Here is a 140928-nt window from a genome sequence, read left to right as displayed (position 1 = left end):
AGAATCCCAGATTTAGATTGCTAGCACTTGAGGGACTTAAGAGATTATTTTCTCCAATCTCTTCCATTCACAAAGCCTAGGGAAATGGAGTCACTTACCCCAAGGACACAGCTAGCCAGTGCCTGGACTGGGGGGCAGTGCTGGTTCTGGTGCTCTTTCTGCTCTGTCCCCTCCGGCAACTCAGGTGAGCACCATGAAGCAATATGATGTCACCTGATGAAGCATCAGAGGAACCAGGGAGGCTCTACAACTACAGGAGTGATTTCAAGTGGGAAGGTGTCCATTTATAAGTGGCTGATGTGTGATAAGTTGAAGAGGCCTTTGTTTTGACATGTGGTCCAATGCTGGAGCCAAGATGAGAGCAGAACATACAAGATCATGACAGGGCTGGTCTGGGTCTAAGGATGGGCTCTAAAATACACAGAGCCACAGGACCAGGAAACTTCAGCCTTAAAGAAAACATTCCCTGCTACTAGATGCATAAGAGAAGAGGAAGGGAAGATGGTAGGGTAGCTGGAGATGGACCAAGTCTGGCTGGGAGACACATTCCATGTCCTTCAAGGCACCTTCCAACTTTGGGAGACCACTAGTCATGACACCCGTATTCTTCTCCTATTTCCAAAGCCGACTCCCAGCTTCCACACCCACACACATGCCCCTGGCTCCAGGCAGGCCTCACCAGGACAGAGTATCGATAACCCTTGATTCAGCAGGATTCCCAGGGATTGCACAGGAACTTCAGCCTTCAATGAGACACCCCAGTGAGACTCTCAGAGAAGACTGTGAATACTCCAGAAGGACAGTCACTGCTGGAGGCTTTAGATTGGGAATAAAAGCATCTCTAAATACCTAGGAGAGGGAGGGCAGGGGGGCTGAAGTGGGCTTCTTCCTACCCCATATGCATAGGACCAGGGGGACTGCAGTAGGATGGATGTTGCAGGCCCAGCAATCCTTACCAGTGGTCTCAACAATGACAGAGAACAAAACAAGGGAAAATTTTCACAGGTAAGGGAGTAGGGGCATGAAGGGAGACAAGCACAAACAGCTGTGAGGCCTTCATCATCACCTATTATAAAATGAAAGTAATTATACCTTAAATTTTAGCACAACATTTACGGAGCAAAAACTGCTTTGCTGTGTTTTTTCAAATGTGTGTGTGCTTATATGTTGCTTCCCTTCATGCACAAAGCTCTGTCACACAGCATTTGATTTTTATGCCCCTTATTCTTGTACCCATGCAGTAATACCTGCCCTGTGGGACAGCTGGGACACTCGTCATTCTACCCATCTCACAGATTATAGAATAGAAGCATCTCAACTGCCTGTAACAACACAAACCAAGCCTTGTTTTCTGGGTCCACAGAGACTGTTCTCTCCAACCATGAATGTGTATGTGAGTGTGTACGCGCACACGCATACACACCTCTCTTTAGAAAAATCAGCTTAATGAATATGCAACTAGCATTTTGAATAACTGTTCTTAATGAAGATGGTGACCTTGGAAACTGTCAGAGCAAGCTTCATGTAGAGCAAGGGCATGGGGAGGGTGGAAAGGGTGCTGAACAGATGAGGAGAGTAGCAGCTGGAGTGGCACGGGTGGTACCTAAGGCTAATGCTACTCATGCCACAGCAGCCCTGAACAAACATCTGTCCAACAGGGCACCCGAGTCAATGTGCCCACAACCCCTCCTCCCATTTACAGAGCCCATAGGCTACAACATACTATGGGCTTCCCTTGACCTCTGTGTCATATGCTCTTTCTCTATGGCAGATTGAATTATAGAGAAAGGAGTGATCAGGATTGAAAAGGTCACAGGTATTCTCTTAACATAGGACCACCTAGACAACAGAGAGCCTCACCCCGCAGGGAATGGCATCCAGAGACTCTTGGAGGGCTCATCGTCTGAGTGGCATTTGTCCAGAATCTGCATTGAATTATATCCATGTTTCTTGCTTGGTTTACTCCACCAAGCATGGTAAAGACACACCGAGCGGCCCTAGCCTTCACTGCAGACAAGCCCTGGCTTCCCTCGAGGGCTAGACCTCAGCCACTACCCTCTCCACCTCCACTGCCACCACCAGCTATGATGAGTCAGGGGGAAAGGATGGTGCTGGACTCCCCAAGGACATACAGGTGCCCACTTGGCTGCACCTGAAGCAGAAACCCAAAGGCTACCCTCCGAGGTGATAGATGAAAGGCACTCATGCCCTGTCCTGGCCACCATTTGTTCTTTAATTTTTTGTTGTCATGAGGACTAAGACCATTGACCTTGCTGGAAATGTGACTAGCTAATACAACTGCTCAGGAGAGGCAGGATTTCCAAATCTATTTTGAGGTCAAGTCTAGAGGTTGAAGGCAGTGGGGGGGTAAGGAAGGGTCAGTGTAGGAAGCAGAGGGGTCTAATGTTTCCTGAGCTCCAGCTCTGTTCCGGCTACTGTCCATACGTCATCTTCTTTAATCTCACTTCACAGATAGGGGAACTCTGCTCAGGTCTCACACCTGGTGAATGCAGAGCCAGGACATGCACAAAGGGCTTAATGTGGCTCCAAATTTCCACCATAGAAGTCAGACCAGTCTTCCCCTGACACACACATGAGTGTGCACACACACACATGCACACGCACACACTCCAATATATGAAACAGACAAAAGCACTAGTTGAAAGCATTGGATAGACGGGGGCAAAGCTCAGTCCACTGACCCTGTCTCTTTAATGCTACATCCCCTGAGACCCCTCTTAACCCCTTAGAGCTCCTTAGAGCATCCTTTGGGACGTGCACTCTCTGGGGCCAGGACCCTTCTGGAGCAATAAGCATGCAGAGGCACATTCCAGAAGGCCCTGGAGCCACATGAGATTTGCTCTGGGGCCCAGAAAAACAGACAAGGCCGTACCTAGGCCATGCTCCCCTCATGGATGCCACAGCTGGCTTCCCAAGAGTAATCACACAGATCTCCTAAGTGTCTTCCCTTAAAGCGTTACTCAAATTCTCCACAGCCTGCCTGTCTTCTCATTGCCTCCAGCAGAACCACCTACAGGCCCAAAGTGCCTTAATCACAGTAAAAGAAGAAGCCTCAGAGACCACCATCCTTTCCAAAGCTGGAGGATGAGAGAGAACCTTGCCTTACCTCATACCCCCATCCCACCCACTGATGGTTCTCCACTCCTAACCACAACTCAAAGCAGCCAGCCCCTCCACCCAAACGTTCCATCCCCAGATGGCTAGCACTGCCCTAGGTAGGTTCCTATAACTGGAATCCTGAGGCGCCAGAGGAACCATATTTGACAACCTTAGGTTGTCTCTGCCATTCTTGCCCAGCCTCTCCTGATCACCCAGTGCCACAGAAGGCACTTCTTGGACACAGAAGGAGAGAGCTTCAGGGCTACTCTGCCAGCTGTAAGTGTGTGTATGCCTAAAACTTGGAAACTATATGGGTGTTACTGGGGTTTGGGGGGCATCTTTTCTCTCCCACTCCTGTCCATTCCCATTCCATACCAGGAAAAAGCTACTGCTTAGCTGCCTACTGTAGCTGGGATTACAGGGCTGGGCTCTTGGCCTGGCTAGGTGAGCATGCAAATCCACATGCAAATCATATGCAAATCTGGAGCCTGCTCTTGGGTTCCTGGCCTCCTGCCATCTCTGCTGCCTACAATTCACCCTATTCTGGTACCCTGTTTCCAATCAACATACTAGGTTAGGGGCTAGGAAAGCACTTCAGAAAACGAAGGGATCCTCCCTTGTAACTACTTTAAATGCCCCCCTCCCCAAGAAACATTTCCTCCAAGAAGGTAGGGAAGGAGAGACCCTCTAGCCTCAGGCCTGAACACCCTGATAGAGCTCTCTGAACAAATCAAGCCATATTTCACCAGCCAGGGCAGGGAACCGAACAAGTCACGAGAATGGACTCCCTAAAGGGCTCTAATGGTACCCACCCCCTACCAAAGGCTCCATACCCAGGATGTGCTCTAAGTATACACTCTCCCTGCATTTGGGGACCCCTCGCCAACTGGCTTCTTGAGCAAACCGTCACCAGGCCAAAGCTGACTGCGTGCCCCCCTCCACCCTCTCTGTAAGAAAAACAGCCCCTCTGGTCAGTGCCCGGCATCTGCTCAACTTCAGTCCTGCCTTTGGGTCAACTGCCTACTCGCTTTTTGTTTCTAATTGAGCTCCTCGTTCTGCTGCACAAATATATTAAGGCAGCTGGTGTTGATGCCCAGGAAAACGAGGCGCCAGAAAGGTTTATCGGACATCATGGCAGTTGCTTACTCCTTCACGTCATTCTAGCAGCCAGGGCCCCTCGGCCCACCCTCCCGCTCCCAGACGCTCACCGGTCCTTCGTCTACCTCCTTTAAGTTGTACTTGCCACTTCGAGATTTTAAAAGCATGCCCCCAGCAAACCCCCCTTTTTAATTAGATGCTGAACAAAATGCTAGAGATTTTCTTAATGGCCTGACAAAGGCTTTTAATTTGGTCTTCTCCAGAGAGAGGAACCCTGAGTCCCCATCCGAGAGGTTGGGGTGGGAAATGAAAAAAATCAATGCAACCCATTATTTTGGCTTTTAGAAAACAGGAATTTTAGTGCCGAGGAAGCTTGTTCTTTTACACAGTAAAAATGCAAATTCAGGCAACACAGATGCTGGCACGCTGGATGTAACAACAGAGAGAGCCTCGCTGGGGTTCATCCGGCTGCCCAGACCTGGATTTGTTTTGGCAATAATAAGGCAGTTATTGGAGACTCGATAACCGATTATTAAAACACCTTCCCGGTTTAGTTCTGGGGAAAACGGGCTGAGCTCAGGCTTCATCAAAAAAAAAAAAAAAAAAAAAAAAAAAAAAGGTATTTTGAGAGAAATGGAAATAACAGAAGCTTAAAACACATTCAATAACTGCTTAATTCCATCCAGAGGACGCTCCATCTCCTCCTGTTTTCTTCTCTCTGCCTGCCGCCTCCCGCTCCTCACAGATGGACGTACAAATTATTGCAAGAGGATATTGTTTTCTGTAACAGGCTGGAACATTCGCATTTACATTTTCCTTGGTGCCGCGGGGGTGACTGGCAACGGGAGAGAAATAAACCACGCCCCATCTTTCTTGCTTTCCCCACATTACATCTTCCCCCAGCCGCCTCCACCACCCACCTACCATGCCACCCCAAGCAGAACAGGCCCCTGGGGATCAGCCTGGCACCTAAGACCCAATTAAGGCACCAAGGAAAAAGATAGGCCTGTCTGGCAAGGCTGCCTGGCGCCCAACACAGATGCTGGGGCTCTGAAAAGGAAGGGGAGCCAGGGATCCGCAGGCCCAAAGGCCACCCGGGGCCGCCATACCTGCTAACTCCCATCTACCCACAAGACCTACTAATGGCAACTTCCTGCTGGAGTAAGAGAGGGTTCTGCCCCTCCAGCTGTTGCCCTGTGGCCTTCTGGGCCTTTCTCTACCCCCACCCCCCCATCTGTTCCTTCCCTATCAAATAACTGGGGCTTCATTTATTAATGCAGAGCTCCTGGATGGTGGTGTGCGGTGTCCTGCAGGTGTTTGTGAAGGGGTCTCTGTTGCCGAGAAATGGGCTGTTCCCAGGGGCAAGGTTGGGGACAAAGCAACCGAGTGTGGTCACAGCTCTGGTCCGCGTTTCTTGCCTTACAAAACGGAAAAGGGATGGGGGTCGGAGAGCTATGGAGAGAGAAAGCTGCTCCTCACCTTATGTATATTTAATATTAACGTAATTAAAGCTGCGAGCCAAACCAGCCTGCTCGGGGTGGAGGGAAGCAGGAAGAGCACCAAGAAAGAAAACTGGTGTGTGTGTGTGTGTGTGTGTGTGTGTGTGTGTGTGCGCGCGCGCGCGCGCGCAGCAGGCAAGCTTGTTGCTCTAAGGTGGGATGAAGGGGTCAGCTTAGGGGGCAAGGAGTTAAACAAGCTCAGCCAGCCGTGGCGAGTTCCACGGTGGCCTACTTTGGGCCCGAGAAAGTCCATTACTTTGCTGACCATCCGAGGCCACCCGGATCTTCTAGACAAAACCCCAGCGGACTCGGCCATCAGACTGGCTCTGACCCGGCCATATTCACAAACAAGGGTTAGCCTCTTCCCCCAGCCTACTAGGTGCTGCGTTGGGCTCTGGCCGGTTACAAACTCCGGACACCCCGGGGTTTCGGCAGAGGGCTCGACCCCTCCCCCCGGGCTCTTGACTACCCTTTCCCATTGCCCAGGGGCCTGTTGGGCCAGGCCGAGCCAAGCAGAGGGGGCGGAAGGAGAAGCTGCCCTCCGGGCGCGGAGGAGAAAAGTTAGAGGGTTGAGCAGGTAAAGCCGAGGAGCGTCTGTGCTCTACAGCGCAAGGGCGCGGGAGTTCCGCTGCTTCCTCTCCCTCCCGCCATCTGCGCGCCCGGGGGCACGTCCTCCGCCACAGCCTGGGAGCTCAACTGCCCGCGCTACCCAGGTCCCGATTTGGTGCCCAGGTTGGTAACGATCGGAAACGCCTGCCCCTTGCCAACCCCTCAGTCCCGGCTACCTCTCAGATGAGGTGCACGGCGCCCCAGGAGCAGGTCTGGACACGCTGGACACCTGGACCCACCCCTAGCAACCTCTTCTATCCCGGAGAGAAGGACACGCCCCCCAGCCTGAACACTTGTCCCCAGGTCCAGCAGGCCAAGCGCCGGAGCGGAGGGGTCGGGCACCTTGGGGCGCCCTGCCTAAGGTGGCCAGGGAGACGCCGGGAAGCCGGGGCTAGTTGTTGGGGTGCGGGGGGTGGGGGGGATAGGTGAGGGCGATCCTTGGGTGTGAAGAACAAACTTGCTGTCCGAGGAAACCCCCGCCTCGCGGGACCCCCCAGCCCTCCCAGCCCTGCACCCAGCCAGGCGCGGAGAAGCGCCGTGCGGTGCGCCGGCATTTGCGCCAGGGCGGGGGTCGAGGGCGGTCGAGGGGCACACGAAGCTACGGCAGGAGCGAGCCGCTCTCGGTCCGAGGACCCGATCACCGAGGGCTCCCTGACCAAGTCTCAGTCCGAGGACCACCTGGCTGGCAGGGCACCCCGGGGTCCCAGCTCCGGTAAGCCACGGGAGCAAGGCGAGGGGCTGGGGGGAGGGGGTCAGGGCAGAACCGAAGCAGCCCTGGGGTGGGAAAACCGAGGGCTCCTGGGCCACCGCCCCTAACGGGCGCGCCCCTAAACCGCAGGCGCAGGGGGGCCGGCAAACGGTCCCGGGCCGACTCTCGCCCGACCCTCCTCGCGGAGCTGCCCCACCCCTCGAGCCCACCCAGCGCTGTGCACCTGAGCGGGTCCGGCACCCGGGCACCTGGAGCCCACCGGGCGCCTTCGCCTCCAGCAGCGCGCATCCCGGCCCCGCCGCCCTCGCCGCCCAGCCAGCCAGCCGGCAGCGCGGGGCTCACCTTTGTGTAAAGAGTCCAGGAGCAGGAGGAAAGTTACCAGCCACATGCCATAAAGAGGCCCTATTCTCCGGGGAGGTGGTCCTGTGGCCGGCCGTGCGGCAGCGCCTCTCCCCCGCTCAGCGCGCTCCCAGCCGCCCGCACTCGGCGCCCCGCTCTCTCTGCTCCTCAGCCCAGCGCACGGCGGCGGCGGCTCCTCCCTCCTCGGCTCCCCGGCTCCTGTCATCCGCGGGGCTGGGCTAGGCGGCCGCTCTCCCCGCCCCCCCCTTCCACGACACCCCGGGTGGCGAGCGCCACTCCAGCCCCAGCCCGGGGGGTCCCTCAGCCCTACAAGATCAGGGAAGGAAATGGGAACCCTGACCAGACAGTCTCGATCTTGCTCATCTGGCAAGAGAGGAGAGGGGTCCCTGTCACCCAAGGGCTTTGAGCCTATGGTCGCACAGAGGCTTCTGTGGTCCATGTGCCAAGAGTCCGCCATGCACGGGGCAAGGACGTTGGGTATCTCCCGGCCGGGTCATCCAAAGCCATTACTTTTCTTTTGGACTCAGTTTCCCTCCACGAATAGAAGAGCATGGCTGCTCCGGGTAACATCTGGGCTAAGATCACTGAAGACATTTGGTACTCTCCACCCTAAAGTTCAAACCTACGTGCTGGCCCCAATCCTTCATCACTTCTGCAAGTCAGCCTCCTGGAGAAGCCCGCTCCGTCCACCCCGGCACTGTCCAAATTTGCACCAGCACCTGATACATTTGTGAGCTTTTAAGCATTTACCATCTCAATGCCTGTTCCGTGCCTGCTTTGTCCCCCGCATCCCCCCCCCGCAGTTTCCTCACCTCGCAGAGAGGAAGGTCAGTAGGACATAGGTGAAGAGGGCACCCCATCTATGACCAAACGGAAGCTGGGCACCTGCTGAGCTCTGAGGTGGGTACAGGGCATGGCTGACTCTGACGTGAAAGGTTGGCTTGCTGAAACTCTTCTTTTGTCTTAATTCTCAAATAAGAGGCCACGGGGACTCCAGAGGAGGACTCCAGGAGGCCCTGAGGCTGCATTAAATGGCAGCCCTAGAACTCTCCATTCAAAGGGTCGGGTAGGCAGCCTTGAGGGCCTCTGACCACCTCGATTCCCCTCAGCTCCACCTGTGTGTGCTTTCTGAGAGGCATAGCAGGAAGGGTGGGAGGAGTCGGGGTCTGCTGTTCCATGGAACAGAAAGAGGCTTTACTCCCCCAGATGTCTCACCCAAATGCAGGCGAAGAACCAGGTTTTTCTTGTTCCTAGGTTTTGCCAAAATATGTCTAACGTTTTAAACTAAAATTTGAAAGCTGTGCATTTATTTTTTAAACACGGTAAGCTACCTAGAGTGTGGAGTTGCCAGTTTAGCCCTTTTTAAAATTTGTGTGCATGTTGTGTGTGCATGGTGTGTGGGCATGTTTGTGTGGCTGCAGGTGCAGGTGCACATGAACACGTGTGCATGGAGACAGACGGTTCATGTATGCATGCATACATGGAGATGAGCCACCCATGCCAGTGATTTTTTTTCCCTCCTAGATCTCTCTTCCCCTTAGTTTTTGAGACAGGGTCTCTCCCTAAACCTAGAGATCCAAACTCAGGGCTCCGTGCTCACACAGCAAGCACTTTATGAACTGAGCTACCTCTCTAGCCCCCATTTTAACCATCTGTTACGCCTTCTACTAAGCAAAGCCGCGATGCCATCCAACCATTGCCACCTCCCGCATCCAGATCTTTTCCATCACACGAAGCAGAAACTCATCGCCCATTAGATGATTACTCCCCATCCTCATCTCCCCCCAGTCTCTGGGAACATCATTTGTTCTCTATCTCTACACATTTGACTACACATTTGACCTTATGATGAGTGGAAAGCATAGCGCTCTGGCCCCTTCGTGTCTGCCTCAACACATTGCTTTCCAGGTTTAACCACGTTACAGCACATGTCAGAATTGCATTCCTCTTTATGGTTGAATAGTATTCTATTGTGTGTCTACACAGCATTTGTTGATTCATTCATCCATCAAATGCACACTCGGTTGCTTCCACTCTGGGTTCTTGTAACTAACTATGCTATCAACACATTTCTATGAGGATCTCTTTGTGTCCCCACTTTCCATTCTTTGGGGTATAGAACCAGAAATGGAATCTCTGGGTAATATGATAATTTTATATTTCTCTTTTTTTGAGGGACTGCCAGACACGCTTAATCTTTTAACATAGAATTTAGGAATTTAAAGGGCCCTCACCTGCAGTTACTCTGTGTAACTCCGATTAAGTCTATTAAAGTTTCATCAGGCTCCTTTAGAAACTGGGCAGGTCCTAGCACTCAGGGAGGCAGAGGCAGATCTACAAAGCGAGTCTAGGACAGCCAAGGCTACACAGAGAAACCCCGTCTCTATAAAAACAAAAACAAACAAACAAACAAAAAAAACCCCACAAATACTGGATAGGAAATTGAGGCTCACAAAAGAGCACCAGCCTTGAAGTATCAAAAGCAAGACCTGAACCCAGGTCTCCAGACCCAAGTAGCTTTGTGCCCTCTGCTCTGCATCCTTCCTTGCTGGCTGAGCTCTGTGGTGTTAAGCCATCACTCCGAGGCACACACTGTTGGCTAGGTGGCTTGTTGTCTGTAAATGCACTGTGGAGCCCAGAGGTCATACCTTAGGGAGTGATTGACATGGCCTGGTCCAAAGCTGTGCTTGCCAGGTGGAAAAACTGGCTCCCCGAGTGGAGAAGCCATACACCTGTCTGAGGCCATGCGGAAAGTGACAGAGCCCACTCATCTTCTGCTTCCTTATCTCACCACCCTAGCCTATGGGGCTTGTTCTTTTGTTGTGTCCCTTCCGGCCAAAGGAGAAAGTCATGGAGAAGAATCCGGTTATTTAAAGCTAAGCCTATTGACCCAGAGCACCTGGTCAGGCTGTGCCTAAAATAAACCGCAAGTCAGACAGGATGAAAGAGCTCTGTCTACTGCAAGGGGACAGGGCCAGAGAGTGCCTGGTAGGACGGCACAGCTGCTCCAGCTCTGAGCCTCCAGGCTGGTGGAAAAGGAGGCCTCCTCTCTCCATCCACCTGCAATGGCCCCTAGAACCCCAGAGTCTTTTTCATGCTGATTAAAGACGACCTGTGAGTTACCTGAGGGGTGAGCTCATTCACCATGTCTGCCCCTAGAAGAAGAGGCATCGGTGCTATTCTGAAGTAGAACTCTAAGGGAGGGCGGGCTCAGAGACTCTAGCACTAGCAGAGAGAATTTCCAACCTCACCCACGAGAGTGTGGCCCTCCAACTCTGGCCGTGTGCTTGGTCCAACCTGGCCACTTGCTGCAGAATCCCCTGGAAAACATTTGTGTGTCAGACCCCGGTGTCCTCACCTGGAAAGTGGAGACAGCACAGCATCTTTGGCAGGAAGTCATGTGAGAATTAACTAGGACAAGCCTGGTGGCCGGCACAGCATGGCACAAGTAAATATTACTGATGTCATTGGCTTTGCTCACAAAGACCTTGACTTATGTGAACTGTGGGGTAGAGACTGCTCCACTGGGAAATGCTGGGGTGTCATCTTGCACCCCATGCTCTGATAAGGCCACAGTGAAGGAGTTGGGGACCCTGGCAAGTACTTGCAGAAATATGAACAATGTTCTCTGATACAGAAGCAAGGGAGGGGGGGAGGGGGAAGAAGAGAGGGAGGAAGAGAGGACCTGGTAACAGACAGGCCTTACTTTTTTTTTTTTTTTTTTTGGATCACCATTCCCTAGATTACGTTACTCTCTGGTCCTCATGAAAAGCTGTTTCAGAGTGACAGCTGGGTTCGAATGTGCTCAGAAGTCCCCTTTTCTTCTCCCTGTATGGGGGTTTCCTGCAATGAACAAACCCTAGTATAGGAAACAAAGCATAGGGGAGGAGATCCAGTTTGTTCCTTCACAGTCCCAAACCAGGTGGGAACCCCGCACCCACACGCACGTCTGAACGCACCGGTGTGAGAACAAACACAGCTGCCCAGGCAAGCCGTCGTTTGTGCAGGTAAACATAAACACCTAATGACAGGCCCACCTGTGCCCAGCTCCGATCTGAATGCAGTCCAAGTCTTCATACTGGCACTCCTGCATGGGCCTGAAATTCATGGGCTTCATTTCTTAGAGGGACACCACCTAACAGCAGTGAGAAACTCCCAATGCTTTCTTACTGCCCTCACCCCCAGTCAGTTGGAGCAGCTTCGTGGAGATTGGGAGGTGAGCCCCTTCCAATTCAGGTTAATCATGGATATTTAGGGGGAATTATTTTGCCATGTTGTATTAAGAGCAGAGCCATCACAAGAAACAACAGATGTTTTTATTGTTTAACTCAGACAATGAACTTACGTAGTTTGGATACTTTTCTATAAAAATAAGCCATGTAATTATTTCAACAGAGCCTTTGTATGTGCTCAGACATTCTTGGGTAATTTCAGCATAAATATGGCTTTCATAGAAGGAATCAATACCGAACCAGGTCGATCTTAAAAACTTAACACTTGGGGTTATGTAGCTAATTTGAGATTGACCTGCGTGGTGCTTACTCATTGATTGGAAGAGGGGGAGAGCGAGGATTTCCCTGTTTTCCTTCCTATTTGTAATAGATTTGAATGCTATGCACAGAAACGTGTTCTAGGACCTGGCCTCAGTGTCATCCTCCATCTGTGTGACACCGAGAAAGTCCCTCAGTCATGTCAGACCCCTGCTTCTTCACCTGCAGCGAGAGGTTTGGACTAAAAGATGGAGTACATGTATACAGGATCCACCCCCATATAGCATGTGTGCCTGTGTGTCCCTGAAAAATATGCGTGCTCTCTAGTGCAGGCAAACAGACAGAATTATATATTCATAATCACAGATATGAATGAAAAAAAATACATAAAACAAATACTAAGATTTCCACCTTTAACTTTTATTTGAAATGTATTTACTTTATTATGAGGAGGCATGGAGACAGCAGAGGACAACTTTCAGGAGCTGGCTCTCTCCTTGCACCACAGGTTCCAGAGAACCAAACCCAGGTCATCCAACTTGCACAACAGTCACTTCACCCACTTCTGTCTTTCTGAGACAGGATGAACTGCTATGACTGAGAGATCACGGTGCCTACATAGAGCATAGTGTGAGTCACTAAATGATAAGTCTCGTAGCACCTGGAGGGAAGGAAGCCCACGAAGGACATGACCTAACAGCTTCAGGCGCTGCCACCTAGGCCAACTTCACTGAGCAAGACCTGGATGTACCAAGGCCCCCTCTGCATAGGTGGGGTGTCCAGGCCTTCTTCTGCTCAAACTCCTGCCTCCACAGAGACTAAGTCTAGAGTCTAAGAGTCTAAGAGCAAGACTCTGAGGCTATGGAGGCTTTGGGAGGTGGCGTCTCCAAGATGTGGCCTCTCTTCCTCTGTGTTCTCTCAGATCACAGTTCTGAAGCTAGCTGAGAAGCCAACCCAGGGAACCTCTATGAAGTCTGAATTCTGCATAATTCTGCATAATTCTCTCTAAGGGTGAGGCTGGGCTCCAGTGGATGGTGTCCAGGCTGGGAGACAAACAGCAATGCCCTAAACAAACAAACAAACAAACAAACAAACAAAAAACAGAGACCCAGCCTGCTTGGCTTCCCAAGTTGTCCTACAGTCTCTGATCTACTCTTTACACAATTTTACTTAACTATCTTCTATACAAAATTCCTCTGAACCTGCTAGGTGGGTGGCTCACATGCTTAATCCCAACAGATGGAGATGGGGTGGGCAGGAATGGAAGCAGGCAGATCTCTGTGAGTTTAAGACCAGCCTCAACTGCATAATAAGCTCCAGGCTAGCCACAGCAACACAGTGAGACCCTGTCTCGAAAACAAAACAGCAACAAAATGTGGTCAGATCCTCTCCAAGAGCTAGTCCAATAAGAATGGTTCTCACTCCTCATCAAAGAAACTTCTCTCTGTAACAGACAGAGACCACAACCAATCAAAATGAAGAGCTGTAGTGCCCGGTCCCAACTGATGCATCTACAGCACTATTGCTGACCCTGAAGCCTGGAAATAATTCCAGAAGAGGGGTTGGAAAGATTTGAAAAGCCAGAGGATCAAGAGATTGCTGTGAGCTTGTGTCTCTTAGAAACGCCAGATTCTAAGATTGCCTAAACATGAGCTGAACAAGGCGGCTCCAACAGACACGCTAACACGGACAGAGGAAAGGCCTCAGCCAGCCCTACACAAAGAATGACAGACAACTAAAGAAATAACAAAAAGTGGGGGGAATGGTATTCTCCAGAGAAAAGCATGTCAACTGGTTATCTAATACCAAAGGTCAGCCTTGCAAGCATTTTATGTGATTATATGGACTGAGAAGGTTGTACTTAGGGATCTAAGAATGTGTGTATGTGTTTACAAAACAATAATTGATAAAAAAGGGGCCATGAATTAGAAAGAGAGCAAGAAGGGCTCTATAAGACGTTTTTGTTTTTTTGTTTTGTTTTTGGCTTTTTGAGACAGGGTTTCTCCTTGTAGCCTTGGCTGTCCTGGACTTAATTTGTAGACCAAGCTGGCCTTGAACTCCCAGAGAGCTACCTGCCTCTGCATCCCTGAGAGCTGGGATTTTAGGCATGCCCCACTGCGCATGACTTAAGAGATGGTTTCAAGGGAGGAAAGGGAAGGGGGAAATGATGTAATTATCTTATAGTCTCAAAAATAAAAGAAACTTTAAAACAACAATCACCTCTGAACACTGTGCCTTTTCTACCTCTCTCTTCTCCAGTCTCCAGGCTCCTTCCTTCACCTGCCATGTGCTGTCCTTCTGTGAGGCCGACAGACGCTGATATCCTCTTGGCTCTGGCTACCGTAGACAGAGTGGCCTGTGTCATGGCACCCATCCCTTTGTTGTGAACTGAGGCTCTCTGCACTCATGTGACCGTTCCCTCCTGCAGACACTGGGTCCCAACCCTCCTGGCTATCCCTACAGGCCTTCTCCTGAGCCTCGGGAGCGCTGTCTGAATGACTGGCTTGGCTGTCTCACAGGGTGCCAAGCACCTTCCTACAGCCCACAGGTGTGGCCTTCCTCTTGAGTCTGAGCCCCAAGTCTGGCAGTCCTCATACTGGCACCTCTGACCTCTCAGGGCAAGCTCATGATAGGATGCTGGCAAATGTAGCAACCTTAAAGCCAAAGACATTTTGGCAAAGGCATGCTCAGCCTACATCTCTGTCATCTTCCTGACTGTCATTGTGGGGAGTTTTGTTGTTGTTATTGTTTTGTTTTTGTTTTTGTTCCAAGCGTATTTTCTTTCATCTCAGATCTTCACAAAAATAGGGCCAGAGGCCAGAAATGGTGGTACACGCCTTTTAATTTCAGAACTCAGGAGGCAGAGGCAGGTGTATCTCCATAGTTTGAGGACAGCCTGGTCTACAGAAAGAGTTCCAGGACAGCCAGGATTACACAGAGCAACCCTGTCTTAAAAGTTGGTGTGGGGGTGGCGGGAAGAGCCAGAACTGCTTTTGCTTGTTATACAAAATGCAGCAACTGACGCTCCAAGGATTTGTGGCGTGCCTAGAGACAGGTTTACTATAGAGCTGACACAGCTCAAGTTTGGAATCCTTTAGGCTCCAGAGTATGTTTCTAAACCCAGAGCTTATGGAACCCTGTGTGGGACGATCCAGCTGGTCTGCAACCATCATCCACAGCTTCTCTTTTATTCCATAGTGTCCGAGGGGGTCTGGTGAGCAATGGGTATCTGACTCATTTTCAGGCAGGGCATATTTAAGCATTTCACAGGTTATTCCTGTCTCTGTCCCATGAAAGGAACAACTCACAGGAGCACTTCCCCAGAACAGCTCGCCTGGCTTTGCTTTGAGGCCAGGTCTTGCTATAGAACTTGGGCTAAACTTGAGCTCACAGTCCTCCTGAGTGCTGGGATGGCAGAGGTGCCCACCATGCCAGGCTTGTTCCCTTGGCTTCGTGACATGGCACTGCAGTGCTACAGTTTAAATCCCACATGCCAGTGGACTTTGCTGCTTGCGAGGTGGGGGAGAGGGAAAGGGGGAATGGGAGGGAGGGAGGAGAAAGAGGAGAGGAGAGACAGAGGCAGAGAAAGACAGAGAGACAGAGACAGATGGGGTGGAGTGGAATCAGGTGTAAGGTAGATGGATCCAGCGGCCAGGCCACGTAAGCTCGGAAGCACAAAGGGCAGGTCAAGGAAGAAGAGTGTGGCAAAGGCTTATTGAGCAGTTGTCCAAGGGAAACATGTGACCGTCCAGATTTTGTGATATTTGTACATTCTTTTTCACAGTTTGTCATTTTGTCTTGTGTGTGTGTGTGTGTGTGTGTATGTGTGTGTGTGTGTGAATGAGCTCTGTACATGCTTATGTATGTGTACATGTCAACGTCACAGTTGCTGTCCTCTTTATGTTTTGAGACAGGCTCTCTCACTGGACCTGGAGCACACTGATTCAGCTAAGCTGCCTGGACAGCAAGCCCCAGGGGTCTGCTTGTTTCTGCCTCACCAGCTCTGGGGCTACAGGTGCGTGCGGCACCCAGCTTTTTTGTGGGTGGTGAGGGATCCAAATGCAGGACCTCACACTTGTACAGCAAGCACTTTACCAGCTGAGAACCTGTCACGATTTTTAATCATTCTAAATTCGAAATCACATTTTATCTGTTTTTAAACATTTTTTTTTAAAAAGAGATTTATTCCATGTGTACGGTTGTTTCGCCACTACAAATGTCTGTGCACCGCACACATGAAGTGCCTGTGGAAGCCAGAAGAGGGTGCTGGGGTGCTGGATACCTTGGAACTGGAGTTGCATGCTACTGTTAGCTGCCACGTGGGTACTGGGAATCCAAGCCGGACCTCCGAACCAAGCCCCCAGAGCTGCTAACCACTGAGACAACTCTCCAGTGCCTCGCCTGCTCGCGTATCTGTAGCGTTTATAGTTTCTTAAGCTACTGGCTCTAGAAACCTAATCCATTTTAGGAATTTCCCTGGATCTGACAGTGGCGAAGAGCTGAGCAGGCACAGGCTTCCTGGATCCTCACTGAGGGCCCTCTGCTGACTTCAGTCCACATGTAAGTTACGTATCCATGCAGTGCTGTGCATGCTGAAAATTGCCTTCTCCCCAGGAAGAGATCTTCCTCCATTGTGGGAATGACAGACGTTGAGCCAGGGCCCGCAGCCATGACCTTGACTTGGTTGATGGAACTCTTCCACAGAAAGTCTGTCTGCTGATCCCCAGGCCTGGCCTGTTAGTGCTCACACGGGAGAGCCTGGGGACAGGGAGACCTCAGTACAACCCTGATGCTCTCCACAGCCCTCTGCAGGAGAGCAACCCTCTTGTCACTGTGACAAGCTGTCAGCATAGAGAATGGAGGAGTCGCTGGAAGACAGCATTGCGCTCCTCCGGCCACCAGCACAGGAACCGTGAGCAAGGAGAAATCCCGCCTGTCAGGTGAGTCAGGGGTCCAACATGGCTGACGGTGAGCCGAGGCTTTGTTGAGTAAGTGTGGGGCACACAGGCTGCTCAGGGATTCCCTCTCCTGGCCCCACTCATCACTGGGCTCTTTCTAGGCCTCCTCACAGATGCTTTACCAACCTCAGGTTTAATGTCACCGGTGCAAGGGCCCCCTCCCTGCCCACCCTGAAGCCTAGCCTAACTTTATGACCTGTGCACACCTTCTGATCTATTGAGCCTCGTCTGCCTGGCCTTTCTGGAGTGCATGGACTGTGCCTGACGTCTCACAGGTGACAGGTTTCCACCAGTGGAGAAGAGCCTCTAGGGCCCTGCGGATTCCTTCTACCAGGCCACGTTTCTAGGATCATACAATTGTTAGACCCTTGGCTGTGCTGACTTCCCTATCTGCCCCACCCCTACCTGCTTTCTCTAGAGCACAGGCTGGCCTAGAACTTGAGACCCCCTCACCTCAGCGGCCATCTTTTTGAGTGTGAAGTTACACGTATTCGCCACCATGCCTGGCTAACATTTCCCTTTCAATGGAACAGGTTTAACGCAATAGATGAGATCCGAGCAGGCCAAGTACAGGGACTACCACCTCCTATGGGAGCCTCCCAGCTCTGACCGCTGCTCTCGGCCCTTTAGGTTTGGTGATACACAGCTCTGGTGTGGATCATTGAGGGAGAGGTGTAATTCAATGCATCGTTCCCTGAATCTTGGGAGTTTGGATCAGTGGCACCACTCACACACACCGGCGACACTGGCGACAGTGAAGTCGGAGGTCAGCCCCACAGGGAGCTGAGCTCCAGGGCAGAATGCAGCTTGGAGGAGTGAGTGGAAGAGCCCAACCTCAGGCCACCGTGGCATCGAACGCCACATCCTTAACAAAGCCGACCCCATTCTTAACCTCGGCTGACAACGTGAAAGATCAAGAACGGAATTTCTCAAGTGTTTCGCCAGAAGGTCACAGGTGACAGACAGAAACAAACTTAGTGGTCGATGGATTTCGAAGACCCTGGGATAGCTGGAGGAAGATGGTGCTTCTCCCGAGAGCCCATAGCTTGCCAGGGTATCGACATGAGGCACGGCATGAGGTTTCCTGATACCTTTGTACTTTTGCCATATACAACTCACCCATGGCCCCAAAGGAAGAGCACTCCTGGGGCTGCTATGTCTCCTTGTTTATTTATTTATTGTGGTGCTAGTGACTGAGCTTGGGCTTGGAGGAGGCAAGCTGAGCCCCGAGCTATATTCCCAGCCCCATTTATTCATAATTTTTAGCTGCTTTAAACACAAACACCCACACCCCAAACCCGAATGGTAATGAAAAGAATCTCTGGATGGTCTATCTCGGAGTCTCTGCCCTCACACCTACCCTGCAGTGAGGGTAATGGCTGTGGAGCAGTACACAGTGAACCTCAAGGCTCACGGTCAATATGGCAGAGCAGAGAGAACTTAAAGATCATCTTCTGTATGCACCTGTCTCAGCAGATTAAAACGACAGCCAACAGCTGGGCAACATTGCAAGTCATCTCAGCCTAGGGCTGAAATGTGGCTCTTTTCTTTAAAAAAAAAAAAGTATATGAGTGTTTTCTACCTGCATTTATATATGTGTGTGTGTGTGTGTGTGTGTGTGTGTGTGTGTGTGTGTGTAACATGTGCCTGCAATGCTGACAGAAGATAGCAGAGGGCGATGGATCTCCTGGGACTAGAGTTACAAATGGTTGTGAACTGCCATGTGGGTGCCAGGAAACAAACCAGGGTCTCTGTAGCCCAGGCTGGCCTCAGACTTGCTCTGTAGCCAAGGATGACCTTGAACTCCTGATCCTCCTGCTTCCACCATCAAAGTGCTGGTGTCTCTAAGAGGTGGCTGCTGATCACCTATATCTAGGACGGTGTTTATGTCACTGGTGGGTCTGCCCTCAGTCTCACACTGTCTGCCCCCGCTCCTCACTCCAGGTGGACATTTCCTAAGTGTTTGCTGAATGAATCTAGATATTGATTGGTTGGGATAAATGACTATTCAAATCTCACCAAGAGTTGAGGTCTGTGGAAACTAGGAAAGAGTTGCTTACGTTCAGAGAAAGGGGCAGTCAGCAAGAGCCGAGGTGGGACTTGAGCTGGGCCCAAGGGACAAGAAAGCTTGGGTTAGCCTAGTGTTGGCGGAAAGGACACACCTAGTACTGTAGCTGAGACAGCCTCACACTGAGCATTTTAAGGATGTCTTCAATGAGACTTTAGAGGACCCCAGAGCTAAGCAGAAATAACCAACTGTTCATCAGCATCAGCTGCTTCATTTGGAAAATTTCAGCCAGAGCCACAGACAGCTACCCATAGCAATGACTGTAACGGGCCCTGATGGTGGCTCGGTGTCACACTCGGGTCCCTGGGACATCACGTCATTCATTATCTCAGCTAATCCTCCACACAGCTCCAGAAGGCCAGCTCCGTTCCCATTGTACAGGTCATGAAGCTGGGGCTCAGAGGAACAGGTTAACTTGTCCCCACACCGCTGGTGACCTTTGTATGGTCGCTAGTGGTGGTGGCCGTGTTTGCTGCTGCCTTTCCATAGCGGATCCGACACAGAGAACTTCAAAGACACACACACAGGGAAAGCAGTCTCTCAGAGCACCTGGCCCATTTCCCAGCAGCACCTGCTAGTCACTTGAGGCCAGCCCGATTTCACAGGTTACCCCACAACTCCTGTCACCCCACAACTTCTCATCACCTAGGATTTTCATACTTTTGCACTACTTGCTATTGTGTGTTTGAGACTGTGTGTGTATACATGCCTTGACACACGTGTGGACACAACTCCGAGGTGTCTGTTTCTGCCATGCTTTTATCCATTGAGCCATCTTCCTGCAGACCTTGTGTTGGAGAAAATCTTATGCAATATAGGATACTGTCAGTAGACTTTGCATCCTCATGGCAGAAGTACCCTGGGCTGGGGACACTCCCATCCTGCCCCTGTCTTGCCCACATTTCAAGCTAGACACTCTTCCAAACACCCCGATATTGGGGAGGGGGCATAGATTTGAGCCGTGGGACAGGCTTCTCGGATCCTCCAATAGATCTGTGGCTGGAGCCCTTTTCCTTAGACTGGCTTCTCTAGAGACAGACAAGTGGATGTGCTGTCTTCTGCCTGGTGGGGTTATTCCTGTGAGCACAAGTCTTTCTAGACCAGGTTGGTCCTAAATTCGCATGCCCTTAAGTCCTATTTGTTCTTGCGTTAGGGCAGAGGAAGGGCAGGAGGAGGGGCAGTCTCTTTCCGGGAAGGAAGGACTCTCCCCACTTCCCATTCTAAGAGCAAGGAGTACAGAAGAGACCAAAGAGAGGTAAGCTTTCTCAACCAGTTGACCAGATGGGGATGCAGTACCTATTGTGGCCAGCAGGTGTCGCTGAAGTCTGAGCACTGGAAGCCGGCTGGCAGTGTGAGCGGCTACTATGGGGTTTTCTTTCAGTATTAAATCTTACCGGGCCTGGGTGAACAGAGAGAAGTTTCCCCTGTGCAGATCCGTCTTGGTCGATCTGACGCTACTTAGACCGTAAGTCTTCACTTTAGAGGGTCTGAGGTGTGACCCTAAGGCCAGGCTGGTGTCAACATCCCTGTTCTGCAGTAGCAGAGGAACCTAGGGCTCTGGAAACCAAGTGGTTGCTAAGTGTTACAGCAAAGGGCAGAGCTTGAGGTCTAATCTCCTGACTATTCTGGGCGCTGTGCTGAGGCACATCTCCGTTGGCCTGACCTTCAGGAGGAGACCTGAGGCCACAGTTGTCTTTGGCCCTTTGGGAAGAGGTGAAGGAGCAGGGTGCTGGCAGAAGAGAGACCCGCTGTACTCTGAGATCATCCCTCTCCAGGTCTCAAAGTCTGCTTTTCAGCCAGGGGGTCCACCTAGATCAGTGGCTTCCAAAGCCTGCTTACATGAATGAATACACACACACACACACACACACTCATCTGCATGAATTGGGAGAGTCCTATGGGGCTTGAGCTAGCATTTGTCCCCTGGGGATCCTTTGCTGGCTTCTCATCTGCATTTTAATAGAATATCTCCACTCTACTTTGTCAACAGGCCTAAGACAGTGCCTAGCACCATGCTGGCTATTCAAATCTCCAAAGCCCGTGGTCCCCAAGACCAGGGTTGAGCTCGCCTTGTCCCCCAGCGAAGTCCTGTTCTGTTTGGTAGCACTCTGTGGCTTTATTTGCGTGACATCATTCAACCTAATGACGGGGCTTAAAATTCTCATCTCATAGGTGAGGAAATAAAGGCGCAGAGAAACAGAGGGATTGCCCTGGTGTTATCCAGCTGACGGGCTGAGCTCTGCTTTTCACTGGTTCTTTCCCCAAAGTCTCCCACCTCAGTCCTTGCAGGATCTGAGAGGAGGGAGGCACGAAGTCTAGATGGCAGCCAGGTTTCTAGACCTGTTCAGATTGGGGTGTGTGGTGACATCTGGAGTCTATGCAGACATTTACTTGGGGGTTTTGCCTGAAAGTTGGGATGGGCAGGCCCCTCCAGGTGGCCAAAAGACTAAATTGTTATGTCCACCATCCCTGAAGGATGGTTGTGTAAGTGGGGGAGGGGGAGGGTGCGGCAGAATGTGGCTCCCAACTCTGCTCCGGCTCTGTATGGCTGCAGTCCTCCCTGAACCTTGAAACAGAGAAGCTGGTTATGCGGCGCCCCCTTGTGTCCATGGGCGGGATATCAGTGCTACAGGCCGTGCTGAAATCTGCCGGGTTCTCTGCCTCCCAAAGCTGTGTCTCACAGGCAAGACGGCAGCCTGTTCCATCCCAGCTTGTGCCCCTGTCGGCCTAGGAGACCTCCTAGAAAGGATACAGTGTCCTCAGGCCTGGGCCTCTCGTTGTCTGATACGTGGGCCGAGCTCTGGGGAGGGGGTTGCTGGTCACAGTTTGCTTGCTGTATAGAACACGCTGGCCAAAGGCAACCTGGGCCAGAAAAGGGTTTATTCAGCTCACGCTTCCAGGTCACAGTCCATCCTTGAGAGACGTCCGGGCAGGAACTCAAGGAGGGCAGGAAACTTGCCATGGAGGCCAGGAGGAGTGCTGCTTCCTGGCCTGCCCCCCTTGGCTTGCTCAGTCTGCTTTCTTACGAAAGGGCAGGACCACCAGCTCAGGGATGGCCCCACCCACAGTGAACTGGGCCCTCCCGTATCAACCGTTAATCAAGAAAATACCTCACGGGCATGCCTGTGGGTCCCTTGTCCCAGATAATTCAATTCTCACTTGTGTCAAGTTGACAAAAAAAAATTAACCAACACACTCTCTGGAGTATGTGGGCCTAATTTCTGCCATGGCATTACCAGGGTTCTTAGGGTCACAGTGTGAGAGCTAACACTGGTTCTCAACAGCCCACTAACAAACAAGCCCATAAAGAAAATTAACTACATTGAGAAAAGGAACAGGGAGGTCCAGGAACTCTCCAAGTCCACTGTGGTGGCCAGGACACCATATCTAGGGATGGCAAAGAGTTAGTACCCTACGGGCCCACTTTCAAGAGAGCCAGGTTCCAGGGACCGACTGGAACACCCACAGCCCCTCCCAGTCCCGTGTGAGTTGAGGTATAGGGGGTGTCGGCCACGTGTGGGATGTCTTCACCCCTTGAGTGCCCTCAGCTGGGGGCTCTCAGTTTCTTCCCTTGAGGAGGGAGTAGGTGGTCTATGGTCCTACTATGCTGAGACCAGGGAGGATGTGGGGAAAAGGTTTCCTCCTATGTGAAGAAGGGGGTGGGCATGATTCTAGTTGTACTGGAACTGGGGAGAAGCAGAGCACCTCCAAAGCAGAGGGGGCCTGAGCAGAGGGCGGCCTAGCCTCTGCCATGGCTGGACAGAACTCTCTCAAATCATTAAGAGGAAGGGTCCAGGAAAGCTGGTAGCTTTGACTGTTAGCTTGGACATAGTGTCTATTATATATAGTCAGTCACTAGCCCAGGGCTCCAGAGTTTTGCTGGTTCCCGGGTGTCTGTCAGTGTTCTATTGCAATGAAACACCATGACCAAAAAGGCAAGTTGTGGAGAAAAGTGTTTGTTTTATATTTCCATGTTGCTGCTCATTACTGGAGGACGTCAGGACAGGAACGCGAACAGGGCAGGATCCTGAAGGCACGGCTTGATGCAGACACAATGGAGGACTGTTGCTTACTGGCTTGCTTCTCCTGACTTGCTCAGCCTGCTTTCTTATAGAGCCCAGGGATGGCACCACGCACAATGGGCTGAGCCCTCCCTTGTTGATCACTAATTGAGAAAATGCCTCACAGCTGGGTCTCATGGAGGCATTTCCTCAACTGAGGCTCCTTCCTCTGTGATGACTCTGGCTTGTGTCAAGGTGACACACGACCAGCCAGTACCCGGAGACCCAGAGGATGAAATGAAGGCTGAGACTGGGAACAGCCTCAAAGATCCCCCACCCCAGAGAGCCTGCACACCACTAACTCTGCCCCAGGCCCCGTCCCCCGACCACCCTCCTCACCCCTGTACAGTGGCCGTTCCTCATCCATCCAGTGTGAGCGGCCAGTGTGGTCACTCAATCATTTATCGAGTACATCCTCTGCTGGAACTGGGGGGCCCACTAAGGAGAAGGAATGTTCAGACCCACGAAGATACATCATTAGGGTATCAGGAAGGATGCCAGAACAGCTGTGGCCCATTCCACACCCCCTACTCCTGCTCACACCCCCTGAGTGGCTGTCGGGGGGGGGGGTCCAGGCCTCTCCTGAATAACTATATTAATGTCATAGCGAATGTTTGGTTTGGCAACGGGAGACCTGAAGGGTTATTTGCTGCGGAGCAAGGGCGCCGAGTTCCGGGAGATCTGGGTGAGCGCACCCTCAGTTACTGGGGAACAAACAGAACTCATCCTGGTCTGGGAGAGGGCTGCCGCACTAGCTCCTTCCTCTGCTTCTCCAGGTAACTTCGTGCCGCCTTCTTCACTCAGCAGCCTGCTGCGCACATGTGCGCACGTAGAACAACTCACTGCCCTGGCTGGAGAACCCCCTTCAGTTCCAATTCCCCCTCAGAGGCCCCCCCTTTGACTTTTAGACCAAAACTTACAATTTTTGTCTCCTGTTTTGTTTCCCCAAAGCCAAGACCACAGACAGACCAGGACCTTTCCAAGGTCACACAGCAGGCTTAGACACAAAGCTGCTAGGAAGGCCAGGTTCAATTTCCAGAGCACGGTCTGTGGCCGGCAGGCCTGCAACAGCTGTTCTGAGCCGCAGCTGCTGCCTGGCCGAGAACTTCCCACCCCCCTCCATCACCCTCCCTTCTGGCTCACCTGGGCATTCCTCCCAGTAACACCCAGAGGCTCTTCCAGGAAGCAGCAGTGAGGAGTTCTCAAAACAGAGAGCCAGGTTTAAAGATGTAAAGACAGACTACAGCCCTAGGAATTATGGGACAGGGTCATCTTGGGCAGCCCAGCAAACTTGGAGAAACAAATCTGCCAAATGGGGCTTGAAGACTGGCATTGGCCCCAGGACCTCCCAGATGTTAGACCCATGATAACTAAAGACCTCTCCATTCTAACCTATGACCTGCTGCCATCCCCCTTGCCCCTCCAGGGTCTGAGTGAAACCCTGGACACTAAGGTTCCTTTACCCCCAGTCCCTCAGCTATCCAGTTTCAATACCACAAAAGTATTCCCAGCCCAGGATTCCTTATGTATCCTGAGACTGGGAATCTTCTAAGGGACACTCGCTCAGCCCCATAGCTCTTCCTTGCAGTCCATTTCTCAGTGCTTCCCTCCTAACCGTGACCATGGCGCAAGCTGAGCCGTCTTCCTGACTGGGACAGCAGAGCTAAGCGGCCATGGCCTTCAACAGGCCTCTGCCCAGCCACCTATGACGAACATGCTCACGGGTGTTTGGTTGCCGCCATCCAACTGCAGTTCAGAGCCTGACCATCTGGGGGAGCACATCTGCAGCGAGGTGATTCATTTCCCCAGGAGCGGCACTCCATCCCTGAGCGAGGTATTGGAGGAGGGGAGACTCAGTTGTCCCCCTGCCCTAGGACCCACACCTCTGTTTTAAGAGGCCTTTTGTTGTGGGTAGGGCCAGCAGAACTATTCAAGGCAAATCTTTTGGGGCACCCTCTTCCTCACTGAACCAAGAAAAGCCAGAACTGCTAAGGTGAGAGGAGGTGCTCCCCCAAAGAGCCAGAGCTCTGTAGAAAAACTGGAAGCCCGTGCCAGGAATCCTCACACTCCAGATAAACCAACCCCTGCCCCAGCTTCCGAAAGGCAAGCCGAGTCCAGACAGGACAGGGCCCCACCCAGGCCACCCAGACCAAGATGGGGATAGGATCGTGATGATAACTCAAGCTTGGGATCTGAAGTTTCCTGGAAAGGAGGAGCCAGCCCAGAGCTTTCCCAGGAAATCAGTTGCACTTGCAGGTGACTCTGAGTAAATCATGGGCTCCCTCTGGTGGTCGGAGGAGGAATTGCGCCCTAAGACAGGAAGGTCTCCAAGCTCTGTGTCAGTGAGGGAGGCGACGGTCACTTTCAAGACTTGGTTTGTACTCTCTAATTCAGGACAGCTCTGATATGTGGAAAACCTCAGAGTGAAGGCCATGTTCATGTTCAGTGACCCTCAGCATGTGAACCTGCTGGATAGTGAAAGGAGACATCCTGGCCCGGGAGCAGGTCACAGAATCAGAATGTCCCCTGGAGCAGAGTGGTCCTCAGCCCTGGGCAGGCTCACTGAGTCTCAGCCTGAGTAAGGGTGGCAGAGGGCATGAAGACAGGCTCACCAGTACTCTCATGCTTGTGCCTAGCTATCCCTGTTCAAGGATGGCTGTGTTTGGACCCCAAGGTCCGCCTCAAATGGGCAGTCTGGTCACCAAAGAACAGAGCAGGAGACATGGTGGCAGGCTGACGAAGAAGTGATTCACCCAAGACCACTTAAGTGATGGGCTGGTGTGGAGAACATTCTAGAGAACGTTCTAGAAAGGTAACTCCTTTTCAGGGCTCCTGCCTCTCTCTCTAGTGAACCACAGACCTTGACTACCTCGGTCTGTTTACCTTGCTCTGGCATCCGGAAACTCTGAGGAGTTTGCCTCCTCCCCAGCCCTAACCCTGGCCAGATCCGCTCCACCTCTGCTCATTCCTCCCACCCACTAGTGGGAGCTCGAGCACAGCAGCACTGAGTTCTACTTAAGGGTATGATGCTGAGCCTAGCACCCAGACTTTACCTGTGTGCCTGTTGGCCTCAGGCTCCTCTCACCTCTTAGCCCTCAGAGAAAAAGGCAGTCAGGGTGCCACCCTGTCTATGCAAGTCACTACCTTTCTCGGGGCGGGGGAGGGGGAAGCCAGCATCCCTTCTATACAATGGAAGCAGTCTCTCAAAGGACTGTCTGTGATCACCTGGGGGGAGGGGGCCCTTCAGAACCTGGGGCAGGGGGTTAGAACAGAAGGCTTAAGCACCAAGTGTACTGGTCTGTCCACCCTGACCGCGCGCAGTCCACCCTAGCACAGTCAAACGACGTCACCCAGGGCTCTGCCTATATACTCCGAGATGTAGATAAGGAAGCCAGCTGCCAGATGGTGCCAGCATCCCGCCAGCCCCCCAGTCTCCTTGGAGATTTCACAGGATTGGAGGGAGAGGGAGTTGGACCTCTTTGCAGGTCTCTGCCCAGATGGATGGGCCTGAAGCAAGCAGTAGCAGCGGACCCACGCTCATGGTTCACTCCTGATGGAGAAAGCCAACACCTGAAGAGATGGGTAGGAGTGGGCCCAGCTGGAGTCCCCTGGACCAGACCCACCCGAGGCTGGGCTGGGAAGGCTGGCAGCCTGAGCTGAGGCCCAACACCAGGACTTTAAGGCCACCCATTGTCGACACCCGTTGTGTTCCTAGGGAAACCATAGAGCCCATGAGTGTGGCCACAGACAGCTGCCACCTGGTTGGCCGAGAAGCAAGCTCTGCACGGGAGCACAAGGCTTCACCAGCTGCAGCAGAAGCCAATAGGATCCAACCGACTCGGCCACCTTCATCTTGACACCTTCAGACTCTGGCACCCAGAAGTCAGGGGGAGAGGCCTTTGTCCTGGGGGCAGCAGTTCAGGGGTGAATGATGAAGGGCCCATAGATGACCACAGCGAGCCTGCTTTCGTTGGCAGGGGCTTGTAGAGCGATTCATTGAAAACCAGAGAGGTGAGGCTGCACATGTACCTCAACTTGGAATAGGAAGTGGGGTGTTGAGAGGTTGGAGGAGGGGAGGGAGGAAGTTAGGGGTCAAGGGGCATGGGTGGAGGACCGTGAGGGGGTCGCGGTGGGAGCCTGGCATTTCCTTCAGCCCGATAGCTGTGACGGGGAGAGTGATGTACATCTGGGGACAGTGGTCATCACTGGTGCCCATGGGCTGGTCGGCACGGCCAGCTCTGGAAAGACAAAGGCAGAGATTGAGTTGAGAGAGAGGCTCCTGTGGCCCCCACTTTTGTTCCTGTCCCCCTCATTATTTTTATTATTCTCAATTATTATTCCCTCTGCAGCACCTGTACCGCACACACCCAACTATAGACCCTCAGTCCTCACTTCATTAACAGGGACGGCCCACCTGACCGCCCACCCGCCCCCAATTTCTCTCAGCTGGTCTCTCATTCACAGGCACGCTCTACCCAAACCCTCACTCCCCTTAAAGGGAACATACCTAACGTCACAGCTCGTCTTCATTGACCTGCCTGGGGTGGGGAAGAATAAACAGGATGAAGGCAGGGGGAGGGAAAAGTCTGTGGTCTCCCAGACTGAAGACCCTCTCCTCCCCATCAGGAAAAGTGTCTCACCCTCCTCTCTGCCCCGCCCACCTTGTGAGTCCCCCCCACCCCCGACAACACTCACCTGTGCTTCTTGCTGCCCCCACAGCGGAACCTTTTGCCTTGAAAAGAGATGGTAAAGTTTGCTGCCATTTCCCAAGGAGACCCTGGAACACTCAGTTCTGCCAGGCTTGCCCGCCTCCTCCAGCAGCATCAAAGCATGGGGCTCAGAGAATATGTCTAACTGTTTCTCTATTTAGATAAGGCTGGACCACCAGTCAATTAGTCCATCAACAAACGTTCACTGCACCGGGTCTGTGATGGACTGTGAACGTGTTCAAAGTGGCAGCTGGGACCAGAGTTCATGATGCCACCAGCAGTGCTGGGCACAGCAGGGCGGCTGCTCAGTACACACTCGGAGGAGGACAAGCCAAATCCAAAGTTCAGATCCCTGCCTAGGCCCATAATCTCCAAGGACCCCCCCCCCACATACACACACACGAGGCAGATCTCCCAGGAGCCCAGCTTTCAAGTAGAGTGGGAGGACCCACAGCGTGTGGAGATTCCAGAATACAGGAACCTCTTTGCTTCACCAAGTGTCTTTCTGACTGTGGTCCTGGTATTTTTCTTTTGGTTGCAACAAAATAAGGCAACACACATTTATTAAGCACCTGCTGTTGCACCTGCCAGAGCTCAAACACAGGTCAAGTCATTTTCCTCCCCCTAGAACCCTTCCTGGCTACCCCAGACCCTTCCACCCCTACGGCTATCTTAGGATGCTAGCCCCAGTCTTACAAAACTGATGGGATTGTCCCCATTGAACAGAGAGAAGATGGAGCCTCCTTCCGTGGCCAAGAGTTAGGACAAATCAGTGGTAACCCCAGGGCCTGGCTCCCAGCCTGGCTGGTTTCCAGCAATGTGTGGAGGGGTGGATGTCAGATGTACCGAGTTAGGGGAGGAGGGGGGTAGCTGCCACAAGTCTCATTGTCCGTCTCAAACGCTGACAGTTGGGGTAGAGGTGTTGTCCCTCAGTGTGCTGAGACTGCATAAGCGGTAGGTTGGCTAGGATGTTGCGTCTAGATTGGCCACCTCCTCCCTCCGGACATCTGTCCAGCCAGACGCCTCTTTCAGCTTCCCCTCCCATGGCCACCAGGGGGCACCCTGACAGACGTGGGAGCCTGCTGTCCGCTGCACCTGCCTCTCGTATTCCTCCCGGACTGGAGTGTGGTTGGGGACCTGGCAAGTGTCTTTACTGTATGACTTTGGGAAATGCCCCGCCAGTCAATATCCACTTACTGAGGAGGATGAGGAGCCCCACGATGAAGGCTAGGCCCGCGAAGATCAGGCCCCCTTTGCGGACGGTCTCGTAGTCTTGGGAGAGAGAAGACATGCGCCGTGGTGTGGGCACGGCCCCTCAGAGTCCACCAAAGTCCACCCACCAGCAACTCCGTGGTGCAGAGAGCAGGGACCCAGGGCTGGGAGCCAATGGACGGGGTAGGCAGGGGAGGACTGGCTTACCATAGACAAATGGATTCTCTGACCCCTTGGCACTGCCACCTGAGGAGAGAGCCAAGGACGGGGTGAGAAAGACATCACAACCCCAGAGGAATGGGAACTCCAGACTTCTCAGCCATTCCCCCAAGCCAGACGGGCAAGGGAAGATGGCTCTTTAATCCCGGGAGGGAGAGGCAGGCAGATCTCCCTGGGACTTCGAAGCCAGCCTGGTGTGCAGAGCTAGTTCCAGGACAGGCAGAGATACACAGAGAAACTCTGTCTCAAAAAGAGGCTTGGGGGTGGGGGCTGGGACTCCAGACCCCTCAGAGGATGCCCCGAGGACCCACATAGCCGAGGGAAGGCTGGGTAAGAGTGGCCTAGGAAGAGGAAGCTGGTGGGGACCCCAAGATTACATGGGCACCGTGGGATCCAACGCAGGGCATCAGTACTGTCTGAGAGGACCCTAGTCTCAGAAGGGCCCATACAACCCCTCTCATCCATAAGAGATGGAGGCACAGAGAGGGTGAGTAAGCCACCCCACAGCCACACAGCAAGTAAGGGGCAGAGCTGGAATTTGAATTTAGGTAAGGTATCACAATGAGTCTAAGTGCCAAGCTCTCTCCCAAGTGATGTGGAGGAAGAAGGCTCGTCCAGGCCAAGCTGCATGACCCTGGCCCTGCCTCCTGTGGCTCCCTTCCTCCAGAGGAAGCAAATATTGTGCTTTCTGCCAGTCTTACACTTGCATGGCTGGTGGGACTCTGGCGAGCAAAGCTTCGGTCACCCCATCCCAGCCCGCCATGCCAGCTGCACTCTTTGCTGCCCAACTGGAAACCTTCTTGCCCGGAGGCCCTTTCTAAGGAACGAGCAAGTAAGCAATTCCCAAGCAACTTTGAACTATGCCCCTGTAGTGGTCAGCTATGGGGCCTGGTGAGTCCAGCTGTCTCCAGTGGCCAGACGGGGTCAGTGCCTGGTGAATCTCAGGTATGGATTGTTCAGGAATCCAGGCTCTGTTTCCATGCAGAAAGTCTCCCCCACTTCAGTTACATTCAAGGTCACATGGGGATCTAGCGGCAGCCTCAGCCAGATCCAATCTAGGACAACCCTTTCAGGAGCCATTTGATGAACCCCCTTCACAACAGTGCTCTAGGTCAGAACACTCAGGATACATGGACCAGAAGGGGCCCTGTTGGGTTCCAGGCCTGAGTATGTGGATCCGAGAACCCGGGGCTCTTCTTGTGATCCTAAGCCAGCTGGGGAAGTCTGGCTAGAGAGCTGCTCTCCCCACCCCCAACCCTGGTGGCCCCTGACCGCTTTGTAATCTTAGTTCTCCATCAAGACTAGAAAATCGCACTGGGCAGGGTGTAGGAGGCTGAGGCAGGAGGATTGCAATGAATTTTAGGCTATTCTGGGCTATATGGTGAGTTCCAGGCCAACCTGGGCTACAGAACAAGGCCCTGTCTCCAAAACAAAGTCTCTCCTCTCTCTCTCTGTCTCCCTCACACACACACACACACACACACACACACACACACACACGCACACACACACACTTCTGCTGCTCCAACTTCCGCTATTCTGCTCCTTTTCTGGGGGAAGGAGGGTTGGAGTTGGGGGTCCTTTCGAATGCTAATTTTCTTAGAGGGCCACTGACTGGGAACCCAAAGGCCGGGGAGCAGGAGAGGAAATGGGTTTCGGCTGCCTACCAGAGGCAGCCCCAGAGGGAAAGGGGGTTCAGCTGCCCATCAGAGGCAGCCCCAGGCGAAGTCCTGCCAGCCTCACCAAGCATTGCACTCACCATCATCAGCCGACAGCCCTGTCATTTCCCCGGCCACCAGGGCTTCTCCACGATCTTCCTGTGTGGCCTCTTACTTCTGGGACAGTGTCTGCCGTGGGGTGGCTGGGCCGGAGGTGGGGGGCATTAAATATTAACAGTGTCAGGTAATATTTACCCTGGTCACAAGAAAAACTGAGTGTGCTCAGAGGGGCTCCTGCTGAGCCAGGCAAGGGGAGGTGTGGGGGAGCCAGAGGCAGGACGAGCTGCCTGCGCTCTCCAGCCCCTCCCAGAGGAAATTTCCAGAGAGCAGGGCTGGGATGGGCAGCGACAGTATTCTTCCATCAGCTGAGGAAGCTGAAAGCTGGGCAATGGGATGAGGAAGTGGACGTTTCAAGAAGCACTCACTGTGAATGGCGCAGGGGAGGTGTGTGTAGGGGTACTGTGTCGGGTTGGGTACCTCCAAGTCTCTTAACCTTCAGAGCGTCCTGCCACACCCTGTGGATGCACCATGAGAGCTATCATTCTCACAGGGCACTCATGCCTCCCTGAGGGGTTCCTAAGGAGCCTGGCCCACCGCGCCTCCCACCATAGTCCTCTGAACCTTGGGTCTGCAGCAAGATCGGCCTCCATGGCACTGCTCTCTCTGACAGCCTGTCCTGACTTCGTTTATTTATCGAGATCCTGAAGCCACAAGTAGCCACTCACACATCAGTCTGAAATGCTGTCGACCCTAATGTCTTACCCTGATGCCTAACACTCCCTCTTGTGGCTGTCCACCATGCACTTAAGACTCTTTCAGGAAGAGGCCCAGGCTTGTGCTTAGGGCTTACAAAGCATTTTCTAATGCTTTGTAATGCATTAGAAAAGTCTCTCCCTTTTGCATTAGTTCCCCCACTTGACATGAGATATCTGAAGCAGAGGGAAGTTAGAGGCCTTACCCAAGGTCACGTTAGCAGTGAGAGGTGAGGATCAAATTTATGGCTGTCCTTTCAGATTCAGGACTCACGTGTTTTGCTCATACTCCCCAGGCTGTCCCCCACTCACGGTGACTGTCCCCTTGAAAACTATGGTGTAGGTTCTGTGATTATTACTAGTCTTCTTTGGTTTCTGGGTCGCAGACTTGGCCTCCAAAAGGCTAATGTCCTACACTAGCAGGTGATATGTAGATACACAGATAATAGATATATAAATAGCTGATAGATACCTACATACACATAGACATACAGGCTAGATAGATGATAGCTAGATAGATAATAGATTGATGGATACGTAGATAGATAGATACATGCATACATATATACACACCTACATGTGTGTGTGTATACAGGCTACATAGATGATAGCTAGATGGATAATCGATTGATGGATGGCAAATGATAGATAGATAGATAGATAGATAGATAGATAGATAGATAGATGCATGCATACACATATACATACATGCATGCATGCATACAGTCTACACAGATGATAGCTAGATGGATACTAGATTGATGGATGATAGATAGATAGATAGATAGATAGATAGATAGATAGATAGATAATATATTATAGCCCTGGTGCAGCTCAGTCCTTCTGAAGGGAAGGGCTCCATTTGTGAGTTCCTGTCAACCAATGCCAGGACACTGGCACTCACCACTTGCTAAGCATTTGACCTTTGCCAGTTTGCTTACCTCGCCATGCCTCTGTCTCTTCATCTATACAGTGGGTAGGACACGGGACTCAGGGAAGTTGTGGGGACCGAGATAGACATATTAGACTATGCCCAAGGACATCGGGTACCATTGTTTCTGTGTTGCTTGAAAAGTGACAGGAGTTATCCTTTTGTTTAATGGTATCATCAGAAAGCCACCCACTCTCTGCTAAGTAGGTGAGAGGAGAGGAGCAGTGCCCTGGCTGTGCAGCTTCGGAGCACTCACACAGCTCTCCTGACCTTTCAGAGCCCAATGGCATGCTTTTATAGAAGTAGACAGCGGCCCCGCCCTGGAAGCATATGCTAGGCTCTCAGCTCTCACTGTCCCCATTTAATCGCTGGTAGCTCCATTTGACAGACAAAGAAACTAAGGCTGAACATTTGCTTCCCCCAACAAGGTTGAGAGGGGTTTGTGCCATAGCCCTCCAGAAACCAGGAAAACTGAGAGCCAAAAAAACGTGAAGCCTGAAACACAGAAAGGGGAGAACCAGAGCTGGAATGCCCAAATCCCAAGATGGCTGCCGAATCTGTTGCCATTCTTCACAGAATTCAGCAGTAGCTCCCCCACCCCCTACCCCTTATCATATTAGCTTGGTGACTATTTTTATAAGCCCCGATGAGTTCTTTCTGGAACAAGAGATGTGAATAGGTAGAAAGCTAGAAAGATATATGACAGACAGAGAGGCAGACAGAAGGATGGATGGATGGATGGATGGATGGATGGATGGATGGATGGATGGGCAGATATATAGGTAGACAGGTAGGTAAAACAATGAGAAAAACAGGTTGACAACTACTCTTCTGTCCTAGGTTCTAGGAAAGTAACCCCTCCACCACCACGATTCAGTAAAAAGGGACAGGATTAGCATCATCCTGTCTTACTGAGGTACAGACAAGTGGCATTACCTGACAGAGAGCAGGCAGCTAGAAAGTACTGGGACCAAGATGTCAATCAGTAGTCTGATGGAAGGACACACAGCTGGCTGAGGAGGCTGGTGAAGAGTCAGGTTCCCCAGCCTCTGGCCCAGAGGTGCCCTGCACAACACAGGCCCAGGACTCAATTTTGAGGTGTCCTTATTAGGGCAGCCTGTCTCTCCCATTTCTGCTTCTCCCACAGTTGTGGGGAGCTGGCAGGTGTGTCTGAAAGTGATGGATAGTCCCCTGAATCCAGGGCAGGGAAGGCCAGGCTTGGGAGACTCACCCAGGTACCACCTGTCCATGGCTGGAGCTGCTGGTACACAGGAGGTGTGTAAGGCACGCAGGAGCCAGGGAGTGCCTGCCCTTGCCTGGGGCCTGGATGGGAAGAGTGGCACTTCCTCCTTTCACACCACCAGATGAGTTGAGCTGGGGCAGCAAGAAGGAGGCAGGAGGCGGGGCTGCCCAGAGGGAACCTTACCCTGCATCTGCCTGCCTGGGCTGGTTGGAGAAGGGAGCCACGTGAAAGTAGGGGGAGAGTGTCTGACCTCCACTGGCATCCAAGGAAGGGGACCCTCAGAGCAGCAGAGTAAAGGACAACATCCTCTCCTTTCTCCACAGGGACCTTGCTGCCGCAGCCGGTGGCCTGGGTTGTGTTCTTTCTCTAAGAGGATGGCTAGAAGGGCACTGGCCAGAGTGCAAGCTGGCAGTATCAGAGCCCTCACACTAGGCAGGAGAGCTGCTCCAGGTGCAGTGGGGATTTAGACCCCGCTGGTCCTGGAACTGATGTAGCTGACTAGCCTCCTAAGCCATTCTGCTGGTGAGAGATGGGCAGTGACTGGAGCCACAGCTGAGTTGAGGATGCTCCCCTGGCAGCCCGTCCTTCCTCCCCACCAGAGCTCCTCCCTTAGCCCTGGGGACTTGTCTCATTTGTGATGTCACACCCGCTTGGATGTCCCTATGGGATCTCAACAAGAGTTCCGGCACATAATGAGGTCCTCTGAGAAGGGCTGAGCTTTCTGTCGGGAGCAGCCGAAAGGCAGAATATCTTCTAGTCCCCAGGGCTGGGGTGGCACCAGGAGCCAACAGAGGAATGACAGGACGGCCATGTAGTAGCTCCCAGGGTCACTGTGCCGTGGTCACCGTGAAAGGACAGAGCAAGGCCACTGCAAGAAGTCTCTGTTGGCTGACTAAGACTGGACCACAGTGTCTCCTTTAGGCTCCCAAGATCCAAGATCATCCTGGTGTGGCCATCCTACTGGGCTACCAGCAGAGCATGGACAGTGCTGGGTCTGGTCACCTTGACAACTGCTCTCTTTGTCCCTCATAACAGTATCCTAAGAGGGGGACTAATGACACCCCAGGGAGATGGAAGCACTCTGAAATGTTGGCCTGAACTCCTAGCTGGGTTAGGCTGAGGTCTGTCTTTCGGCTATAAGCTGGCAACACCCCCAGTTCCCACCCCAGCCACCAGAGAGGTAAAGGGCAGCTCCACCCAGTGACCCTGTCACGTGTTCCCAAGTGGAAACCTTAACCTTAAGATAGCCTGGAGCTCTGAGTGGAAATTCCCCAAGCCAGGTACTGAGGAAGTTCAGGCAGTACCCGTGGTCTCTGTAGACCTCAGCAGGACCCTAACCTCCCCGAGAGCCCACTTAAAGTTCTTTTACAACTTCAGTGCTGTGAAAGATGACATAAACTTTCCCAATAAATGCCCCGTGCTCCCCCCGCCCAAGACTTTCACTTGTAAAACCATTCTCTTTCCTCCCCAAGATTCTCTGAATACTGATTCTAAGCCAGGGTCTTTGTGTGTGTGTGTGTGTGTGTGTCCCTTCACTTTGTAAATTTTCTTTTTGTTTGTTTGTTTATGTGTGTGTGAGAGCCTGCATGTCTGGACACCGGAAGACAATCTATGGGACCTAGGGATTGAACTCACATTGCCAGGCTTTGTGGCAAGTACCTTTATTTGCCCTCTTGCTGGCCCTTTTATGTGCCTTCTTAACCTTACCCTAATGGTCTCTCGGACCCTGCTCATCTGTACGTTCCAACCATCCTGCCCCCTTTGGTGGCCCTCAGACCTTCCAGGACTCACTCCTGTCTCAGGACCATAGCACAGATTAGTTTTTGAGTGCTCAGCCTCCAGAGTTCCCACAATTCTCAGGCTTTTCCTCTTGGGCTTCACTTAGAAGCCCTCCTAGGTACCCTTTCTAAATTTTCACGCTACCTGAGTCCAGAGAGGTGGCAGCATTTTGCCAGTGACTCAGCCTCCAGGCTTGCCTAAGGCCGCCTCCTCTCCAGTCTGCCGCGTGCAGGCAGCAGGCAGCTCGGCCTCGTCTCTCTAGAAAAGCACTGAGCACTTAGCACATTTGCCCCCTAACACCCCAAAGTGGCCTTCAGGCTCCTCCAGCCACCCCCAGATGTCACGCCAACACACACACTGCCCCCCACACCTACACTTACACCCACACCCACCCACACACCCACCCCCCAGCACAGGTGAACATGAAGAGTCGCTTAGACCTTACTCACTAAGTCCTGCCTCAGACAGCTTCCCTGGCATATACCAGCCAGCCAAGGCATCATCGGGGTTTAGCCAATTCTGGGGACAAGGAGTCCTCCCTGAGACATCCTGATCCCCTGCAAAAGGACCCTGGCTCCTGCTCCCCTGAGAGCAGCTGAAGAAATGACTCCTCCCATGTCTGTGTGCATCACACACAGCAGGTGTAAATCCTCCTGTAAACTGAGCTTGCCCTTCTCCTGACCCAGGGGGCTAGAGAAGGATGCCCTTCTGCATCCTGCCATCTAAAATGCATGGCGACGCCTACCTCAGAGGCTTGATGTGGGAGGAGATCATCGGAAGAAGTGTTTGGCCGAAGGATCTTCCAACAGGGGTAGTACTAATCTCTACCCTAAGCAAGGAGCCCCCACTGACTTCTCCTGAAGGGTCCCTGAAGGTTGCCTCCTAGACCAGTGCTATAGCTGGGTTCCACCAGCCATCACCACCACTGGCCCAAGGCCTCCAGTCTTCCTAGGAAAAACACCAAACAGCATGCTCTCCCCATCAGTGTCTCGCCACCATTCTCCTTCTTGGAGTCTTCACTGTAGCAACAGGGCAGTGGCCATGAAGATGCTGCTCTCCTGATTTTTAAAAGAACGGGACAGGCCAAGAGCCTCCCGTTTTCCTTCTCTCTTGGGTTTCTCTAGATCCCAGAAGGATATCTAGCTGTGTCCTCCTGTTGTCTAAGACCCAGAGACCAATTCAGTCTTTGAGAATTAGTGGGATGGATCCCTCTTTCATCCTTGTCATGCCCACAGGGACAGGGACAGGGACAGGGACCTCAGCAGTTATGCATTATTCTCCCTGGCCTTCGGGCAGGTCTGTCTTAAGACTCAGGGCAGCCACGTGGACAATTCCCATTGCATTTGTGAGTAGGGGAGTCACAGGTTGGGACATCCAGCTGATTCTTGTCTCCCTAACACCCGCAGGAAGCCCCAGAGTGGATGTCCTCACCATGAGCCTTCCTGCAACAGGACTCTCCAGCCCAGCAGCCCGGGGCTTTGTGAGGTTTCCTGACAATCCATAGCATTGCATTTCAGGCCCCAGCACCATTTCCTCCACGTGGTGTTGATTCTCATCTCAAAGGAGCTTGAAAGGGGCAGAAATCCAAATCCATGAGAAAGCCCCGATCCTGATCTCAGGCCCATTCTTCCAGGCATGGTCCCCAGGGACACTGGGCAGGGAAGGTGGCTGTTCCTTGTAGGCCCCATCTGTTCTGGCTAGAGGTCCTAAGCCCTTAGGAATGCCAGCTCCTGTCTCTTGCTGTGACCACAAGAGCCTGGTCACTGGGGTCTTATAAAGCAAGAGCTTGGAGGAGGTGGGCCCCATAGAATCCAGTCCTTAGGTGTTGGCTTCAAGATGGCCGGAGCAGTGGAGCACAGAGGTCCTGGGAGTTGCCAAAGGGCAATGTACACTGAGATTCAAGGTCACCATGTTATGGCAAGAACAAACCATTAGTCCAGCCTCCTACACAGAGAACACCCTGGAGAGAAATGCATTCTTGATTTTCTCAGAACTCACACCTGGCCTTGACCCGGAGCTAAGGTGTTTCTAAGCGGTTCCTTGTGTCCACTGCTTTTGGAGAACCTCAGGCAGCAAGCCATACTTTTCTCTCAACGGCCTCTGGAGTCCTGAGATGGACTCCTGTGGCTTTCATGTGGCCTGTGACCATCGTGCCCTGGCCTATGGACATACACAGATCACCACATGCACTCACAGTTTGTGTCGTCAGTCACTGAGATGCAATCCAGCTCTCCCTACCCGGCAAGGACTCCACCTCTTTCATGGTTCCGGAGAGTTCCAAAGATCTGCTTTGCTTTTCCTGACATCACAGCCAGGCAGGATTTGGTACCACTGTTTCACAAAGAGCAAGGACTGCAGGTAATGGCGTGCAAGTCAGGACTGGAATCCAAGGCTAAGTGATAGGTAGGGACCCTTGCTGTCAATGAGGATGCGTCCTTAAAGAGTCAGTAGGGCTAGTACTGGCAACACCATGTCTTCCTGTAGGAATTTCAGGTTTTCTAAAAATAACATACAGTGTATAATATATGTATACACTGAAGAGTATAGTCTGTAGTCTATACTCTAGTCCGGAGGATACTCTGGCTTCGGTGGCTTTCCAGAGTCACACTGCTGGCAGGAGGCAGGCCTAACCCAACAAGAGGGAAAGTGACAGAGAGATGGGGGCTGAAGGTCACACAATTGGAGAGAAGAGAGGCCCAGGCTCTGAGGACCTCTTCAGAAAGGATCCCTCATCCTGCCTAATATCCCGAGTCCTTCAGGACATTAATGACAGCATTGCCCCTTGGCTGCCACTTCTTGTTGCTCAAGCCCATGGAACTGGCATTAGCTCCAGAAAATCAACAGGTGGTTGGCTTGAACCGGTTGGTTCTGCCAGCCAGGAGCTTAGGTGACAGCAATGAATCACACAAATGGCAATAGGTGACCATTCCCTCCTCTTTATGGCCTGAAGACAGGCATTTTCAAAGCTCCTCCCCTGGCTTGGGCAAACACAGCTGACCTTTCTCGCTCTCCCTGGGCCTCTGTGGGGGAGAGTGCAGAACAGCCAGGGACAAGGTGAGAACCAGACTGAGCTGGGGAATTCTCACCTGCCAGTCCTCCATCCTTTGGAGGGCAGAGCCCTGCCTGCCAGAAGGGGGAGGGGGCAGAGCCCCTTGACCTTGGGGTGTGCTTCAGCTTGGCACCCCTTCCCACCTCTGCTGCCAGCATTCAGTTTTGCTCTCTGTCTCTGGTCTCTTCTAAGAATAGTCTGGCCAGTTCTGACTTACAACCTGTAAGAAAAAAGCGAACAAACAAAACACCAGAGAGGTCGAGGGCCACAGCAGCTGGGGACCCAGGCACGGATTAGTGACGTGAGGAATGACCAGCAGCAATTTTCGAAGAGGTTTGAACACCTCTGGGGGTTAAATTTATGTGAAATGGAGAATTCCAAGAGGTCAAATTTGCAGAACACTCAAGGTCACCGAGAACAAGGGACTCACTGTCCCTTTATAGTAAGTAACATAATAGCTTTCCCATCCAACCAAGTAAAGTTGCCACATTAAACCAAATCACAGGGCCTGGGGATGGAGCTCAGTCATCAAGGAGCTCACGCAGTTTTCACAAACACCGGAGCACCCCTAAAAACCAGCTGTGGTTGTGCACATCTGTAACCCCAACTCAGGAGATGGAGGCAGGAAGACCAGAAGTTAAGCAGGTCTTCCCTGTCTCCATGTTTTGTTTTTTTTAGTTTGAGACCAGAGTGGGCTATTGGACCCTGTCTCAAAGGAGGCGAACCACGGGGACCCTACACCTGCATCTGGCAAGAGCGTGGTAGGTATCTTTCTGCACGGTTGCGATGCTCAGGCTTTCCATCTCTGGGTCTTTCCACATAACCCGCCTCCCGTAGGTGCTTCCTCGGAGCACAGCCTGGGGTGCACGGTAACTAGGTCACATCCTGAAAGGGCAGAGAGCAGACAAGGCTCCAGGAGCCTTGAGTTGACACCCTCCCCATTATCTGAAACGGCTTTCCCAAGCCCCCAGCTGTGTGGTGCGCACATGGCCCTGGAAACACTGCCTGCCTCGAGGGGCATCAGAGAGAATCCATAAAGTAAGACTGTCCTCTATGTCAGGATAAAGCCAGCCTACCAGACACACTAAGCGATGCTTTTAGACCCCTTGGAAAGCCGTATTGACCATGTTAGACACATAGTAAAATGACAGGTACTCTCTCTTTTTGGTGTGATGAAAGAAAGGTCAGAACCTCTCACAAGACTTCTTTAGAGTTTTGGTTTTAGCAATGCCTGGCACAGTACCCACAATCCTTTGCATGCCTGAGGCCTCTAGAAGCAACCCACAATCTTCACAGGGGGCTATCGAAGTTCTCTTGAGACCCTAAGATGTCCTGAGAATCCTCAAGTTAGAACAAGGCTTCTTCCTCTATAGGAGCTGTGTCTCACCCAAGACACATAGAAGGCTAGAGACACAGCAATGCACAGAGTGAGCTTTCTGTCTTCAAGTGGAATCTGCCTGCAGCTGTTTGACCAATGGTACTTAAAAAAAAAAATGAGAATGCCTTTGGGAGGCCTCCAAGTTTCCATCTACATGAGTGTCACAGTGTCATTAATATATATTTTTTTTAAGATTTATTTTTTATTTATTTACCACATATACAGTGTTCTGCCTGCATGCCAGCAGAGGGCACCAGATCCCATTATAGATCCCATTATAGATGGCTGTGAGCCACCATGTGGTCGCTGGGAATTGAACTCAGGACCTCTGGAAGAGCAGCCAGTGCTCCTAACCTCTGAGCCATCTCTCAGCCCATCATTAATCTTCTATGGCTCCTTTCTAACCTAACCTGTCCTGCTGTGAGAAGGAGGGACCTGTAGGAAAGGAGCAAAGGAAGGAGAGAAAGGGAGAAGGGGAGAGGAGGTTCAAAGTCAGGTCTAGAAACCCCTGTGAAAGACGCCTAAACTCCCTAGCATCCTTCAGTCTTGATCTCCTCTCTCTGACCTGGGATGGGCATGCTTGTCCTTTAAGTTCCGGGGAGACTTACACACGCTCAGATTCTCAGAAGAAGAGAAACTACTCAGAGCCACTAGGAAACAATGTTGTATTTATTTATTTATTTTTCTGTTGTCAGAGGATAGATCACAAGACAGAGATCAGCAGTCCCGGTACACAGTGTGGTTTGGTTAGTTTCCAAGGGAACAGAATGGACAGGTGGGGCAGGGTCTGGTTTGAGTTTCCACTCCCATGACCTTTGATTTCTGGCGTTTGCTAAGCATTTGGGCTGTGCATACCCAGGTGCTCCTCTGACCCAAAGCCCTGCTGCTCCTGCATCTTGCCATCCCTCTCCACTTTGACCCCTGACAGGCAGGGAAAGGAAACTGCAAAGGCTGCCGGACCCACCCCAATCCAACCCTCTCCATGGCATCCCCTGGGCAGCCAGAGACCCACTTCCGGTCAGATGAATTGGACTAGAGATGGAAGTCTCAGAAGCAGGGAAGGTGGGAAAAGGCAGGGGCTTTCCAGAGCCTATGGGACTATTGCTCAGAAGGTATGTGAGGAGCACGTTCCCCAGAGGCAAGAAGCCCTGGACTTGGAATTCCTGGGCACTCCAATGGGTAGGGCAGATTGGTTCTCTGAAGTGGACACCCTGAAAGGAAAATGACCTCAGGAGGGCAGAGCCTGCAGGAAGGCAAGCCTCCAAATCTCCAGCTGCTAACAGACCTTCTAAACTGGTGAAGTCTGGAGCAAGTTTCTTCAGAGAGTCCCGGAAGAAGCTCAGTGAAGATGATACAAAGTTTCTGTCCTAAAACGGCTTGGGGCTCCTGCTCTGGGAACAACTCTCCCTCCAGCCTAAATCCAGACATGGGGCTAGAGCTCCTCATAGGCAGAACAGACTCTAGAGAGCAAGAGGGGATGGAGGCCACAGGAGATGGTCACAAGGCGCTGATGGCAAAATGGCCAAGCCCCTCTCAGGAAAGGGAGCACACAGTTTACCGGAACAATGAAATCCACGAATGAGTAGCCACAGACCACAGTCATCAGACACACACACACACAGACACAGCACAGAAAGGGCCAGACCCCGGCTGCAGTGAGAAAGGAAGGGCTGTGAGCGTTGCATCATTAAGTACAGGACCGGGGTTAGTGGGGACAGAGAGAGGCGCAGGGAACTCATGTTCTTGGCTTCTCCTAGGGAAAGGTCTGGCATGATGTAGCCGGTTTTCTCAAGCCTGGACGTCAGCCTCGAAAGTGTCAGGCAGCTGGCCTTGGCTTCTGGAGGCTGTGAGGCAGAGAGTTCACATTAAGACCCCAGATTCTTTCTAGTGCCCATACTCGGTCCTGTCTCCAACTTCACCACAGCCCCTTTGTCCAAAAAATAAAAATAATAATAATAAAATAAAATAAATCCCCAGATGGCATGCCCTTGAAGTCCTAAGGTCCAGTGAAGAGCAGACAAGCCTGAGAGGAAGGGAAGGCAGAGGAGTATGGGGGGGGGCGGGGTAGCCTCACAGGCTGGAGTTGTTGACTGACCCCTGCTTAAGCGGTTGCTTATCTTTAAGGTATCATCCCAAAGATGGGAGCAGTGAGTGATCCCTGCTCTGCTGCCCAGGGCTGTCATGTGGAGATGCAGGCACTACAAGGAATTAAAACTCTACACAGGTACATGGTGGTCCTGCCTTCCTGGCAAAGCCTAGTGTCCATGACAGAGACAGTTTTTTGTTTGTTGTCGTTTTGAAGCAGGGTCCATGTGGCCCAGGCTGACCTCAAACTCACTATTAGCCAGGGTTGACCTTGAACTTCTGATCTTCCTCCTACCTCTATCCACCCCCATGGGCTAAGTTTACAGGTATGCACTGGCTTGAGAAAGCCTTTAATTTACAACTTAAACTAAAGTTATGCACCCGTCTGTTATGCCTTATTGTATGGAATCTAGGGCAGAAGTGAGGCGACAAACAGGCTTTTTTGCCCTTGTATGCCCCAGGGTCTGCCATGGGGACACAATTGAGTAGGTATTCTGAGGGACCCTAGCCACAGAGACCTGGATTCGGGGCCCAGCTTGTGACTTACTATCTTTTCACTTACTATCTGTGCTGGGTAGGTGTGTGTCAACTTGACACAAGCTACAGTCATTGGACGGGAGGGAACCTCCATTGAGAAAAATGCCTCCATAAGATCAGGCTGTAGGCGAGCCTGTAGGGCATTTTCTTAATTAGTGATTGATGGGGGAGGGCCCAGCCCATTGTAGGGGGTGCCACCCAGACTGGTGGTTCTGGGTTCTATTTTCTTACAGCAGGCTGAACAAGATATAAGGAGCAAGCCTTAAAGCAGCACCCCTTCATGCCCTCTGCATCAGCTCCTGCCTCCAGGTTCCTGCCCTGCTTGAGTTCCTGGCCTGACTTCCTTCAGTGTGGGAAGCTTATACCAAAAAACCGTTTCCTCCCCAATTCGATTTGGCCATGTGGGTTCATCACAGCAATACTAACCCTAACCAAGACACTATCTGAATGGCTTTCTCTGACTGGAGTTTTTTTTTTTTTTTTTTTCCATTATAAATGAGGCCAGCCCTGCATGTCCTATTTCTCCTGGTCGGCCCCAGAAGGTTCCTATACAGCCTGCTGACTGGAAGGTTTATCCAATCACTATGTACTCTCTGGCACACCCAACAGTAAGCAATGGAAATGAACACACAGTGGGCCCCAAATGTTGAAGGCAGTGCGGGTATAGGAAGGGAGAGGGGGCCTATTATTTTCCATACTTTAGAGTATTATTGGAAAGTTTCATGATGTGTGTGTGTGTGTGTGTGTATGTGTGTGTTTGTGTGCGTTTAAGCGGTTTTCAGGCTCACTGTTGGTAGCCATTCCCAATGTTCCTTTAAGAGGGAAGCGTTTCACTAACTAAACGATTCCTACCCATGCCATGTCCCTCTGGTAGCTGGGAAAGTACCGTATGAGTCTGCCCCCAAAGCTGGTTGGAAGCCCTGATTCCCCATGTCTGTGTTTAGGTAAGAGACCGAGATGTCTACAGTTCCTCCCCCACCTCTGAGAGACACCTAAGAGTGGGCTGGTGAGAAAAGCTGGGTGCCATGAAGAAGCAGGCATGATGCCCCTGCCCAGACCTAACGAGGACAGTGGGGGACCGAACACGGAGCGTCTACCTTCCTGCTGGAGGCCGCACCTCAGTTCTCTGCCTTCTGGGGCTCCGTAGCTGGAAGAGAAAGCAGACTGATGTACTGTGAGGCTCCTCCCCCAGGGGTGCTCCCTGCTGAGCCCTCAATTACGCCTGACACTGGGATTTAGGGTCACAAAGATGTGGGTGCCAGTCCTTGCACCTTGATGTCTGCTGGTTACAAGATCTTGGACCTAGGTCCTTGAATGCGGGTAATGGTGGCTACCTCACGGGGCTTAGCACACGTGTAAAGATGGAGTGTGCCTGGTACAAAGTAGGTGCTCTGTCTACAGTGACTATCTCCTGCCTGGTGTGGATGACGTGCGAACGTCAGAGAGGTCCTAGAGAGCCCTCTCCTGGCACTTCAGAGGCCTCCGAGGTTCACCTCTGCTGAACCCCAAAGCAGCTTGTGGCACCTAGTCCCGAACCATGGGAAGACCCTCTCATGGAACCCTGTCACGGCAGTTACCATTTGTAGTGATGAGGTTCTCCACCTGGGCCTCTTCATCCCCTGGAGCCCTATGACAAGGGGAGACACATCGTCACAGACGTACAGGGGGAGACCACAGCATATCCCCATTCTCTTCACTGAAGCAGGGCCCCTGGAGCCCATCCCCTCCCCGCTCCGCCCACCTCATTCACACACTCTACCGTGGGACCCGTGAGGTGAATAGAGTAGCTGGGACTAATAGGGAGAGAGGCAGAGAGAACCCATGGGTAGGTACCCTTCTGTGTCTGCCCCTAGGTGGGGTTTGGGTGTACCCGCCACAGACGCTGAGGTCCATGGCCACCATGGCTGTTTTAATGAAACGGGTGTAACTTATATGGAGCCTCAGGAAGGTGGGGAGAAACAGCGACAGCGTCTCTGCCCCGAGATATCCTTCTCTACTTCCCCCCCCCAGCAAGCCTTGCCAGCTCAAGGACCTCCAGACAAGGCCTCAGCACATTCCCGCTCGGTATTCTTTACCCTATTTACGTGTTTTGACCTCTCCTTTGTCCCAAGGTCATTGTACATTGGTGTTCTGTCTGCTTGTGTGTGTGTGTGTGTGTGTGTGTGTGTGTGTGAGGGGGCGAGATCTCCTGCAACAGGAGTTACAGACAGTTATGAGCGGCTACGTGAGAAATGAACTTGGGTCCTATAAGCCAGGAACCTCTGAGCCATCTCTCCAGCTCTCCAATGTTCTCCCATGAGACCAAAGAACACCCACGGGGTTCACTCCACAGGCCTCTCCCTGTCCCAACAACCCTGACACCCTTACCTGGGCTTCTGATTGAAACTACACTTGCACCTGCGACCTGAAACACAAAGAAATCATCCAAGGTCACGCTCCCAGCAGCAGCTCAAGGTCAGGCTCCTGGCCGGGATACAGAAGATCTACCGTGAGTCTGTACAGGACAAAGGCACTGCCAAACACAAGCAATGGACTTTGCACTGCTGCCCAAAGCAACAGGGGGTCAACTGAGGCCCCGTGCCAGGGTTTAAGTGGCAAGTGGGTGCTGTTTGTGGGAGGGGCAATCTCTGGGAGGTGGGGCCAAGCCAATCAAAGTGGGTTGTTGGGAGGTGGTAGCTGCTTCTGGTTATATCCTCAGCTTTCTGCATCTTGGTCCATCTTAACGTGAATAAGCCACACAAGTCTGCTATGCCACGCCTTCCCGCTGTGGTAGAATTTGCCCTTTCATACCATGAGCAAAACTAATGATGGTAGTGCACTCAGCACCACAGCTCACACAGGGGAAACACATAAGGACACATTCCCAGGATCATGGCGAGCACAGCACCTGTCTTCTGGGATGGCTAAGCCCATGCCCTAAGGATGAAGCTGCTCTTTTTTTACCTATGTCTGTTCCCACCTACATTCTCTGAGCTCACCTTCCTTGTTTAATTGAGCACTTACTACATGCCCCCCCCCCCCCGTACTGGAGGTAGCATGGAAAGGCAGACTGTGCCTCCCCCTTTCCCACAGACAAGATGGCCAGGCTCGTCTACTGCTCCCCAACTGTCTAGCAGCCATAGATAAAAAGGGACAAACATACTTAGGATGAGGAGTATCCCAACGGAGAAGAGGACCACAGCGAACACCAAGCCCCCAATCCTCAGAGTCTGGTAGTCTGCAAAGGAACCAGGGATGAGAGGTGGGAGATGGGAGGAGCAGGGAGAACATGCCTGTCCCTCCCGGATGGGGCCACACCCCAGGGCTGCAGCGTTCACTCACCGTAATAGAAAGGGTCGTTTTCTTTCTCCTTTTCAGCTGCTGGGAAAGTAGACAGACACAGTCAAGAGGAAGGCAGCCATGCTTCCTGAGACTTCTCTCCTGCTGCCCCACAGCTCCTAGTCCCCACAAAAGGATCCTTGTGAAGCTGGCTACTGGGCAGAGGCACCGGAGATCATGGAAAATGGGCTTGGCAGGCTTGGATGCCCAGGGTCTGAGGCAGGTATGACTCAGAACCTCAGTGAGGTCCCCAGCTCACAGCACGCCTGTCATCACTCCAAAAGGCCAGGCCTGCCTGTCATCTACTGACAAACAGGGAAGCCGAGATGGGGTGGGGGTTCGGGGGGAGCAGTTCATGACTGGCATATATAGTCAGGGTGGGTTAATTACAGTCCAGGCTGTAATTCCACAGGAGCCCGAGGTGCCTGGAGGGATTAACAGGCCAGCTGGACCTTGTGAGGAACACCTGGATTAGGCTCTGTCTTTCTATGCTGCAAAGGTAGGAGCCCCTGACCAGATGGGAAGTTGCCTAAGATCCCTTTGCCCCGATGTCCAAAAGGGCCAGAACCTTCTACCAGAAAGGGCTGCGGCTGCCAGCTCGGCACGGGTAGGCCGTATAGGACTCTTACCACTAGCCAGCACTGCAGGGGCCAGCAGGCTGCAGAGGATCAGCACCGTCTCCATGGCGCCTGGGGATAAAGAAGAAAGAGATGACTCTAAGGACAGAAAACCTTCCTCCATAAGCCATCACCTGTGATGGGGGCTCAGCCCAGCCTCAGCTGTACTGGGAGCTCGTGTGACCTGAGGCTACCTCAAATCACCAGGACCAATGCCATCTTATCAGACTCTCAGAGATCTGTGTGGTCAATTCTATTAACCAAGGTGAGTCAGAACACTTAGCCGGCTCAATGACTGGTGCAGGCTGCAGGCCTGGAACCGGAAGCTCGCTGAGAGTAAACGCTCTTCATAGAGGGAGAGGCAGGGCCAAGGCCATACCATGGCTCAGTAACTCATTAGGGTGAGGCTTCTAGGCCAAAGCCTTAACACCTTAACATCCCAAGGGCTTTGTAGATGTCTCTCCAGTGCCCTCTTTCCAGGCTATCTCTGACCCATTAAGATGTGGGAACCCCGCACCAGCTCTCACAGCCAACAGCCTACCAAGAAGCCTTTTAAAATGGATTTATGTTGTGTATGTGTGCGCGCGCTATGCATGTATGGCATATGTGTGCAGATGTCCATGGAGCCTACAAGATCCAAGGCAATAGATCTCCTGGAGTTACAGGTGGGCGTGAGCTGCCTGATGTGGGTGCTGGGAACTAACCTTGGGTCCTCTGGAAGAGCAGTAAGTGTTTGTAAGCACAGCATATCCTCAGCCCCTAGGGAGTGTTTACATCAGCTCCTTAGTCCAGTCAGTGGATGGAAGCCTCTCTCTGTTCCCCTTGATACCTCTGTATGACCACAAGTTGCCTTTCATACGGTTTCCTCAGCTTCCCCTAGAGGCCCAGGTCATCATCTCCCAAAATGGGACCGTTGCATAAAGGGAAGCAGGACAAAGGTTCCTGAGCATCAGCTCCCAGTCTCTCTTCCCCCTTAAAACGATGAGCGCTCTGCTTGGATCACACTGAATCCTGGTGATGGGAGGGAGGGGGCACCTGGATGGGTCACGTGCGCAGAGCCAGGGGACATGTATGAGTGTAGTTACACTCACACAGCGTAAGAAGAGGGTACAGCACAAGGAGGAAGAATTCAAATCCGGAGCCGCCAACGCTGCTTAATCTTTTCCATGTAGGGCGACACAGCCCGAACCCATGTCTTGAATAGCCAGGCCCCACACTCATCCTAACAAGCAGCTCTGCTGCTATTCTCCAGTCAGACACCAGGGGGCAGCATAGCTGTACCCAGAACCATGCCCAGCCAGAGCTCTGTCAAGAGAAATTGCCAGCTGTACGAACATACACCTTGCTCCTCTTAAAACTGTGCTTGATACATATATCCAATAACCTTGCCTAGTGTGAGCTTGTGCATGTGCAAATGTTTGGATGTCTGAGCAGGTGCATGTCCTTGCTCGTGCAACCAAGAGGTCAATGTCAGATGTCTTTCCGAACCACTCTGCACCTTATCTTTTGAGAGGGGGCCTCTCGCTGAGCCTAGAGCGGACACCAGGTTCTGATTCCGGGAAGCTGGCTGGCCAGCAAACCCCAGCCATTGTCCTAATTCCCCACCTTCTCAGTACTGCGACTGCAGCTGAGTGCCAGTCCACATGTTTTGTTTTGTTTTTGACTTAAGTTCTGGGGATCAAATTCAGTTCCTCACATGAGAGGCAGATGCCTCACTGACTGAGCCATCTCCCTAGTCCCCAGCACAGCTTTCTTTTTTACCTTTATGGTTACGATACAGTATTTACAGTCTCCAGACACTTGCTTTGATCAACACTGTTCTGAAGATTTGTCTATACTATTACCCAGAACTGTAGTTATTTCATGGTTAACGTGTGGTATGTCGTTGTGAAGGAAAACTGTTGTGTAGTGATCCGTTCTCCTGTTGATGGGCATCTGGTATCTTTGAAAATACACTGCTAACTCTAAATGATACAGTTTTGAACACTTATGCGCGCACTGCCAAGGGCACACGTGTGGTTGAGAGGTTTTTCACAATTTTGAGCATCTAGTCTCAAAAGGAACAGTTTACATTGCCGACCAGTGGGAATATGCGTCTGCAGATACTAGAAAACTCGACCACCGAACAATCCTTACTCTGAATGGTGTACTCCACTGCTTAGCTCCCTTTTAAAAGGAATATGACTATGCCCCTTGACAGGCCTCACGTCGCAGCCTGGAAATGATGGCCGAGGGTGGGCATGGCTCTGAACTCACTGCGTGGGAACAGACGGTCACTGCCCCACAGTGTTAGTCATCGTCCAGAGGTCATTCCCACTTTAACATCCCACCAGCATGATGGGATTTATCTGTTACTCCCCGTCCTAACCACTACTTGACATTATCAGATGTCATAATTTTTGTCAATCTAGAGGCATAAAATGTGGCGTTATTCTGGTCACTTAGCTTTGGGGGTTCGCCATTTCCATTTCTATAGCAGTGACGGGATGTTCGTGTCTTTTTATAATTTTCAAATCATCTTCTCGACATTGACATAAAACCTCAGTTACTGAGTATTGCAATATCTCCTCCCAATCCCTGACTTGTCTTTTTACTTAAGAGCTTTTTTTAAATTTTGTGTGCATGTGTGTATGTGTGTGTATAGTGTGGTGTGTGTAGATAAAACAACAACCTGCAGGGAGGTGGTTCTCTCCTACCAGTGCATCATGGGATAGGACTCCGTGGTCAGGCCTGGTGGTAGGCACCTCCATCTCCTGAGCCATCTTCCTGGACCTGTCTTTACTTTTAAAAACTGCCCTACAATACACAGAATCTCTCAATTCTAATATGACTGCGAGTGTCTCATTTAAGACATTTCTTCACACTGTCAGGTCATCTACTGGTCTTAAATACAGCAATCTTAAGCTCTCTTATTTCTAATAATTTACCCATTTGCCTTTGGTTTTTCTCTGTAGACAGACTTTATAAATGAGAGAGTAGTGTTTTCTCCTTTTATTAGCACACAGGTCATTTCTGTTTCTTAGTGCACTGATTGAGACTTACAGAGAAATGCAGTAGAGAAACCATGATCATATATTCATATGCACACACATGTACATACATGTCCACACATGAACACAAATTTGGTCTTATTAGTAATTCTAAATAGAGTTCTAGGGTTTTGAAATTTTTCCTCTAACACTGAGTTTCCAAGATGCTTGTTTTATATGAATTATGAATAAATAAGTGATATATACTTTCTGTCTTGCATTCATCCTATTTCTCTCTTCTAAGACTGTAGCTTAGACCGGGTGTGGTGGCACACACCCTTGATCCCAGCACTCAAGAAGGCAGAGGCAGGTGGATTGCTGTGAGTTAGAAGTCAGCCTGGTCTACAAAGCGAGTCCAGGACAGCCAAGGCTACACAAAAAAATCCTGTCTCGAGAAAAGAAAGAGAGAGGTACAAAGACAGAGAAAGACTATGGCTTAGTACAGTGTGGGCATCCTTATTCTGGTCTAAAAATCATCAAACTGTTCATTCATATTTTCTGCTTCCTTGCTTTTCTATGCTACATGCTGGGAAATTGTTTCAGAATTACTTGTTCTCTCCCCTTAGCTGTGTTTAATCTGCTGTTTCACTCATCCACTTAATTTCCTATTTCACTGATTATAACATTTCTATATGTTCTAGCTGGTTCTTTTCTAACAGCTTGGTCATTTCATTAGTCTTTGTTGCCCACTCATTTTTAGGATCCCATTGCTTTCTTTCAACATTTTCTTCACAGTTACTTTATTTTTTTGTGTCTGCTAATTTCAAAATCCTGACTTCTTGGGAGCACAAATTGATTTGTGGTTTCTGTGATTTTTAAATGGTGATTTGGCTTTTCTTGGTTCCCTTCCAACACATACATACACACACACACACACACACACACACACAGATATACACATACAGACATCCACACAAACACACACACATACTACCTTGCTTAAGTAAGCTCAAATTTGCTATATCTTATTCTGTGGGGAATTCTGAGGTTTTGTTTTCCTTTTTCCATGGAGACCAAGAGTGTCCGATACCAACCTGAAACCAAATCAGCCCCCTCCAGGGGACTAATGACGAAGTCATGGGTTCGGTTCTGAACTCTGTTGGGTTCAACGCTCATTGGTCTCCAGAAGGCAGCGATGTCTACTGGCATTCACTTTCAGCAGCTCTGTTTCAATTTAGTTCACACTTTACATAATTGTGCTACTTTGATTCCATAGGATTTTAGTTGGAAGATTTATTTTGGTTTTGGAGTTTTAAATGGTGTTTGGTATGTAGAGAAAAGCGACTAGTAATGGTATCTTTCTTCCTTCGTGTGGGGCAAGGGTAGAAGTGACATTAAAAGCCATCAAATGAGGCTCATGCTCATGCGTACAATCCTAGCACTCAGAGGACTGCCATGAGTTCTAGGCCAGCCCAGGCTAGAGAGACCCTGCCTCGTGAGTGAAACCACATTAAACCAACTCTTAGGGACCTTCGTGTGAACACCAGAGCCTACGTGCCAGGAGAAGGATGGCCGGCCTAGGCTTCTCAGCCCACAGCAGAACAATTCCTGGGCAGGTAGAGCCCCTCCTGGAGAAGAAAAGACTTGTCCATGCCAAGGGCTCCAGACTACAAGGTGCAGCGAACATCCCCTGAGGTCACTGCTGTGCCTCTCTGATGGCCTGTTACTTCCACAGACGCTCAGCTCAGGGGAATTCCACAAACACTGAAATCCATGACAGGGACGTGAAGTCTAGATCTGCAGGGGACAGACAGATTTGGCTTCGGCTACCAAGGAGGCATGGGTTCTGAGAGCAAAGACCCTGCTATTATCAGTAAGGACAGTACAACAGGGGACCTGAAAGTACCCATGGAGGAGTTGGCATTTCAGCCAAACCTTGAGAGCAGGATGGGATCTTGAAAGACAAGGTTGGGAGAGAGAGGAAAATGAGCAAGGACAGTGAGAGGGAGCAATGGAGAGTGGGGACAGCAAATGGTATTCATTCCAAGTTCAATTTAAGTTGTTCTCACGGCATTTCACTCAACGGAGGCTGCCTGCAGGGTCTTCTTAGAAGGCACCACAATGAAGCTGGGTCTGCTTGTAGATTGCACAGGAGGGGCACTGTGACAGCAACCCCCTGAGCGTTTCCATTTCTAGTGGCAGACGCCTTCCAAAACAGTGACTAATCCAGTCTGCGTAAAGCATGACCGGTGGGTGGTGAGAATCCCGATAGGATGGCTGGAATCAGACTATGGGAGTCAAGAATGCCAAGCTCCAGAGTGAAGGCCCGTCTTTGTATTCGAAAGCAAACATTTGCGATCAAGTTGCAGAGTGCTGAAAGAGACACTGTCATAAATGTGAGACATGGCCGAGTCTCTATCCTCCAAGAAGCCGCTGGGGCCTGGGCTATTCCAGCAGGCCCTGAGGAATATTCTCCCTCAGCATGAGGCTCCTCCAATGCTGTCACTTGGCACCCAGACCGCTTTGAAAGATCACATCAGTGGTACAGCTGGCGCTGGCTGCGAGTCCTGTGGCCAACTGCACATACAGAGCCTCTGAAGGGACACAGATGTCTTTGTTCTCTGTTAACCAAGGAATTCTATCCTGACCTCTCCTCCCTCCTGGTAAGGCCCCTGGCTTCTCCTGCCCTCAAGTCTCCACATTCCTTTCTTCCTCCTTACAGGCTGGAAACTGGACAGCCTGGAGCTCAGCTGAGGTGGAGGGAGCTGATGCAGGCACACTTCCAGGCCCAGAGTTTAGGGAACAGATGGGAGGAGGGAGGAGTATTCAGGTAGGAGAATTAACCAGGCAGAGTGGATAAAGCGAAGATGGAGGCTCAAGATCATTCCATGAGTCTCGACATGCACATGATAAATGTCTTGTTTTGTGGTCCTGGAACCCTGCATAGAGCCCTGAAAACCTGGCTGGCCGGGACAGAGCACCTAAGAAGTCGTCACTAAGATTCGACTCCATTATATCATCGCTGCTGGAGAGGAGGACTCTGTTATATCTTACTAGTCTGGTCACCACTGCTCTAGACCATTCTGTCAGATCTGGCCCAGTATGAGGAAGAGTTACACCTCCTTTCCACAAAACACTCTGTCTTTGCCCAGGCACACAGAGACACGGTGGCTGACATCAGCCCTTCCATGTTAGTCTCCTCTCCCGCCATCCTGCTGTTTGCAGTTGTCCACTGCACGTGCGGTGAATGCAATCAGAATGGTCCCTCCAGCGATTATCTTTCCACACTGAGTCACATAATTTCACTTAATTGCTGGGTAAAAGCTGCTCAGAAAGAGAAGCCACCAGTTGATGATGCAGCAACACGCTGGATTATTTCTGAGATACAGCAGAATGCCTGGCACTCTTCTGATATAATTTGACAGCCATCTCTCTTTTCAAGGCAGAAGTTCTGAATGGCATGAAATTTCCTCACTCTACCTGCAGACCCCCGTCCCTTCCCTTTGCACGGGGTCTGCTTGCCTTCTTGCGGGTTCAGCCCCAAGTTCCCAGCATCTCCAGCCTCATCTGCTTGCCTTCTTGCGGGTTCAGCAGCTCACTGTGACCTGCTTTGATGGCCCAGTGAGAAGCCAGGCAGGGCACAGCCAAGAAGAGATAGCCTTCAAAGAGCCACAGAGGGCCTGAGCCTGGCTTAGGCTTGCAGATTACCTAAGCTGTTATTAGAGACCATGGGACATGGTTTAGCTATCTCTACATCTTTCAACGAAGACGCTGTGGGAAAAGGATGCATCATGAACAGCACATAACCAAGATGAAACCTTTCCAGATGGATTCCATATCTCAGCAGGCCAGGCAGGGATATAATGAGACAAGCATCTGCCTTTAATTAATTTGGAAAGAGTGAGGTTTGATGAGAGAGGGACCTGATTCGGCTGCCAGTCAGGGGTGGGTAGGGCCTGGCTCGGGAACCCATGCCTCTGACTCTGTCAGCTGATTTGATGAGCTGAGGCTGGGAACAGCCAGCCTTGTATCAGGAAGGGCCGGGAGGTACTGGACAGTTCCTGGAGGCAGCCTGACAGGCGCCAGGGCATGGCAATGAGGGGCAGAAGGGAAGCAACTGACAGGCTCCTTCAACTGGAAAATAAGCTTGAGTTAGAGATTTGAAGGGGGAAGGGCAAAGAGGGTATTGCTGGCTTATGGGACAGAGAGAGAGGCAGTTTGGTCCAGAAAGGGGCTCTGAGAGATACAGCTTAGCCCCTAGCTCTCTCTCCCACAGAGGAGCAAGGCTGGAGAGACCTTAAAGGAGCAGGCCCCAGCCGGCGAGTTCTCACCTAACACATGCAGAGCGCTCCCCGGTTCCTTCCTAATAGTGGATTCTACCGTCTTAGGACTGTAAGAACTTCCAGTCTCTGATATCGTGTGTGAGGCCAGCCTGATCACAGTTTTCAGCCCTTGGCTTCTCTGTTGTCCTCAGCAGCTTGGCCTTGTACTATTTACAGCTATGATATGGGACAGCAGCTCGGCCCAGCCCCCACACACTATGCAGCCAGAGTTATGACAAAGACCAGTTCCCATCATCCACTCATTGCTCTGTCAGGTAAGGAAAGGCCTTCTGAAGGCCCTGCCTTAGCATCACACCCATTTCACAGGGAGAAAGTAAGTGAGGGCTGGATTCAACACTTTCACCTTGCCCTGTCTGCCTCTCCATTGATGGCGACAGAGTAGTCTTCCTGCTATGAGGAGGCTGCCTTTGTGGGGAGCCAGGCCTGCACTTCAATTCCCAGATCACAGAGAAGGGTTCCCATCCCCCACTGTGGCTCTGTGAAGGACCCGAATCTCCCTGTCAGGTGCCACCCTTCGTGTTCCTCCCCAGTCCAGCAGGCTAAGCATCTGAGCCCTAACCGCCTAGGGAGGGAATGCGATGAAGTCCACAGGAAAGGGGCCCGCTTTCCCAGCCAAGTTCCCAGCATCTCCAGCCTCATCCATATTCACAAGAGAGGGGGAGAGGGGCAGCAGAACACAGACCGCCTGCCAGCTCACCCTGAGTGGGAACTGAAAGCTGTTTGCTCCAGAGGGTGATTTTTTTTTCTTTCAAAGACAGATTACAGGCCCATGCAGTTCATTAGGCAAAGGCGGGAGTGTGGAGTGGGCAGTGCGGAGTCAGCTGGTCCAGCCTGTCCACTTCTCAAGGCTGCAATAAAGGTCAAGTGAGATAATGCGTGTGAAGGATTTTGAAAAGCGCAGAGCCCTGTGACAGCACTACGCAACGTCTATCAGGTGCTCATGCCACACGAGGGTGGTGCTACGTGGCTTGCAGCCCTTCGACAGTCCTGGGAAGTGGCCACCGTGACGATTATTACCATTATACAACAGACCAACTGAAGAGAGAAAGGTTCTGTTACCTTCCCAAAGCCCTAGATGTCAGATCCAGTCCCACACACCCAGGCAACCACTTGGCTCTCCCAGATCTGCCGCTCGGACCCTGTAGCTCCAGAAAGCAACTGGAGCTCTAGGAGCCTTTCCTCCTGTGACTGGAAGAAGAGGCAATGAGTGGTACAATCTCAGGCCTACGAGAATGGGTGCTGTGGCCTGTGGGTGAGCACAGTTGCTGTCTTGCTTATACAGCCCCACTCTTACCACCGGCATCTCCTCCCAGGAGGGAGCCTGGCCTCCTGTGCCCTCAGCCTGTGGTCTGCTGAAGGCTACCCCTGACAGTCTCTCTGATGGCCAAAAGGAATGAGTTCAGGAACTTTAGTGTCCCCCGGTTACCTGACACAGCAGAATCAAGGAAGGAAGAGACAGAAAAGCCTGGTGGTGAGATGCAGGGCTGGAGGCTGTGTGTGTGTGTGTGTGTGTGTGTGTGTGTGTGTGTGTGTGTGTGTGAAGGGGCAGGGAAAGGGTTCTGGTGGACATCAGGCCATCTGTCCCTGGGTAGCAGAGCCTACTGTTCTTGAAGTTCAGCTCTGTGAGCGACTGTCCCTGCCATGCCTGGTTGAGGACAGGTTCCATTTCAGCCACTTGCAATGAAAACAGACTGGTATGCAGCCGGGCATGGTGGCACACACCTACAACCCCAGCGTTCAGGAAGTGAAGGCAGAAAGATCAGGAGTTCAGCCACCTGGTGAGTTTGAGGCCTCAGCTACACAGTAATCTCATGAGTTACAGATTATGAGACCCAACCTGAGAGAGAAGGGGCATGGGCTCAGTAGCTGGCAGAGTACTTGCTCCTTAGGCACCAACTGTTGGAGTCATTACTGTTGGCATTGCCTAGCTCTGCCCGCTCCTCCCTTCCTCCTTTTCTACCTTTTCCTGGAAAACGGGGACGTGGGGGAGGGATTAAGGGAAAAGTCCCTTGTTACTTCTCCCTTCTTCCCTGCATTGTCCTGTGACCTCTAGAAGGTTCCAGCCTTCTACAATGACATGAGGCAGGTCAGGCTCGGCCCACAGCTGACATTGCCTCCCCAAGCATAGCTTTCTACCTCAAGATAAACAGCTGTCACCAGGGCCTCAAGCAGGTAGCAGAGAAGGAGCTGGAGAACAGAGGTGCAGACGAGAACAAAGAGGCACTCTCACTGAGCAAAGCGAGAGGGGCAGGCCAAGGAGGGGAAGAGGCCACAAGATGGAACTGAGGCTGGCCCAGGGACAGTGTCTCCATCAGAAGAGCCAGAAGAGTGGACAGGAAGGACAGAGGGAAAAGCAAACTGCAGGAAAATAAAATAAAATCTACGTATGAGGAAACTCCAAATCTCCTGACCATCCTCCTCCACACGGGGTGACCCTGGACTGCCCAGCTGCTTCTGCCATGCCCTTGGCTCCCCTCGTTACCACGATGCTCCAAAGGGCAGAGAAAGGAAAGCACACCAGGGTGGAGCCTGCGTGGGGAAAGTCAACAGACAGCTGCTGTGCCCAGGAGAAGCATCTCACACCGTTCCCTGGCAGCCGGGCAGTGTTGCGCGCAGCAGTGTCCCAACCCTTGAGGTCCTTAGATAACTCTCTAGCTTAGCAAGGCCAATCTTCCTTTCCAAAAGGCCTTCAGAAAAACTGCCTCTGTAAGAGACATTTCAGTATGTCCTAGGAGTACAGTTCAGGCTACATTCAACTCTCTAAGACCTGGGGGCTGTTCTTCAGGTGTTGCTGGTCCTCCTATCTCCTTGGGTTCAAGGAGTCTGATGTGTCAGGACGGAGACTCTTATCCTTTATCTCTGAACCTCCAGTGATCTGAAGCTGGATCATGCCTATGACAAGCTATAGGGAATACTGGCCATTGGAGTCCATCTCAGAAACGATGCCAAGAGAACCAACAGCCCAGCAACTCACAGCCTTCCATAAGGGGCACAAAGCTACTGATCACCTCGTATCCCTTCTGCTGAGAATTTTAGGGCACGGAGCCAAAAAGAAGGTCTCTTCCCCCACAATACCAGTCCCAAGACAGACTTTTAAAGCCAATATATCTACTTGTGAAAGAGAAATACTCCTGATGCTAACAGCCGCTGATGCCTCCCTCTGTCTGGGGTTCTTACTCAAATCGATTTCTGTATGGCTGAGAGGCACAGAGTCATTATGGAAGAGGCTGGGGCTTAAGAAAGAATATCAGCTTCATCAGCCCGATAACCACCTACTGGCCACCTACTGTCACCCAGACACCTTGCTTACCAGCGAGAGTACTGCGCCAGGCAAGACAGACAGACAGAGCCCCTGCCTGACAGCTCTGATCTAAGCATGTTCTCAGGCTGCCCAATTCTTCCCTGACTCTAGTCTGGCTCTATGGCTCAGCTGTGGTTACCTTGAGGGCAACACCCCTTTAATCTGCCCCTGCATTGTATTGCCTATTGGGCTGGTACAACGGCCCGCCTCACTCTGCAGCTGTGGTGCACATCTTTAACCTTCTCCTGCCACTCGGTCCTAGACTTGCAAGACTTGGATGGTGAGAGGGCCGGACAGAGCACACGGATGCGTCAGCATGTTTGCTTCAGGGAGTGGAGGGAGCCCAGCCCTAATAACAGGTGCCAGAACTGTGTTGCTGGGGTTTGAATGGTTGGAGCCTCGGTGCTTTCTACATGACATGACATGACGACAGTGAATCCTTACCTCTGTGATCTTCCTTCCCCAAACCTATGCCCCTGTCTAATGACGAGAAAACACTGGCCAAAAGCCAAGTGCAGAACCTGACCAGTGGTGCCCCTTGTAGAGGTAATAACAGTCATCGAAACAAAGAGCCATTGTCACAGCCAAGAAGAGCCCAAGAAGTCATGACAACTAAATGCAATGTGCTGTCCTAGAAGTGGGACCCTGGGACAGAAAGAGGATATTAGGTAAACACTAGGGAAATCTACATAGAGTGTCAACTTCAGTTTATAATGTTTCAACAGGAGCTGGCACACTAAAGTAATATCTTTATTTTTTTTTTATATTTTATTTGCATACAGAAGCTGTGAGCAGAAAAAGGTATTGAGCTTTGCGCTGTCCACCCAAGTTTTCTGTAAACCTGAAACCGTTCCAAAAGAAAATGGTTTGTTCCTAACTGAATTTGAACATTCAGTTAAAAAAAAAATCAGATCAGTCCTCCATCTCCATCCATCTCTAGCCTGTGAGCTCATTTTCCTGGCACAGGGCAGAACACAGGTGTTCCCATGCCACATGCTTCTGTAACAGGCAGGGCCTAGCTGGTTCATGGCCACTGAGCCAAGCACCAGCCAAGGATTTAAAGCAAGGGGTTTGGGTTGGGATCAGAGGCCAGTGATTGTGGCCTAGTTGGTTGGCCTGTATTTCAAATACCCATTGAATAAACAACATCAGTTCTTCAGTCGTAGAGTCCTGCTTGAAATGAATGCTCTCCCCACATTCCACCCCCACTATGCCAGCATTCCAGAGCAGAACTGATAAGGAGATGGACTCACAGCTGGTAAGAGGGAGGAGAGAGTAGAGAGTGAGGACATTCCCTTAAACCTGGAATCCTAGTGGCTTGAGTTACTTTCTCTTAGATTCCTTGTGGTGTCCAGAAGGTAGTTGGGCACCCTAAGAACGGGTCAGTTAACTACCCCCTTTCCTGACAGTCTTCTTGACAGGCAAGGGCCCAGTGACTGAGAGTTCTTCCCCACCATGGAAGAGGGGGAACCTGCAGGCCCCCAAAGCTCAAAAACGTTTCTCTAAGAGCCTGGCCCCAAATGCAGCTATCTGAACAGGCCAGAGGCCAAAGTCCCATGTTACACAGCAGACCGTTTGTTACTTTAACCCCAGGAATTTTTATCTTTAACTGGAGTTACTTCTACCTTGAAAAGAAACCAAGCTTCTTCAGAAAGGGAAACATCACAAACCTCAAACCTGAGCTGGGCGTGGTGGTGAACGCCTGTAATCCCAGCACTCGGGGAGGCAGAGACAGGCAGAGACAGGCAGATCTCTGTGAGTTCCAGGTCAGCCTGGTCTACAAAGCCCAGGACAGCCAAGGCTACACAGAGAAACCCTGTCACGGAAAACAGAACAAATAAACAAAAAAACCTCAAGCCCAGGCCTGATTTCTACATGTCTTCCTGGAAACACTCCAAGCTGGCCTACCAGCAGGGAAATAGGGCTTGGAGTCACTTCACTGTCACTACCAACTGAGACAGCCTACATTGTCTCAGCCACTTCTGGGAAGAATAGGGATGTTATACACAGGCAGCTGACATGAGCTGCCCAGCATAAAGTCAGGAGGCCAGGCCCAAGCATCTGACCCAGTAACACAGTTTGAGAACCCTTCCCATCCCAGGGCAACTGTGTCCAGTTCCAGAAAGTCTAGGTAACCGGTTGCATTATACAGAAGCAATAGGCTGGGTGTGAGCTGGCCAGTCCAGAGAGGGAGGTCACCCTCTCCTGCACAGGCCACCTGATAACAAATAGCCATTCACAGAGGCCAGTAGAGCAGCCCCAGTAGCAAAGATGGACACCTGAAGGCACCACCAGGCCAAGGGCCCAGAGACCAGGCCCATACCACCCTCCTCACAAGCAGATCCCGTTGCAGGGATCTGCCATCCTCCCTCTCCTAGGGGCTCACTTCTGGAAGCACAGGTCTGGCCTTCATGGTTTCACCTACACTCTACGTGGATTCATAGTCTTTCCTTGAGATGGGAGGGAGGAGAGAAGGTCCCTGGGTCTAGATACCCAGAGTGTGCAGAGGTAGGGGACTCTTGACTTGACCCTATTTGCCAGTTTTAGGAAACTGTCCCTTCTCCTCTCACCTTGTATCTTCATTGTCCCATTCCCAGAATGACATGGCTCACACCTTTTCCATGTAGTATGTGTGTGTGCAAACTATTAATGCTTTGGGCCAAAGGCACATGCCAGCATCTCTGGGTCCCCAACAATCAAGTACAACAACTGCTGTACAGATATTGATTGATCAAGTAATTAGTTAACTGACATTTCAGCATCACTGCCTCTTTAAGTCACAATCCATCTTGAGCCAGAACACCTGAGACTCTCAATGGTATATTTTGAGCATTCTGAGGCATTTCATCATGCTTCCCCCAACTCCCAGACCTTCACTTCCTCATCTCTGCCATCTGGGTCTCGTCAAACTCCAAAATGGGGCAGTGAATCAGCTCCCTCTGTTAACTTCAGCCTTTCGGCATCTACTAGACTACCACCAAGGAAGAGACATTCCAAGACCATACATGGGAAGAAAGGAACACGTTAGGAATGGGCTAGGTGGGAACACGGGCAAGGAGTCAGCTCTTCCCAGCAGAGGATGGCTCCACCTATGGGCTCCCTGGACTTCCTCCGCATGACCTAGCCTTTAGGGGGAGGGGAAGAGTGTGTGTGTGTAGAGGAATGTCTGTAAGTGGCAAAATGCTGACTAGGAGTTAGAAAGAGCTTCTTGGAGGAATGAGCACTTGAGAGGAGCCTTGAGGCATGACATAACAGTGACATCATTTTAAGGACAGTAAAATGGAGCCATCACCAACATTGTGCCTTACAGAGCTCACCCCCATCCATCTCTAAGCTCATCTGATATCTAAAGAAAAGGAGGAGGAGGAGGAAGAGAAGGAGGAGGAGGAGGAGGAGGAGGAGGAGGAGGAAAGCCTCAGGCCAGTTCTACAAAGGCTGTCACCCTCACCTCCACAGGCAGGAACAGCATGTTCTAGCAAGTCCCAAGGGCTTAGGGTGGGCATCTGGATGGAGCCGACTATGGAGGCAGGCCTGAAGGGTAGGACCACGCCACTGCCATTATTCAGTGATGGACAGGCACACACAGGGGCTTTGACAGGACCAATGGAGCCACACATAACAGATCTGGCTGAGAGGATAGGAGTTAATAAGGCCATCACAAGGGCGAGAGACTGCTGCTGGGGAAAGTGAGAAGGTGTGTGGAAACGTGCAAGCACCTGCCTATGTGTCAGGGACAGAGGACTGTGTATGTGTGAGGTAGGGGCTGTGCACGACAGTGTTGAGTGTACTTGTGTGTGAGTCGGGAGCCCACCTGTGGAGGAAGAGGGTCTTCCTGATGGATGACAGAAGTGAGGTAGGCAGGCAAGGAGAGGGACAGATCAAATTATTAGGTCTGCCTGAGAAGGAGTGGGTAAAAAACCATGGCTCCAAACTCTACAGGTTGTGAGAAACCCATAGGGCCTGCCATATTGAAGGGACTTGGCAGTTGTTAAAAGGGTCAATGAGTGAAACCTAGGGCTGGCTTTGCTCTTGAATTGTGGGCGATGGGCCATTGGGGGACGAGGCGAGGGGGTGTTCATTACAAAGTCAAATGGAACTCCTTGGTCTCATCTCTGGCCCTTCCTACCCAAACCATGGTTTTTGGCTCAGCAGAGGCATTCCCACAGTCCCGACCTGTTCCCTGGAACCCAGACCTCCTCCTCCCCGCCCCCTCTCACCCCAGCCAGACATCTTTGTGGCAAAAGTTTTCCTATGTTGTTTCCAAGCTGGCTTCATGTTTCTCAGGTCAGAGTTCCTTTCCAGTGCCTTTTTAAAACAGAGAAGATGCTGCTAAACCAGCTCCAAGCCTCTGTCTAGGCCAGAGATGTTCAGCTTCCTGTCAAGGACAGAGATCCCAGCTATGGTGTTCCTGACCCCTCTAAACTGTCCAGTGGTTTTCAGAGACCCACTAAATGCTGGTCCCGGTCTCATACTCTGCAGAGGTGTCCCTTTAGGCTCCTGAAGGCTTTCAGTTCCCATGTGTGTCCTAGCAGAACAGACAGGTGACTCTTGTCCAGGAAGTCCCTCTCCCAGTTCGCCCATGAAAAGCATAGCCGACCTTGGCCTCTCAGCCATTGCCTTGCCAGTGGTGAAAGAGGATCTTTGTCCAGAATGGCCAGACAGCTCCTTTCCAACTCAGTTTAGCCTCCCCCCAACCCCCAGGTTACCTATAGAGACAAGAGATATTTTTCAAGATTGTAAAATCCACACACATTCAGAGGAAGGATGTGGCTTGGAAATCATGACTAAATCCCCTACGGACAGATGCGGAAACAAATGTCTAAGATCTTGGAGGCCTCGGGTTACTTGAGAACAGACCAAGCCATTTTTAGGTTGCACCGAGAGACCTGTGGTGTGTCCAATAGGATATTTATGGAATAAATGCATTTGTGCTTGGGAAGCAAAGTTCTTGGGCTGAGACGGGCCAGGGAGCTAGAACCTGGCTTTTCGTGGACCCCAGGCTCTGTCTCCTGTGAGCTGTGCCTTCCCAGAGTACTCTAGGAGGGGCAGATGGGTAATTGTTAGATGGTGATCCTGCTGAGGTTGAAGAGTGTGTGCTCTGATTAATGGTGGGGATCTAGATGGGTAGATTTCCCAAAGGTTGTTGAGGGCGGGAAACCCTTGCCACATTTTCCAACTTCACTCTCCAAGAAGACATAATGGGGCAGATGCCTCCATCATCCACACCTACAAGGGGACTGTCACTTTGGAAGGGACATCCCAATTTTCAAAGGATTGATAGCCACCAAGGAAAGAAGATGAGAGGTACAGACCCAACAGTGTGGGATCCAAAGTCTTGTCTAAGACATTAGGCCTCAACCATGTCCTAACCTGTTTCTTTCTGAGGCTACAAACTGTGTCTCCTTCCTCGCTGTTCCATTCCCAGATGTTAACACACGGTAGCCGCTTAAACCCATTCAACAGCTGAACAAAATGGGTTCTCCATCAGTCCAAATGTCAAATAGCTCCTGGAGGGAAACTCTTCCCTCAAGTTCCCCACATCTGAGGACAAGTCCTGAAAGTGTCCTGGCAATTCAGCTGCCCTTGGCAGTGCAGCTTACTCTCCCAGGTACATAGAAATGACTGGATGGCAGGAAGCAGGAAAATGGGGCTGGGGAAGAAAGACCTGAGCTCCACACAGCAGCTGAGTATCCTCCCCCTCCCCTCTCTGCTCCCTGATTCTTCTTCCTGCCCTCTGTGCTCTCCATAACAGGCTTCCCTCCCCTCCCAGGACTTCCTCTGGTTAGCAAGGACCATCCAGGTCAGGGAAGGAAGAACACAGCCTGAAGAGATTTAAATCCTGGTTTGTGCCCAGCCTGGAGTCTCACATTTAACACAGGGGCCCCTCTACTAAGGAGGTCTAGGAGATTTTCTTTTGCCTTATCCTGAAAGGTCCCTGGAAGATGTCAGAGATTCCCTTCTGAGCTTCTTCCTCATACTTTAAGTATCCAGAATAAGGCTGAACAGGAAGGAAACCGCCCTCTTCTCTGCTCTGCTTAGCCTTGCCCAGCCTGGTGTGTGTGTATGTATGAGTGTGTGTCTGTGTGTGCAACTGTGAGTGTGATATGGGTGTGTGTGTGTGTGTGTGTTATTAAAGTGATGGTTTGTGTTACAAGTGGAGTTTATGTGTGTACACAAGGAGCGAGGGTTAAGTGTAAGTGGTATGCATGTGATATAGTTAGTGTGTGGGTGGGGCGCATGTAGTATGTGAACGCTGTGTGACGTGTGCGTGGTACAGTTGGTGTATATGTGGTGTGTAGTGTGTGATGTGTTTGATGTTTACGTGGTGTGAGGTGCATTTTGTGTCTTTGGTATTTATGTGCTGTGGTTTCATGAGGTGTACTTGGTGTACATGTGACATAAATATATATGATATTATGTGCGTGGATTATGGACTGTGTGGGGTGATAGGCGTGTGAGGCTATGACGATACTGTGTATAGTGTGTGTGCATTTGTGTTTGTGGTGCTTGTGGTGACGGGGTAGGAAAAGGACCAGGCAGTTTAAAATGGGAGCCAGACATAGGGTGTCCTCCCTTAAAAAACAAGGGTAACCAGTATCTAAGCAACCATATTGGGGGGATGGGAGGCAATTGGAGGTGAGGAATGGGCAGAAAAAGGAGGGAGGTTGAAGTGGAGGGGTTTCCATGGCAACCATGAGATAGGTCACGTGCAAAAGGCCAAGTTGGAAAACAGATACACACACTCATACATCTACAATATGAGAGCTGCCAGAACCCCAGAGCCAGGGGTCCTTTCATAGAGGGCTGAAATGACCACTGGTCTCTCGACAAAGGTGTAAATCCCAGTTCCAGTAGGGCGGGAAGCCAGGTTAGACAAAGAGAATAAAGACAGAGGGCACATCTCTGGGGCCAAGCTTCCAGCTGCCACAACCTCTCGGTCTGGAGGTTGGTGGCAGCTTGGGTGGGCCCTATTTCCCACCTGACTGCCCAGGAGCAGGCGCCCAGAAACCCAGGCGCTCAGCCAACTCTACAGGAAAGCCCTGTGCAGACACAAAGGGGAGGCTCCGCCAAGGCCAGGCCTGCTGGGGAAAGGTGGAGATGGGGTACCAGTGGTCCTGCAAAGAAAATCGGACTGGACAGACCAAGAGAAGGTCACGCTGGCAAATGAACCCCCTCACTCTAGAACCCCAATGCATTCTTCAAGGGCCCCTCTTCTCTCCCGCAGCCCACGCCCACAGCCCACAGCACCAAGCCAGCAAATTCCATTTTGTGTGGCTCATTCCTGGGTCCTCACATCTCCACTCCCCGCAGGGTCCCCAGCTTCCGAGTAACAAAGGGACGCTCCCCTGTTATAGGGTCCTTTCCCCTTCTCCTGGAGCTCCTGATGCAATCTCAGAGCAGCCTTGAAAGCATTTCCCAGCCACCAGCATCGCCCACCGCCATTGCCTGCAACCCCATCCCGAGGATGCTCACCTCGTTGTTTACATCCCCAAAGCCATTTCCCGCCGCCCAGGCAGAGACCTGGGCACACACCCACTGAAACAAACAAGACTTGGAGGAACCTGGCGCTAGAGGGACAGGTCCCCATCCGAGCCCCCTCCACTCGGAAGAAGGCGCCAACTTTGCCCATCTCCCCTACTACTCACCTAGGCGTTGGATCCCCTCGGAGCGGATCCCAGGAGGACGAGCAGAGTCCTAGCAGCCGGGAGTGGCGCGCTGGGGGCAGGGCGGTGGGCGCGGCTTGCGGCTTTCCCGCCTCCCGTAGGGGGCTGACGGCAGGGCTCCCGGGTCGCCCGCGCGTCCGCCGGCTTCTCCGTCTGGTCCCCTCGCGGTAGACCCTTGTGTTGTCGCCCGCACCCTCCTCTCCGCGAGCTCTTCGCAAAGGGAAGTGAGGCTTGAAGAAGCAACAGGAGACGCGCGCGGAGGAGGCGCCCAGCGCCCGAGCGGATTTGCCAGCAGCTGTTGCTTTTTGATTTTCTTCCTTTGGCGGGGATAGGAAGCGAGCCAGATCAACACTGTGACGGGGCTAGTGTCTTTTTGAAATAGTAAATTCAGGGGAGGAAGTCACAAAAAATAGGAAACCTGCGTTCTTTGGGTGTGATGGCAATTAGCATGAATGGGAGCCAGAGGTGGGTGGAGTTGTCCTTTTCAAATAGAGCTGGTGGGCTGTGGGGACCAAGCCCTCACCTGAAGCAGGGTTTTGCTGCTCAAAAGCCCGTTTTCAAGACACCCCAGCCCAAACCCTGACTCTGTCAGATGGCTGTAAGAGCAGCTCTTTCGAGCCTAGTCACTAGGAGTCAAAATTCGCGATGACAAATGAATTTGCAGGTTTACATCCTAGCCCTGCAGTCTTCCCTGTAGCGTCACTTTGAACACTCACAAATGAGTCTTCCTTTCTCTCACCTAGGAAAGAGGAGGTGAGAATAACTCCCAGCAAGTGTTGACTGACTGACTCTGAGTAATGAGGGCAGCTCTTGAAAGAATGAACAGAGATCAGCTCCCCCATTAGGTTGGTAGCCAGGAACACCCCCCCTCCCGTTGTGAGGAAGGCTCTCATAGCCAGGGCTGAAGGGTTGAGGCCAGCAGCCGTCATGGTCATCATCATAGGTCTGAACACAAGGCTTTCCTGACAACCTCCAAACCCTGAAATGTTGGGCACTGCTAGGAAGAGCCCATCCCTGCCTCTCTGGCACCCCAGCCCCGGGCCAGTTTCTCATTTGTAACAATAAAATAAAATAATAACATAAAATGAGGGGGATCGGTGGATCTCTGAGTTTGAGGTCAGCCTGGTCTACAGAATGAGTTCCAGGACAGCCAGAGATACGTAGAAAAATCTTGTCTCTCAAAACCAAAAGGAAGGAAAAAAAAAAAAGAGGAAAACTTGGTGATTCTGTGGTCTTTTAACTTGATTGAATCACTTTAATAAATGGTTGGGTCTCAAAAGCCAATGCAAGAAATAGGATGTCAAGGAGGCAGAGAAGCCATCAATGGCTACCAGGAAGGAACTGGGTTACGTGCTTAAGGGGGAGTCTCTGGGGGATAGTTTGACTCCTTGAGCATTGGGCTGAAAGGACTCCATCCTGGCCTAGTTTCAAAGACGCTAGGGTACCTGTGACAGTGAAAACACTTTCATCAAAGTCTGGTTTGATCCACGTGGCTTCAGACAACTGCCTGACCCTCTGTCCCCAACTTTCTCCCCGTAAGCTGTGGACTATAACCTCCTGGCCCTTTCCACTTGCTCTGGGTGACAGAGATGAAACCACATCACTTATCAGTCCTGTGTCCTGGTCAAGAAGCTCAGTCCTCCCTCCTGCCCTTGAGTCCTGGACATTTGCCTACCTCTGAGTTCTAAGTTGTCTGTTGGAGCCACTCCTTGTAAGCAGACGCCCAGCTCAGGCGTTGCGGGCCTGTTTGGGAAAGGACAGGCCAATGGGCCAGAACTTCTAAGCCTAACCACCTGTTAGTTCAGACTGTTTCCTGCCAGCGTGTGTGGCCAAGCTACTTCCTGGCCTGTGCCTGCTGCTGCTGGCAGTCCTGGCTATGGAGGATAATGGGAGTCAAATCTGTGAGGACTGTCCAGCGCTTGCCTCTCAAACAACACTTCCTGCTTATCCAGGTGGAATATGGGGGTTAGTGCTGCAGAGCAATACATAGCCTTCCTCTGGGAGAGTCCCATCTTCCTTCTAGGGGGCAAAGAAATACAGCTGGTTCCTGTGTGAAACATATCCAGGGCTTAAAAGCTGCCCCACTCTGTCAAACACTCGTTTGCCAGGAGTGCCTCTTCCCTGAGCCCTGGGTCAAGCTCCTTAGATACAACAGAGAGAAGAAAGACATGAAACCTTATAGATAATGGCTGAAATGGAAATTTATCAGTCGATTCCATGATTCAGAGCCCTAAGCATGTAACATTTGCAAAGCAAGCTGGAGAGCTGGGGAGTGCTAAGGAGATGAGGTGAAGGAAACAAGAATGGAGGTGTCAAGCAGGGTTGGGAAATGATTCCAACTCTAGAACAGAAGCATTGTGTGCAAAGGCCCTGAGGCGGAGTGCATGGTGTGAGAGTTTCTCCTGGTGTGGCAGTGAGCAGAGGAGACCAGCTAGGGAATGCCACAGCTGCCAGGCCAAGCAGCTGGGCAGTCCCCGGGCATTTCCAGCTCTTGTCTTCAGGACAATGGAAAGCCACTGAGGGCGTATGAAAATCGCCATGAACAAGAATTAGGAGACGGTGGCTCAGAGAGTTCCTGAGGAATCCATCCACAGTCAGGGTTTAGAAGGCTGTAGAAAGTACGAGGAAATGAGCTGGGATCCTTGCTAAGAATTGCTTCTCTAGAAGCCTGAGGAAAAGAGGCAGCGGAGGCAAGGCTGCACCCCAGGGCAGGAGTCAGGTAAGAAAGAACCGAATGGTTTCTAAGCAGCACGGATGAAGGAGTGCATGTCTCTCACACACAGAAAACACCAAGACAGACACGTGGTGAGGGGAGCCAGCGCCTGAGAGTGCCCAGATCTAGAGCCATGGGAAGATCCCGTGTCAGGCTTGTCAGGACGGTGCACTGCTGAGTGGGTCACAGGAAGCTCACTCTAAGCCATGCAACTGACCCCAGTCCTAAGAGCACTTGCCCAGGTCTATGCACTATGGCTGAAGTAGACCTTCCAGAGTCAGTGAGAAGGCTGCCTTGTCCAAGGGGCAATTAAAACAGTCTGGATGACCAGAATTCTCATTACCCTGCCCTCTTATCCTGTACCTCTCCAAAGGAGATCAAGAAGTCACTTTGTGCGATTTCTTCCTGGGGAACTGACTACGGAGAGGGAGAAGCCCCCACACCAGCTGCTGCCGGGCACCCATATATCACCTTCCTCATACCCTTTCATCCCTCCCAGAGGAGGGCAGCTCCCGGATTCCGTGCTCACTCCAAACCAGCCCTTCATCCTCCTCCCTAACCTTTCCCACGGCCCTGTAGGCTCCTCTCCCACGAAACTGTGTCAGGCCCTTTGTCTCCTTATGTAATTTCTAAGCAATCTAATCAACAGCCATGTTTTTGGCAGTCACTCAGGCTTAGTCCCCTCCTCCTGACAAGGAACCCAGGAATCCAGCAACCCAGTATGTTAGTCAGCATACCCCCACCCTGTAACACATACTGAAGCTAAGTCAGCTTATGAAGAGAAAAAGGACTATTTGGCTCCCAGCTTTGGAGGGTTCGGTTTGTGGTGAGTCGGCCTCATTGGTCTGAGCCTGTGCTGAAGCAGAACATCATGCGGGTAATATTCGGTGCATGGTAGGGGAGAGCCTCTCTCCTCCTGGTATCTGAGGTAAAGGAAAAGGAGGAAAAGGATAAGGTAAAGGAAGAACAGGAAATGTGTGGGATTTAAAGGGTTCTCACTTGATCCTTCAAGGACCCTCAATGGACTTAAGACTCTCACTAGGCTGATCCTCTTCAAGATTCTCCCACCTTCCAGTAATGCCATGGGCTGGGGATCAAGCCTTTAACTTGTGGGTCTCTGTGGGACATTCCATATGCAAGCTACAAGCCATCTCTCTAAATACCCTACGTGTCTCGTCATTTCCACAGCACAGCCCTCAACTCACCTCCTCATCCAGAAAAATGCATGCCGCCCTTACCCCCTCCTCAGTTCTTCCTCAGGCTGTGTGCCCTCTTGTAACCATTGCTTCTGTCAGTCAGGCCTTCATGACACCGGCCTCCTACTGCTGGCTCTGTCTCAGTCTCCCCACCTCTGCCTCTATTGATGCCTGTTTGGTAGACAAAATGCTATGACAAAATGCCTGAGGGGTATGTTTGGCTCACAGACCGAGGGTACAGCCCCTCATGGCGGGGAAGGCATGGCAGCAGGCATGAGGCAGCTGTGTGATCATATCCACAGTCAGGAAGCAAAGAGCGTTATATGTTGGCACATGGTCACAATACAGACCCCAGCCCGTGGGATTCAGGGTGAGTCTTCCCTGGTTTGTTAAATCTTTCTGGGAACACCCTCACAGATACACCCAGAGGTGATGTCTCCATGGCCACTCTGGACCTAACCAAGTTGACCTGAAAGTAAACCCTCACAGTGTAGCTCATTTCCACAGTTCCTGGAAGTTTGAGGTCTAAGTTCCAAACGTCACACTTACTGTTTCTAGCCCTCTGCTGATGTTATTATATCCCCTACCACCCCCCATAGAGGTGGATGTTGAACTCCAACCCAAGAGTTCACTGTTTCCACATTCACTGCCTGCATGACTTTCCCCATCTGAAACACCCTCATACGAGACTCCTACCGACCTCTCAGAGTTAAATCAAATACTGTCTTGTGGGGATGAAGGCTCTAATCCTTGCTGTCCTGAGCAGCGTTGCGCCTCTACTGTAACCATACATAGATCCTGTTCAAAGCTTCGTGTTCAAAGGCGTATGTTGACTGCCCTAATGAATCTTAGTCCGCTCATAGTGTTGTGCAGGATGAGCATTGACAACTCTCCCAATTGAAATAATTGTAACCATTGACTCACGGAATGAGCTCTTTTTATCTTCATCCTTGCTGTCTCTTCAGCCAATGACTGCGAAGCTCACCAAAGGTCCTTACCAGAGGCCATCAAAGCCTTTTTTGGGCTGGTACCCTGAGCACTGTACCCTCAGCCTAGACCACATTTATGCCATGTATCAGTTAATAAAGCCTTGCCCTTAGTTCAAGAGGGTTAATTCAGGCAAGAAAACAGCACTTTTCCAGGCAAGCAACATGGATGAGATTTTTTTGTTTTTTTGTTTTTTTCTGAGTGGAAAAAAACACCCCTATTCCACTGGAGGGTCCAGTGCTGCCTGATTAACTTAAACTTGCTTGTAAGTGTGAAATATAACTCCTTGGTGCTGATTGCTAAGATCTCTAATTAGGAGCACACATCTTCCAGAGAACAGGGCTGGCTATTCAAATGAAAACCTACAGCCACTCTCTCCAAAGCCTTTTTACTCTGCAAATCTGCAGCCATTTGTCTTCTTCTGCATGCAAATTGAAGCAACGAGGAACAATGTTGCCCTTTGGAGATAATGACTCTGGAAATCCAAGACATAATGGCTCTCTAGTCAAGACCAGAATACCTTCATATTCCTGCTCTCCCATGCACAGAGAAACAGCCTGTGAACACGCGCAGGCGCCTGAACTCCCGCCTCACCCAGAGTGTCTGGAGCCAGCGTTCATGGGGAGATGCACCTGTTTGTCAACGTCTACCTGCTCTGAGCCCACAGGATAAAGCCTCAGAAGCCAAGCCTGAGCCAGTTCTTGATCCAGGAGGAAAGCTAGTAACCCAGCAGGCGGCTCCATTCAGTCTGTACACCCTAGCCCTGTCATGTTTGCTGGGCAGGGAAGGCTGATTTGAATCCACCTGTTCTCTCTGGCATCTTCTGCTCTCAACTCCACCCCCACGCCCAAAAGCCTGAGTGAGCTGCAGTTTAGGAAAACAAAGAAGCACTGGGTTAGTTGTTAACTGTCCGTTACTGTTATTTCTCAGGAAGTTCCATGGGGGGAGTCTTCAGGGTAACTACCATCAGGGCAGAGTGGTTTCCTCTCCCAGTGTGATATCAGGACCCTTAGGGTAAAGGCTACATCTCTGAGTGACATTGGGCATCCAAGAGGAATGTGGGTAGGCAGGGGAAGGGCTCAGCAGACACTGTGGCCATAGGGGCCCTGCCTCTTTTGCTTGAATAGAAAGGACTTTCTGTCTGGAAAGTGGCCCACCCTGCCAGCTGTCTGTAATAGTATCTCTTTGATGCTGCTGTAATCACTTCTCAAACCAGGGCCTGGTTTGAGGACCACCATGTAAAGTATCACCTCCCCCCCCCACACACACACACATTCAGGTGGCAGGTGAGAGGTGACTGACGGGTGCAAAATGGTCTCACTTTCATTCTCCCCATTAAACATTTACATAGCCCCTGGAACACTCCTCCTTCTGGGTACATTGTTAAAAAGAGAACCCACAGTTACTTCCCTAAGCATAATTCAGAACTAACTCAGAACCAACCAACGGCTGCAATGATTTAGCCCAGGGAGCTGGTTGACAAAGCTGTCTGCTCCTAAACGAGGAGCAAATTGAGAATGGGAACGGGGGCAGGCGTCTGGTATGCCTTTAGCCTCCTTCCTCCCCTCCCCCCTCCTCAAGACCATTGGTGCATAATGACTACTTTCTAAATACACAGGCAGGACCAGTATCAACAGGGAACACATGACACATCAGTCATCAGTCCATTAGCGACGGTGTGGGGATGCAGTCTAAAGCTGTGCCTTAATCGGCAGGAGGAGAAGGGGGAAGATGACAAGCAGGTCCTCGGGACACGGCTGCCAGACTTTGGATACATCAGGCTCACGGGAAAGTGTTTTTACAATATGACAATCTAGATGCCCAGAGCTGGCCTCAGTAGCATTTCCTGCTTTTCTGACTCATCCGTAATGACACTGTCCCTCCTCCCTCTGAGCTCCTCTCTCTCTTTCTCTCTCTCTCTCTGTGTGTGTGTGTGTCTGTCTGTCTCTCTCTGTGTGTGCTCAGGTGTGTGTGTGCGTCCCTGCCTCTCCTAGGCTATGTGACTTTATTATATTGTGGGGGTGTATGACTGTGAGAGTAGGTATGCACGTATGTGCATGTAGAGGCAAGGACAACTGAGGATGCTCTTCCTTAGGATCTGGCCACCTTTTTCCTCCTCCCCTCTTCCTTTTGACATACAGTTTCTCAGCTAGTCCTGGAGGGTCTCTGCTCACCCGTCAGACACTTGCTGGTGAGGCCAGGCTGGCTGTCCAGCAAGCCTAAGGGATGGATCCCTGCCTCCCCATTGCTGAGATTGCCAACACGCACCACCACACCCAGGCCTGTACCTCAATTTGAGCAATAAAAAGAGACAGACCTGTCTTTGATTTTTCTAGACTGGGCTTCGGACAAATGTGAGACTTTTACCTTCCATGTTTGGAATGTGGACTTGCCTCGTGGAAGCCAGCTGCCTTGTAAGACACAGATTCCCTGCAGGGGAGAGGCCTGATGTTATTAGTGTAGAATGTTTCCATCCATCCAGGCTCCCGGCCAGGAGGCTTCAATGACCTTGACTGGGAACCATTTGTGGGCCTTATCCCAATTCCTTAACTATGGATCGTGAGCAAATAAAGTAATTATTGTTTAAAATGTAACATCAGGGTCACTTAGCTTCACAACAGTGGATGACTTGACGTGGGGTGACAGGGACGTGTTTCAGGCCTGCGACCTGGGTCAAGGATAGGACTAGGACATCTTCATCTTCACCAACTCCCTGGAATGGAGAGCTAAGCTTCCAGTGACTTCTGCAACAGCCGTAGTGTATGGCACTGAATATGGAATGCAGTGACCTGACCTGCAGCAGCCCATCAGGGATACCTGTGCTCAGAAAGACCAGGCAGCTATAGAAAAAGCCCGGGAAAGAACAAGGCTTAGGAGATGTCTGTGGGCTCAGAATAGGACAGAATGGGGAGAAATTAAGTAGAGGCAGAAATAGTGGAACAGGGTCTGACCTTAGAGAACATTCTGAAAACTAGAACCCAGAGAGGGCATGGGTTCTAGTCTGCATCTCTGGTGATGATATAATAAACACCAGGGCCAAAACAGCTTAGGGAGGGAAGAGTTTATTTCATCTTGTGACTCTCAGGTCACAGCGACTCAATGTGGAAATTCAGGGCGAGAACTCAAGCAGGAATCTGGAGAAAGGAACGGAAGCAGAGGCCATGGAAGAACATTGTTTCTTGGCATGTTCTCCTCAGATCTCTTATCCAGCCCAGGTCCACCTGCTTAGCGGTAGCACTGCTCATGGTGCAGTATCATCATGCTATATCAACTAGCATCAAAGAATGGCCACAGCTCCTCTGTGGCGGTTCCCTTCTTTCCAGGAGTGTCAAGTTGACAACTAACGTTGACTATGACAGCAAGTGACTTTCCCGGAGTCACAGGGTTTGTGAGTGGCTGCAGTTAGACTAGGGTGGTTCCCTTGAAACTAGTCCAGCTCCTCTGACCCACACATCTCTTGGGTTTTTTTTTTTTTTTTTTTTTTTTTTTTTTGTGGCCTGAGGAAACACAATGGTTTCCTAAATGCTTGAAAATATTTGTTGACGGGTCACACACCATGACAGTGCTGATCATTACTGTCGCAATCAAGGGGTGTCTACCCATAACATCCAAAATAAGAGAAGGGTGGGACTCATCATGGCCATCTTCCTGGAAGAAGTGACTTTTGTAGGAGGATGGGGGTTGGGGTGGGAACAAGTAGGCCCAGGTACAGAGTAGAAGCCAAGTAGGTGGACCTTCAGGCTAGTTACCGTGCGGCAATCAAGAAAGTCTTGCAGAGGAGAACCAGGGCTTTGTACATTTCTCCCTGGGGAACATCAGGTGGAAGGACCTTGATGTAGACTTCCCTGAGCCCATTCAGGGTCAAATGTGTTGATAAGAATGATACCCAGGGCCAAAAAGGTGGCCAGCACTGGAAACAACCACTTGGGCATGGTATCAGGAGGCTTCTCCCTGCCTCGCTCTCCCTTCAAAGTCTAGCCTCCCTTTATCCTTGGCGGAGACATGACACAGTCAGGTTGGTTTCTAGTGTCTCGCTCTCTCAAAAGCAAGCTGTTGGACTGGCCCCAGCTGCTCTTCACTGAAGGTTGAATAATAGAGAAGGCCTTTTTTGCCTGTAGCAGAAAACGTCAGGCTGGGCAGCAGGGAAAGTTCTCCCTATGGTCAGACTAGGCAAAATAAATGAGGATGGTAAATTTGCTTCCTAGCAAATACTTCTTCTCTCTCTCTCTTCTGCCCTTCTCCCCTCTCTCCCCACCCCTCTCTGCAGGTAACCTGTCTATCACAGCACGTGTGTGGAGGTCAGATGACAGCCTTGGCTCTCGGTCTTCTTTCAGCTTGGTTGTTGCTGGGACAGGATCTTGTTCTCCACTGCACCAAGCTAACTGTTTTGCCAGCTCTCAGGAATTCTTCTGTCTTTATTGGGATTACAGAGGTGTGCTGTGTCCTGTTTTAGGTGGGTGCTAGGAATCCGAACTCAGGTCCTCAAGCTTGTGCAAACAAGGGCTTTACCCACCAAGCCATCTCTCCAGCCCTCCTTGGCAAATAGTTCTTATTCAGTGGAGAGATTAATAATTTTGCCTGCAGACTCCATGGCACAGAACCAGGTGCTTTTGGAGACTGTGAGGAGAGGGGAGGGAGCTCACACAAACATTCTTCGGAATTCATTAATTACTGACGATCTTGAATAAGTGACTCAGCGTCTCTAGGCTTCAGCTTTCCCCACGTGTTACAATAATATTCATGACATGTATTACTTATTCCATGGACTTATGAAGATTGATCAGCATTAATAACATAGCTGCTGCAGTGCCGGCCAATGGTAATTGCACCATGAGTGTCTTTTTTCTTCTATTATGTGTAGGACTGGAACTTTATATACGCGTGTGCATGTTTATGTGCATTTGGACATGTGGGGGTGTGTACACATGTATGAGTAGGTGTGCGTGTAGGTGTGTATGTATGCATGTAAGGGGAAAAAGACAACTTTGCATGTCATCATTCCTTAGGCACTGTCTGTGAATTTTTTTTAAGACAGAGACTCTCACTGGCCTGGAGGTCATCAAGTAGGCTAGGCTGGGTGGCCAGAAAGGTCCAGGGATCTGCCTGTCTCCTCCTTTCCAACACTGGAATTATAAGCCTGGATTTTTTTTTAATGGGGGTTCTGGGAATTGAACTGGTGACCTTGTGCTTTCAAGGTGAACACTTTACTGACTGAACAATCTAACCAGCCCCAATAATTGTTCTTGGCCTTCCTATACTAATAAACCCAGAACCGAGACAGAACTTCATGTAATATGTACCTATGATGTACCAGGTACCAAGTAGGTCTGTAGCAGTCCTTACCACTCATAGCAACTTGGAAGCTAGGTTTCTTTCCTGTGACTCTGTCTATGGTGCATTTGCTTAAACCTTAAGTTGCAGGACAGGGGTCTGTATGGTCACAGGAATGTATGTCCTTCTTCAGACCATTGCAGGATGCTTAGAAGCAGAGTATTCCGAGAGGGTCTCAGCTCTGTGTCTGGGGAGTACTAGGCAATCCCATTTAATTCTCTGAATGGGCTCAAGTGGTGGATTCAGGTAACCGGTATAGTTCTCTGGGCAGGAGAGGCGCCAAGGAAACAGCACAGATACAACAGGCTGCTGAACTGAGTCTTTACGGTGTGACGCCAATAACTTTATGTTTCTCATCTTACTTAATCTGCATAGCAGGCCTGTTATGTGGATACCATGGCTATCTCTGCTCCAGACACAAGGAGCCATGGAAGAGATAAAGCAACGTGAACAAAGTCAGTTATCTGGCAAGTATTGGAACCAAAATCTGGGTGCAAAGAGATGCTTGATTGGGGTCTTCTTTGGGAAAGGTGGTCTGGCCTCGTCTGCCCATGAGGAGATCCTGCTTATAAAAGGGTTCACCATACATATTCCTACATCCACCAGCCATTCCAAACCCTGCCCCATGTAGGACTGAGATATGCCACTCACTCCCACCCTTTCTCTCCATACCAAGTCAGTTTGTTTGTTTGTGTTTTCTCTGAATAGCCCATTTCTCTTGTCCCTTTCTGTTCTGTTTGATTAGATTTCTGTGTGTGGTAAAAGGAGGGAGCCTTGTGGCAGCTCTACCTCAGGAATAGCACGGAAGATGGGCTAGGCTGGTTGGAGACACATCTGGCTACAATTGTCAGCATCACCATTTAATATTTGCAAAGTGCCCCAGAGTGGCTGCCCGAGACTAGGAAAACTCTGCAGAGGATAAGGTCAAGTGAGATGGAGTGGCTTCCTTGTGGCTTCCTGCCACAAGGATGTGCACATGCAAATCTCCACCTGCAAGGCAAATTAGCCCCAAGCCTTGTCCACACAGGTGCATCCAGACAAACACAACCTCCAAGCTGGGGTCCTTACACTTAAGGGTGTATAACCATGGTGAAGAGGCTGATGAGGCACAAATTGCTAGGTCAGCCCCAAAAGGAGGCTGATACTCAGTCAAGAGAGCTTGGTTTGAGAGCCAGCATACACCTCCCAACGGCACTTAGATATTCAGCACAGACTCACACGTGCGCACATCCAGATGTCCACCATCAGATACTCTGCCAACCTCTTCCATATCCTCCAGACACATGCTCCCCGGGATTCTTTGAACTCCAGCCTCTCCAGCATTCTTTACATTCTCCAGCCTGTGGCTTCCTGCCTCTGGAGGGAAAAAGTAGAAGCGGAACTGAGGCTAACGGCAGGAACCCCTCTATGTGGATAGAGTTACAGGCAAAATGCAGCCAGGAGACAAGTAGAGTCCCTGTAAATGTGGGACAAGAGATGTTGCCTGTGTGCCCTGAGCACAGCTCCTGCTCTCTGGCTCTTGAGTGTCTTCTCAGTGCCAACTCCTAGCTCTACTCTACCCTTCCAATGAAGCCTTCACTGCTCTCTCCTACTGCCCCAAACACCATCACCAGACAAGAGTGTTTGCTCTAAAGGATCAGATCTTTGCATAATTTTCTTCTGCATGTACTATTAACATTTTTATCTTAAAAATGTCACACAATGTATTTTGATCATGTTTCTTCCTTTCCCGGCTCCTCCCAGATCCTCTCTACCTCTGCATTTCTTCATGGATTGATAGCAGAGTTTAGTCTAGTTTAGTTGTGTTTCTAAATGTCTGCTTGACTCTGTGAGGGCTGAGATCACATGGGGTTTCTCACAGTTATAGACCTAGTTCGTTAGATTTTGCTCAAAATCAGGAGCTATCCCCCAGCATTGCTTAAACTCTTCATCACAGTGTCAGATCTAAGTTTCAAGAAAAAAAAAGGTGTGTTTTGGCTCATGCCACAGCCTTTCAATAATGCCATCAAATTATAAATTGGTCAGTGGACTAGTCCACTTGTGTGTCAGAGCCCTGGTAATCTAGTTACCCGTCTGTGACTAGATACTCTAGCTTGAGACCAAGCTAGAGACTCTACTCTGAAGCTTTTAAGAGGAACACCAACTCATTTAAACAGTAAGTAAACTGATACAGCCTTGCACCAGGATATTCTGAAACAGCTAGATATGATGGCAACACCCAACTCCTGGAGAAGGCATGAATCTCTGTTATTAAGAAAGAGATGGGCATTGATGGTACATGACTTCAACCCCAGCACTGCGGAGGCAGAGGCAAGCAGATCTCTGAGTTCAAGGCCAGCCTGCTATACAGAGTGAGTTTCTGAATAGCCAGGGCTATAAAGAGAAACCCTGTTGCAAAAGCAAACAAACAAAACAATCAAGGTATGAAGCCATCGATATAATATGATCTTACACATATAAAAACATGTGTATCTATCTATGGTATGTAGAGGGAGTTCCAAAAATATTTCATCAAAATGCTCAAAATATTTACCTTTATGTGGTGAGACCTGGAAGAAACTTAATTTCTTCCTTGCAATAATACTGACTTAGTAATGTTAAGAGATTAAATGAAGTAAAATATGGGAGAATGTGATGAGTTTATTGAATGATAAATAATAGCTTTTATGTTTTCTTTGTATTTGGGGGGATTGTTTGGGACCTTTCTTTTGGGTGCTTCTGTAATGAGATCTAAAGTACATTACACATGTAGTCAACACAGGCTGTGCTGGGGAGGGTGGCTCAGTGGTAGGAGGCTTGCCTAGTATAAGGGCCTGGACTTAGTTCCTAGAAAGCACAGAGATGGGGTGAGAGAGGGAGGGAGGGATAGAGAGAAGGAGGGATAGAGAGGGGGAGGGAAAGAGAGAGAGGTAACACTGTGATAAATTACCTAAAGGTGTGCATCCTCTGCCCAGCTCCCAGCATTTCCCACAGTCCCTGTAACTGTTAAGAGACTCACGAGATCTTACTCAGGGATGTTGGATGTGGATCATCAATTATTGCAACCAGAAGATATACTAGTTTCTTTTGTTCTTGCTCCACCAAAACACCTTAAGGAAGGGAGGGCTCATTTAGGCTCATGCTGAGAGTATATAGGTCGTCATGGGAGGGAGGCTATGGCGATAGAAGCATGAGGCACCTTGTGTCCACAGTAGGAAACTGAGAGAGATGACCTGTTCAGCTCACTTTCTCCATTTTATTCTGTATAGGACCCCCGTCAGTCCTTGGGATGATACCACTCACATGCAAGGAGGGTCATCTTACCGTAGTGCTCTCTTAAAAACACCCTTCCAGACAAGCCTTAGGTGGGTATTTGTTTGTTTTGTTTTCGAAACAGGGTTTCCCTATGTAGCCCTGCCTGTCCTGGAGCTCACTCTGTAGACCAGGCTGGCCTCCAACTCAGAGAGCCACCAACCTCTGCCTCCCAAATGCTGGGATTAAAGGCCTGTGCCACCACATCACCACCTGGCAGGCATAGGTGGTTTTAAATTCCAATATAATGATATTAAAATTAACTATTTAGAAGGATTATCAGTGAAAGACTGTCTTAGTTTTCTGTTGCTGTGATAAAATCAAATTCTTTGAAGAAAAAAAAACAGAACAAACAACTTAAAGGAACGAAATTTAATTTGGCCCATGGTTCAAGTCATGACCCATCATGGCAAGGAAGTCACAGTGTCAGGAGCTAGAAGCAGCTGGACACACTGCATCCACAAGCAGGACAGCGAAGGAAGAATGAAAGCTGCTGTTGCTTGGCTCCCTTTTCCCACCTGTATAGTCCAGGATACTAGCCAAGGGAATGGTGCCACCCTCAAGGGGTAGGGTTTTGGTTTGGTTTTCGCCTCAATTAACATGATCAAGGTACTCCCTGCCCCCGGCCTGCATAGAGGTCTATCTCTCTGGTGATTTTAGATTCTGTCAAGTTGGTAAATAGCACTAACCATTACAGAGACCGTTCCAATCACTTACTGAGACACTGGTTTTGAGAGCGTCAGTCCTGTTTTCTCCACGTCTTGGGGAAATGACCCAAATGTTTCTTACTAGTCTTAGCACACTCACCTGGGATGCATCAAGACCAGAAAGTCTACAACACCCGAATTCCTAGTCACTCTCCCTTGTCCCACCCATTGTGCTCTCCCTGAAACTTCAAGTACATCAATATCCCCGCTCCCCAGCAAGACCAGCTCATAGCACAAGGCCTTAGGCCTCTTAGACTATCTGCTTTCCCGGCAACACTGGGAAAGAAGACAACAAAGTGCCAGTAGAATTTCCAGGAAGTATCTGAAATCATTCGCGGCAGGTTTCACTCTCTGTGGTGCGGTCCAGGTGTCAGTCCTCAAACTAGAACCTGAGGACTGTTGGAGTGCCACGGACATTTTTCAGGGACCCAAACTATTTTCCTAGTCATACCATGATGTCATTTGACCTCTTCATTGGGTCAACAACTACTCTAATGGCACAAAAGTGATGATAAAATCAAATTCTTGGTTCCTTCCCATGAACCAAGGCAGGGGCATCAAACAGGACCTATAATTATTGTGTCCTTCTCATTCACATGCTTGTCAGTTTACTGAAGAACATCCCCAGTGAAGCTGAACTTATTGCTATCATTAAGTCTCAACACTGAGCAAAGAGCTTCCTAATAATTGCTGTGACAGAAAGGGAGGTCTGCACAAAGCATTTCAGATGCATGAAAGTATCATGTTCATCTTAAGAAAAAGCACTTTTTTTTCCTCCATATGATGAAACAGCCACTTTTCTCATGAAACATTATTTTCCTTGAAAGAAAATTGACAAACAGTGATTATTTAGACCTGATAGTCAGGGTTTGTTTTCCCAGGAATGAACAAAATAGGCTTGTCATTGTGAGGAAATAAAGCTGATAATATTTACTGCTAATCATAGACAGTTTTTCAGGTGAAAATTAGAATTTTCAAGCAAGCCTGTCTCTTTCACCATAAACTTGACAGTTGTATAATCTCTAAAGATTCTTTTCAGATGTTAATACATGTAATTTTGATATTGCATAATAAAATGGATCAACACTAAGAGATATTCAGGAATTCAGATAACTGATGTTTTTTAAATGGCCATTCAAATAATGCTGCCCTACAAAATTAGACATGGGTGCAACTCAGTTCTAGTCTGACATAGAGCAGGAGACTTCAATTCAAAACAAGTAGAAAAGGGCCTTTGGTATGATTTCAGATGCTATATTGCAAAGTTTGAATATATTAGTTTCTCAATTAGGGTTTCTATTGCTGTGAAAAGACACCAGGACCGCCAAAATTCTTATAAAACATTGAATTGAGGCTGACTTACAGTTTTAAAGATTTAGTTCATTATTGTCATGGCAGGAAACATGGTGGCATGCAAGCAGTCATGGTGTTGGAGAGGTAGCTGAGACTTCTACATCTGGATCCACAGGCAGCAGGAAGAGACAGTTAGCCACTGGGCCTGGCTTGAATTTCTAAAACCCCAAAGATCGCCCCCAGTGACATGCTTCCTCCAACAAGGCCACACTTACTGAACGAGGTCATACCTCCTAATAGTTCATAGTGAACCTATGGGGGCCATTTTCATTCAAACCATCACAAGCAGCGAAAGAAAACATCAACATTTATCTGAAAAAGCATTCAAATGCCTTTCTACTTTATAATTCTTTACGAAGTTAAATTTTCTTCACGTAGTTCAACCAAATAATATACCACAATATATTGAATACAGAAGGAAGTATTCGAATCCTCTTATCTTTAATTAAGATCTATAAAGGGATGAAGAGATGGCTCAGCAGTTAAGAACACATTCTGTTCTTGCAGAGGGCTGAGGTTTGGTTCTCAGCACCTAAGTCAATTGGCTCATAATCCCCTGTAACTCCAGCTCCAGCGGATTCAAAGCCTTCTTCTGGACTCCTCTGACACATGTACTCACATGCTCATATGCACATGACACAAACCCATACATATAAAACAAAACCAAGGTGATTCAAGAATCCCACCTATAATCATTTGTTTCAGGGCAACAATGAAAACTTGTCTGCATAAAAACCTGTGCATAATTATTGAATTCTATGATCATCTTGGTTTTTTTCTGTTTGTTTGTTTGTTTTTGTTTTTGTTTTTTTTTTATGTGCAAAGCTCTTAAGAGAAACAAGCTGTATGTACTGGGAAAGCGGCTTTAGGTTGCACAAAGGAGAACAGCCTGAGCCTGACCAGGAGTGTGGAGTTTCTGAGACTGTAGGCATTGACAAGTTTGGAGATTTCTCTGCCTGTGCAGTCTTCCAGGTGGTGCCCAATGCAGCCATCCAGCTTGGAAATCAGCCTGCCCTATGCTTTCCGAGGGAAGAACACGAAGATAGATAATGTTTAGAATGCTGCAGCAGTTTAGTCAGACTAATCTGATGTAAGAAGATATGTGACATTTCTTGTATCTTAGTGATACGAAGCAAATGCCTGCTGGCACTGTAGAAAACCAGAAAAAAAAATGAAATGGACTATTGAGCACTGAGCATTAGTGCAACTCATAGCTATGGCTTCCTATGAAATGTTCCTTACGAGTTTATATGTTTGAATAGTTGGTTCCAAGTTGTTGGTTGGTAGTAATGTTATTTTGAGGGTGGGATGGGGGTAGAATTTTGGAACTATTAGGAGGTTGTGGTGGTTTGAATAAGAATGATCCCCATAATTCATATATTTGAATGCTTAGGGACTGGTGCTATTTGAAAGGATTAGAAGGCATGGCATTGCTGGAGGAAGCGTGTTGTAGGTGGGTGGGCTTTGAGGTTTCAAAAACCCAAGCCAGGCTCAGTGGCTTCCTCCTCCTGTTGCCTGCAGATCCAGATTTAGAACTCTCAGCTACTTCTCCAGCACTATGTCTGCCTGTGTGTTGCCAAGCTTTCTGCCATGATGAGAATAAGCTAAACCTCAGAAACTGTAAGCCAGACCCCAATTAAACACTTTCTTTTGTAAGAGTTCTTGTGGCCATGGCAATAGAAGAGTGACTAAGACAGAGGTGGCGCCTAGCTGGAGGAGATGAATCTGTTTTGGGGTGGATGTTGCTAGAGGCACATGTGGAAGAGTGGATAAGGCAGGTTTCTGACAGAGTGACCTCTGCTTCTAGTCTACTGCCAAGATGTAACAAGCCAGTCTGAAACCCTGGTCCACTATGCCTTCCCCACCAGAAAGGACTGAAACTCCCCAAAACCATGAGCCAAAATAAACTTTTTTCTCTCTTATGCCACCTCTGTGGGGTAATTTTGCCACCACAAGGAGAGAAGTAACCAACCTAACGGTGTACCACAGAAGAGAGGAGAGCCTGGGGAGATGTCTTGGCAACACTGTTGGGAGCCAAGTTCTCTAATTGCTTTAAACCACCATTTCATTTTCAGACTCCATTTAATCACAGGGAGAAACTAAGTTCAAAGCCCCAGGCCTGAGGGGAGTTGGGGACCTCCCAGTAGCTGCACAGCTTCTGTTGTAAAGAGACAGTTGTCTGAGTCCAGCCATCTCAGGGACAACTTTTAAGGAGACAATTGTCTGCATCCAGCCCTTTCAAGGACAACTTCTCCATCCTGATGGCAGGGTCAACTAAGTTCATATTCTTAGGCCTTCCTAACCTACTCCTATCCCAACAGATGGAAACTCCCTTGCCTTATGTCAAAATATGATTGAAAATGCTACAGCCCACTCTGCTCCCCCTTACTCTATGATTTCATCTTTTTTATAAGTTATCCAACCTTCCTTCAAGGTCGTAGTTCAGCTCCTAATTAGTCAGTAGTGGTTTGATTACAATAAATGTTTGCCATTTTTAATGAGCTGGTGCTTGAGATATGTTGGACATAAGTGGACCCCAACAACAACACCATCACAGAACTTATGGACCACCAAGAAAGGACAGCCAGAGGCCCCGAGGAGGAAGGGAAACAGGTGGTGATATGGAATTTGGTGGTTGTGTCGAGGAGTGAGTGCTCAACAGTTAAAGGCCACAGAGATGTCAGTGAGATGAGAACTTACAAGATGTAACAAGAGGCATTCATTAGTGTGCCAGGGCAGTGGCAGATTGCTGTGGGAAGAGAATGGTTGGGGGGCTGAGGACGTGTGACCCTCACAGCTCCAAACTTACCAACTTTATTAGCTGAACAGTCATCAGAGGCCACTGGACAAGACATTAGTTCTCGACGGGAATTCTTCCATGGACAGGCAAACAGACCACGAGTGACAAAAGAGGCAGGTTTTGTGACTCAGAGAAATGCCAGCTGGATATCCACCTGCACTAAGGCAGAGTACCCCTTCCTGAAAAGTCAGTCCACTGCTCAAAAGGCTAGAGTTTATACAGAGAAATGGTAAACTTACCAGAACTTGAAAATTTGTTCACATGACCACTCTTATCTGTTCAGTGAAGGGACACAGTCACAAAGAAGCTGGATAATCTCTTTGTGTAGATTGTTAATGTCTACCATCCTGTTTAATTCTACACACACACACACACACACACACACACACACACACACACACACACACACGAGGAAGTAGAGGGCTTGGCTTGCCCAGAATCACCTAGTTAAGTGAGTGGCAGAGCTGGAATCTGCACCTCCAGGAACTCTGGGTCCACCCCCACTCTACACTGCTGTAACAGTGTAATTAAGGAGGAGCTCCTGAAAGCATAGGTGTGGCCACCTGCTCAGAGACTCAGGCTTGGAGAGAGAAGGCATCTGGTGGGATCTACATTCCACCTCCTGCTGAAAGGAGCTGAGTTGTGGAGGGTCAAAGTCAGGCCAGGCCTTTCTGGGAGGCCTTCTTTAACAAAGCTTCCTTTCTGGGTGGTCCAGGACTGATCGTCCAGCACGTGGCTCTCTCTGTTCCCTGGGCTGTAAGATCATGATGTTGTTTGCTTCCTGGGCTGAGCCACAGCTCTTCCAAATGACAGGAAGTGAGGGCCAGTGCAGAGGAGGTGGAGAATGAATGGCATGTGCCTTTTAGAGCCATTGACCCAGATCAAGGACACATGTAGGTGGACTGAATGACAGCTTGTTGTGGGTTGAGAGGGCTACCTGGAAACCATCCATCTGGAGGTGAGAGCGGGGCCTCCTCTGACTCCTGATGCCCTTCTTTAAGGTTCTGAAAATGGCCAACTCTAAGGTCCTGGTCATATGACACTACGAGGGTCGTGCAGATGTCTCTGGGAGAGCTGTCCCTCTCCTTCCATTCTGGAAAGATACACAGAGCCAGGCCCTACCGAGGTCACAGGTAGGAAGGGCTTTCACCCAGCTTTGGGAATCAGCAGTGTGCAGAATGCAGGGAAAAAGCTTCAACAGCCACAGTCTGGATTCGGGATTCAAAGTCCAGCTCTGGCCCTTGAGAGCCCTGTGGTTTGGGAGGTGCACTTCCCTTGGCCAAGCCTGTTTCCTTATTTACAAAGTAGGGATAGTTAGCATGTGTGCTTTGTGGGATCACAGGCTTACAGGAATGATGGATATCAGGTGCTCGGGCATAGCATCTGACACAGGCAGATGCTGAATTATTGTCCCCATCCTCCTCACTGTCCTTGGCAGGAGCTTTCCATGTGCATCTCCTCATGTTCTTCCAATTGCATCACAACAAAGGAGAGCAATTATGAAAAACAATGGCCCCTGGGAATCTAATCAAACCCCCAGAGGCAAGCAATTCACCAGCCAAGTGGTAAGTGGCTCCTCTCCACAGACCCGTCACCTGCCTTGGTCCTAATAGTCCATGGGGCTCTCATTTGCATCCCAGAGAAATCCCGTGGAAACTCAACAGCTAAGAGAGATGGCAAAGGCAAAGGGTTTCATGCTATCTGGAGATGTTTGGGTTCTGGGAACCTGTGACAGTATTTCCTGTATTTGTCCCCTACCACTGCCGCACACCTCCCTGGGGATTCTAGACTAGTTTGGGAAGTTCCACTATAAGATTTTAGCCTTTACAGATGTCCTGGGTTAAAGAAATATATTTTTCCATTTCCTTCGTAGAGTCTGATTTTTCTCTATACTGTTTCCACACCTTTCCCTATCTGCCAATCAGCTTCTAATTTGGAAATTTGGACATACCCTGGAAAGAGTTGGTTATGTGAGGACGAGTGAACAGAAGCTACCGCAGTCCCGTTACTCTGCCCAACATTTGGCGTCTAGAGTAATAGCTTCTTCAGGCGGACAGAGATACCAGGCTGTCCTCTAAAATCAATGCAAGACTTACGGGCCTCAGCCAAAGGTTGTAATTCCTGCCTCCCCAGACTCCCAGTGACACTGTGTGACATGCTCACATGTATCGCCTCTGAGCCAGACATTTAGGGAATGGGTGTGTCTTCTACATGGTTTCCTTGTGGATAGCTAAAAGATACCCACATGTAATTACCACTTCCATCACACAGAATAGAGGGTACTATGCTACTCTGTGGATGGCATGGGCTCAGCATGAGTACCTGACATCACTGAGCTCTGCCAGCGGGGAAGGAATCGATGAACAAGTATGTGGTTGGGTGAACAGAACCCACAGACGAGAAACTCAACAAGAAGCGTGTCTGAGGTGCCTAGGCATTGGGGCATAGTGACAGCCATCTTGATTTTCTACCTATGTCATCAATGAAACAACCAACAACTTCTTTATGTCACATACATTTATTATTGAAGCTCATTTCTGGGATCTTCATGAATGCCGCTCCTTTTCCCCAGCTTTGAAGACATCCCCCAATGTTCCAGCCCTATCTGACTGTGTCCAATCACTCTAGCTCCCTCCAGCTTGCCTGAGCTGGTCTGATCTTTCTGAACATGCCTCTGAGACTCAGTATCATAAGAGGTCTGATGACCCCAAGGAAGGTGAAGAGAGTGGAGCTGAGGAGGAACTGGTGACTGAGAGAAAAGGGCTGGGGGAGACCAGGACCATGGCCAACTTAGCCCCCTACCCCCACCCCAGAAGGGCTATAGAGAGGTTCTGAGGACAGCTCTTGCTTTCTCTTTATAGTCTTTTGAGTCAGTACAAAGCTGAGAGATGAAGGGAGACAGAAACAAACTTCTAGTCAGCCCTTGTGTGTAAATGATGCCGAATGCCTGGACTCTCCCAGGGGTCCCGGGAGGCTAACCAGGGCAGCACACACATCTTCATTCTTCTGGCTGGCTGTAGTCCTTGGAGGCTAGAGCAGCGTGCATTGGGGTTATCTGTCATCCCAAATGAGGGTTTTCTTCCCTGAGTATTTCAAAGGGCTGTAGTCTCCACAGCGACTTGGATATGTCTGACCTGAGGATTTCACTAAGGCACTTCATCTGTTTTCATAAAGCCAGTAATATGTCACAGATGTTACAGCAGTACAACTCCCTAGAGTTTACAAGGTGAGGCATGTAAAAACTCCCAAGGTCCCTAGGAATTTTGGAGACTCCTTAAAGTTACATCTACTTCATTTTAAATATAAAAATAAAATCCACCCCAACAGCTTGTGACCAAAACGTACAGCAAGCCTGAGTCACAGTCATCATCCAGAAGTACACAGCCACAGCAGAGGCCAGCTCTGGAATCCATAGCAGCCACAAGAGGCTCAGAGAGCCCGATGCTCGCAACACTGATGGGAATGGCTTTCCACCGTGGACACACAGTCTGGGCACTGAAAAGTCAGACTCTGACAAAACTTGCTGCTGTCCCAGCGAAACAACGGTGTCACTGGCTGCTGGGTGCCTGTGCAATCTGGGTTGGCCTCCAAGTCAGAGTCAGAAGAGTGACAGCTGCTGCTGCCATGTTCCAGGCCTTTTCTGGCCTCATTTTTGGCTCCACCTCCACTTGTAGACTCTTAGGAACACACCTGGTGCCCAAACTCTTAACTCCAGATTTCCAGCCTGGGATTCTGAAGTTTTCCAAAGAACTTGGAAGAGCAGTAACACACACACACACACACACACACACACACACACACACACGTATGATGCAAACACATACGCACCACAGACGCATTCTCACAGAGGCAGCAGACAGCAGAGGTGGAATGAACAAAGGTGACTGGTGGTCACCAGCCCAGATGCTTCAAGTGGCCAGTCCCTTTGGCCAGGATCTTCATAGCACTCAGCAATGTGAGGAGGGCACGGTTAAGACTTCCGGAAGCGTACCTCACTCTGAGGAAGAAACCAGGAAAACAGGGTAAGGGTGCGCATGAGACACAGAGCCCAAGGAGTAGAGAGTCCAGGGCCCACCATTCAGTACAGCTGAATGTCAGCTGGCACTTTCTCTGTGAGAGAGGAGATTCACTAAGAGGTTCATGGTCGGGAGTTCTGGTGCAGTTTTCCCCCTGAGTCCTGCATGTTCTTCCCTTGTCCACAGAATAGGGGAGGGTTGGCCATAGCACTAGGCTTTACAGTTAGAGACAGGAGACTGGCAAGGAGGCAAGGTAGGGCTGGGCGGAGCCAGCAACCCTGGGGGTAGCTCCATGCTTCCTGGTAGTCAACTTCCTGCCATGGAAGGTAGCCTCCTAGCACACTCTAGTGGCCAATTTGGATAACTTTGACTATCCCTGGGAGGGGAGAAGAATATTGGTGTTAACACACACCTAAGTTCACCCTTTTACAATCCTCCAGCTTCTGTTCCAAGGGAAGAGAGGGAGGAAAATAGACATCGTGGACTGGTCCCATGCCTGACTTTTATCCCTGTCTTGGACATCCCCAAATGCCCAGGGCTTGGGTGGCCTCTGTCTGAACAACCTCTGCCCTCCTCCGGGCTCTATCCCTGTCCTGAGAAAGCTCACCTCCATCTTGCTATAAATCCAGGGAAGTACTTCCGTCACTTTGGTGTACACACCAGGCTTGTTTCTCTGGCCACAGCCTGTGCCCCAGCTGGTGACGCCTGCCAGGTACCAGCGATTGTTCTGCTCACAGACAAGAGGGCCGCCACTGTCTCCCTGCAAGGAAGAGCCAGAGGGCAAGTTAGCCTGGTGCAGAAGCGGGTCCAAATCAGGAAAGGGTGGGTCTCTGATCCCCATGTCAGTCCCAGCACTACAGTCTTCTTCCATCCCCAGGGTCATGAGACCTGAGCCCCACCCACAAGAACCTCACCTGACAGGAGTCCCTCCCTCCTCGGAGGTCCCCAGCGCACATCATCCGTGGGGTAAGATAGCTGTCATAGACCAAGTAGTCATTGCACTTCTTGAAGTCGATGAGGTTGACCTGAACCTCCCGGAGGAAGGGAGATGTCTTCTCTTCAGTGAGGTAAATGTGGGAAAAGAAGATAAGAAGCCAATAAGACTAAAACGTTCACAGCCATAGCTGCACCCTCAGGACCCAGAGCCTCCTGGAAGTAGAGGGTACCACATCTGTATCCAAACCCACCCTTCCATGGTGGGACACACACCCTCACCACCAGTCACAACTCACTGGCCATAAAACAAGGATCTGCTCCCATGCAAATCCCCAAGCCTGTGGGCTACCTATCTGTATGAATTGCCAACATAACAGGACCTAGAATCACCTGGGGAAGAAGCCTCAGAAATGCCTGTGAAGGATTTTCTTGGTTAGGTAAACTGAGGTAGGAAGACCTATCGTAAATGTAGGCAGTACCATTTCATAGGCCAGGTCCTAGACTCTGGGTGAAAAAGAGAGAGGGAGCTGAGCAGCAGTGGTTATCTGCCTCTGCTTCCTGACGGCAGACACAGTGTGGTGATCTACCTAAGCTTATGCTGCTGTGACCTCCGTGCCAGGAGGGTCTGTATCCAGGAACTGTGAGCTAGTAAACCCTTCCTCCCTTAAGCTATGCTGTCAGGTCGTTTGTGACAGCAACGTGCAATGACTAACACACTCATCTACATTCAGAGCACCAGCTCATATGCTGTTTGTTTTGAGAACCGTAAAGATTCGAGAGCATGTCTTGGTCTTCCATTTATATGTAGACTCCCACTTACATAGGATTGAGGGAATTATTTGTCCACCTCCGGCGCCAAATCCGTGAAACAGACAAGGGCCAGTCAGGTCTCCACCACAGGAAGCCAGGGAATAGTGATCTGACTGCCAGAGTGGGCCTGAATGTAACGACCAGGCTAGCTAGGCCACAGTGTCCCCCTGAGGGACCTAGATAGTCATCTATAGCTGACACCAGACAAGGTGCTCAGACTGAGTGAGGCCAAGTGAAACTATCTCATCATCTGCCTGAGGATGGGTGAAAGCAAGGTCCCAGCCAGATCTAGTGGTGCAGGCCTGTAATCTCAACTGCCCTGGAGGCTAAGGCAGAAGGATCTGCTCATGGCAAGCCTAGGCCACTAGATGAGTTCAAGGTCAGCTGGGGTAACCTACTGAGACCTTCTCTCAAAATAAAACATAAAGAAAGCCTGGCAATGTCATTCTGTAGTAGAATACTTTTTTTTTTTTTTTTTTTTTTTTTTTGTATGAGCAAGAGGCTCTGGGTTCAAGACCCAGCATTGCAAGAAAAAATTCCTTATATAAACCACAAACATGAAGCATCCTCTCTCCCAGTTAGTACAGGGCCCACTGCTGCCCCACCATGAGAGTCTCAGATTCCACCTCCCTTCTGGATGTGATTATTAAGTTTTTCAGCCACTGATTCTCAATAGTATCCAACCTAGAGAAAGTGCCATGTCCTTGACCTCTCTCCAAGCTACCTATAGCCCAGAGTAAGCCCTCTCTAGTAGCCTATTTGAAAAACCATCGTTTATTTCATTTTATGTGTATGAACTTGTTTGTCTCTGCCTATGTACCTGGTGCCCCCGGAGGCCAGAAGAGGGCCTTGGGTCTCCTGGGGCTGGAGTTACAGGCAGTTTTGAGCCACTGTGTGGGTGCTAAGAACTAAGTGTAGGTCCTCTAGAAGAGAAGCAAGTGCAGTTGACCAGCTGAGCCATCTTCCCAGTTAGCCTCGTAATGGAACGTGTGTTTCCTCTCACTGTCCATGAGAAGAAAATCCACCTACTCGGCGGTCAGGGTTTCCTGCAGCCTTGCCTAGAAGGTGCTGTCACATAGATTGTGCTAATGCAATTATGGGTGTCCAACTCCATATATTATCTATGAGTCTATCTACCCAAACTCTCACCTGGAAAAGCCTTCATCTGCATACACACACACTCACGGCCTACACACACACACACACACACACACACACACACACACACAGTCTTGCATCTCTGCCTCTCACCGTCTGTCTCCTTGGTTTTGCCAAAGCCAGTTATCCAGCAGGTCTCATTGAGGCCGAAGGTCTGCCCATGCATAGGGAGGCAGGCAGGGTGGATGTGAGCTGCAACAAGACATTTAGGTGTCAGAGAGGAAGCAAGGTCCAGGCTTTGGGTAGAGGGAATGATGAGGCAGAATGCCCGCATCCTAGGAGCCCGATCCTCGCTCTCTTGGTGGCTCTGAGTCCTCTGAGCCTTTGGAACGAGCAGAGGTGAAAGTCATTTCCTCTGAACCTTGCGGCCACCAGTGTGCTTCCAGCACCATGAAGCCATTCTGGTTCCAGTGCTGTAGTGAAAAGCTTTGGAAGTTTGCTTGAGCCAAGCTGACACAGAAAAGTCTTTCCGTCAAGAGCAGCTTTCTTGGCTCCCAGGCCTTACCCTCAAAGCATGGATGATGAAAGATGAGTTTCAGCTGTTGGGGCCTTGCTGTATGCTACCTGATCCAGAAGGGCACCACTTGGTTGACCACCACTTGGGCCTCTAAACATTCATCTGTCAGAGGGTGAGTGACCCCTTCCCCGAGGACAGAGACTACAACGGCTTTTTTACAGCTTTTTTGTTTTTGTTTTTTTTTACGGCTTTTTTGTTTTGTTTTTCTTGTTTGTTTGTTTTTTGAGACAGGGTTTCTCTGTGTGACCTTGACTCACTTTGTAGACCAGGCTGGCCTTGGATCTCTTCACAGAGATCCACCTACCTCTGTCTCCTGGAGTGCTGGGATTACAAGCATGCGCTACCACGCCAGGCTGGAGTAGATTTAAGGGGATGGATGTAAAGATTTAAAGCCCATCCCCACATCCTGATCTCACTCGGATGTGAGAAAGTAGCTACACACTCCTGCTCCCATGAAACGACCTGCCACTGTGCTACTCCACCAGGAAGGACTGTGTTCCTTCGAGTCAAAAACCAAACAAATCCTTCTGACCTTACATTGCTTTTGCTAGCTGTTCTGCTGCAGCAGTGAGACAAGTAACTGATGCACACTGTCCGGCAGCTGTGAAGTGCGTAGTTACTAACAGTGAGTCACCTCAGTCTGTTTATATTTATTAAGGCCGGTTTACAAGCCCTAGTCCTGTGGCCAAAGTGTAATGTGGGATGCGTCATTTGGGGCGCACATGTTTCTAAACCTTGGGCCTAAATTCCCACAATTACTGTTTTCTTTCTTCCTTTCTTTGTGTGTTCTCGTGTGTGTGTGTGTGTGTGTGTCATGTGCCCCCACATGGGCACTCATGAACAAACATGCACACAGAGACACATGTAGGTGTTGTCGCCCATGCAAGTACATAGAGGTCAAAGATTCATGCCAAGATGGTTTTCCTTCAAGCACTTCTATACCCTGTGTTGTTGAGACAAGTTGTCTCACTGAACTAGAAGCTTTGGCAGGTCATCAAGGTCCTGGGACCCTCTTGTCTCTGCCCCCCAGTGCTGACATTACAGGCACATGCCTCCAAGCCCAGCTTTTCCCATTGGGTTCTGGGAATCTGAACTCAAGTCCGCATTCCCGTATAGCCAGAACTTTACCCGCTGAGTCATCTCCTCCAGACCCCCAGTTTTCTTACGTGTAAAACAAGTGTATCCCGTGTAATGATCTCTAAAATTCTTTGGCTCCTGCTATAATGACACCCTGGAGCCCTAAGCTGGGTAAACTGGGGCTGCCAAATCAAGGGTGCTAGGAGGCAGGGACACGTATTTGCTCACCTGAGAGGGTCAAGGGCTTGGAAAGCCTCATGAGGGCAATGTCATAGTCATCCTGCTCATCAGTGTAGTTGCCGTTGATGATGATCTGGGAGATAGAGGCAGCCTCAGGCAGCTGGTGCAAGTTGCTCGTGCCCGCATAAACCTTCCACCCCTCCAGAATCTTCTCCCGGGTCCTACAAGAGCCACAGCGGATAAATGCTATCCGGTTATACACTTGGCAGACCTCACTGGCTACACATGGGGAGCCAGAGCAGGAGCACCAGCCTAGAGACAGGAGGATGGATAAGTCCTTTATCTTATGAAGCCCCAAATCATCTCTCAGTCTCCTCAAAACTGTTCTGAATGGGCTGCCCTGCACCTCAGAGTGTAAAAAGGTGAAGGGATAAGCAATTCATATGTGTGGGATTCACCCCATTACCTCATCTGCATGCCATTAAGGCTGGCGTCTAGGCAGTGGGGCAGATGCCATCAGCCACAGAGATTTAGACAGAACAAGGTAATGAAGATTCTTTACTGTGGAGCCAGTGTCCAAAGCTCTGTGCTATAGATTCCCAAAAGCTGTTAGGGACTCTCAGAAGCCTTTGTCCCACCCTCCTGCTGTCCCTGCCCTCAAGTCTTGAGACAGGGTTCCTGATTGTCAGAGTCTTCTGTTGTTGTCTCTGCAGCTGCTGTTCCAGGAGGTAGCAACCAAGCCTGGAGCTTCACTCCTGTTCTGCAGGGAAAGGATCTGAAGGTCTTCCTCCAGATCTGCTTCGCTTTTCCTCGGGGGCCTCACTTATCATCCTTGGCCCAAGCTCAGAACCAACCCCTCATTCATACTTAATCTTTTGAGCAGAAGCCTAGTTGTCTGATCCAGGGGATCTAGGCTTAGTTATAGACGAAAGTGTCAATAAACCCTTCCCAGTGGCTCCAAGTCCCCAGCAGCATCTAACCAAGGGCCCCTCAGGCACTTACACAAAGAAGCAGTGGGCAGCTGTGAGCACCCACTGGGCATCGATGAGTGTGCCCCCACAGATGTGGGTGGTGCCGAAGTGTAGGCTGACTTGCCAGGGCCACTTGCTTTCTGAGGTCAGAGCCCCTCCCACAATCCGCCCGGTCATAGCTCTCAGACCACAGTCTGGGGGGAGAAATGGAGAGGACAAAACATGACATATGCTTCTTTTAGAGCCTCTCCCATTCTTCTTGAGCTCAGGGCAGGCCTGGGAAGTCCGATCCTGAAGGTCACCCTTTGTCCACAGTGTCTAATCTATTCCCTGTCCAAGCAGAAGGCATACAAAGTGGTCTTTGACTTCTGGAGTTACCCAGCAGGAAATCTGACCCCACCTTCACCTTGTTCCCTTTCTTTCTTTCTTAATTTCTTTCTTTCTTTCTTTCTTTCTTTCTTTCTTTCTTTCTTTCTTTCTTTCTTTCTTTCTTTCTTTCATCTGGCACATGCTTACTTCATGTCCAATGCTTCAGCACTGAGTCTAGCTTGGTCATGAGGGTGAGTCCCAGGGGATGTCATCAAGGGCTCAGAAAAGCAAAAGATGCTATCGCAACCCTGGACCAATGAGCACTTGTATGGCAATCTCTAGTTTCAAAATGAAGGAGAAATACATTTCCTATGAGGCATAGCTGGGTTTGCCCAGGGAGCAACTCTGTAATGAGTCAAGCCCGGGACAAGGAGGGGCAGCCTGCTTAGTGTGTTCAGATGTGGATCTTTTCTGCTTGCTGAGTACAGAGAGAAGCACACTGAGCAGTGGGCACTGCATCCACAACAGTGGGCCTGCACCTGGGCTTCACTAGGGACATAGACCTTGTGGAGTCACAGCCAGGCCTTAGGGGTCAACTCCCAGGTCAGATATCAGCTCCCCACCTGCCTGGGTTCTGATCTTAGGCAAGGGACAGTGACTAGTAACGGCAATTACCTTGAGGGCACTCAAGCCATGACACAGGTACAGTACCCTCCATGGGCACACACTCAAGAAGGTGTTGACACAAAACTGAGCTAGCTCACACATGCATTCTTTACTAAGTTCTCAGTCCCTGCCGAAAGTCCAGGAGACTCATATGACTTCCTCAGAATGACAGGTTACAGGACTGAGCAGCCCAAGGTCAGAAGGAACAGAAGGGGAGCATTTCCCAGTCTACCCCAATGTCTTCTAGGGTCTCTGGTTCTGAAGCAGACTCACTGGCTTGGATCTCAGGAGCAGCCTTCTTCCCTGGAAAGGTTCCATCCCTTTGCCTCATCCCACCCCCACAGGGCAAACTCCAAAAAGAAGAACAGCTTACGGGAGCACTGCAGGGAGACATACCGCTGGGAAGGACATTCCGACCTGCAGTGTGAGACATGAATGGTGAGAAAGGGGGTCAGTAACTGCCTCCTCTTCCTGACTAGTACCTGCTCAGATCCAGCCCCACTTCCAAGGAAGCTACCTCTAACAAAAGTGGAGAGCCAGATGCTCCCTCTCCCGGTAGGGTTGTCTTCCTTACAGGACTTTCTCCAGGAAGATGGATGGGAACAAACTGTCTCCATTATCATTTCCTTTCTCCTCCGAGTTTTCATACCGTGAACCCCGCTCATCAGCTAGTTTTCCTGTTTTTAGAACCCAAGCAAGCCTTCATGGGTCCCAGCCTCTTTCTACAACTAAGCAGAGCCTAATGGGCCTTCTGTAGCCCCATCATGTTCCTTACTGTAGCATGTGGAGGGCCTAGCCCAAAGCATGCACGGAGGGACCATCTCTCAGCTGGAGGCTTGCTCCTTCTCTCGCCCTCACATTAGGTAAGCAAGGCCAACTGGAAGACTGACTTCCTCCTTCTTCAGGGAGAGCTGGGACAAAGAGGGACTTCAGTGCAAAGATGGCCGGAGGGGCCGAGGCTTCCCAAATGGACCTCTCCATTTGTATCTGTCAGTCCCCTGCCCCTGTCCCCAGTGATGCATCTTTCCATTCTAAGTCCATCATGTGGAGCCTTTTAATCCAAACACCTAATTCTCTGGAACCCCAAGGTTTCTTAGTCACCCTTAGAGACTAAGGAGACAGGAACCTCCAAACTTGGGACCATCTCTGCTCCAGATCTCAGACAAGAGAGTTTAAGCCCAGGGTGTCCATAGCGCTCCTGGCATAGCAATGGAGCCTTGTAGTCTGGGTTCCAAGAACGTATGACGGAGGTGCCTCTCCCCCACCACCCAATCTAAGCATCCTCCCCGAGTCCCTCGATCCTCTATTTTCACACACGATTAGGTTGTTCCGCTGTACCTATAGAGGCTTTCCTGGATGGTGGAGTTGTATTCAGAGAGTAAGAAGCTTCTGGTGATGTCCCTGTGGGCCACCTCGGTTGTTCGGTAAGCGCTGCAAAGAAGAGGGGAGAATGAATACCCAGCAGGCAGCACACCCCAAGTCCTGTGGCAGCATTAGAACCTTTCAGCAAAGGCAGACTAGCACGGCCTGGCCTGCTCAGTGGCCTCTCCTTCATAGCTTTTAACGCCTGGCCCCACCACATGTTCTACTACCGAACCTACCAGCCCTGTGACCGACCCAGGAGCTCTCCAGTATGATGGATGTAGGTCTGGCCACATCACCAGTGCCTGGTTAGAAAGGCACAGTCTTGGCTCCACCTCCAGACTTAGAGAAACAGCTCTGGGAGGAGCTCAGCCACTAATGATTTAACAGCTCCAGGCAGTTCTGATGCCTCGTTGACTTTGAGAACACCCATCTGGCCCTTTATACCTAAAGTGGCTGGGTTTTATGTCAACCCAACACCGGCAAGGGTCATCTGGAAAGAACTCTTAATTGAGAAAAATGCCTCTGTTGGACAGGTCTGTGCTCTACAGGGCATTTTCTTTTTTAATGATTGATCTGGAGAGCCAGGCTCACTATAAGTGGTACCAACCTTGGGCAGGTGTTACCAAGTTGTATATATAACTTGATTTAAAAAAAAAATCACACTGCTGAGGCCTCCTTCATGGCCTCTGACTTTAGTTCCTGCCTTTAGGTTCTTGCCCCAACTTTCTTTCGTGACAGAGTGTGAATCAAGATTATAAGTTAAAAGAAATACTTTCCTCCCCAAATTGTCATTGGTCATAGTGTTTTACCAGGGCAATAAAGACCCCAAGATTAAGACAATATCCAAACTGTGACCCACATTCCAGTGGCATCAGCACTACCCCAAACATACTGAACACCAACCTGCAAGGTCAAGGTCCCCAGAGAGTGATCAAGTATATATGATGCTGACTCTCAGAGCAGCTCCCCTCTGAATCGCCCTGGGCATTTGCTTAAAAAAGTTCTTAGTCCTAATCCTAGAGATTTATTTTGTGAGAGACATTTTTACAAGAACCCCAATGATTCCAGTATGTTCTATTCTCTGCCTGGGACTTATATACATTTCTAGAACATTCTATATCCTTCTGTGAACTGGGCCTGTGAATATGCAGTCCCTCTAATCAAACAGAGTTAGGAATCTTCTCCATTGTGTCCCATTAGAACCCTACTCATACCTTTGGTGTGGGGTTGCTGGGATAAACCTTTCCCACATCACACTCGAGGGTCCTGTCTTATTCTTTTACGCCTATGTGTCACGTAGTCTCCTAGAAGCTCTGTGGATGATCTTTGTATAAATGGCATTCAGAGAGAGTGCTGAGGGGTATCAGACTTGCACAAGGACTCAGAGACCTCACAGCACGTCTACTCAGAGAGAAAGGCACCCCAGTCTTCAGTCTAGATCAGTTAGCCCCTCCTTTACCCATCAGGGGCTGAGGTGGTGGCAGAGACCGAGCTCTGAGTCCTAGCTTCAACCCTGTCTTTCTAGGTGTTACTCCTAAGGGTAACCCCCAAACTCACACTCGTTCATCCATCACTACACCACTCAGCTTAAGAACTGGGAGAAAGGGAAGGTGCATTGCCACAGAGCATGAGGACCCATGTGAAAAGGCAGACGTGGAGGCATGCTCCTAACCCCAGCACTAGGAAGTAGAGACAGGATCTAGCATGGGCAGCCAGCCTAGCTTACCTCACAAGCTTCAGGCTAAGAGACCCTCTCTCAAAAAATAAGGTGGCTGACTCCTGAGCACCACCCGAGCTTGGTCCTCTGTTCTCCACATATATGTCCTTGCACATACGTGTGCCACCACACACAAAACTCAGACCAAAATGGTGAGTGGAGGTGCCTATCTGGCCTTCAGGTGGGAGGAGCCTTCCAGTAGGGAGGTTGACTCACTCACCAACACTGACTGGCTTCCTGGTGTGAAACTTTTAAAGCCAGAGCATCACAGGACTTGGCCAAGCCGCACTGGTCTTATCTTGTTTCTCATTCAATGAGCTTCGTAACCAAGCTACAGTTACAGCCATGAAGGGCTTTGCGCTTCTGTGCTCCTGGTGCCCACATGGAAGACCTGTCCAAGAAGACCCACACTCCTCACAGAGCCACCCCAGAACCACTCAGTGCGGCAGTGGCCAGGAGGGTACTTTCGCCAAAAGAGCCCCGGGGGAGAACAACACTATCACAGCTCCCCCACACTCAGCAGATCCCAGCTGGTAGGATCAGTGAGTCCTGCAGGGCCCCTTCCCTTCCCTCTTTTTTTCTCCTCCCTCCATCAATCTTTCCCTCCCTTCCTGCTTTTGGAGACAGAGTCTCTCTGTGTAGCCCAGGCTGGACTCATTCACCTGTCAAAGCCCAGCTGCTGGCAGGTCCTCTTGGAGTCAGTGTCGTTCCAGCTGCTGCTGCAGACAGGGAGCCACTCACCAGAAGACCCAGAGTAGACCTTCAGCAGGGACTTGTCCCAGTCAAACCTGACTGCAGAGCAGAAGAGGGAGGAGAAGAGTCTCACCACCCAGGAAGCTTCAAGCTCTTGGGGATAAGTCGTGGGAGGCTCTGGGAGGCTCCTGGAAAGGGTGTGGGAAAGCTACCCCAGCAGTGATGGCTGGAGGACCAAGACCTTCAGTCAGCAAAGAGCTGAAGTGAAGGGACTGTGACTGGGCAGCTGTTCATCCAGCAGGACTCAGGAGGCCAATTCCGGGAGAGGGACAAGCATCTCTTCCCAAGGCAATGACATGCTCAACAGAGAAGATGATAAAGGGTGTAGGATCAATGATCTGAGTGTGTGATCATAGGACAGGCTTGGTAACAGACAGATGCAGTGTGGGCAGGGGCGTATGTACTAATAAATGCGGAGGTAAAAGGCTGGGGCACCCACACCCCTCAGCAAGGGTGTTAAAACCACACGAGCAGAACCACAGAGGACTAGAGCTCAACAGGTCTGTGCTCATCTAGGGCACTAAGCAACCGCAGGGCTCACAAGCCAGTGGTCTGCTGAACAAAGAGGACCGGGCTTCCAGATGCCCTCAGCCTGTCTCCAGTCAGATTTTCTGTTTTTCTCTGTCTCCTGGAGTTTCAGATTTCGTGTGTCGTCAATCTCGCCCAGCCCCTTCATTTTAAAAATTAGAAGTCAGAAGCCTGAAGACATAGGTAATTTATCCATGTCACATGACACTCAAAATCAAGTTTCAAAATCTTGTCTGCTGTGTCTCAAACCAAGATCTTCTGCTATCCATTGCCTTTGTCTGAGCCATTACATTCCACAATATAGTGTGTAGTAGCCAGAGTGCGCGCGCGCGCATACACACACACACACACACACACACACACACACACACACACACTTCCCCACGCCCAGCCTTCTTACCACAGCCCAGTTCATCGCTCTTCATTTTGCAGTCCACCACTCCATCACAGCGAACGGCATGCCTGGGGCAGCTCTCCACTGGTTCTTTGTACTTGATCCCTGTGTGGCCTCTCCAGAAATAGACTAGAAAAACAGAACCAACAACAAGCAGACAGCTGGCTATCACCAGCACCTGAGGGACAGCATACTCAGCAGCCCAGGGCCCTGGGGATTCTCAGACACCGACCTTCAATCCCTCTTGGACTCTGGGGCTCCTGTCCCTCATCTGTATGGAGAGAAAGGCTGCTCAGGAATGTTCTAGAATGCTCCTGCAATCCGGGAAGCCCCCAGACAGACTTGAATCGCTAGCTACCCAGAGAGGTAAAGGAAGAGACTAAGAGAAATAATGAGAGATGGACATGGATCCTACTTTGGAAGCTTCCTTACCCTATATGCTGGATGGGCTAGTAACCAGAGTAACCTTCTCCTCCTGTTCCAGAGTTCCCTCTCAGAACCCCTCTTCTCTGACACACACACACACACACACACACACACACACACACACACACCATCTCATCTGTCTTCTCAATTGATACCACAATGCTAGCCTCAGCAGCCCCAGCATCCTCCTGCCTCAGCCCTAAATGTGGATATCCCTTGTATTTGGTCCTTCCCTACCATTCTTTGTGCCTTTCAGTGTCTTCCCACACTAAACAAGCAACTCCAAGTGGCTGATTTCCAAATGTGCAAGGAAACTTCTCACACCTTATGTGGGAACCAGCGCCACATGTTCCTTTGCTTCTAACACCAATCTCTTCCCAAATCTGAGCTGTCAATCTACTGCCTGGAGACAACCTCCCCGTGGAGCCCCACAGACCTGTCATCTAATGCCTCTGCCATGTCCTCAGCTCTGGCCCCACATTGTCTTCCCAGCTCCACCACCAGATTGGTGCCTGTCACTCAGGGGAAGGCCACCTGCGGAGACAGCTCCTTCCCAGTCCAGACATACATCCTTCTAATCCTTCTCCTTTCAGTGTCCTGCCCTCTTCCTCACACACTCTAGATGCTGAAGCTCTAGGTATCTAGTCCTGGGTATCCCTCCAACAATGCTTGAAAGCTGCACATCATAGGACCACTGTGGAGTGTTTGTGGATGGAGTGATGATGGGAGAAGAACCTGAAGGCCAGGCTTGCCTACAGATCTGATTACCTCTCTGGCCTCCTGGAAAGAGCTGTGAGGACTTTGGGAAATGCTACAGAACCAGCTTTGAGGTTTCCCGTTGAGCCTGCCCTTGAGTGTCTCATGTCTCTTTCATGTCCCCTTTGTTCTCAGAAGCAAAGTACTCTACTGGCAAAGGGAGAAGTGGACAGAAAGTCTCAGCCCAAGGAAACTGGAGGCCATCACATGCATTGTGAACATGACCACATCATCCGGGTGGGGAAACTGAGGCTCGAAATGTTAATTAACTTGCTGAAGTCATACAGTTCATGGGAAACAGAGGCAGGATGCTGGAGCAGGAATGTGTGACTCCACAGCTGTGATATGACAGCACATGGCCTCTTCCTCTAACAGCCGTGCCACCAGAAGTTTCTGTGTGTCCTTCCATCCAGCATTTGCCATCTCATGTTGCCTCCTCTATAGAATCCTTCTTCTGAGCCAAAGCACAAAGCTTTCCAGCCTCAGGCAGCTAAACAGATGGACCCCTGGCCCTCTATGTATCTCCCTTCTGGGTAGATGGATTCTTTCCCTCTACCCAGTGTAGACCTTGACCACCTGCCCCCTTCCTCTCCTTTACACCTGATGTAGGAGAGACATAACTACTCTCATACCTTTCAGGTCTTCGTCTGAGCTTGTCTGCACCCTAACCAGTGCCACTGTCACTTGTCCCTGACGGTCACCTTGAGACCACACAGCCTGACTCACTTCTAGCTCTGTGTCTCAGGAGTGAGTGACCTTCCTGGGATAAAATAACATGATATGTGTTTATCTTTGCTCCCTCCTATGTTCCCCCTTGGGTTGGCTTCTAATGCTTGCTGATCAAAGTGCCTAGGCCGTGTTCTGGGTTTCCTCTCCCAAAGGACAACATGAGGGGAGGGGGCTGAATCAAGATAGCACACCTTGGCCCTTTGATCTTTGGAGGCCTTTTCATTGTTTCATGGCATATTGGTTTTCATAGATAGCTGCTTGTTTTCAGAGTGAGATTTTATATGAAGAGCTGCACTTCTCTCACAGAGTTCTCCTAGTCTGGGTAAAGTGGAATAAGATCTTATGAAGTACATGCTGGACCGAATGATCAATGATGAACAGCCTCCCATTCAAAGAGACCAAAATGGAGCCCAGTGAACCGCAAGCGTTCTTGTGTATCATCGGCATTCAGATGCACGAACAGATTCAAACCCAGAAGCCCATGACACCCCACACTCTTACCCCAGTCATCTCAAAGGAGCCTGATACCCCAGGACTCAAGCTCCCTGTGTGGATGTGAGTTCCTCTGTCCCTGTGAAGTGGAGCCGTGCCCAATGCCCTTCCATTCTGTGATGGAACCCACCCAAACCCATGGCGTCCCCTCTGTTCAACTCACAGAGAAGGATGAGTGAGATCACGAGGCTGATGAGAAGGATGACACAGCCGATGAGTGGCAGCTGTCTCTGGGTCTCTTGCCAGGAGAACTTGGGCAGAGCGAGACCTAAGAACAGGGTGGCAGGGAAGGAAAACTGCTGGGGAGGAGTGTGGCATGGAGGAAGACCAAGAAGGAAGCTAAATGGCCCCTGAGCATCCTAATACAGCTCCACCCCTCCCCAGTAGTATAATCCTCTAATGGAGGTCCTCCTCTCGGCCAGGCGCCATGCATGTAGTCTGCTATTTCATCCTCACAGCATCCCGTGAACCGAGTCTTATTAGGTACATCCTATAGTCTGGAGAAAGTGAGGCTCATGGAAATGAAAGAAGTTACCCAAAGTCACTAAGCTGGTGATTGGAAGGACAGAGATTCAAATGCAGTGTCTCATTCTAGAATCCATCTGGCCCAAGTGCCTCTCTATCCTGGATAGGAACAAGCTAGAATGGTTCTAAACCTTGGGTGGTTCCTCACAGTCAAATAGCAACCAGGCCTGAATATATGGGGTGGGGGAGGGGTGGCAGTGAGGCAACGGTCAGGTTGGGGCAAATGGAAACAGTTTCCCAAGGGGCAGAGCCAAGCCTTGTGGCCCACTGGCCTCCCTGACTTCCTTGCAGATGAACTGCTGAATCTCATCTTCTAACATGTCTAAGCAGGCATACCGATCACAACTGCGCACCACAGCAGACCCTGGCTTCCCCAGCAGACACGCTGGTCAGCCAAAGGAAACAGCCCCTCCTCCAGCCAGGAGCTCTTGCTCTTGAAGTCAGAGCTCTACCCCAGGCAGGACAGTCTCCAATTCTGCCCAGAGAGCTCTGGAGTCCAACAGTGAACACATTGCTTCCTTGCCCCTGGCATCCAGCCTCCTCCTCCTTTTGCCTAATTTTTCACTGCCTTGGGTTGTCATGTCACGGTTCCTTTCTACTCTCACCTCTCCAGATTCCCCATGTTCCACTCTGGCTGTCCCCCGTGTCATTATCCCAGGGGCACGAGGATCAGAGTGCTCACCGAGAGCAAACCTCTGCCCAAAGACACTGCCCTGGTTCTCTGCCCTCCCTGCAACGGCCCCCTTACCTGGGCTCTCCCTGGCGGCCCTGGTGGCTGGTGCTGACCTGGCAGGAGGTGCCCGGATGGGGACAGCCCCCACTGGTGTTGCTCTAACAAGGTACACTCTCGTTGGGGAGGATGTCGTGGAGGCTGACCTGGCAGAGGATGACCTGCCCGAGGATGACCTGGAAGGTGATGGCCCGGCCGGAGATGCCTGGACTGGAGATGCCCGGGCCGGGGAAGCCTGCAGAGCTGCTGTTGCTGGAGATGTCCTTGCCGGGGAACCCTGGGGAGGAGGTGTCCTTGCTGGTGGTGTCCTTGCCGGGGAGCCCTGGGAAGGAGGTGTCCTTGCCGGGGAACCCTGAGGAGGAGGTGTCCTTGCTGGAGAAGCATTCTGCAAATAGAATGAAGGGCCTTCCGGTGACTACTCCCAGCCAGCCTATCCCAGCTGTGGTGACAGCTGGATGAATACTCTGGGGCAAGTGGTAGGGGACAGAGGGGCCTGTGCTTGAATATATTCAACACAAGTCCTGAGCAGGACAGGCCAAAGTTCTCCTGATGAGAACATCTGACACAAGCAGCACCATTGTCCCTTATGAGTGGGACACAGAGAATACACTTTTAAATTCCTCTCTTCCAGGAATCAGAGGCAATTGGTTTGGTCACATCTTTATTTTATTGGGGCCTGTGTGTTGGATTCAAGGGAGGTTTTGATCACACTCAAGGCAGGGACCAGAGAGTCTCCTATTAGGGAGGTGCTGGGGTCTAACGTGGAAAAAGATGGTTACATGTGAGCTTTCTCATCTCAGCTGGCTACACAGGGGTGCATCTGAATGTTTGGGCACATTCAGGCAGCTGCTTCTGCTGCCAGCTGTTCTGACACTGAGGCTGCCCTCCTACCAGTAATGTCTAGAGAACAGATTTCCAATCAAGCAGGTTTACCTCTGGCCCTTACAAGGGGCCTTGGGACAAGGAAGGTAGAACTAAAGAAGACATTTGTTTTTAGGGGCGCTGTGTATGGCAGGCAAATGTTCCATCATTGAACCACACTCCTTACCCAAACGTGCCTTTAGGCAGACTAGCCAACGATTCTGGCCCTGAGCAAGTCCATCAGCTGAGAATGCACTTGATGACAGTCAGGCAGCCCTCCGCCCCAACCCTGGGCCTGTCCTTTCACAACAAAAAGACTGGAACCAGCCACCCAATCACTTAAGTGTTTGTTCGTCTATAAAAATAGTCTGGCACTAATTAGGAATCACCAGGGCCTGGCTATAGGAATTGCCTAGTAAATGGCAGTTTCCTCTCCTTCTGTCTTTTCATGCACAGGATCAAGAAGTCTGAGGTTCAACAGCCGTAGGGTATGTTGGTGAATGATGGGAGAAAAGAGAGTGTTGGAAAAAAACGCTGGACTCTGGTACTTCATTTAGAGGGATGGGACCCAGTGATGTAAGGCCCCGAGTGACCTTCCCAGTTGTGGTGGCCTGAGCCTTGGTTCCTGTCAGGGACCTGACATTACAGCACCCCTGCTGGTGTCCATTCTTGTAAATTCACTCCAAACTTCCCCAGTTACTGGGGACATTCCTATGATTTGATATGATAAAATACATTTTAGAATCTCCAGCAGACTTCCTTGTCTGTAGCCTTGTGGGTTCTAACCTCATCCTGAGAGTTGGTAATTCTTCTAAAAGCTCACTTTTCAGAGTTGGATTACCAAAACCATGGAGTCAGGATTGCACCTCAGGTCGCATCCCTCTCGAAGCAGAAGGAGAAACAGTTGGTGCTGTCGTCTGAACACAGGCACAGGACACTCGCTGTGCCTTTGGAACATGACCAAAGAACTGGGGACCCTGGAAGACAGGAGCTCTCCTGGGGGCTAAGGTGGAGCCCAGGGGTTTCTTGGTGGGGACTTGACCTTGTGGTACTTTTTGTTGTGAACTATGGTCATCGTTCCCCATCCCCCACCCCTCACCAGGTTCGGTTGGAGCCTTGTGACCCAGAACTGTCAGGGTTACAGCAACTAGGCCTGAATTCAGCTGCATGGCATGGGCAAGTGACTTCATGCCTTCCCATGCCAGCTTCCTTAACTGTGAGGTGTGGGTAATCACCCCGCTTCGTAGTTCGGTAGTCATAGCTGAGACATGCAAAAGCATGTGTGCACAGCGAGGGCTGGAGAGACGCTGACTGTAACGGTGGGTCTGCTTGTTTCTTTAAGAACGCTTGGCTCGAAATCAGGCCAATACGGCTGCATCTATTCCCTACTGGGTTTTCTTGGGCAGGACAGCACAAGCCTGCCAGAGCTTGTTTTACATGTATGCACAGGGCTAATCTAATCTCCTTCCCCATGCTATCAGGGACTCTCTGTGAACAAGCCTGGACTATACACGAGGGTCAAGCTCTGATGACGATAACAGCCCATGAGGTGCCTTACTTGGTCCCATGCCAACCTCCCACTGGCTCCTTTTATTTGGTATGATTCGCTCCACTTTACAGACACTGGAACTGAGGGCTGATAAGCTGGATCAGTGCATAACAGAGCTTGCTGCCAAGCCTGGAAACCAGAGTTCAATTCTCTGAAACCTACATGGTAGAAAGAACTGATTTCCTGGAAGTTGTCTTCTGGCCTCCCTGTGAGTATACCACACCACACCACACACACACACACACAGACACACCTTTAAACAATGAATAATAAAAAGGTGATCAATTTTCAAATTTCCAGGTCAAGTAAGGAAGAGGGCTTGGATTCTAACCAAGTCAGCCTGTGAGCACTGATGTCACAAATGACCAGAGCTGTGTCCTGTATCTCTCCACGGCTCACCATCTATAGTTTCACACATATTATTCAGTCTGGGTCTCACAAGGGGCCTGGTGAGCAAACTAGTAAGAATGGTCATCTCTGCCCTGTCTGTTTGGTTTTGTTTGCTTGTTTGTCTGCTTGTTTGTTGAGAGAGGGTCTCATGTAGCTCCGGCTAGCCTTGGACTCTTGGTGTAGATCAGAGAACTTCTGATCTACCTGCACGTTTGATCTCATGATCCTGGTACCTCATCACAAAGGTACCAGGAAGAATGAAGGGACTAGGGATGGAGGAGAAAAGGCAAAGAAGGTCAGGGACAAGGTGCAGGCAATTAGAATAGGGGAGAGTTGTGACACTGGAGTAAGAAAGAGAGTGAGAACAGAGAAGAAACAGGCCAGCAAGGTGAGGAATCAGTAGAAGCCAGAATAGGTAACGCTGGAAAACTGGTAGGTGACCCTGAGTTGGGGGGCATTCAGCACTGGCCTTGACAAAGTCAGCACTCTATGATCAGAGGTGGAGTGAACGCTGGGTGTTATAGGCCCCTTGGTCCTGTGCAGGAGGAGAGACCTAGAACCCAGAATCGGACCGAGAAAGGCCACGTGGAGGACATTTGTGAGCCCCAGGAGAATGTCAGAAAGGAAGAGCAGCCCAGAGGCCAGAGGACAGCAGCCACTGAACTTTGACCCAGACTTCACAGGCCCTTAGGATCTTCAGAGAGCATGAGAATACCAGAGCCCACAGCCTACTCTTTATGCATTTCGTGACCTGCCACTCCACCCAGCTGGAAGTGCTTCCTGATGTCTAACCTGCTACTACACTAACCGGGTTCCTCCCCCACCATCCTTGGAAAGCAACCGCAGAGATGTTACCCTCCCATCTGGAGACGTGGCCTCGCCCTGACAACAGATGGGGCTCCAGAAAGGGAGGAGACTTCTTGTCCAAGTCCTTAGGTACTAGGGTGGAACCAGGGGGCCAGAACTCAGACCCCCACCACCATAGCCTTTGTCAATGAGTACAACCCCCTTGCTCCCCAAAAGAACTCTTGGCCAAGTCCTACCAGGGCCCTACACCTCCCACAGCCCCCTACAGACCAGAGGCCGTTCAAGCTGCATGGGTAGGTGTCGATGATGGAGTTAGCACCTGAATAATTTGAACCATTTTCTACAATTTATTCCTTCTGACCCCACCCCCGTGTTCTCTAGTAACAACCAGCCATCCGATGAGCTGCAGACAGACCAGTCCCTTCTGATGTTCCTGGTTGTGCCTGAAAAGCTCTGCGTACACTGTTCACAGCTTGTTGGACTTTCTAGAGGTTCAGGTGCATCATGGGAGATCAGGAGGGCAGAAAGCTGGGCATGGCTGTGTGTGGCTGTCCCTCTAGTGTTGGGGGTACTGAGACTGATCTCTAGAGCTCACTAGCCACAGGCTAACAGAATCAGTGAGCTTCCGGTTCAAGGAGAGACCTTGTCTTAAGGCAATAAGGAGGACAGCAATAAAGGAAGACAGTGGACAAGGTGCCCTGACCTCCCTATACTCATACACCCGTGCACTCACGTGCATGCCACACACACACACACACACACACACACACACACACACACACACACACCTTTTCCAAAGTCCCATATAGGGGCTAAATAAAGACTCCCAAGGCCCCCATTTCTAGTCCTGTGCCCACTCTATGTCAGCTCCCAAGTGTGGATTCTGGCCCCTCCCCAGGTGAATGGAACATTTTTGTGATCTCTCTTATGTGATGGGGATGGGAGTTAGTTAACAGTCCCTGAGTGTGTCCTGCTATTGACCTCCCCTGGGTTACTGGTGGGGTCAGGAAGTCAGCTAGCTGCTGCTGCAGCCTGAGCCCCTGGCTACTCTGCCCCATGCAGACCACTAGAAGAGCCATATACAAACTTTCCTGCTGGACCTGGGAAATGTCCAGTGGTCACTGCAGTGACAGCCCATCATCCTTGCTAAGACAGGCATGCAGAAGCCCCCTCCACAGGTCATTCTCTTCTAAAGCAATCACTTTGGGGATGTGTTGGCACAGAAGGACCTCGAAGCCCACTAACATAAGCTTCCTTTCAGAATGAGATGGCCAAGGTCCAGAAGGGCTCTGGATGTGCCCAGGATGCCAGCTTGAGGCAGTGGCACAGGTCTAGTCATTTGGTGTCATTATTGTGCTGCCACCTAACGCTGTACTCACCACTACTTTCTTCCTACCACCTCCAGGGAGCAAGATCAGACTAGGCTCAGGGTGCCCCCCCCTTTCCAGCAACTCCGAGTTTTAATGATGTCAAAGGAGGAGGTGCATGGGCTAGACCATGGTCAGAGCCCAGCACTCTGAGGCCCTAATCCCCACTGGAAGCTACTGTAGTTTAGTCTGTCCTTGTGATTTTCAAGAATTTTGCTATATAGCCCAGGTTGGCCTGGAACTCACAATCCTTCTGCTGTTGCCTTTGAAGTGCTAGAGTAATAGGTGTGCCTCACTTTGTCTAGCCCAGGAGCTTCCTTTGACAAGAACTAGAAGTTTTTGTCTATGGAAGACTGGGAGCAGGAACAGGGTGAGGCTGTGATGAGGGAGCTCTGACCTCTCCCCATGAGGACCAGACTGGCCTGAGACAAAGCCAGGCTTCACTGTGCCCCTTAGGACATGGCTCTCTCCTCCTCTCCTCCTTTAGAGAACCCCACAGACGCAGCTCCTTCAGAATGCAGGCTGTTATCCATTGCCTCCCCCCCCCAAACACAGGACTGGTTCCCCAGACACACGTACACAGAGCTCAGGAACCTCCACCAGCCTTTGCAGGAGACCCTGTGTGGGGCACAGAAGCTTCTACTCCTGGCTAGCTGTGTGAGCTGGGGGACCGTCATGTCCCTGTCAGGCTTTCAGCTCCTTCATGCCTGAAATAAAGGGGTTGACAACTGTTTTCCACAGGTTCCTTTAAGGGCATAAGGTCTCGTGGAGATATCGTGGAGCCTAGCCATGAGCCATTAGGATGAGGCTTGAGACTTTTCCCCACAGACAGAAAGTCACATTAGTTTTCATGCAATGGCCTCTACCCAATACGTTATTTGAATAAAAGATGCAGCTGCTGCAAGAACTTGAAAATGACTGCCTTGAGTGAGCATTCTGGTTCCTTTAGCTTAAAATGCCTCGATGCATGAAAGAGACCAGAAGGAGCCGTTAGATCATGCCTCACTGCTCACTTGATGGCTCATTCATTCATTCATTCATTCTTCATTCTTCATTCTTTCATTCACCAACAACTTTAAAGGGCATGGTGTGTGGGCCTGGGGGAATGGCTCAGGGGGTTAAAGTACTTGTCATGAAGGCATGAAGATCTGAATTCAAAGTCTCAGAATGCATGTAAAGCAAAACATGGCTGTGCACTGTAATCCCAGTGCTCCTATGGTGAGAAGGGAGTCAGAGACAGGAGAATCCCCTGAAGGACACAGGCCAGCTAGCCTGAAGTATGTATGCAACAGCAAAAGCAAGAGACTGTCTCAAGCAAGGGACAACACTCAAAGTTGTCCTCGGACTCACACACAAGCACTGCACACAAGCACACACGCACGCACACCTAACACTCATACATCACGTTAAGATTAAAAACGAAAACTAAACACTGAGTGTTCACTATTGCCAAGCAAATGGTATTTCCCGCCTCTGGTTCCCTGCTAAGCCTGTCCTGTCTGCAAATGCAGAGGTGGTGACAGTATGGCACTAGGACCTAGTGGGTGTTTTGGGGAGTCCCCTGTGGAGGAGCCTCCACCTGGGGCTTCCAGGGCCTCTTCTTGGAGGAAGAGCTGGTGTTCTGTGGTGTTTTCCCACCTGTCCAGCTGCCAGGCTACAGTCCACCCCCATTGTTGCCGGACCAGGAGGAAGCTGTGTTGTCAAAACAAAACACTTAAGCTAAGTAGCCATTGTTACATCAGCTAGCCTTCCCACCCAGCGCCGAGCCTGAAGCCCAATACGCACTCCCACATATTCGAACTAAGTCACAGGGGACAAGGCAGAATGAGGCTCCGTGGGGCGTGCCAGGTGCATGCTGATCAGCACGAGTGACAGCATGAAACAGATGTTCCAGGTGAAGGGTGTGGCCCTACAGGACAAAGGCAAGCTGTTGGAGGTGCCCCCAGTTTGTGGCTGTGGGATGACAAGGGGTCCTGAGTGTGCTGGTCTGCCATCTTGGGAGCCTGGGCAGCCTCCTGGTGAGGATACATATATTGGTTCAGCCTGTGCGTCACGCATATTCACACATAGCTAGCTGCAGGCAGGAACCCCCAGCATAAGGAAATCTGTTCTCCCAAGGACAGTTGCTTAATCAATGGGCTGATTTTGGCCCTCTTATAAGACACTACAGTTCCACAAGCATTGAAAAGCGTGACCCACTTGGCAAAAGCACAAGATCTTCACATTTGGCAAGAACAGCACATATACCCAGCGAGACACAATCTGTACCATTCTAGTGACTGCCGTGGAAACAGAAAGGGATCTTTGGGGCACACTTGTCCAACCTTCTTCGTTGGCAAGTTGGGAGAGTATGTAGAGAGGAGAAGATGTCTGTCCCAATTCAAAGGAGCCAGCACTAGACTCAAATAGAGAGGAGGATGAGAGAGCCACATATCAAGACTGTATGTGCATCTATGGCATTATCAGATGACGTTCTAAAGGAGCCTAAACACACAAAAGACTTTGGGACTCCTTGGGCCAGGTGCTCCGTTTTACAGATGAAGGCACCAAGGGATAGGAAGCTAAAGCGGCCGAGCTCTGTCACTTCTCCCTACCATGGCAAGTGGCTCTTTCTTGTATTACTTTCCAATTGAGGTCTTGCCAGAACTAACTCTCCCGCCTTGGCTTCCAGCACAGCTGGAATAGCAGGTAGGTGCTACCCGCCTCATCCAGCTCTGCTTTCCTTTTGAATACGAAAAAGCCGGGTGCCTTCTCCACTCCTTTTTAAGATCCTCGTCCTGCAAGAACAACAACAGCTCCAGCCCACTGGCCACCACTTCCTCTCTCTCTCTCTCTCTGTGGGAAGAACAAAACTCACAATCCATCTCCCACGGGGGAAGCTCAGTTTTTAACCTCCATCATCTGTTTTGTCTTGTCTTGTTTTACTTTCTTCTTTTTTGGGGGACAGGGTCTCACTATAACCCTGGCTGCCCTTGAACTCACTATGTAGACCAGGCTCCTTAGTGCTCCTTTCTGCCTCCTTAGTGCTTCAGTGAAAGATATACACCACCACATCTGGCTTCTCCAGCCCACTCTTATTTAATATTAAGAAATCTGAGCCAGGCAGTAGTGGCACATGCTTTTAATGCCAGCACTTGGGAGGCAGAAGCAGGCAGATCTCTGAGTTTGAGGCTAGCCTGGTCTACAGAGCAAATTTCAGGCCAGCCAGGGCTATATATAGAAACCCTATGAAAGAAAGAAAGAAAGAAAGAAAGAAAGAAAGAAAGAAAGAAAGAAAGAAAGAAAGAAAGAAAGACAGAAAGAAAAGCTGTTTGCTATAGACAAGATTAGGGGGCTACTATAGGCTCCTTGCTCTGCCCTGACCCACTATCTAGGGGTTTCATCTGGGACAAGAATCCCATTTAAGACCCTTAAATAGTGATGGCTCAGCTCTCTTATTCCAAGACATGCTTGGACCTTCCATAGTGATCACAGGACCTTCCAGGCCCTTGATGCTTTTAACTCATACATTTGTCCCTGTCATGTCCCCCCAGCCACCTTCCACATTGGTTTCTAACTCTGCAGGACATAAATTCCCCCAGATGGATATCATCTCTGTAGCCCCATTCCAGGGGAGCGCTCTGCCCATCTCCAACATGAACTCACCACCTTTGAGATAGCTCAGTTCCCTTCTTTGGATCTGGGGCCTTGCAAATTCCCAAGGAAGACAGCCATGGCTATGACCGTGGTGCCCTGTGCTTCCTACAAAACACCATTCCTCCCTGTGCACCCTTTTCTGCCAAAAGGACCAGGCCAGAGAGCAAAGGAGAAGAGTATGGAGTAGTAGGGGAGATGATGGGGCCCTCAGCAGAAACGTGCCTGGGTTCAGAATGGACCACAAGCTAGCCATGGTAAAAGCATAGGATGGGTTGAGTTTCTTCAAACTCAGGGCTTGCTAGATCTTCTAGCACCTCAACTATATCAACAGAGTGCAAAAAATAAATATGTGGAAAGGAGCAGAAAACAGGACCTAAGGAGAAGTTAAGAAAAAAGGGCGCATTGCACAAAGCTCTGTGTATACCTCATATGTGTACATGACCCTTTTCTACACAGGACGGGCCCCTTTGTTCTCTATCACCCCAAAGCAGCTAAAGAAAGAAGCCTGAGATGCAGCAGAGGATACTGTGGTTAGACATAAGGAAGCACTTCCTGTGTACATTAAGTCCCTGGTAAATGGCCTAGAGTAAATAAAAACCCCCTATGAAAATCTTATATGCACCTTTAAAAAGAAAATCACATTTTACTGGGAAGGTTTACAAGGAGGTAATCCTTGAAGATGAGTTAAAATATTCTTGGTTCTCAAACTGGCAAAGTTTAATTTAGATTAAATCAGATTCTCAAACAGCAAAGCTGACCATATAACAGCAGAGATAGATGCTTTTGCCCAGGTCACAGGCCACAGCCCTGTCCAGGCCTCAGCCACCTGGGCCAGGGGTGCGTGGTAACCAGACCCCATATTTTATTGGTTTCTCCTCCTAGGAGCTCCTTCTAGGGACTAAGATGAAAAGAGGTTAAGATCTCTGGATCCCGGGGAAGCTTCCAGCTAGCAGAGGCATTCTGTTCTCTCTGAACCCAGGGCAGGCCTTGGCAGCGCCCTGCCTTGCCTCCAGTCTGTCCTGGCTCCTCAAGCCTGGGAGAGCCCCAGAACGGTGGTGGCACACTTACCCGTTGGTGGCTGCCTCTGTCCATGGTGTGAGAAGATGCTGCCAGGCTCAGCTGATGTCAAGGGGAAGATCCATGTTGGCCCCTGCGTCCCCCAGCATGTGAGGAAAAGGAGGCTGAGGGCTGAGGGCCGGCCCCCACCAGATGGGGCGGGGAAGCCGGTTGGATGTGTGAGGTAACTCTGGTATAAACAACCTAGAACTTGCCAGACCTGTCCTTCAGCCCCATCCCAGGCCATCCCAGTTACTCAGCTAATACCTGGGCTCTTGAAACTGCCACCACAGGGGCTTATGTGGAGCCTCTGTGTGGGGGGTCCCCTTCACCTCCCCTCTCAGAGGGACCTACATAGACTCTGGAATTATGGGAAACCCCAAGAATGTACGCACCTTAGCCCTCCAGGGACAGCCCTGTCCCTACAGTGTGTCCATTTCCAAGTGCGCTGTGTCCAAATCCCAAATCTGGGAACATGAGATTTATTTATTTTTTTCTGAATTCTGTTTAATTTTGTGAAAACTCTTAACAACAAAAAAAAAAATCAGATGGTTTTGAATTATGCACATAAAGCTACCTCCGTTGACAGCAATAAAATATTATGAACTAAATCAAAACCAATTAATATAAAACATGTACATATTTGAATGGGAACCGGTCCAGGAAATATTAGGCTGACTCATGACCTCCTACCTTGCGCTCTGTCCTGATCGTCAGAGGGAAAATGAAACAGAGGAAGAGACACGTGTCCTGAGCCTAGAGTAGCTACGCTAAGAACTGTTCTAGATTTTGAGCATTTAGAAGGCTGGAGGATTTTCTGACAGTTTCTTCCATCTCGTTTTACAGATGAAAAAGCTGAGGGTCTGGGTGCCCAGGGAATCGGCAGAATTCACAGGTAGCAAACAAGAGCAGCAGCAACAAGACGCCAGCACCCGTGACAAGACTCACACATTCATCATTCTTTCACCGAGAAAGCACTAACACGGTGTCTGCAACATGCCTGGCCCTGCTCAAACAAGAAGTGGTCAAAACTAAGACGAAATCCTTTCTACGCTTTGGGGATTTTTGTGTTGGTAAATTGCCACAGAGACATTAGAGCGGGGACCGAATCTGAAAGAAGGAACTGGTTTCCGAAATCTAGCAATATGTGGCAATCAGGGTCCAGAAACCGTGGACTGAGCACTTTGCCTCAACGTGGCCCCTCTCTAATAAGGATGAGAGCTGTGACCACTCTTGTCTGTTCCCGTTTCCAACCACAGAGTTTGCGTCAGTCCTACTTATCTCCCCCAGGAGTGCTCCTTTTGTGATGAAGCCTCGGAGATGCTAGAACTCCATGGGATCTGTGTTTCCCTGAGCAATGATTCTGCACCTGAATAAAACTGTCTTTGCTTTCACTTTTGCCTCTTTTAGGACTTCTCGATTTATGTGCAGTCCTAGGAGCCCAACAGGCCTAGATCGCTGATGCTATGGTGACAGCACTGACTGGGGTTCGGGGCTGATCAAACTCAGAAAACCAGTGGAGAAGTCCTGGCATCAGGCAGTGGGAAAGCAAGGCAGGGAGGCTGAGGGTGCCCTGAGAGTTAGGGTGAGTGGCCAGAGATGGCCACTAGGGTGAAGTATGAGGCTGGCTTTTGCCCTCCTTTACATGAACAGATACGGAAACTGCTCTGGCTTAGAATGTTCAGAGAAAACTAAAACACAGAGGCTCACGGGAAAACTCTTGGAAGACCCAGGCACAGAGCCAGGGAGCCTTTGACTTGGATGTGTGACTTCACTGGCTGCTCTACAAAACAGCAGAACTCAGCCTTGGTCCTCTCCCTCGTACTGTCCACGCTCTCCCTCTCCGGTCATCCAGGTCTCGGCACAGGCTGGCATTGTGTCCTGTATCTTCCTCCTACCCTCTCCTATGGAGGTCCCCTCTGGGAAGCAATGAGCTACAAGGCTGTGCTTGATCCTTGGCAACCAGAGGCCAGGCCCGGAGGTCTCCATCGGCCCCCCGGGCACATCAGTTGCCTCTTTCAGTCGAGGTTCCTCGAGCCTCTGAAAAATGCTCAGACGGGGTTCTGGGCAAGTCAGAGGGAACAACTGAAGGCAAAGGCGATCTGGGAGTCTCCGAGCGCCGTCTGGAAATCGGTGATGACACATGGCTCTAGCAGAGTCAGCTCTGAAGCAGTGTCAGCTTTTCCTTGGTTTCCTGTCCTTGCTAACCAGGCTGTGTGCCCCATCACAGAGTCCCCATCAGAGTGGATTCAGTAAACACAGACAACTCAGTCTCAGGCTCCTGGAGCTGGGTAGGACAGGTATGGGAGCAGAAGGCCACTGCAGGGGAGAGCAAAGCGCTGCTTTGGGGCTCAGAGCACACTAAGGCATGTAAGACTTCTGTGGCCGGTTTCCTCTTTTGGGAGGAAGGCTTTGGGCTGTGTGGACAAGACTCAGACCCTTCCTCCAGCAGAGCCGGCCTTGAAGCTGCCCCTTCTTTGACTTCCCTACCTGACCCTGGCTGGGATCTGGTTTTCCCTAGCATCTTTCCTCCAGGCTCTACACCCTTCTACCTGGCTGTCCAAGCCTGTCTCCCTCTGACTGGCCCTTCCTTCCCTTTCCCTCTTCAAGATTCCTAGCTGCTTTCTGGAGGGACACCCAGCAGGCCTGACTTCTCTCTACCGGGGCCTCTCAGCAGCGTCTTCACTTTATGGATGGGGATCCTGGGGGATACGAGGCCAGGCAAAGAATTTGTGGTTTCTGGCGTGAGGGATAGAGAAAATCTCAGTGCTGTTTGGAAAGTATGCTCCCAGCGCTAGGAGCGTCAAGGTTCCATCCGGTGCTGCAGCCTATTTGCCACTCAATTCTTAACCTTGTCACCTTCTTGGGGTTCCACTTACGGTAAAGCTCTTCTTTTGGGGGAGCCTCACTCTGGAATCTCCTCCCCAGTCCTTCCTTGGGACCCTTGAGTGACCTCTCCTCTTCACACTCCATTTTCATTCTCCATCACTCATTATGGGCTTCCTTTCCTCCCAGGCTTGAGGCCAAGCAGGACAGAGAGGAGACATTAAGCCCACCCTAAGGAAAGGAGCCACTGAGAGTTACCCCTGAGGGCCAGGACACCTCCCTCTCATTTTCTCCATGCACAGCCCTAATGGAAGGCAGGTGTCTCCTACCCATTCCTGCTGGCAGCTGTGAGGCCAGCCCTTTCTCCCCGGCCGCAGGTCTGTAGCAAGTTGATACAGCTGCTGCCTGAGTTTAGGAACTAAAGACTACTTCTTTCTTCCTGCTTTGCCCTCAGCGCTGGAAGAGCATGCGCAGGGGAGGTAATCACCTAGGCTGTCCGGTATAAAAGGATTTCCAATAACCAAGATTCATCATGTTTTAAAATCCATCAACATTGCCACCAGAAGTCTGAACAAAGTAGCAAAAGTTTAAGTAAAAAACAGGATCAGATTTCAGTCTATATTTCACCATCTATTTTCCTTCCTTCCAGGTTATCAGGGCCTCAGTTTCCCTGGCAATGGATCCCTCTATCTTTGTAAGCCGCCAGCCTATAGGTTTTCAATGAAAGAGAAGCTTCTAAGGCAACCAAAAACACAGGGACCTGCATCCAAGGAAGGAAGATCCCTCTTGGCACAGGGCAGACACCCGCCCTTACAGAACTGCCAGCTTTACTGTCCCTGGCCATTGGATCTTCCTGGAAGTATCATTTCACTGTAAACCTCTATGAGCCTGTCTGGTTCAGAATCAGTACCTGGTACCTGTCTGATCATTGTCCAGGTGCAGCTACTGCTCCTAACACATTCTAAGAAGTTTTTTCTTTTTCTTTTTCTTTTCTTTTCTTTCTTTTCTTTCTTTCTTTCTTTCTTTCTTTCTTTCTTTCTTTCTTTCTTTCTTTCTTTCTTTCTTTCTTATACAAGGTCTCATGTAATCCAGACTGGCTTTGAACTAGATATGCAGCCAAGAACGACCTCGTCATTCCCCTGCCCCTGTCTCCTAGGTGCTGGAGTTACATGCCAGTTGTATGTGGTGTTGGGGATTGAATCCAGGGCTGCCTGCATGACAGGCAAGCACTGTATCAACTAAGCCCCAGCGACAAAGTTTGTTTTCTAATTAACAATGCATCAAGAAGCGTGAGCCAGGTGCAGTGGCACATGAGCCTGTAAGATCAGGATGAGGAAAGTAGAGGCAGGAAGATTTGGAGTTGGAGAACAGCAAACTCAACATAGTGTGAACCTAGTATGTCCCTGAGTAGCCTGGAATTCCGACCAAGAAAGACTGTCTCAAAAAGAAAACAGAAACAACAGAACCAGAGGAAGTATGTCGTTGACTTCTGACAAAAAGAACACGTAGATACCACGCAACTGCTACGACAACCAAGAGCTAGAATATTCCCATCAACTTCAAAAACTTCCTCCCTGCAGTTCCAGGCAAACACAACCTACCTCCGTCTCTAGGTTAACTTTCCCTTTCCTAGAATCTCATAGAAATCCGCCCTAAGCTTCACGGTGGGCAGGAGCACAGCTGGGCAGGGCACAGTTTGGCCCTCAGGGGGCGCTCACGCAGAGACTTCTGTTCAAGGCCGTCAGGAGGTGGAGGCACTCCTCAAGCCAAGAGGCAACAGCCCCCAAGGGTCAGCGTGGTCCAATCCCAGCTGCTCTCTTCGCTTTTCAAAGGAAAGCTAACAGGGGCTTTACAGTGAACTACCGACACTGCGGTTCACTGAGCCTGGAGCTGGAGAGCAGGGCCGAGGAGGGAGTAAGGAGAGACACACCCACAAGAAGAGACTAGAAAACAAATGTGACCAAAGGACCACCCAGTGACCCCTTTTCCCAGCACATCTGTGACTCAGAGAGCCTGGAGTCCTCATCCCAAGTGCTTCTTTTGACCTTCCAGATCTTTGCCAAGATTAACATGGGTAAAAACAAAATCTTTTCTCTCCCTGGCATGTTCCCAAAGTGTTGTCAGATCTCCCGAGCCAGAAGGCATGAAATGTAGGAAAGCCTTTCAGGACCCTAGCACCAAGCACACACAGGCCCCCTTGGAAAGGAAGCAGCTAGTGTGACAGGGACCCACACAACCCCCTTCAGGATGTCCAGGCCAGAACCGCGGAGCCCTCTCTGGTGCCTCGGTGACACTAGCACAGAGGTTTCATGGACTGAGTCCAGTTGGCTCCAGGGAATGAAAACTACCATGATCACATCTGGGCAGAAGTCTGACCATGTAGGTGCTACCTCTTTCCAAAGAAAGGCTTGACGCAGCTGCCCATATGATTCAGTAGAGTGTCCCTGGTTCCTAGTCACCCCTGCGGGGACAAACGCAGAAGTCAAATCCCGCTTCCCCACAGCAGCCCTTCTCAAGCTTGACAGCAGCAGTTTGGTGGCCACTGGAGTGGCTCACCTTTCCCAAACGAACACATCCAGTTTCTTCATCTGCTCCCAAAACATGGCGGTGTCAAGGCCCTTCAGCTCTGTGGGTTTCTCCCAGTCGTGGTCACCTGAAGTGGAGCCCCAGTGCCGAACTTACACAGGATCCCCTGACTGTAGATAAAACTCACCAGTTCTTCCCTCGGACGCCCCCAAGGGCTGCTACTCATTTCCCCACAGAAACAAAGCAGCTGTGGACACGGCAGAGGGGCTGACAGCCAGGTGGGGCTTTGCCTGCAGTGGGATATGACAGTCTACCAGTAATGAAGAGAGATGAGTAGCTTGTGCTGCCACTGCCAGAACCCCACATTCAGATGGGAGCACCTTTAACTTCCTACTGTTCCATCGGAGAGTTTTCTGGGGGAGGAAGTAAGAGTCCAGAAGCTGTGACAGACAGCAAGGTGGGCTGAAACCTCCCAGCTGCCAGAGGGGGCACGGTAATCCTGGGAGGAACATTCAGAACAGCGGACGAGGCCAGATGGCACCGAACCACAGAACCACAGCTGTGCCACACACTGCTGTTGAGTGTCCTGAGTGTCCCTCGGGAGATCACCAGCGTTTTGGATTTGGGGTTTTGTGTTTTGGAAGGTTTGCACAGGTCTAGTGAGCTCCCAGAAACAGACATACATGGTTTGTCCACGTAGCCTGAGGAGAATTTATACAAGGCTTTCAGTGTGCCTGTGTTTTGACTGCAACCCATTGGGTGGGGTCAGGTGCAGGATTCCCGGTGAGGTGGTATGTCTGCACTCAGAACATTCCAGAATTTGGAATATTTTGGATTCAGGGTGTTCCATTGTACCTCTGTGTTCTTGAACAAGGTATTACTTTAGCATTTCAGAACCCCAGTTTCACCAAGTATGACACGAGGATAATAATTCCTCACGAATAGGGTGTGGTTGTCCAGTCAACAAAATCACTTGCAATACACAATTCAGCGTAGGATCTGGCAGACGGTGTTCAACAGTAAATAGTAACCATTATAATGTATATGTACACACACATACACACACACACACACACACACACACACACCACTTCACCGTATGCTGAGCACAAGTTGTGTTCTTTGAATCACAAGCCCAAACAACAATCTTTGCTGAAGATTTGATGGAGAAAGCCTTGGGCCAGGCTTTGGAAGTGGGATTTTGCTGTATCTCTAGTTACCTCTAAGCAATGTGGCTTATTCCCCAGCGGCCTCTGGATATCAGCTTTCGTCCAGCCCACCACCAGAGAAAACAGATGCCTCTAACCAGGGAGATTGTAAGCGAAGAGAATAAAAAAGCAATCTGATGAGCAGCTGGGGAGATGTCTCAGGACTAAAGTGCTCACCACCTAGGCTTGAGGACCTGAGTGCAGACTCCCAGCACCCACATGACGAGCTGGGCAGGGTGGAAAGCACCTTCCACCGGGAATGTGGAAATGGAGGATCTCTGGGGCAAGCCTAGCTGTATCAGTAATCTCGGGGTTCAGTGAGAGACTGTACCTCATGAAATAAGGGTAAGAGCAACTGAGAAAGACACTCAACAATGACCTCCAGCCCCCGTGTGTGTATAAACACTTGCACGTGTACCGTGACACACACACACACACACACCAAAGTAATTGGGCTGTTCAGAGGTCCACACCAAAGAGCTATGAGGCAGAGAATCTGAAAGGGAGAAATTGAGTCACAGTGTGAAAAGGCAGCTAATGTACCCAAGGACTGGCCAGAAACAGGGACAGGATGGTTGTCAGGAATCAGAGAAAAATAAAATAGGGGCTTCTTTGTGCAATAGATAGAGAGTAGAGGAGAGATGATGAATGGCTATGCTCTTTCCACGGCTCACATTACCCAACTTGTTCCTTTTGCAACAAGGAAGCCAGGATTCTAAGAAATAGTTTCCAGTGTCAACAGCTTGTAAAAGATGGGGCTGAATCCCCAACCTCTGTCTGTGCCTCTTCACCTGTGCTCTCACCAAGACAGAGCAATACAATGAGCCATTGTATTTTCAGGTATTTTTCTTAATGTCCACTGCTTGGACAATACTCACTAAAAGCTTTATCCGTGCCCTTCACAGTTTAGGGTGCTTGAGAGGAATACTTCATGTTGATGCTATTCTTTTCCTGGTTTTGTTTCTCAGCTGTTCCAGATGTGTTTCTCTCAGAGCAGGTGGTGAGTGTGAAGCCACTGAAGGTGACTTCTGGCAGGTCCCAAGATTAATCAGATCGTGATTTGTCCACTGTCACTCAAAACAGACATTTCCCTTGTTGGTTCAGTAAAAGGAAAATGATATGCATTTTCAATTTTGTTTATTTTGACTTTTGAGTATGAATTACTAAAAATAAGACATAAAATTGACCAGAATTTCAACCCAGTTAACACAAGACACTTAGTTATCTCATAGACTATTCAGAGTTTAGAAAGACAGCCTGAGCCTTTTTGCTTTTCACTCCCGGAGGACTTTGAGACACACAGACACAGTTAATGAAGTTGGGAGATTGATTGCTAACCTGAGTTTACATTCTTACCCTGTCACTCTGCAGGAGCCTGTCGAATCAGCCTCTTTTGACTTAATGCAACTCCATCTGGGAAAAGGAATTGGAGGTATACACTGAGTCAGGCCCACAGGCAGGCACAGGGATGTTACGATTCTGAATATCACATTTGCAAAGTGTGGTCACCTTCTTAATCTCATCTGACCCTTACGGGAGCTGCCAGGTGGACAGGACAGGGGACATTCTCTTTCCTAACCAGACAATCTCAACACCTTGCCTCAATCCCAGGGCCACCGACTGGGCTTAACCCGGCTGTGGCCCACGCACCTATCAAGCTGTGCTCTTCATGCTAGTGGAACATTCCAATTGATCTCAGAAGACTATTAATAACTTTGATGTTTGCCTTGAACCTGTCTCTGTTTCCAGCCTACAGGACTTTGTAGGGACAGTACGCCATGACCTTGGTCCAGCCCTGGGGTGGCCACTTCCTAGAAGTGCAGTCTGGGCCAATCACTCAGCTTGAATCCTCTCAACAGTGATTCTACAGAGGTAAGTCTGCTCTCCTTAGAAGTCACACAGTGGCATGACCCAGCCCTGGGGGACCTCTGAAGCAGGTGTAGGACACGGGATGTTGTCACTGTCGTTTCTTAACTCTCCCTAAAAAGTCTTCGCCCAGTGCTTTTGAGTTCTAACACTCCCTTTTGCAACACATCCAACCACAGGTCAGCTCTTTGAGGGTGTGTAGATTCAGCCTTGGTCTAGCCAAGACAAGTTGTGATATTTACAGTAGCTTCTGATAGAGTCCTGTAGTCATGGAAGTGTCAAACAGGAAAGGCACTGCATAAGGCGCCCAGCTGTATCCCAACATCCTTTCTCCAAACATCAAGAGTCCATTGGTCTTTGGGCTGTGGGGAAAGCTAGCAGCAGTCACTAGTTGGCTGTACCCAAGCCGTTCATCCTAACTCTGACAGCCCTTGCTTGAGTCAAAGTAAGAGACTGGGAGCCATGACCCATGGGCAGAGCTTGGGTTGTATTGTTGAGATAGGCTTTCCGTTATTAAAATTTTTATTATATTTATTCATTTATGGGGGTATGGAGTGTGACCCAGCTTGCATGTCAGGAGACAACTTGTAAGAGCTGGTCCTCTTCTTCTATCATATAAGTTTCAGGGGTCAAACTCAGGTTACCAGGTTTGGAGGCAAACACCTTGACCTGCTGAGCCAGCTGATTGGTACCCTACAGTTTTTACTAGCAAACCAGAGAGAAGGTACTCAATTCCCGCATCTCACTTCATTTTTTATATAGTATAGGCATCTGTTAGCTGTGTGGCTTCCTCTTCCGGGAGCAGCTGGAGTACTCAAACAAAACAGGGGTAGCCTTCTCTGCCTGGCCTCACTCACTTCCTTGTGAGTGAGACGCCCACCTTTCTCATTGCCTTCATCATCTTGGAACTTCACTACAAAAAAAAAATCAAATCAAAACAAAACAAACAAACAAACAAAAAACAGTAGCTAATACTATTGGGCCCTCTGTGTTTTGTTTTTAGAGAAAGGGTTTTTCTGTGTAGCTTTAACTGTCCTGGAACTGGCTCTGTAGACCAGCTGACCTTGAACTCAGAAATCCACCTGCCTCTGCCTCCCAAGTGCTGGGATTAAAGGCAGGCACCACCACTACCCAACCCTCTTAACTGAAAATAGAGGTAATGTTTGTACCCATTTTACAGATGAAGAAGCGGCTGAGGTTCACAAAGAGTAAGGTATTAGAAGTCCAAGACTGTATAGTTGATAGATACTAGAAATGGAGTTTGAATAAAATCTGTTTGACTAGCACAGCTGCTGATCTTCATGAGCTGGGCTCTTGCTACGTAGCTCAGTTTGGCCTTGAATCCACACTGGTGTTAGTATCCCAGGTAGGCACCATTCTACCCAGCTACTTAGATTTCTGAAACGATTAATGCTGCTTTGTGCCTCTCTATATACATCAGCTTCGAACATGGGAGTTACTGGTCAGTCTTTTTCCAGAGTTAAGGAAGTTTTGAATAGCCCCACACAGACAAATTAAAGAAAAACAACAGCAACCAACACCAAACCAAAAAAAAAAAAAAAAAAAAAATCAGAATACTCTATGTTAGAAATCGAGTTACTTTATTTACTATGTAAATCTCAGTCTCTCTACTTCCTTCCTCCCCTCCCTCCCTACTTCCCTCTCCTTTCTTTTTTCTGTTCTTCCTTCTTCTCTTCCTTCTCTCCTTTTTTCTTCCCTCCTCCCTCCCTCTTCCCTTCCCTCTTTTTTCTCTCTCCCATCCCCCTCCCTTTCCCTCCTCTTTTTTGCCTCCTTCCTTCCTCCCTTCCTCCTTCTTCTTTCCTCCTCTCCCCGCCCTCCCTCTCTTTTCTCCCCCTCCCTCTCTTCCTCCCAACCTCCCTCCCTCCTTTCTTCCTTCCCCTGTCTCCTTCCTTTCTATCTTGCTATATGAAGCATAGGATCTCAGTAAGTAGCCAAGGCAGAGCTTGAACTCGTGATCTTCCTGCCTCAGGCTTCCCACTGCTGAGATAATCAGTACATCATCATGCTGGGCATTAAATATTCTCCTTGCTCAGAATTTTTCTCAATAGTTTTGGACAAACGCCTCTTTCAACATACTGAGAAAAATCTAAACAGATGTTGTACACTGCTACCAAGCTGGATTCATAGATGTATTTCATTCAGAATATATGATTACATGAACTCATTTAACATTTAAAATATATTAATAATCCAAGGACGCCTGGCTTTCCACCAACCATAATGTGCACTTAATCGATATCAGTTTATCATTTGATAGCAATTCTTTTAGTCCCCCTTACAACATCCAGCAAAAATCTAAGCAACCAGTTAGTCAATCAACAAGTCTTTATTGAATCTCTACTATGCACCAAACAGAAGTTGCTTCATATCTAAATTGCTCCCAGCAGGCTCCCATCACAAAGAAAAATTGCTGGGTCCTCCCACAAAATAGCAGCCGGGATGAGTCATGGCTCTACCTTCTTCAGATGGTTCATGCATCACTTGGACATTCCCTAAGCCTGCCAGAGCTTGGTTCTTCAGGATCACAAAACTATGGAGTATGGCAGTGGTTGGCTGAGACCTTGATGTCTGAATCAGGCAGATCAGGATTTGAATACAGGCTCTTCTGCATGGAAGGTTTGTGACGTGGAGCAAATAATCGGCTGACTCCTCTGAACTTCGGTATCCTTCGGAACTTGGCAAAGGAGGGTGGGCCCTGTTGGGTTCTGTTTGAAAGGAGAGGACTCAGGTCAAGTGGGACTGTCTCACAGAGTAAGTGCTCAGTAGTTGGTAACGAATGCATGAACAGGAAATGGGAATGAGTTTCGGGTTATCTTTTCTGAACTGTCCATGGTTCCCTTGAGCTTCTGACCTTGACTCCCTGTGTGGAGGGCTTGGAAAGCTGAGTTCCCCACTGCTTCCTGCTAGTGGTCTTTTTCCCCTTGTCTCAGCCCCTGCCCTGGGGCTGAGGGCTGCACGAGAATCCTGGGTCCAAGACCAAACCACAGGTCTTGGCATAGAGTTCAAAGCCTCCAGGCTAGCAACAAGCTTAAACCAAACAGCTGTTCTTAGCCCTGCCCGGAACTACCTGTCCCTGCCAGGTGCAGCTTGGGAATAAGGGCCACCAAAGAAGAGCACAGAATTCTCCTGTGTTGCCAGTCCCCTCACCCCTGGCTCTTGATGCTGTGTGTCCTGGCTTTCCCCTCACCCCAGGGCCCGGATGAGCCAGTTCTCCCAGTCTGCTCTAGGGCTGGCTCCATGCTACGTGGTCCTAGTCATCAGCCCCAAGTTCTGTTTAATTACCCCAAGAGCAGCTGACACACACACACACACACACACACACACAGAGGGGCTAGTGGTGTAATTAGGAGGGGTGGGGTGAGCCCAGCTGACAAGGGACCGCTTTGCTCTGGTGGAGTGTGGGAGCAAAGCTGCCAAGGGGCCCTCCTGCGTGTGCCCTCCATGGGTCCCCTGAGATCCCTTGTTGTATTTACAAGCCAGATGCGGGAGAGGGAAGGTTGTGCAAGCATAAACTGCAGTCATCAGCCGTACATTTCCAGGCCTATTGACCAGGCCCTGAAACTCATCCCGCCCGACTTGTCCGAGTTGGGAGGCAATCAAAAGAGACAGATTTAACCAGTGTAACCCAAACAATAATCCCAGCACTAAGGAAACGGAGGCAGGAGGATCATCAGGAGTTTGAGACCACTCTGGGTTACTGTATGAAAGCTTGTTACAAACAAGCAAACAGAGAACAGCCTGCCAAAAATGGGGAGCAGAGGAAGAGATTAATTTATTCATTCCATAAAATGGTTTTAACAACTAACTTTGTTGAGACAGAACTCATGCACGATATGAGTCAGTCAAAGAAGAGTGCACAATCAAATGGTTTTTATAGCCACGTGGTTGTGCACCATTAAACCATTATCATAGTTAATTTCATTTTCATCAACCCCCCCAAAAGAGCATTAGTGCATTATTAGAGCATTAGTCCCTATTCACCCCAATATACCTCCCACAACCGTAAGTAATGTCCAATCTACCTTCTGTATCTGTAGCTATGCCTAGCCTGTACATTTCTTGTAAATAAAACCATAGAATAGGTGGTCTCCCATGTCTGGATGTTTTGTTTGTCTTAATGTGTTCAGAGTCCACTCATATGTAGGCACTTTATTCTGTGCATGTGTGTGTGTGGCGGTGCACACGTAGTGGAGGCTGAAGGCCAATGTTAGGGATCTTTACTCAATTGCTCTCCACTTTGTTTATTTGAGAGGGGGAGTTGGGGGGGTGGCGAGACAGTGCCTCTCACTGGACCTGAAACTCATTGATTTGGCTGAGACTGGCCATTGAGCTTCAGAGCTCTGCCTGCCTCCTCCCTGCCCAAGCTGAGATTACAGCCATGAACCACTTTGCCTGGCTTTTTATGTGGGTTCTGGGGGTCGCAGCTCAGGTTCTCATAAGATTCCTGGGCCCCAGGCATCCTTGGAGTCATCTCTCCATTGTTATTGAGGAATAATATTCCACTTTGTGGATATGCTGCATTGAATCATTCATTGCTCATTTGGACTGCTTTCACTTTGGGGCAGTTATAAACAAAGGTGCCAGGAACATTTGCGTATGAGTGCCTGTGGGTATATGCTTCCAAGTCTTTTAGGTATATATATCTAGGAGCAGACTTTCTGAGTTGTGTGGTAATTGTGTATACCTTTTTGACAAAATTCTTCTTCCTCCCCCTCCTCCTCCTGTTCCTCCTCCTCCTCTTCTTCTTCTTCTTGCTCTTCCTCCTCCACCTTCTCCTCTTCTTCTTAGGGTGTAACCTTTATTGGATGCAACAGTAAATACAAAAGAGGAAACACATCAACTTTGGCTCCAGGGGCAGCTTCCACAGGTTCTTTGAAAGCTAGTGATTTTTTTTTTTTTTTTGCTTTTTATTTTGTTTTACTAATTACAATTTATTCATTTTGTATCCCAGCTGTACCCCCCATCCCCTCCCGATCCCTCCTTCCCTCCCTCTTCTTATTTTTAAATATCTTAACCATATTCTTAAATACTCAGAGCTACACTTCCATGAGTGAGAGCAGGGGCTTCTCTTTTATCCCAGGGAAATTCTAGCTCAGGGATGAGGGAAACAGGATGGACTGTTTTGTTTATTTCTTTATTTCTTCTTTAGTAGTCTCACACCTGTGTATAATGAGTTTTAACCTTTCATTCCCATTACCTTATCTTATCCCCCTCTCCTTCTCCCATCAAAATCTTCCTGGCAAGTCCCCTCCTACACTTTTTTTTTTTTTTTTCACAAATAATTTTGAAGTTCCATGTGCCAGACCTGAGCTAGGTGCTGGGATTCTGAGTAAATCTGGAATAAACAAACAAACAAACAACCACACACACAAAAAAAAAAAACCCTTTTATGTTCTGAGAAACTTTGGCCATCCAAACACAAAGGCCCTTCCCCTCACAAATAAGGATGTGAAGGACTCTGATAGGGATCTATATTCTTAGGAGGAACTCACATCTTCACAAGGAAGAAAGCCAAGATGAGAGTTACGAAGGAAGCACCTTCACTTCACACAGGTATAACTAAAAAAACATATTATATACATATACACATACATGTATAATATATACATACATACACACTAACACACATGTATACATCCATACATTTGATGAACCAGAGCAGAGTAGGGAATCACTTTTGTATGAGACATTCTAGAAAGCTCCTGGGAAGGGGGAAGGGGTCAGGCTGCAAATAACTGGATGTGCTGTGTTCTTCAGTAGAAGGAAGAACTCAGGGAATTGGAGGAAGAAAAAGTAAATGAGATGAGCGTCTCGAGAGGAGAGTGAGTGGACATAAAGAGACACGCCAGGCCCTCTGCACCACAGCACAGGCTCTGACTCTAATTCTAAGTGCAAGAAAAAGTGTGGAAGAGGCTATGGCATGACTTAATTCTTTAAAAAAAAAAAAAAACACTCAGATTTGCTGATGTATAATTTACACACAAAAATTTACCTTTAAAAAGTAAATTTGTCAACCTTCAACAAATACTTATAGTTGTATCCCATTACTGCACCCAAAGCGCACAGAATTTCCTTTTTCTTTTTTCTTTTCTGGGACAGGATTTTTCTGTGTATCCCTGGCTGCCCTGGACTGGATCCGTAGACCAAGCTGGCCTGGAACTCACAGAGATCCACCTGCCCCTGCCTCCCTGAGTGCTGGAATTACAGGCGTGTTGCCACTGTGCCTGGCTGCACGCAGCATTTTCATGACTCCAAAACTTTCCCAGTCAGTCTTGGTTCATCCTCTCAGCCCTCAAAACAGAGTCTAAGTTCCATTTGCTACATGTCATGGAAGATGCTTATTGCCACGAGTCTGCGCTCTCTTGCGTGTGGCTTCTTTTATTCATGACACTTTTGAGATGAATCCAGCTAACATAGAGAGGTCCTTTGCTTCCTTTTTATGGGTACTGTGCCAACGTGTAACTGTTACAATCAGTTTGTGCCTTACCAGGCAGTTGCTATTTGGTTGCTATTTGGTCGTTTCCTATGTGGGGCTGCACAGAATAAGGCTCTGGAAACTCAGACACTGTTGCATTGACAATGTCTTCATTTCTCTTACACCTAGAAGTAGAATTGTTCAGCCATACGGTGCTTTACCGACTTTATAAGAAATGCTAAGCCATCACTTTTATTTTTATTAAATTTATTTATCTAGTATGTATGCAGGTGTGTGTATGTGGGTGCACACAAGCCGAGGCACATGTGTGGGTGTCAGAGGACAACTTGGGGAAACTGGTTCTCTTCTTCCACCCGTGAGGCTTCTGGGGGCCCAACTCCAGTGGTCAGACTTGGTGGCTGGCGTCCTTACCCACTGAGTCATCTCACTGACCCGCCGAACTGTTTGTGTAAAGTGTCTGTGCTATTTACTTACCCACCAGCGATAGAGGAGGGACCTAGCAGCCGCTCATCCTCACTGCCACTGCTGCCATTGGGCTTCTCGTAAATGCTGGCACTGGGCACACAGCGCAAGCAGCCACAGGTATTATTCCAGCACCCACATGCACACAGGTCAATTGAAAAAGTCTCACTGAAGAGAATGAGGAAGAGCTCCTGAACACAACACAGAGCTCTGTCTTCAAAGATTTTCTTTAAAAAAGAAGGAGGGAAAAAGATTTATGTCATATGTGCTCAGGTGCTCACAGAGGCAAAAAGAAAAAAAAAAAAAGAAAAGAAAAGAAAAAATAGTGTGAAATCCCCTGAAACTGGAGTTGCAGGCATCTCACTGAGATGTTTTGTAAAGCGCTGGTGCTATTTGCCTATCTCCTAGCCCCCTGGCGTGGGTGCTGGGAATCAGCCCTCTGGAAGAGCAGCACTGCTCTTAGCCGCTGAGCCATCTCTCTAGCTTATCCTCCTTCACAGACAACACCCCTGATGTTTCTCTTTCAGTTTCTCTTGTGATGTGTCAGCGGGGCTGTCGGGGAAGGCCCTGGTCAGAGGTGGGCCCAAGGGAGAGACATCACTGACTGGACTGAGCTGGGAGAGTCAGAGTCCAGCATACTCGCAAGCCTAGGTAGAAAGAACAAACAAGAAGCAAACAGAAAGGGGGACAGGGAGCAAAGAAAGCTATGTTTGCATCACCCATCGGAACAACAACCCACGCTAGGCCTGGAACTGAGCAGTGGGTGAACTAGGAGTCTGTCATGAAGGTGCCCCAAAGCACTGGATCACTTAGGACAATGGTTTTTAGCCTGGGCCTCACAGAACATAACCTGGCACTATTTAATAACATGCCGTTGGGCAGGCATGGTGGTACCTGCCCACCATCTCAGCACTCAGGAGGCTGAGGCAGGAGGATCTCAAGTTTGGGACTAACCTACTACATAGTGAGTTTCAGACCAGCTTGAATTACAAAGACTTGTCTCAAAAAAAAAAAAAAACAAAAAAAAAAAAAAACAAGAGAACTCACCAAAAGATCGGGCTTTCAATACTAAAACTGGGGAAGTCCTAGGAACTGCGGCAAGTTGCTCATCTCATTCGTAAACCATGCTCTGTGTCTTTTCCCTACTTACGGCGATGGAACAGGTGATCAGTGAGTCATGGACAGCCAGCTGGGTGTCTGGCTGGTAAATCCTCAGTGTGTGCACCTTTTTCTGTCTAACTGCTTCCTGGACTGGACATCTTCGAAGATCACCTACAGGTGCTTGGTCAACTTGCTCCTTGGGATGGGGGCATCTATCAGTGTGGTGGCAGGTGGGCTCTGTTGAGGCCTTGTATGGCTTGGCACGGACATCTGTGTCTACTCAGTTTCTGGTTTCTGTGGGATGAAAGGGGCCTCCTTCTGTCTACATCTTCTTACAACCTGCCTTCATTCTCTCCCACAGAGCACTTTACCATAGCCGTAAATTTTGTACCTCACAGTATGTGATAATTTCTTTTCGAGACAGAGTCATGTAGTTCAAGCCTGTCCCTAACTGTATAGCCAAGGGTGAACATGAACTTGTGATCTTCCCGCCTCCACCTCTTGAGTGCTGGGATTACAGCTCTGCACCACCATGTCTGGTATGTGTGATGATATGATCGCTGGTGGGAAGATTTCAAGCTCAGCAAGGACAGAGGCCAAGTCCACTTTAGCTCTTTCTTGATTGTAGCTCATGAGCAGCTAATAGTAAAGTAACAGACACATGGTAGATGCCTGACAAATGGGTGGATGGATGTGTCCTCACACGAAAGAGTGAGGGAATAGCACTACTGATTTTTATTCCTGTGCAGTTCTTGCATACCGAATTGCAGTCTAGTAGGAGCGGGGATGAGTTCTTGTCCAGGAGAACCCAAACTGCTCAGATAACGCTTTCTGTATTTATGTAGAAGCACAGGCATAGGAATGAGGGTAGTAAAGGCCTTGCTTCGAGGCTTCTCTGCGCCACTTCCTGTTTAAGACACTGCTGACTACCCCCATATCCAGCCCACGCACCCTCCTGCTTCGGTGATCTTTGTCATCATTATTAATATCTATGATGTGTAGGACTTGCTAAGCAGGTTAACCACCTCATTTTAGATGGCCTGTGACTTCATCCTCGTCATCACCATCTTTACCAAGCATGCCAGCGGTCCAGGTACTCTGCTGAGCACTGGGGAAGAACGCTGGTGAGATAAAAGTGATTAATAAGATATGGCCAGCATGTTACATTCCACAGCTGGGGAGATAAGATACGCACTTTTTTAAAAGGCTCCTGAAACCGGAAGGCAGTGTGCAATAAACGCCAGTCGATAAGCAATGCCTGGTTTCAGAGGAGATAGAGAATGAGCTAGAAACATGGGCTGGGCTGGGCCAGGGTGTTAGGCACTGTGTCATCCATTTCCTTCCCGTTCCATCTACAGGCGTGAGTCTTCGGCGCTGCCGCTACACTGCGCAGATACAAAAGACCTGGACCGGACTTTGATGATGAGTGGGGAGCAGGTAATACAAAAATGCAACAGGAAGACCACCTCATCTGCACCCAGCGCCTGCTGTAACTAGGTGATGTGGCGCTGCCTGGCTCGCAAGCGGAAGAACACCCACCTGCTGAAGTCATCCCTGCTGAGTCACTTCCGGGGATGTGACTTGTAGCCTCGGCCTGCTCGTAGCCTTGCAGTACCTGTCTTAGGGCGCCATCTAGTGACATCATTCAAAAAAAACCCTGCTCCTCCCACCTTCTGGCATTCCTCATTTGCCTCCTCATGCCGGTAACCCCAGCGTTCCAGCTCCCACTGTAGTACAACCCTTTTTTCCAGTACCTTTTCTCTATTATATTCTCACGGTGATTTTTCCCCAATGCATCTTCTTCAAGAAACGTGGTCTCATCAGCTTCATGGACTTCTCCGAGTTCTCTAAGGCATACTTTCTATACTTACCCTGTACTTTGCAGGTTAGGCTTTGGGAAATCCTGTGTAGCTCTTCAAGAATGCTGGGACAGGATGTTTGTTTCCCACTGTTGCCTCTAGATCTGCATCCTGTCCATGCTACTGGTTATGTCACACTATACCATATACTTGAATCTTCACCTTCATTTTCAGTGCACTGATTACAAACAAAAATAACATGCACAGGGGAATTTTTACTTTTTCATTTGGTTTCTCCCTTGGTTTGGGTGGAGGTCAAAGGAAGAACTGAGATTGCCACCCAGGGAGCAGAGCAGAGAGCAACTGCTTGAAAGCAGAAGTGCAGGAGTGAACTCACACAGGCCTCCCCTGGAAATCCCTCCCGAGAAAACTCAGATGACAGCAGCTCTGTGGCTGGGGCTAAGCTCATTGCATGGGAATTTCAAGGAGCCGGGAGTGCTACAGAAAATTGGGGTCAAAGTCTCTACTTCAAGAGGTCAAGTTCAGGTGCCTGCCCTCTAGAAGCCAATTTAAACAGCCAGATTAACAGTGAGGAGCAGAAAAGGGAGATTTGTTCCTTGCGATCACATTGGGAAGAGGAAGAAGGAGATCCAGTGACCGCTTGAAGTTTGTTTCAGAATCCTGAAGTGAAATTGAAATTTAAACAGAGGGCTAGGGATGTGCTGTCTAAGCAGTCCTGGTCAGAGCGTGGGAACACCCACCATTGTCTGGGCTTCATTCAGTCTCATCCTGCAGGGCAATCTGACAAGCTGTGACTGTCTTTCTGGGAAGCAAGGACTCCCCCACCCTGAGCCAGTTTAACCGTCAGGCCAGGAGCTGTCTATCACCCCAGGCCTGTTAGCAGACCATGGCTGGTTTCTTGGATTAGTCCTCAGTGCACTCACTGTGCCCTACAGGACTGGCTTTGGGTATCTCGGGGGGTCCTGGACCTCAGGTACCTCTCTGATGCCCACTTGATAGTTGAGAGAGACCAAAAGGCACCTACCTAGTAACTTGCTGAAGATCAGAGAGTTGTGAAGAGGGAGAAGTAGGTTTGACTCCACCCTGGCACCCTGTGTGAATGCTTGGATGAATTTTAAGATGGATGTTTCTCTAACCCCTGACTCCAGCATCTGGATGTGCATGGAAAGCACTTTCTTGTTTCTTCCAATTCCCATCATGGTAACTCTTTGAAAGTCAAAAGAGTCTTGATAGTATAAATGGATAGTTCTCCACCAAAGAGGCTTTGCTCAGTTTCCGGAGACAGTTTTTTCGTTGACATTGAAAGTTCTGAGTGTGAGGCTCAAGGGGACACTGAGATAGACCGTTGGAGGTAAGAGCTTTATTACAAGAATTATTAACTCCATGGAGAGACAGAAAAGAGCATGATGGGAACTTTGAGAGGAGTTCAAGGCCCCAGGATCAGGGACAGACAACATGGCAGGGCTCTAAAAAGAGAAATCAGGGTCCACGTGACAGAAGTAGGATCTCTTCTGAGGGTGTGGTTTCAGAGGAGGACCCTGTAGCCAGATGCTTTGACTCTCAGGCAAGAGGCTGAAGAAGGAGTGGGGAGCAGGGTGTGGGCCACGAGTACCCACTTTAATGAACACTCACTTCCATAGGAGAGAAACCCTGGCACCTGAAAATATATTAGCCAAAGACCTTCCTCCTCCAGGGTCCCTTCAGTAGGGCACCTGTCAGATTCTGGAAGAGGGGAAGGGCTGTGGCCTGAGCAGCAGTCTGTTCTGTGTTCTCACAGTCATATCTGTTGGTGGGAATGATGCTAACTAACAACAGGGAAGTCAGGCTAGGATGCAGCAGATCACCCCACCATGCACGAGACAGCCACCCACAGCAGAGTCAGCCAGACCAAAATGTCACAAGTACTGAGGTTACAAAACCCTGACAGGGTAAAGCAAGGTGGGGACACCAAGAAAGCAGCAGCTGGCCACAGTGACATTATCTTGACAATTTAACCTCCCTCTGGGGCCTGGCTTTCAGCCTGTTAAACTTTGAACCCTGGTTTTGTGACTTCTCAAGAGATAAACATTCTGAAGAAATTATTCACGTCAAGTAAAAAGCCTGAGAAATGGGACTCCTAATGGTTTTAGAGCAGATACTTCCAGAAACAAGGCAAGGAACTCTCCCCCATGATTCTCACAATGTCCTAGAAGTGCTAAAAGATTTTAAAAAAAGAAAAAAAAAGCAACAACAGAAACTTCTCTCAACACCTCTCCCCACCTCCAACCCTCTACCATCACCCCGTCCCATCCCCACCAAGTCCATTCCAAGCTCCATGGTACCTGCCTTCAAATGGCAGGTGGAAAAGAATACCAAGCAAAGAGGCTGAAAGCTGGGACAGCCACTGGTAGCTTGTGACATTCTGGCACTATCTGTCCGGGAGTTCTTCAGTGACACTGGAGGAAAAGGTAGCAGAGGCAGCCCTTCTAGAAGGATTCAGACCTAATGATAATCCAAGACACAGAGACGACCAGTGCATTCTCTGATGGCACATCCGTTCATTTACCGTAGAAACCCTGAGGGTAACACCATCTAGAATTTCCTTCCTAAATTTTGTATTTATTTCATGTGTTTGGATGTTTTGCTTGCATGTATGTCTGTGCACCAATCACATGTCTGGTGCCAGCAGAGGGCTTTGGACGGTGTTCCCAGTTCCTCTGGAAGAGCAGCCAGTGCTTTTAGGCACAAGACTATCTCTCTGTCCCGCCATCTAGAATCTTCTTGTCAGCAGAAGTGTGCATTTTCGTTCAGCAGAGCAACACTGCAGGCCAACAGCTCACCTGGTGCGGAATGAGTCTGCACAGTGGAGGCAGTGGTGTTCAGAAGCTCTCAGTCTTCCATGGTATCTTCCTCACTCCGTGACTGACTAGGCCAGACCCTACTATCCAGACACTAGTATTGAGTGCCCGTGTCCTTCAAGCTCCTTCTGTTGTTCCCTCCCTCCCTCCTCCTCCACCCTCTGGAATGTACTCTCCTTCCTGTCGGTACGTCATGCAGACTGTGTTGGAATCTGTCTGCAGTGTCTTGACCTGAAGAGTTGCTGGTTTACCACGTGTTTCCTTTGTTTACTAGCAGAAGGAGCTCACGGGGCCTCAGGGCACCTCACCCTGGCCCTACCCTTACCAATGTGATAAGTCACATGTCACTTTTTATGTTGTATCACAGTGACCCGAGCATAGTGTCCTTCCTACTCCATCTACAGTTGGCCAGGAAGGTTTAATAACACAAACTTCCAGCTCTGTCGGAATCCGGATTAAGTCCCAGCTACAGCACACACCACCCTTGCACCATCCCCTCCATTTCCCTAAGTCTCACTTCCCCAACCTGGGAACAAGAACCACTACTGCCGCTGTCTCGTGGGGTTAGTGCAAGGAGTGAGAACAGTGGCTAGCCAGAGTTCTTATCTCTGAAACAATGAGAGGAAAGTACATTTGGGTTTACCATGATCCTCATCTCTGCAGATTCTCCGTCCAAGATCAGGCACAACCCCATGGTAGCACGAGCATGTGGCCTGACAAACAGGAAGCAGAGACGGTACTAGAGAGGGGACTGAAGCAAGAAATATCTCCCTTGAACACGCCCCCAGTGGCCTGCCCTCGCCAGCTAAACCTTCCTTCTTAAGGTTTCCAGAACTTCCCAGAATAGCGCCACCAGCTGAGGACCAGCCCTTCATCCATGAGCCTCGTGGAGGGAGCACTTCATATAAAAACAATAACAATAACATCACCCTGTCCCTTGCACCAAGCCCAGAAATGGCAGCCGGCCCCTTCCACCATCATTGCCCAGTGCACGCCTTTGACTGTTTTGAGCTCCTGTTTACCACTGTGTCAGGCACAGGCTATGCTTGTCTAGCCAATGCGGATTAGAGACTGAGAAAGAGGTAGATGACACAGGATGGTCAGGTGTGTCGGAGACCTGTGCGTCACTCATTATGATCCACCTGACCCCAGCAGGTGACCTAACTCACTTGAAAAGTAAGGCCTACAAACTGCCTTCCAGGCCAGCACGGCCCACTAGGATGATAACTTGAGTTACAAATATGGGTCACCTATGTGATTATTAAAAAAATATATATAGAATTCACATTACAAGTTAAAGAAAAACTGTAAGTCAGTGAAATGAATCTCACTATCTTTTATTTAACCCAAAAATATCCTGAATACTATTTTGATATGAAATTTACCTTGAAAAAAAATGACAGACATTTTATATTTTCTGTCTCTGTCTCTGTGTCTGTCTGTCTGTCTGTCTCTCTGTGTGTGTGCTTGCACACACACAGCATGTTTATGTAATAGGCCAGAGCTCTGCTTTGGATGCCTTTCTCAATTATCTTTACCTTGGTTTTTGAGGCAGGTGTTCTCACAGAACCAGGAGCCCTTCTATTCAGCTAGCCTGGTAAACTAGCAGACCCCAGGGGTCCTTCTGTCTCCCCCACCCCCAGCACTGGGATGATGGGCCAGCACTGCCATGCTCAGGGATGGCACCCAGGTCCTCAGACGTGGACCAGTGTGGGCACTCTACCGGCAGATCTACCTCCCCATCCCCTGTCTTCTTCCTCCTTCTCCTTCTTCTTTTCCTTCTTCTCCTCTGTCTCCTCCTCCTCCTCCTCCTCCTCCTTCTTCTTCTTCTCCTCCTCCTTCTCCTTCTTCTCCTCCTCCTTCTTCTTCTTTTTCTTCTTCTCCTTCTTCTCCTCCTTCTCCTTATTCTTCTCCTTCTCCTTCTTTTAAACATAAGCCTTTGAAATGTAGTATGTTTTGTATGTATTGTGCATTTTGTTCAGACTAGCTGTCAAGTGCTCAACTGCCACATGCTGACAGCACCTATCATGTGGGAGAGCACAGCTCTAGCATGTAGAAATATAGGTGAGCTCACAGGTAAAGCAGGAGGTTCAAACACAGGCACGTGACAAATGCTAGCGTTATTACTTCACACCCTAAAACAGACAGCACAGGCAACTCTCCAAATAGTTACGTGATGGCACTTTTTAAACGCCCACATTCCACACAGAGAACATGGAATCTAACAGGGTATTGGTGGTGAGCACAGCCTCTGCCTGGGTGGCTCCTACCTCTGGGCTTGTTAGCACATGGTCCGTGTAAATGACACATCTCTGTGCCTCACTGACCAACCTGCAGAAGGAATGAGATAGAGTTTACATTACAGGGAGGTTTCAGGGCGAGATGAGCATGGAAATTGCTTAGGACCGTGCCCGCATACAGTAAACACACGACAGCTGCAGGAATTAGTGTGCGTGTGTGTTTCGACTGAAAACACAGAACATTTGAAGGAAATGTTGATTTATTAATTAATAGCTTTTTTTCCACACACACACCTCCAAACCCACATTTGACATCTTTCTTCAGTGGTTTCTTGATAACAGCTGGGGCCCCACCTATTTCCTCTTTCGATAAGCTATAAAGAATCTTTCATAGCTTCAGTTATAAAATTCGTTTAAAAGCCGCCCCCCTCCCTTTTCTGTCCGTACTATCTCTGATCCCAGAGCATGACCCAGAACATTACTTGAATAAGAAAAATGAGCAAACCAAAGGACTTGACCTTCGGCCCATCAGCATTTCTCCGGTTGCTGTCACCCAGTGGTTGTGTCATGGGCAATTAGCATATGACATCTTGTTTCTGACAAATGTCAACTGAGATGAGATTGTTGATCTAGTCATCTGGTAGAAGCTCTGCATGTCCAGGATGTGGCATCATTGTGTGTGAGAGGTCTAGTGGCCCACCTCACTCACCCTGAACAGTCCCAGCATGCTTTGGTGACTCAAATATAAGCAAGGAATGCCTTTGCTTGTTTATGAGCTCTGAAGCTCTGAAGGGTCCTCTTTGTGAAGCAGCAGTTTTTGAACTTGGGATGTATTTAGAGACTCACTTGGAGAAATTGTTAAAATTCTTATTCTGAGTTCGGTTCCTAGAAAATGTTACTTAAAAGCCAGACATGGTGGCATAGGCCTGCAATTGAAACACTTGGGAGGCTGAGGCAGGCAGATCAGGAGTCAACTCACTTGACTACATAGTGAGTTTAAGGACATGCTGGGCTACGTGAGACCCTGCCTAAAAACAAACAAAGAACATAAAATGTTAAGTGATAGCTTTGTGGATGCTCGGTTATGTGCGTTTGTGTACAGGCTGCGGGGGGGGGGGGGAAGGGGGATCCTGACATAGATAGTCCAGCCCCTTCTTTCCAAAACCTTTCCATGCTGGGACCATTATTCTCTTTGCACCTTCCTGACACCTACAAGTGCAAAAACTGAGACAGAGATAGAGGCAGCAAATGTAACCACCTCCTGGGTGTTTGACACGTGGTCCTTGCCCATGAAATTCACTGTCTCCTTTCTAAACTAGTGAAGACACACCCATCACTGTTTTGGAGATGATGCGACTTACATACCACTATAATATTAAGTATCCCAGTGATGCCGGGGAGCAGGGAACGGTGTGTCTGAAGTCTAATGTCACTTTTGTGTTTCAGGGTCACCTGAAACTTGCTTCAAGCAAGTTTCTTCCCTCCTTGGCTAGCAATGTATTTACCTTGAAAAATGGAGATAATGAAGCCTGAGTTTAGAGGGTTATTCAGTGACATTTCGGATGTGAATAAAATACGATCAGTACCACGTACGGAGAAGACAGCAGGCACTCATTTATTCAACAACTGTACATTATTATAGATCTTCTTTTTGGATTGTATGTTACACACACACAGAGATACACACACACATAGATGTGTCCTGGGCTCCATTCTAGTTTCGGGAGTATAAAAGGGGAGAGGCTGCCTTTAGGTGCCCTCCACATGCTGGCGGGAGTGGGGAGGTGATGAGTCTCCACCACGAGGAGAAGGGCAACAAGGAGGCAGGGGGCCCCTAGGAGTATGAGTCTCCTTGTTTCCCCAGATGATACAATTAACTCCCCAGACTGCTACCTATTCAAGAGTTGAGAAATGTTCCAATGCTGTCCCCTCCTTGGCTGTATCCAGTAACAGTAGCCTTCAGCAAAGTTCAAATTCACTGAGAGCTATGAAGTGAGGGCCCCGTCAGGCTACAAAACCCTTGCCTGATTAATGTCCATCCAAGTCTTTCAACACGCCTATGACCCTGTAATTCAGGTTCTGAATTTTTTCCTCCAAGGAAATAATCTTATAAGGGGAAAACGTCACCATCAAAATTAAATGTCAAAATCTATTTCAACACAATGCATGCCCCTGAGCCATTAAATCCCACTTGTGACAGGGCCACCCCGAGGGGGCCATTATAGAGCCACCCGAGGAGTGCATGGTGCAAATTTCAGCACTTGAAGTGAGACTTTCTCGCCTAATGCCAGTGAAGAGAGGAGCTGACTACGCAGGTGTGGTACTTTCAGAAATAAAATTCAAACCACTGATCAACCAGTGCAAATAAGACTGTAGAGCGCCCATTTTGTGCCAGGTGTTCACTTCATAGGTGATTGGGGGAAGGTTGAAGAGGGTGTTGGGGGTGGGTGGGGGACAGATTGAGTGTTGCATCAACAGTCATAAGCTGTTCCTGAGCTGAAAAGTCAAATATTTGGAGGAGAATTACGCAGACATGAAAAAAGTAAGGCAGAAACCAAAACTGAAAATGATTGTGGTATAAGTGTCTCTGTATTTGTCAAGATTCACCTAACCAAACTGAGGCTCTGTGGGGTTCTGTGTGTATCATGCTATCACAGCCTTCTAAAGCATGGTGGTATATAGAGTAGTGGTTGCAGTTCTGTGCTCTGAATATAAATGGATCTGCCTAGTCCTCAACGCAGCAATGTTGGGAGAAAGGAGACCTTTAGGAGAAGAGCCGAGGAGGAGGCTTTTACTACTTTTTCCCAGGTCTCTGGCTTCCTGTTTGTGGTGCGATCCACCCCATACATGGTCTCTGACCATGATGCCCTTTGTCCCGAGGGGCTACAGCCCAGAGGCCTGCTCTAGTGCTGGTGCCACGCTGCTTGCGTTTCTTAAGGACAAAGGAAGAGTTCAGATAGATGACAGCATACTTCTCCGAAGGAACCATTCGAGAAAGAAGGCCGTGTGGTAATATCTTTAAAACACTGAAAGGAAAACGAAACACAGTCCAAGCAAAGCTACCTCCTAAAAATACAGTCTTCAGACACACCAAAGCTAAAGGAACTTCCCCCAGGGAAACTGTTTAAGCAGAAAGAAAATAATACTGGGTGGAAATTTTGTGCTTTCATCATGAGGCATGGAATGCTTTGGAGGGTAGTAACTTTGTCAGCAAATGCACAGATTCTTAAAAAAATTAATGAAGGCTCTTTCAAATATGAAAGACTTAAAATTTCAAAACCTACGATGTATTGATGTATTGAGGGGTTTAGAATATAAGCAAAATGCATAACAAATCAGGATAAAGGCTGGGAGGAGAGGAACACATGTGTGTTGTGGGTTCCCACCCGTACTGCATAAGAAAGGGTCACCTGACCTCTTGGAAGTAAAGACATGTATCCTAACCCCAAGAGCTGCCATGCACTCCCACACACCCCAACAACAGGGTCAGAGTGAGGCTACAGCTCACCTGGGGGACTGCTGGCTAAGCGTGCAGAAAGCCATGGGTTTGTGCCCCAGCGTCATTTAAACCAGGCATGGTGGCACGTGCCTGTCATCCCAGCACTCACGAGGGAGAGGCAGGAGGGTCAGAAGTTCAAAGACAACCTGAAATGCACAAGACCTTGTCAAAAAAAAAAAAAAAAAAGCCAATAACATGAAAACTCTGCTCTGTGAAAAAAAAAAAAAAAAGTAAAATTGTTAGAGCTGATAGACAGATCAGCAAGAGAGAGGAGCCAGCAAAATGGCTTGATGGGTTAAGGTGCTTGTAGCTAAGTCTGAGGGTTGGCGTTCAATCCCTAGGGACCCAGGCGGTAAAAGAAGAAGACTGAGTCCTACAAGTTGTCCTCTCACTGTGGTCACACACACACACACACACACCCCAAATGTGAAAACAAAGTTTTTCTTTAAAAAAAGAAGAAGAAGAAGAAGAAGAAGAAGAAGAAGAAGAAGAAGAAGAAGAAGAAGAAGAAGAAGAAGAAGAAGAAAATACAAATTACTGGTGTCAAGATGGAGGTGGCCTCTCATGTCAGGCTCTTCAGATAATTAAAAAGTGACAAAGCAACTTTATAAATAGTTTCACGTCAAGAAGCTGAAACTGTGAGTGAGATGGACTAATTCTTGAGATATAGAAAGTACCATGGCTTCCTTTAAGAAGATTCACTAACCTGAGCAGGCCTGTGTCTACACAATGACTCACAGTTACCATAGGAAACCTTCCCACAAAGGGACCTTCAAAGGTGAAGTTTTCAAAATATTTATGGAAGAAATAATGCTCAGTTGATGCAAACTCTTCCCCCACCCTGAAAAAAAAAAAAGAGAGATGAGAGAAAAGGGTCATTTCCCATTTTATGAGACCACAGTCACCTGAGACCAAAATGATACAGAGACACTTACAGGAAAAGAAAACTGAACGCCAATGCCTCGTATGAGCACGGACGCAAACCTTCCAGTGACAGTCTCGGCAAACAGAACCCAACAACATGGCAAAAGGAAAACAGGTTACGAGGAGGTAAACTTTATACCAGGGCTTTGGTGCAAAAGCAACATTGAAAACTCCCTCTGTGGACCCCAGCAATGTGAGCAAAGGAGAAAGAGAAAGCCACATCTCAGCAGATTCCGGAAACGCACTTGGCCAAATTTAGCACCCATTCCCGATAAAAATGTCTCAGAAAATGAGACATAAATGATAATTTATTCAGTTGATTTTAAAAATACACACGAGTGCACAAACACCCAGACAGACACACACACACAAAGCCCACCATCACTCTTGCTAGCAAAAGACTGAAAGTTTGGGGCCTGGGAGGTGACGGCTCAGTGGGGGAGGTGCTGCCACAGAGGTCTAATGGCCTGCATTTGGATCCCCAGAACCCACATAAAAGCTGAGCAGTGATGCTCTCACATGATGTCCTGTGGGTGAGGGTGAGGACTCCCAGCAGGGTGTCCCCTGAAAGCCAAATATATAAACACACACACATACATATGCATACATGCTCATGTTCACTCACATGCACAAGCACATATACATATACACATACACACATTCACACATACACACATGCACACACATGTACACACAGACACGCAAACTTACACATACACACAGTCTGTGTGTTTGTCCCTAAGACTAGTAACAGGCAAGGTAACAGTTTGCAAGACTCATATACAAACAAGTTAATAATCTATGATACTGTTATACACTAGGGACAAATAGCCAGAAACCAGGATTTATGAAACAATACCATTTACCATAACCACAGCTTCAAAAATGTCACCTTTCTTCAGTTATTGTTGTTTCGGTTTTTTAGGCAGAGTCTCACTGTGTGGCCCTGGCTGGCCTGGAACTCAGTGTGTAACTCAAGTGGGCAGGTCATCCCTTGTCTCTGCCTAGGGTTGAAGGCATACACCACCACAGCAGGTTACGATCTCAGCCAGCTGCGTGGTGGTCATCAAGCAGCAACGGCTTCCACGAATTTAAATCCTTCCGAGGCTGGGATACAAATCCATGAAATGAGATCATCAGGAATGGCTCGCCGCCTAAAAGTAAATAGCATTGCTTCCGAAGAGCCCAAAAAACATAACGAATATCTAAAAGATTTTAACCGAGTGGGAGACATAACTTATCTTGTGAGATATGAGTAACTGTGCTC

General features: G+C 49.7%; 4 protein-coding genes and 1 long non-coding RNA gene across 13 annotated transcripts in view; all 5 read right to left on the bottom strand.

Moving 5' to 3' along the window:
* The window catches only part of Dscaml1 (DS cell adhesion molecule like 1), a 309575-nt gene extending 301997 nt beyond the window's left edge, over nt 1-7578 (bottom strand). Inside the window, exon 1 of one of the 2 annotated variants that reach the window (XM_060373045.1) lies at nt 7378-7578. In XM_060373045.1, the coding sequence (XP_060229028.1) occupies nt 7378-7423 (46 nt within the window). In that variant the 5' untranslated portion in view covers nt 7424-7578. The remainder of the gene's footprint in view (nt 1-7377) is intronic. The other variant, XM_060373051.1, reaches the window with a different exon arrangement.
* Nucleotides 7579-26937: 19359 nt separating this feature from the next.
* Nucleotides 26938-33895, bottom strand: Fxyd2 (FXYD domain containing ion transport regulator 2). 3 transcript variants are annotated; one of them, XM_021637919.2, is made up of 8 exons: nt 33745-33895; nt 31256-31345; nt 30872-30973; nt 29101-29139; nt 28879-28953; nt 27668-27704; nt 27480-27510; nt 26938-27210 (listed from the first exon to the last, which is right to left on the bottom strand). In XM_021637919.2, exons 3-7 carry the CDS (start codon nt 30894-30896, stop codon nt 27486-27488), a joined length of 201 nt encoding a protein of 66 aa, XP_021493594.1. In that variant the 5' UTR covers nt 30897-30973; nt 31256-31345; nt 33745-33895; the 3' UTR covers nt 26938-27210; nt 27480-27485. The 3 variants fall into 3 exon arrangements, with proteins under 3 accessions (XP_021493594.1, XP_060229012.1, XP_021493595.1); XM_060373029.1 differs by lacking the exon at nt 31256-31345 and having other exon boundaries at nt 33745-33877; XM_021637920.2 differs by lacking the exons at nt 30872-30973; nt 31256-31345 and having other exon boundaries at nt 33745-33894.
* A 6718-nt stretch (nt 33896-40613) lies between these two features.
* Nucleotides 40614-65400, bottom strand: Fxyd6 (FXYD domain containing ion transport regulator 6). Of its 2 annotated transcripts, none has more exons than XM_021637917.2 (8): nt 64779-65400; nt 46532-46591; nt 45906-45941; nt 45727-45801; nt 44952-44988; nt 44162-44211; nt 43682-43731; nt 40614-41806 (listed from the first exon to the last, which is right to left on the bottom strand). In XM_021637917.2, the coding sequence occupies exons 2-7, from the start codon at nt 46584-46586 to the stop codon at nt 43703-43705; spliced, it is 282 nt and encodes a 93-aa protein (XP_021493592.1). In that variant the 5' UTR covers nt 46587-46591; nt 64779-65400; the 3' UTR covers nt 40614-41806; nt 43682-43702. The 2 variants fall into 2 exon arrangements, with proteins under 2 accessions (XP_021493592.1, XP_021493590.1); XM_021637915.2 differs by having other exon boundaries at nt 45906-45944; nt 64779-65389.
* Nucleotides 65401-85687: 20287 nt separating this feature from the next.
* Tmprss13 (transmembrane serine protease 13) lies at nt 85688-112072 on the bottom strand. 4 transcript variants are annotated; one of them, XM_021637902.2, is made up of 14 exons: nt 111908-112072; nt 102248-102614; nt 101138-101242; nt 98804-98842; nt 98578-98700; nt 97559-97688; nt 95153-95245; nt 94188-94231; nt 92871-93033; nt 91917-92089; nt 90188-90286; nt 88105-88247; nt 87798-87950; nt 85688-87171 (listed from the first exon to the last, which is right to left on the bottom strand). In XM_021637902.2, the coding sequence occupies exons 1-14, from the start codon at nt 111929-111931 to the stop codon at nt 87145-87147; spliced, it is 1683 nt and encodes a 560-aa protein (XP_021493577.1). In that variant the 5' UTR covers nt 111932-112072; the 3' UTR covers nt 85688-87144. The 4 variants fall into 4 exon arrangements, with proteins under 4 accessions (XP_021493577.1, XP_021493579.1, XP_021493578.1 ...); XM_021637904.2 differs by having other exon boundaries at nt 102376-102614; XM_021637903.2 differs by lacking the exon at nt 98804-98842 and having other exon boundaries at nt 111908-112071.
* Nucleotides 112073-122649: 10577 nt separating this feature from the next.
* Nucleotides 122650-130083, bottom strand: LOC132649329 (uncharacterized). Of its 2 annotated transcripts, none has more exons than XR_009587745.1 (4): nt 129537-130083; nt 127253-127467; nt 125027-125138; nt 122650-123047 (listed from the first exon to the last, which is right to left on the bottom strand). It is a non-coding gene; the product is annotated as an uncharacterized LOC132649329 (long non-coding RNA). The 2 variants fall into 2 exon arrangements; XR_009587746.1 differs by lacking the exon at nt 129537-130083 and adding an exon at nt 128288-129523.
* Between the last annotated feature and the right edge of the window lie 10845 nt (nt 130084-140928).

Source organism: Meriones unguiculatus, chromosome 1, assembly GCF_030254825.1.
Source record: "Meriones unguiculatus strain TT.TT164.6M chromosome 1, Bangor_MerUng_6.1, whole genome shotgun sequence".
In the NCBI taxonomy this organism is placed as follows: Eukaryota; Metazoa; Chordata; class Mammalia; order Rodentia; family Muridae; genus Meriones; species Meriones unguiculatus.
Note: the sequence above shows the minus strand (reverse complement) of the source record. Positions and strands in the feature narration are given on the sequence as shown.

Bases quoted from the DNA above. Each gene is read 5' to 3' on its own strand.
- Fxyd2 (XM_021637919.2), bottom strand. From the start codon at position 30,896: ATGACAGGGCTGTCGGCTGATGATG. The intron at 27,705-28,878 runs GTAAGTGGATAT...TCTCTTTTCAAG, and splicing joins GGGGCTCCTCATCCTCCTCA to GCAAAAGGTTCCGCTGTGGG. The intron at 27,511-27,667 runs GTGAGTGTTGTC...TCCCCACCCCAG, and splicing joins GGGGGCAGCAAGAAGCACAG to GCAGGTCAATGAAGACGAGC.
- Fxyd6 (XM_021637915.2), bottom strand. From the start codon at position 46,586: ATGGAGACGGTGCTGATCCTCTGCAGCCTGCTGGCCCCTGCAGTGCTG. The intron at 45,945-46,531 runs GTAAGAGTCCTA...CTACTTTCCCAG, and splicing joins CCCTGCAGTGCTGGCTAGTG to CAGCTGAAAAGGAGAAAGAA. The intron at 44,212-44,951 runs GTAAGGGTGTCA...CCCTTGTCATAG, and splicing joins AGTTTCAATCAGAAGCCCAG to GGCTCCAGGGGATGAAGAGG.
- Tmprss13 (XM_021637902.2), bottom strand. From the start codon at position 111,931: ATGGACAGAGGCAGCCACCAACGG. The intron at 95,246-97,558 runs GTGAATGAGTCC...TCTTCTTTGCAG, and splicing joins CAGCAGCTGGGCTTTGACAG to CGCTTACCGAACAACCGAGG. The intron at 87,951-88,104 runs GTGAGGTTCTTG...TCTTCCTTGCAG, and splicing joins GAGGGAGGGACTCCTGTCAG to GGAGACAGTGGCGGCCCTCT.